This window comes from Apostichopus japonicus, chromosome 5, assembly GCF_037975245.1.
Source record: "Apostichopus japonicus isolate 1M-3 chromosome 5, ASM3797524v1, whole genome shotgun sequence".
NCBI lineage: Eukaryota > Metazoa > Echinodermata > Holothuroidea > Aspidochirotida > Stichopodidae > Apostichopus > Apostichopus japonicus.
The window spans coordinates 11,536,980-11,681,158 of record NC_092565.1 but is presented as its reverse complement, the minus strand read 5'-3'; positions in this window follow the sequence as shown (position 1 = coordinate 11,681,158).

Below are 144,179 nucleotides of genomic sequence, written 5' to 3'. Positions count from 1 at the left end.
GGTCCCGCCTTGGACACGGGACCGGTTCGAAGCGACGCGGGAGGGCGACGGCTCGTCCACTGTTATAGAGGAGAGCAATCGCACGCCTCGAGCGTGCATTCGTTGCTTGGATGAAAAAGCCCGTACAGAGCGCCGAGTGCAACACATGGTCGCAGCAACGGCAACAAGCCCGAACGGGTCCCGTGATGAAAGCTCGATATCTGACCGTTTCTCCATCGGGCGGCCTGCCGTCACCGTCGGCTAAATACTCGGCCCTCGCCCGGTCGCATGACACTCGTGCCATCGACCACACAATCTACCTTCTCACCTGGGAGCAACCCGTATTTTCAGAGGAGTGTCGGGGTTGCTCCCGGATATATCTTGCACGAGTCCAACCATGACATTTATACACATACGACAGATATTGAAGGCCTTCTCGACTACCGGATCGACTACCCCCCACGAGATCTCGAAACTTCGAACGAGACCGATGATCTCTGTGGGTGAATCGGGCCGGCCGGCCGTCGGCCTGCGACTCTGCCCTCCGCCCGGTCGCATGACACTCGTGCCAATCACCAAGCAACGCGAGAAGCCTTCTCTCTTCTCCATCATCTCTCCTTTCTCTCATGACACTTGTGCCAACCAACAAAAAACACGAGAAGCCTTCTCCCTTCTCACTTCTCCTTTCTCTCTCATCTCTCATCTCTCCCTTCTCCTTTCTCTCTGATCGACTGCCCCTCCCGACTGCCCCCCACGAGATCTCGAATTCTCGAACGAGATCCAGATCTCTGCGGGTGAATCGGGCCGGCCTGCCGTCGCCTTCGGCCTGCCGCTCTACCCTCCGCAAGGTCGCATGACACTCGTGCCATCCACCAAGCAACGCGAGAAGCCTTCTCTCTTCTCCATTTCATCTGTCCTCTCATCTCTTCCTCTCTCTTCTCTCTCTTCTCTCTCTCTTCTCCACCGGGGGTTCTGCGGATGAAAAAGCTCAATATCTGGGTTTGTAGATAATATGCACGAAATAATCTTCTGCTCACGGGTCGAGTGGGTGAAAACACATGGTCGCGATGAAGCGACGGCTGACCCTACCGAGAAGGCCAGCAAGAGTCTAGACGTGCAAAAATATTTACGCACCACAGGCAAGGAGCCTTTTCGAGTCTCGGGTGGACTCCCGTCCGCGAAAGCTTCATATCTGAACGTTGATATATACGTGTGCACGGAGGGACACCTCTGCTCACGGGGGGGGGGGGGGGGGAGTGGATGAACCCCGTGAGAGCGCCGAGTTGCAACACTTGGTCGCGAAGAAACGACGGCCGACCCTACGAGAGGGCCCGCAAGTGTCCAACCATGACATTTATACATACACGATAGATATTGAAAGCCTTCACGAGTCTCGGATCGACTCGAATGCCCCTCCCGACTGCCCCCACGAGATCTCGAATTCTCGAACGAGATCCAGATCTCTGCGGGTGAATCGGGCCGGCCTGCCGTCGCCTTCGGCCTGCCGCTCTGCCCTCCGCCCGGTCGCATGACACTCGTGCCAGCCACCAAGCAATGCGAGAAACCTTCTCTCTTCTCCTTCCTCTCTCATTCTTCATCTCTCCATTCTACTTTCTCTCTCATCTCTGCGGGTGGATCGGGCCGGCCTGCCGTCGCCTTCGGCCTACGACTCTGCCCTCCGCCCGGTCGCATGACACTCGTGCCATCCACCAAGCAACGCGAGAAGCCTTCTCTCTTCTCCCTTTTCCTTTCTCTCTCATTAGTATAAGCTCTAGAATTACCACAGTTATCCATGGTATAAGACTTTCTCCAATAAACCATAACTGATCTAATGAGCCATCTGCAGTTTCTCTTGTATGTTCAGGATTGTACTTAGCCGTGCATTGCTTAATCTTCGAGACAAGCATATGACTACTGGCAGGATCAACCAGGTAACGGTCGACGGAACCGGGCTAGGCCCGTTCGCCATCCTGGAGTTGCTCTCGCACTCCCCTTTCTCTCTCAATCCTCAACCTTCGATGCCGTGCTATTACGGTACAGTGATCGAAGAACCGCCCGAAGGGATTCTCGAGGTGTATATCTCTACCCGAGTCGACTGGGTCGTTTCGAGAGGAGTCGCAGTGGTCCCGCCTTGGACACGGGACCGGTTCGAAGCGACGCGGGAGGGCGACGGCTCGTCCACTGTTATAGAGGAGAGCAATCGCACGCCTCGAGCGTGCATTCGTTGCTTGGATGAAAAAGCCCGTACAGAGCGCCGAGTGCAACACATGGTCGCAGCAACGGCAACAAGCCCGAACGGGTCCCGTGATGAAAGCTCGATATCTGACCGTTTCTCCATCGGGCGGCCTGCCGTCACCGTCGGCTAAATACTCGGCCCTCGCCCGGTCGCATGACACTCGTGCCATCGACCACACAATCGACCTTCTCACCTGGGAGCAACCCGTATTTTCAGAGGAGTGTCGGGGTTGCTCCCGGATATATCTTGCACGAGTCCAACCATGACATTTATACACATACGACAGATATTGAAGGCCTTCTCGAGTATCGGATCGACTCGACTACCCCTCCCGACTACCCCCCACGAGATCTCGAAACTTCGAACGAGACCGATGATCTCTGTGGGCGAATCGGGCCGGCCTGCCGTCGCCTTCGGCCTTCGGCCTGCGACTCTGCCCTCCGCCCGGTCGCATGACACTCGTGCCAATCACCAAGCAACGCGAGAAGCCTTCTCTCTTCTCTATCATCTCTCCTTTCTCTCATGACACTTGTGCCAACCAACAAAAAACACGAGAAAGCCTTCTCTCTTCTCCCTTCTCCTTTCTCTCTCATCTCTCATCTCTCCCTTCTCCTTTCTCTCTGATCGACTGCCCCTCCCGACTGTCCCCCACGAGATCTCGAATTCTCGAACGAGATCCAGATCTCTGCGGGTGAATCGGGCCGGCCTGCCGTCGCCTTCGGCCTGCCGCTCTACCCTCCGCAAGGTCGCATGACACTCGTGCCATCCACCAAGCAACGCGAGAAGCCTTCTCTCTTCTCCCTTTCATCTCTCCTCTCTCTCTCTTCTCTCTCTTCTCTCTTCTCCACCGGGGGTTCTGCGGATGAAAAAGCTCAATATCTGGGTTTGTAGATAATATGCACGAAAGAATCTTCTGCTCACGGGGCGAGTGGGTGAAAACCCCCGTTCTGAGCGCCGAGTTGCAACACATGGTCGCGATGAAACGACGGCTGACCCTACCGAGAAGGCCAGCAAGAGTCTAGACGTGCAAAAATATTTACGCACCACAGGCAAGGAGCCTTTTCGAGTCTCGGGTGGACTCCCGTCCGCGAAAGCTTCATATCTGAACGTTGATATATACGTGTGCACGGAGGGACACCTCTGCTCACGGGGGGGGGGGGGGAGTGGATGAACCCCGTGAGAGCGCCGAGTTGCAACACATGGTCGCGAAGAAACGACGGCCGACCCTACGAGAGGGCCCGCAAGTGTCCAACCATGACATTTATACACACACGACAGATATTAAAAGCCTTCTCGAGTCTTGGATCGACTCTACAACCCCCCTCATATATAGAATCCGATTCACTCTGCCCACTCGTTCTGACCATTGGATCACACACTTAAGCCAATACCGGCTACACTAAAGAGATCTCAAAATCTCGAACGAGGGTCAGATCTTGCAGATGCATCGGGCCGGCCTGCCGTCGCCTTCGACCCGCCACTCTGCCAGGTCGCATGACACTCGTGCCATCCACCAAGCAACGCGAGAAGCCTACTCTCTTCTCCCTTCTCCTTTCTCTCTCATCTCTCATCTCTCCCTTCTCCTTTCTCTCATGACACTTGTACCATCCACCGAACAACGCGAGAAGCTTACTCTCTTCTCCCTTCTCCTTTCTCTCTCATCTCTCATCTCTCCCTTCTCCTTTCTCTCATGACACTTGTGCCATCCACCGAACAACGCGAGAAGCCTTCTCTCTTCTCCCTTCTCCCCTCTCCTTTCTCTCTCATCTCTCATCTCTCCCTTCTCCTTTCTCTCTGATCGACTGCCCCTCCCGACTGCCCCCCACGAGATCTCGAATTCTCGAACGAGATCCAGATCTCTGCGGGTGAATCGGGCCGGCCTGCCGTCGCCTTCGGCCTGCCGCTCTGCCCTCCGCCCGGTCGCATGACACTCGTGCCAGCCACCAAGCAACGCGAGAAGCCTTCTCTCTTCTCCTTCCTCTCTCATTCTTCATCTCTCCATTCTACTTTCTCTATCATCTCTGCGGGTGGATCGGGCCGGCCTGCCGTCGCCTTCGGCCTACGACTCTACCCTCCGCAAGGTCGCATGACACTCGTGCCATCCACCAAGCAACGCGAGAAGCCTTCTCTCTTCTCCCTTTCATCTCTCCTCTCTCTCTCTTCTCTCTCTTCTCTCTTCTCCACCGGGGGTTCTGCGGATGAAAAAGCTCAATATCTGGGTTTGTAGATAATATGCACGAAAGAATCTTCTGCTCACGGGGCGAGTGGGTGAAAACCCCCGTTCTGAGCGCCGAGTTGCAACACATGGTCGCGATGAAACGACGGCTGACCCTACCGAGAAGGCCAGCAAGAGTCTAGACGTGCAAAAATATTTACGCACCACAGGCAAGGAGCCTTTTCGAGTCTCGGGTGGACTCCCGTCCGCGAAAGCTTCATATCTGAACGTTGATATATACGTGTGCACGGAGGGACACCTCTGCTCACGGGGGGGAGTGGATGAACCCCGTGAGAGCGCCGAGTTGCAACACATGGTCGCGAAGAAACGACGGCCGACCCTACGAGAGGGCCCGCAAGTGTCCAACCATGACATTTATACACACACGACAGATATTGAAAGCCTTCACGAGTCTCGGATCGACTCGAATGCCCCTCCCGACTGCCCCCACGAGATCTCGAATTCTCGAACGAGATCCAGATCTCTGCGGGTGAATCGGGCCGGCCTGCCGTCGCCTTCGGCCTGCCGCTCTGCCCTCCGCCCGGTCGCATGACACTCGTGCCAGCCACCAAGCAATGCGAGAAGCCTTCTCTCTTCTCCTTCCTCTCTCATTCTTCATCTCTCCATTCTACTTTCTCTCTCATCTCTGCGGGTGGATCGGGCCGGCCTGCCGTCGCCTTCGGCCTACGACTCTGCCCTCCGCCCGGTCGCATGACACTCGTGCCATCCACCAAGCAACGCGAGAAGCCTTCTCTCTTCTCCCTTTTCCTTTCTCTCTCATTAGTATAAGCTCTAGAATTACCACAGTTATCCATGGTATAAGACTTTCTCCAATAAACCATAACTGATCTAATGAGCCATCTGCAGTTTCTCTTGTATGTTCAGGATTGTACTTAGCCGTGCATTGCTTAATCTTCGAGACAAGCATGACTACTGGCAGGATCAACCAGGTAACGGTCGACGGAACCGGGCTAGGCCTGTTCGCCATCCTGGAGTCGCTCTCGCACTCCCCTTTCTCTCTCAATCCTCAACCTTCGATGCCGTGCTATTACGGTACAGTGATCGAAGAACCGCCCGAAGGGATTCTCGAGGTGTATATCTCTACCGGAGTCGACTGGGTCGTTTCGAGAGGAGTCGCAGTGGTCCCGCCTTGGACACGGGACCGGTTCGAAGCGACGCGGGAGGGCGACGGCTCGTCCACTGTTATAGAGGAGAGCAATCGCACGCCTCGAGCGTGCATTCGTTGCTTGGTTGAAAAAGCCCGTACAGAGCGCCGAGTGCAACACATGGTCGCAGCAACGGCAACAAGCCCGACCGGGTCCCGTGATGAAAGCTCGATATCTGACCGTTTCTCCATCGGGCGGCCTGTGGTCACCGTCGGCTAAATACTCGGCCCTCGCCCGGTCGCATGACACTCGTGCCATCGACCACACAATCGACCTTCTCACCTGGGAGCAACCCGTATTTTCAGAGGAGTGTCGGGGTTGCTCCCGGATATATCTTGCACGAGTCCAACCATGACATTTATACACATACGACAGATATTGAAGGCCTTCTCGAGTATCGGATCGACTCGACTACCCCTCCCGACTACCCCCCACGAGATCTCGAAACTTCGAACGAGACCGATGATCTCTGTGGGTGAATCGGGCCGGCCTGCCGTCGCCTTCGGCCTGCGACTCTGCCCTCCGCCCGGTCGCATGACACTCGTGCCAATCACCAAGCAACGCGAGAAGCCTTCTCTCTTCTCTATCATCTCTCCTTTCTCTCATGACACTTGTGCCAACCAACAAAAAACACGAGCAGCCTTCTCCCTTCTCACTTCTCCTTTCTCTCTCATCTCTCATCTCTCCCTTCTCCTTTCTCTCTGATCGACTGCCCCTCCCGACTGTCCCCCACGAGATCTCGAATTCTCGAACGAGATCCAGATCTCTGCGGGTGAATCGGGCCGGCCTGCCGTCGCTTTCGGCCTGCCGCTCTACCCTCCGCAAGGTCGCATGACACTCGTGCCATCCACCAAGCAACGCGAGAAGCCTTCTCTCTTCTCCCTTCCATCTCTCCTCTCTTCTCTTCTCTCTCTCTCTTCTCTCTCTTCTCCACCGGGGGTTCTGCGGATGAAAAAGCTCAATATCTGGGTTTGTAGATAATATGCACGAAAGAACCTTCTGCTCACGGGGCGAGTGGGTGAAAACCCCCGCTCTGAGCGCCGAGTTGCAACACATGGTCGCGATGAAACGACGGCTGACCCTACCGAGAAGGCCAGCAAGAGTCTAGACGTGCAAAAATATTTACGCACCACAGGCAAGGAGCCTTTTCGAGTCTCGGGTGGACTCCCGTCCGCGAAAGCTTCATATCTGAACGTTGATATATACGTGTGCACGGAGGGACACCTCTGCTCACGGGGGGGAGTGGATGAACCCCGTGAGAGCGCCGAGTTGCAATACATGGTCGCGAAGAAACGACGGCCGACCCTACGAGAGGGCCCGCAAGTGTCCAACCATGACATTTATACACCCACGACAGATATTAAAAGCCTTCTCGAGTCTTGGATCGACTCTACAACCCCCCTCATATATAGAATCCGATTCACTCTGCCCACTCGTTCTGACCATTGGATCACACACTTAAGCCAATACCCGCTACACTAAAGAGATCTCAAAATCTCGAACGAGGGTCAGATCTTGCAGATGCATCGGGCCGGCCTGCCGTCGCCTTCGACCCGCCACTCTGCCAGGTCGCATGACACTCGTGCCATCCACCAAGCAACGCGAGAAGCCTACTCTCTTCTCCCTTCTCCTTTCTCTCTCATCTCTCATCTCTCCCTTCTCCTTTCTCCTTTCTCTCATGACACTTGTGCCATCCACCGAACAACGCGAGAAGCCTTCTCTCTTCTCCCTTTTCCTTTCTCTCTCATTAGTATAAGCTCTAGAATTACCACAGTTATCCATGGTATAAGACTTTCTCCAATAAACCATAACTGATCTAATGAGCCATCTGCAGTTTCTCTTGTATGTTCAGGATTGTACTTAGCCGTGCATTGCTTAATCTTCGAGACAAGCATATGACTACTGGCAGGATCAACCAGGTAACGGTCGACGGAACCGGGCTAGGCCCGTTCGCCATCCTGGAGTCGCTCTCGCACTCCCCTTTCTCTCTCAATCCTCAACCTTCGATGCCGTGCTATTACGGTACAGTGATCGAAGAACCGCCCGAAGGGATTCTCGAGGTGTATATCTCTACCCGAGTCGACTGGGTCGTTTCGAGAGGAGTCGCAGTGGTCCCGCCTTGGACACGGGACCGGTTCGAAGCGACGCGGGAGGGCGACGGCTCGTCCACTGTTATAGAGGAGAGCAATCGCACGCCTCGAGCGTGCATTCGTTGCTTGGATGAAAAAGCGCGTACAGAGCGCCGAGTGCAACACATGGTCGCAGCAACGGCAACAAGCCCGAACGGGTCCCGTGATGAAAGCTCGATATCTGACCGTTTCTCCATCGGGCGGCCTGCCGTCACCGTCGGCTAAATACTCGGCCCTCGCCCGGTCGCATGACACTCGTGCCATCGACCACACAATCGACCTTCTCACCTGGGAGCAACCCGTATTTTCAGAGGAGTGTCGGGGTTGCTCCCGGATATATCTTGCACGAGTCCAACCATGACATTTATACACATACGACAGATATTGAAGGCCTTCTCGAGTATCGGATCGACTACCCCCCACGAGATCTCGAAACTTCGAACGAGACCGATGATCTCTGTGGGTGAATCGGGCCGGCCTGCCGTCGCCTTCGGCCTTCGGCCTGCGACTCTGCCCTCCGCCCGGTCGCATGACACTCGTGCCAATCACCAAGCAACGCGAGAAGCCTTCTCTCTTCTCCCTTCTCTATCATCTCTCCTTTCTCTCATGACACTTGTGCCAAGCAACAAAAAACACGAGAAGCCTTCTCCCTCCTCACTTCTCCTTTCTCTCTCATCTCTAATCTCTCCCTTCTCCTTTCTCTCTGATCGACTGCCCCTCCCGACTGTCCCCCACGAGATCTCGAATTCTCGAACGAGATCCAGATCTCTGCGGGTGAATCGGGCCGGCCTGCCGTCGCCTTCGGCCTGCCGCTCTACCCTCCGCAAGGTCGCATGACACCCACGACAGATATTAAAAGCCTTCTCGAGTCTTGGATCGACTCTACAACCCCCCTCATATATAGAATCCGATTCACTCTGCCCACTCGTTCTGACCATTGGATCACACACTTAAGCCAATACCCGCTACACTAAAGAGATCTCAAAATCTCGAACGAGGGTCAGATCTTGCAGATGCATCGGGCCGGCCTGCCGTCGCCTTCGACCCGCCACTCTGCCAGGTCGCATGACACTCGTGCCATCCACCAAGCAACGGGAGAAGCCTACTCTCTTCTCCCTTCTCCTTTCTCTCTCATCTCCCTTCTCCTTTCTCTCATGACATTTGTGCCATCGACCGAACAACGCGAGAAGCCTTCTCTCTTCTCCCTTCTCCCCTCTCCTTTCTCTCTCATCTCTCATCTCTCCCTTCTCCTTTCTCTCTGATCGACTGCCCCTCCCGACTGCCCCCCACGAGATCTCGAATTCTCGAACGAGATCCAGATCTCTTCTCTCTCTTCTCTCTTCTCCACCGGGGGTTCTGCGGATGAAAAAGCTCAATATCTGGGTTTGTAGATAATATGCACGAAAGAATCTTCTGCTCACGGGGCGAGTGGGTGAAAACCCCCGTTCTGAGCGCCGAGTTGCAACACATGGTCGCGATGAAACGACGGCTGACCCTACCGAGAAGGCCAGCAAGAGTCTAGACGTGCAAAAATATTTACGCACCACAGGCAAGGAGCCTTTTCGAGTCTCGGGTGGACTCCCGTCCGCGAAAGCTTCATATCTGAACGTTGATATATACGTGTGCACGGAGGGACACCTCTGCTCACGGGGGGGAGTGGATGAACCCCGTGAGAGCGCCGAGTTGCAACACATGGTCGCGAAGAAACGACGGCCGACCCTACGAGAGGGCCCGCAAGTGTCCAACCATGACATTTATACACACACGACAGATATTGAAAGCCTTCACGAGTCTCGGATCGACTCGAATGCCCCTCCCGACTGCCCCCACGAGATCTCGAATTCTCGAACGAGATCCAGATCTCTGCGGGTGAATCGGGCCGGCCTGCCGTCGCCTTCGGCCTGCCGCTCTGCCCTACGCCCGGTCGCATGACACTCGTGCCAGCCACCAAGCAATGCGAGAAGCCTTCTCTCTTCTCCTTCCTCTCTCATTCTTCATCTCTCCATTCTACTTTCTCTCTCATCTCTGCGGGTGGATCGGGCCGGCCTGCCGTCGCCTTCGGCCTACGACTCTGCCCTCCGCCCGGTCGCATGACACTCGTGCCATCCACCAAGCAACGCGAGAAGCCTTCTCTCTTCTCCCTTTTCCTTTCTCTCTCATTAGTATAAGCTCTAGAATTACCACAGTTATCCATGGTATAAGACTTTCTCCAATAAACCATAACTGATCTAATGAGCCATCTGCAGTTTCTCTTGTATGTTCAGGATTGTACTTAGCCGTGCATTGCTTAATCTTCGAGACAAGCATGACTACTGGCAGGATCAACCAGGTAACGGTCGACGGAACCGGGCTAGGCCCGTTCGCCATCCTGGAGTCGCTCTCGCACTCCCCTTTCTCTCTCAATCCTCAACCTTCGATGCCGTGCTATTACGGTACAGTGATCGAAGAACCGCCCGAAGGGATTCTCGAGGTGTATATCTCTACCCGAGTCGACTGGGTCGTTTCGAGAGGAGTTGCAGTGGTCCCGCCTTGGACACGGGACAGGTTCGAAGCGACGCGGGAGGGCGACGGCTCGTCCACTATTATAGAGGAGAAATCGCACGCCTCGAGCGTGCATTCGTTGCTTGGATGAAAAAGCCCGTACAGAGCGCCGAGTGCAACACATGGTCGCAGCAACGGCAACAAGCCCGAACGGGTCCCGTGATGAAAGCTCGATATCTGACCGTTTCTCCATCGGGCGGCCTGCCGTCACCGTCGGCTAAATACTCGGCCCTCGCCCGGTCGCATGACACTCGTGCCATCGACCACACAATCGACCTTCTCACCTGGGAGCAACCCGTATTTTCAGAGGAGTGTCGGGGTTGCTCCCGGATATATCTTGCACGAGTCCAACCATGACATTTATACACATACGACAGATATTGAAGGCCTTCTCGAGTATCGGATCGACTCGACTACCCCTCCCGACTACCCCCACGAGATCTCGAAACTTCGAACGAGACCGATGATCTCTGTGGGTGAATCGGGCCGGCCTGCCGTCGCCTTCGGCCTGCGACTCTGCCCTCCGCCCGGTCGCATGACACTCGTGCCAATCACCAAGCAACGCGAGAAGCCTTCTCTCTTCTCTATCATCTCTCCTTTCTCTCATGACACTTGTGCCAACCAACAAAAAACACGAGAAGCCTTCTCCCTTCTCACTTCTCCTTTCTCTCTCATCTCTCATCTCTCCCTTCTCCTTTCTCTCTGATCGACTGCCCCTCCCGACTGTCCCACACGAGATCTCGAATTCTCGAACGAGATCCAGATCTCTGCGGGTGAATCGGGCCGGCCTGCCGTCGCCTTCGGCCTGCCGCTCTGCCCTCCGCCCCGTCGCATGACACTCGTGCCAGCCACCAAGCAACGCGAGAAGCCTTCTCTCTTCTCCTTCCTCTCTCATTCTTCATCTCTCCATTCTACTTTCTCTCTCATCTCTTCGGGTGGATCGGGCCGGCCTGCCGTCGCCTTCGGCCTACGACTCTGCCCTCCGCCCGGTCGCATGACACTCGTGCCATCCACCAAGCAACGCGAGAAGCCTTCTCTCTTCTCCCTTTTCCTTTCTCTCTCATTAGTATAAGCTCTAGAATTACCACAGTTATCCATGGTATAAGACTTTCTCCAATAAACCATAACTGATCTAATGAGCCATCTGCAGTTTCTCTTGTATGTTCAGGATTGTACTTAGCCGTGCATTGCTTAATCTTCGAGACAAGCATATGACTACTGGCAGGATCAACCAGGTAACGGTCGACGGAACCGGGCTAGGCCCGTTCGCCATCCTGGAGTCGCTCTCGCACTCCCCTTTCTCTCTCAATCCTCAACCTTCGATGCCGTGCTATTACGGTACAGTGATCGAAGAACCGCCCGAAGGGATTCTCGAGGTGTATATCTCTACCCGAGTCGACTGGGTCGTTTCGAGAGGAGTCGCAGTGGTCCCGCCTTGGATACGGGACCGGTTCGAAGCGACGCGGGAAGGCGACGCGGGAGGGCGACGGCTCGTCCACTGTTATAGAGGAGAGCAATTGCACGCCTCGAGCGTGCATTCGTTGCTTGGATGAAAAAACCCGTACAGAGCGCCGAGTGCAACACATGGTCGCAGCAACGGCAACAAGCCCGAACGGGTCCCGTGATGAAAGCTCGATATCTGACCGTTTCTCCATCGGGCGGCCTGCCGTCACCGTCGGCTAAATACTCGGCCCTCGCCCGGTCGCATGACACTCGTGCCATCGACCACACAATCGACCTTCTCACCTGGGAGCAACCCGTATTTTCAGAGGAGTGTCGGGGTTGCTCCCGGATATATCTTGCACGAGTCCAACCATGACATTTATACACATACGACAGATATTGAAGGACTTCTCGAGTATCGGATCGACTCGACTACCCCTCCCGACTACCCCCACGAGATCTCGAAACTTCGAACGAGACCGATGATCTCTGTGGGTGAATCGGGCCGGCCTGCCGTCGCCTTCGGCCTTCGGCCTGCGACTCTGCCCTCCGCCCGGTCGCATGACACTCGTGCCAATCACCAAGCAACGCGAGAAGCCTTCTCTCTTCTCCCTTCTCTATCATCTCTCCTTTCTCTCATGAAACTTGTGCCAACCAACAAAAAACACGAGAAGCCTTCTCCCTTCTCACTTCTCCTTTCTCTCTCATCTCTCATCTCTCCCTTCTCCTTTCTCTCTGATCGACTGCCCCTCCCGACTGTCCCCCACGAGATCTCGAATTCTCGAACGAGATCCAGATCTCTGCGGGTGAATCGGGCCGGCCTGCCGTCGCCTTCGGCCTGCCGCTCTACCCTCCGCCAGGTCGCATGACACTCGTGCCATCCACCAAGCAACGCGAGAAGCCTTCTCTCTTCTCCCTTTCATCTCTCCTCTCTCTCTTCTCTCTTCTCCACCGGGGGTTCTGCGGATGAAAAAGCTCAATATCTGGGTTTGTAGATAATATGCACGAAAGAATCTTCTGCTCACGGGGCGAGTGGGTGAAAACCCCCGTTCTGAGCGCCGAGTTGCAACACATGGTCGCGATGAAACGACGGCTGACCCTACCGAGAAGGCCAGCAAGAGTCTAGACGTGCAAAAATATTTACGTACCACAGGCAAGGAGCCTTTTCGAGTCTCGGGTGGACTCCCGTCCGCGAAAGCTTCATATCTGAACGTTGATATATACGTGTGCACGGAGGGACACCTCTGCTCACGGGGGTGAGTGGATGAACCCCGTGAGAGCGCCGAGTTGCAACACATGGTCGCGAAGAAACGACGGCCGACCCTACGAGAGGGCCCGCAAGTGTCCAACCATGACATTTATACACCCACGACAGATATTAAAAGCCTTCTCGAGTCTTGGATCGACTCTACAACCCCCCTCATATATAGAATCCGATTCACTCTGCCCACTCGTTCTGACCATTGGATCACACACTTAAGCCAATACCCGCTACACTAAAGAGATCTCAAAATCTCGAACGAGGGTCAGATCTTGCAGATGCATCGGGCCGGCCTGCCGTCGCCTTCGACCCGCCACTCTGCCAGGTCGCATGACACTCGTGCCATCCACCAAGCAACGCGAGAAGCCTACTCTCTTCTCCCTTCTCCTTTCTCTCTCATCTCTCATCTCTCCCTTCTCCTTTCTCCTTTCTCTCATGACACTTGTGCCATCCACCGAACAACGCGAGAAGCCTTCTCTCTTCTCCCTTCTCCCCTCTCCTTTCTCTCTCACCTCTCATCTCTCCCTTCTCCTTTCTCTCTGATCGACTCGAATGCCCCTCCCGACTGCCCCCACGAGATCTCGAATTCTCGAACGAGATCCATATCTCTGCGGGTGAATCGGGCCGGCCTGCCGTCGCCTTCGGCCTGCCGCTCTGCCCTCCGCCCGGTCGCATGACACTCGTGCCAGCCACCAAGCAACGCGAGAAGCCTTCTCTCTTCTCCTTCCTCTCTCATTCTTCATCTCTCCATTCTACTTTCTCTCTCATCTCTGCGGGTGGATCGGGCCGGCCTGCCGTCTTCTTCGGCCTACGACTCTGCCCTCCGCCCGGTCGCATGACACTCGTGCCATCCACCAAGCAACGCGAGAAGCCTTCTCTCTTCTCCCTTTTCCTTTCTCTCTCATTAGTATAAGCTCTAGAATTACCACAGTTATCCATGGTATAAGACTTTCTCCAATAAACCATAACTGATCTAATGAGCCATCTGCAGTTTCTCTTGTATGTTCAGGATTGTACTTAGCCGTGCATTGCTAAATCTTCGAGACAAGCATATGACTACTGGCAGGATCAACCAGGTAACGGTCGACGGAACCGGGCTAGGCCCGTTCGCCATCCTGGAGTCGCTCTCGCACTCCCCTTTCTCTCTCAATCCTCAACCTTCGATGCCGTGCTATTACGGTACAGTGATCGAAGAACCGCCCGAAGGGATTCTCGAGGTGTATATCTCTACCCGAGTCGACTGGGTCGTTTCGAGAGGAGTCGCAGTGGTCCCGCCTTGGACACGGGACCGGTTCGAAGCGACGCGGGAGGGCGACGCGGGAGGGCGACGGCTCGTCCACTGTTATAGAGGAGAGCAATCGCACGCCTCGAGCGTGCATTCGTTGCTTGGATGAAAAAGCCCGTACAGAGCGCCGAGTGCAACACATGGTCGCAGCAACGGCAACAAGCCCGAACGGGTCCCGTGATGAAAGCTCGATATCTGACCGTTTCTCCATCGGGCGGCCTGCCGTCACCGTCGGCTAAATACTCGGCCCTCGCCCGGTCGCATGACACTCGTGCCATCGACCACACAATCGACCTTCTCACCTGGGAGCAACCCGTATTTTCAGAGGAGTGTCGGGGTTGCTCCCGGATATATCTTGCACGAGTCCAACCATGACATTTATACACATACGACAGATATTGAAGGCCTTCTCGAGTATCGGATCGACTCGACTACCCCTCCCGACTACCCCCCACGAGATCTCGAAACTTCGAACGAGACCGATGATCTCTGTGGGTGAATCGGGCCGGCCTGCCGTCGCCTTCGGCCTGCGACTCTGCCCTCCGCCCGGTCGCATGACACTCGTGCCAATCACCAAGCAACGCGAGAAGCCTTCTCTCTTCTCCCTTCTCTATCATCTCTCCTTTCTCTCATGACACTTGTGCCAACCAACAAAAAACACGAGAAGCCTTCTCCCTTCTCACTTCTCCTTTCTCTCTCATCTCTCATCTCTCCCTTATCCTTTCTCTCTGATCGACTGCCCCTCCCGACTGTCCCCCACGAGATCTCGAATTTTCGAACGAGATCCAGATCTCTGCGGGTGAATCGGGCCGGCCTGCCGTCGCTTTCGGCCTGCCGCTCTACCCTCCGCAAGGTCGCATGACACTCGTGCCATCCACCAAGCAACGCGAGAAGCCTTCTCTCTTCTCCCTTCCATCTCTCCTCTCTTCTCTTCTCTCTCTCTCTTCTCTCTCTTCTCCACCGGGGGTTCTGCAGATGAAAAAGCTCAATATCTGGGTTTGTAGATAATATGCACGAAAGAACCTTCTGCTCACGGGGCGAGTGGGTGAAAACCCCCGCTCCGAGCGCCGAGTTGCAACACATGGTCGCGATGAAACGACGGCTGACCCTACCGAGAAGGCCAGCAAGAGTCTAGACGTGCAAAAATATTTACGCACCACAGGCAAGGAGCCTTTTCCAGTCTCGGGTGGACTCCCGTCCGCGAAAGCTTCATATCTGAACGTTGATATATACGTGTGCACGGAGGGACACCTCTGCTCACGGGGGGGGAGTGGATGAACCCCGTGAGAGCGCCGAGTTGCAACACATGGTCGCGAAGAAACGACGGCCGACCCTACGAGAGGGCCCGCAAGTGTCCAACCATGACATTTATACACCCACGACAGATATTAAAAGCCTTCTCGAGTCTTGGATCGACTCTACAACCCCCCTCATATATAGAATCCGATTCACTCTGCCCACTCGTTCTGACCATTGGATCACACACTTAAGCCAATACCCACTACACTAAAGAGATCTCAAAATCTCGAACGAGTGTCAGATCTTGCAGATGCATCGGGCCGGCCTGCCGTCGCCTTCGACCCGCCACTCTGCCAGGTCGCATGACACTCGTGCCATCCACCAAGCAACGCGAGAAGCCTACTCTCTTCTCCCTTCTCCCCTCTCCTTTCTCTCTCATCTCTCATCTCTCCCTTCTCCTTTCTCTCTGGTCGACTGCCCCTCCCGACTGCCCCCCACGAGATCTCGAATTCTCGAACGAGATCCAGATCTCTGCGGGTGAATCGGGCCGGCCTGCCGTCGCCTTCGGCCTGCCGCTCTACCCTCCGCCAGGTTGCATGACACTCGTGCCATCCACCAAGCAACGCGAGAAGCCTTCTCTCTTCTCCCTTTCATCTCTCCTCTCTCTCTCTTCTCTCTCTTCTCTCTTCTCCACCGGGGGTTCTGCGGATGAAAAAGCTCAATATCTGGGTTTGTAGATAATATGCACGAAAGAATCTTCTGCTCACGGGGCGAGTGGGTGAAAACCCCCGTTCTGAGCGCCGAGTTGCAACACATGGTCGCGATGAAACGACGGCTGGCCCTACCGAGAAGGCCAGCAAGAGTCTAGACGTGCAAAAATATTTACGCACCACAGGCAAGGAGCCTTTTCGAGTCTCGGGTGGACTCCCGTCCGCGAAAGCTTCATATCTGAACGTTGATATATACGTGTGCACGGAGGGACACCTCTGCTCACGGGGGTGAGTGGATGAACCCCGTGAGAGCGCCGAGTTGCAACACATGGTCGCGAAGAAACGACGGCCGACCCTACGAGAGGGCCCGCAAGTGTCCAACCATGACATTTATACACACACGACAGATATTGAAAGCCTTCACGAGTCTCGGATCGACTCGAATGCCCCCTCCCGACTGCCCCCACGAGATCTCGAATTCTCGAACGAGATCCAGATCTCTGCGGGTGAATCGGGCCGGCCTGCCGTCGCCTTCGGCCTGCCGCTCTGCCCTCCGCCCGGTCGCATGACACTCGTGCCAGCCACCAAGCAACGCGAGAAGCCTTCTCTCTTCTCCTTCCTCTCTCATTCTTCATCTCTCTATTCTACTTTCTCTCTCATCTCTGCGGGTAGATCGGGCCGGCCTGCCGTCGCCTTCGGCCTACGACTCTGCCCTCCGCCCGGTCGCATGACACTCGTGCCATCCACCAAGCAACGCGAGAAGCCTTCTCTCTTCTCCCTTTTCCTTTCTCTCTCATTAGTATAAGCTCTAGAATTACCACAGTTATCCATGGTATAAGACTTTCTCCAATAAACCATAACTGATCTATTGAGCCATCTGCAGTTTCTCTTGTATGTTCAGGATTGTACTTAGCCGTGCATTGCTTAATCTTCGAGACAAGCATATGACTACTGGCAGGATCAACCAGGTAACGGTCGACGCCATCCTGGAGTCGCTCTCTCACTCCCCTTTCTCTCTCAATCCTCAACCTTCGATGCCGTGCTATTACGGTACAGTGATCGAAGAACCGCCCGAAGGGATTCTCGAGGTGTATATCTCTACCCGAGTCGACTGGGTCGTTTCGAGAGGAGTCGCAGTGGTCCCGCCTTGGACACGGGACCGGTTCGAAGCGACGCGGGAGGGCGACGGCTCGTCCACTGTTATAGAGGAGAGCAATCGCACGCCTCGAGCGTGCATTCGTTGCTTGGATGAAAAAGCCCGTACAGAGCGCCGAGTGCAACACATGGTCGCAGCAACGGCAACAAGCCCGAACGGGTCCCGTGATGAAAGCTCGATATCTGACCGTTTCTTCACGGGGCGAGTGTCACCGTCACCGTCGGCTAAATACTCGGCCCTCGCCCGGTCGCATGACACTCGTGCCATCGACCACACAATCGACCTTCTCACCTGGGAGCAACCCGTATTTTCAGAGGAGTGTCGGGGTTGCTCCCGGATATATCTTGCACGAGTCCAACCATGACATTTATACACATACGACAGATATTGAAGGCCTTCTCGAGTATCGGATCGACTCGACTACCCCTCCCGACTACCCCCCACGGGATCTCGAAACTTCGAACGAGACCGATGATCTCTGTGGGTGAATCGGGCCGGCCTGCCGTCGCCTTCGGCCTTCGGCCTGCGACTCTGCCCTCCGCCCGGTCGCATGACACTCGTGCCAATCACCAAGCAACGCGAGAAGCCTTCTCTCTTCTCCCTTCTCTATCATCTCTCCTTTCTCTCATGACACTTGTGCCAACCAACAAAAAACACGAGAAGCCTTCTCCCTTCTCACTTCTCCTTCCTCTCTCATCTCTCATCTCTCCCTTCTCCTTTCTCTCTGATCGACTGCCCCTCCCGACTGTCCCCCACGAGATCTCGAATTCTCGAATGAGATCCAGATCTCTGCGGGTGAATCGGGCCGGCCTGCCGTCGCCTTCGGCCTGCCGCTCTACCCTCCGCAAGGTCGCATGACACTCGTGCCATCCACCAAGCAACGCGAGAAGCCTTCTCTCTTCTCCCTTTTTATCTCTCCTCTCTTCTCTTCTCTCTCTCTCTTCTCTCTCTTCTCCACCGGGGGTTCTGCGGATGAAAAAGCTCAATATCTGGGTTTGTAGATAATATGCACGAAAGAACCTTCTGCTCACGGGGCGAGTGGGTGAAAACCCCCGCTCTGAGCGCCGAGTTGCAACACATGGTCGCGATGAAACGACGGCTGACCCTACCGAGAAGGCCAGCAAGAGTCTAGACGTGCAAAAATATTTACGCACCACAGGCAAGGAGCCTTTTCGAGTCTCGGGTGGACTCCCGTCCGCGAAAGCCTCATATCTGAACGTTGATATATACGTGTGCACGGAGGGACACCTCTGCTCACGGGGGGGGGGGGGGGGAGTGGATGAACCCCGTGAGAGCGCCGAGTTGCAACACATGGTCGCGAAGAAACGACGGCCGACCCTACGAGAGGGCCCGCAAGTGTCCAACCATGACATTTATACACCCACGACAGATATTAAAAGCCTTCTCGAGTCTTGGATCGACTCTACAACCCCCCTCATATATAGAATCCGATTCATTCTGCCCACTCGTTCTGACCATTGGATCACACACTTAAGCCAATACCCGCTACACTAAAGAGATCTCAAAATCTCGAACGAGGGTCAGATCTTGCAGATGCATCGGGCCGGCCTGCCGTCGCCTTCGACCCGCCACTCTGCCAGGTCGCATGATACTCGTGCCATCCACCAGCAACGCGAGAAGCCTACTCTCTTCTCCCTTATCTCTCATCTCTCATCTCTCCCTTCTCCTTTCTCTCATGACACTTGTGCCATCCACCGAACAACGCGAGAAGCCTTCTCTCTTCTCCCTTCCATCTCTCCTCTCTTCTCTTCTCTCTCTCTCTCTCTTCTCTCTCTTCTCCACCGGGGGTTCTGCGAATGAAAAATCTCAACATCTGGGTTTGTAGATAATATGCACGAAAGAACCTTCTGCTCACGGGGCGAGTGGGTGAAAACCCCCGCTCTGAGCGCCGAGTTGCAACACATGGTCGCGATGAAACGACGGCTGACCCTACCGAGAAGGCCAGCAAGAGTCTAGACGTGCAAAAATATTTACGCACCACAGGCAAGGAGCCTTTTCCAGTCTCGGGTGGACTCCCGTCCGCGAAAGCTTCATATCTGAACGTTGATATATACGTGTGCACGGAGGGACACCTCTGCTCACGGGGGGGGGGGGGAGTGGATGAACCCCGTGAGAGCGCCGAGTTGCAACACATGGTCGCGAAGAAACGACGGCCGACCCTACGAGAGGGCCCGCAAGTGTCCAACCATGACATTTATACACACACGACAGATATTGAAAGCCTTCACGAGTCTCGGATCGACTCGAATACCCCTCCCGACTGCCCCCACGAGATCTCGAATTCTCGAACGAGATCCAGATCTCTGCGGGTGAATCGGGCCGGCCTGCCGTCGCCTTCGGCCTGCCGCTCTGCCCTCCGCCCCGTCGCATGACACTCGTGCCAGCCACCAAGCAACGCGAGAAGCCTTCTCTCTTCTCCTTCCTCTCTCATTCTTCATCTCTCCATTCTACTTTCTCTCTCATCTCTGCGGGTGGATCGGGCCGGCCTGCCGTCGCCTTCGGCCTACGACTCTGCCCTCCGCCCGGTCGCATGACACTCGTGCCATCCACCAAGCAACGCGAGAAGCCTTCTCTCTTCTCCCTTTTCTCTCATCTCTCATCTCTTCCCTTCTCCTTTCTCTCATGACACTTGTGCCATCCACCGAACAACGCGAGAAGCCTTCTCTCTTCTCCCTTCTCCCCTCTCCTTTCTCTCTCATCTCTCATCTCTCCCTTCTCCTTTCTCTCTGATCGACTGCCCCTCCCGACTGCCCCCACGAGATCTCGAATTCTCGAACGAGATCCAGATCTCTGCGGGTGAATCGGGCCGGCCTGCCGTCGCCTTCGGCCTGCCGCTCTACCCTCCGCCAGGTCGCATGACACTCGTGCCATCCACCAAGCCACGCGAGAAGCCTTCTCTCTTCTCCCTTTCATCTCTCCTCTCTCTCTCTTCTCTCTCTTCTCTCTTCTCCACCGGGGGTTCTGCGGATGAAAAAGCTCAATATCTGGGTTTGTAGATAATATGCACGAAATAATCTTCTGCTCACGGGGCGAGTGGGTGAAAACCCCCGTTCTGAGCGCCGAGTTGCAACACATGGTCGCGATGAAACGACGGCTGACCCTACCGAGAAGGCCAGCAAGAGTCCAACCATGACATTTATACACCCACGACAGATATTAAAAGCCTTCACGAGTCTCGGATCGACTCGAATGCCCCTCCCGACTGCCCCCACGAGATCTCGAATTCTCGAACGAGATCCAGATCTCTGCGGGTGAATCGGGCCGGACTGCCGTCGCCTTCGGCCTGCCGCTCTGCCCTCCGCCCCGTCGCATGACACTCGTGCCAGCCACCAAGCAACGCGAGAAGCCTTCTCTCTTCTCCTTCCTCTCTCATTCTTCATCTCTCCATTCTACTTTCTCTCTCATCTCTGCGGGTGGATCGGGCCGGCCTGCCGTCGCCTTCGGCCTACGACTCTGCCCTCCGCCCGGTCGCATGACACTCGTGCCATCCACCAAGCAACGCGAGATCCTTCTCTCTTCTCCCTTTTCCTTTCTCTCTCATTAGTATAAGCTCTAGAATTACCACAGTTATCCATGGTATAAGACTTTCTCCAATAAACCATAACTGATCTAATGAGCCATCTGCAGTTTCTCTTGTATGTTCAGGATTGTACTTAGCCGTGCATTGCTTAATCTTCGAGACAAGCATATGACTACTGGCAGGATCAACCAGGTAACGGTCGACGGAACCGGGCTAGGCCCTGTCGCCATCCTGGAGTCGCTATCGCACTCCCCTTTCTCTCTCAATCCTCAACCTTCGATGCCGTGCTATTACGGTACAGTGATCGAAGAACCGCCCGAAGGGATTCTCGAGGTGTATATCTCTACCCGAGTCGACTGGGTCGTTTCGAGAGGAGTCGCAGTGGTCCCGCCTTGGACACGGGACCGGTTCGAAGCGACGCGGGAGGGCGACGCGGGAGGGCGACGGCTCGTCCACTGTTATAGAGGAGAGCAATCGCACGCCTCGAGCGTGCATTCGTTGCTTGGATGAAAAAGCCCGTACAGAGCGCCGAGTGCAACACATGGTCGCAGCAACGGCAACAAGCCCGAACGGGTCCCGTGATGAAAGCTCGATATCTGACCGTTTCTCCATCGGGCGGCCTGCCGTCACCGTCGGCTAAATACTCGGCCCTCGCCCGGTCGCATGACACTCGTGCCATCGACCACACAATCGACCTTCTCACCTGGGAGCAACCCGTATTTTCAGAGGAGTGTCGGGGTTGCTCCCGGATATATCTTGCACGAGTCCAACCATGACATTTATACACATACGACAGATATTGAAGGCCTTCTCGAGTATCGGATCGACTCGACTACCCCTCCCGACTACCCCCCACGAGATCTCGAAACTTCGAACGAGACCGATGATCTCTGTGGGTGAATCGGGCCGGCCTGCCGTCGCCTTCGGCCTTCGGCCTGCGACTCTGCCCTCCGCCCGGTCGCATGACACTCGTGCCAATCACCAAGCAACGCGAGAAGCCTTCTCTCTTCTCTATCATCTCTCCTTTCTCTCATGACACTTGTGCCAACCAACAAAAAACACGAGAAGCCTTCTCCTTTCTCACTTCTCCTTTCTCTCTCATCTCTCATCTCTCCCTTCTCCTTTCTCTCTGATCGACTGACCCTCTTGACTGTCCCCCACGAGATCTCGAATTCTCGAACGAAATCGAGATCTCTGCGGGTGAATCGGGCCGGCCTGCCGTCGCCTTCGGCCTGCCGCTCTACCCTCCGCAAGGTCGCATGACACTCGTGCCATCCACCAAGCAACGCGAGAAGCCTTCTCTCTTCTCCCTTTCATTTCTCCTCTCTCTCTCTTCTCTCTCTTCTCTCTTCTCCACCGGGGGTTCTGCGGATGAAAAAGCTCAATATCTGGGTTTGTAGATAATATGCACGAAAGAATCTTCTGCTCACGGGGCGAGTGGGTGAAAACCCCCGCTCTGAGCGCCGAGTTGCAACACATGGTCGCGATGAAACGACGGCTGACCCTACCGAGAAGGCCAGCAAGAGTCTAGACGTGCAAAAATATTTACGCACCACAGGCAAGGAGCCTTTTCGAGTCTCGGGTGGACTCCCGTCCGCGAAAGCTTCATATCTGAACGTTGATATATACGTGTGCACGGAGGGACACCTCTGCTCACGGGGGGGAGTGGATGAACCCCGTGAGAGCGCCGAGTTGCAACACATGGTCGCGAAGAAACGACGGCCGACCCTACGAGAGGGCCCGCAAGTGTCCAACCATGACATTTATACACCCACGACAGATATTAAAAGCCTTCTCGAGTCTTGGATCGACTCTACAACCCCCCTCATATATAGAATCCGATTCACTCTGCCCACTAGTTCTGACCATTGGATCACACACTTAAGCCAATACCCGCTACACTAAAGAGATCTCAAAATCTCGAACGAGGGTCAGATCTTGCAGATGCATCGGGCCGGCCTGCCGTCGCCTTCGACCCGCCACTCTGCCAGGTCGCATGACACTCGTGCCATCCACCAAGCAACGCGAGAAGCCTACTCTCTTCTCCCTTCTCCTTTCTCTCTCATCTCTCATCTCTCCCTTCTCCTTTCTCTCATGACACTTGTGCCATCCACCGAACAACGCGAGAAGCCTTCTCTCTTCTCCTTTCTCCTTTCTCTCTCATCTCTCATCTCTCCCTTCTCCTTTCTCCTTTCTCTCTGATTGACTGCCCCTCCCGACTGCCCCCCACGAGATCTCGAATTCTCGAACGAGATCCAGATCTCTGCGGGTGAATCGGGCCGGCCTGCCGTCGCCTTCGGCCTGCCGCTCTACCCTCCGCAAGGTCGCATGACACTCGTGCCATCCACCAAGCAACGCGAGAAGCCTTCTCTCTTCTCCCTTTCATTTCTCCTCTCTCTCTCTTCTCTCTCTTCTCTCTTCTCCACCGGGGGTTCTGCGGATGAAAAAGCTCAATATCTGGGTTTGTAGATAATATGCACGAAAGAATCTTCTGCTCACGGGGCGAGTGGGTGAAAACCCCCGCTCTGAGCGCCGAGTTGCAACACATGGTCGCGATGAAACGACGGCTGACCCTACCGAGAAGGCCAGCAAGAGTCTAGACGTGCAAAAATATTTACGCACCACAGGCATGGAGCCTTTTCGAGTCTCGGGTGGACTCCCGTCCGCGAAAGCTTCATATCTGAACGTTGATATATACGTGTGCACGGAGGGACACCTCTGCTCACGGGGGGGAGTGGATGAACCCCGTGAGAGCGCAGTTGTTGCAACACATGGTCGCGAAGAAACGACCGTGAGTTGCAACACATGGTCGCGAAGAAACGACGGCCGACCCTACGAGAAGGCCCGCAAGTGTCCAACCATGACATTTATACACACACGACAGATATTGAAAGGCTTCACGAGTCTCGGATCGACTCGAATACCCCTCCCGACTGCCCCCACGAGATCTCGAATTCTCGAACGAGATCCAGATCTCTGCGGGTGAATCGGGCCGGCCTGCCGTCGCCTTCGGCCTGCCGCTCTGCCCTCCGCCCCGTCGCATGACACTCGTGCCAGCCACCAAGCAACGCGAGAAGCCTTCTCTCTTCTCCTTCCTCTCTCATTCTTCATCTCTCCATTCTACTTTCTCTCTCATCTCTTCGGGTGGATCGGGCCGGCCTGCCGTCGCCTTCGGCCTACGACTCTGCCCTCCGCCCGGTCGCATGACACTCGTGCCATCCACCAAGCAACGCGAGAAGCCTTCTCTCTTCTCCCTTTTCCTTTCTCTCTCATTAGTATAAGCTCTAGAATTACCACAGTTATCCATGGTATAAGACTTTCTCCAATAAACCATAACTGATCTAATGAGCCATCTGCAGTTTCTCTTGTATGTTCAGGATTGTACTTAGCCGTGCATTGCTTAATCTTCGAGACAAGCATATGACTACTGGCAGGATCAACCAGGTAACGGTCGACGGAACCGGGCTGGCCCGTTCGCCATCCTGGAGTCGCTCTCGCACTCCCCTTTCTCTCTCAATCCTCAACCTTCGATGCCGTGCTATTACGGTACAGTGATCGAAGAACCGCCCGAAGGGATTCTCGAGGTGTATATTTCTACCCGAGTCGACTGGGTCGTTTCGAGAGGAGTCGCAGTGGTCCCGCCTTGGACACGGGACCGGTTCGAAGCGACGCGGGAGAGCGACGGCTCGTCCACTGTTATAGAGGAGAGCAATCGCACGCCTCGAGCGTGCATTCGTTGCTTGGATGAAAAAGCCCGTACAGAGCGCCGAGTGCAACACATGGTCGCAGCAACGGCAACAAGCCCGAACGGGTCCCGTGATGAAAGCTCGATATCTGACCGTTTCTCCATCGGGCGGCCTGCCGTCACCGTCGGCTAAATACTCGGCCCTCGCCCGGTCGCATGACACTCGTGCCATCGACCACACAATCGACCTTCTCACCTGGGAGCAACCCGTATTTTCAGAGGAGTGTCGGGGTTGCTCCCGGATATATCTTGCACGAGTCCAACCATGACATTTATACACATACGACAGATATTGAAGGCCTTCTCGAGTATCGGATCGACTCGACTACCCCTCCCGACTGACCCCCACGAGATCTCGAAACTTCGAACGAGACCGATGATCTCTGTGGGTGAATCGGGCCGGCCTGCCGTCGCCTTCGGCCTTCGGCCTGCGACTATGCCCTCCGCCCGGTCGCATGACACTCGTGCCAATCACCAAGCAACGCGAGAAGCCTTCTCTCTTCTCCCTTCGCTATCATCTCTCCTTTCTCTCATGACACGTGTGCCAACCAACAAAAAACACGAGAAGCCTTCTCCCTTCTCACTTCTCCTTTCTCTCTCATCTCTCATCTCTCCCTTCTCCTTTCTCTCTGATCGACTGCCCCTCCCGACTGTCCCCCACGAGATCTCGAATTCTCGAACGAGATCCAGATCTCTGCGGGTGAATCGGGCCGGCCTGCCGTCGCTTTCGGCCTGCCGCTCTACCCTCCGCAAGGTCGCATGACACTCGTGCCATCCACCAAGCAACGCGAGAAGCCTTCTCTCTTCTCCCTTTCATCTCTCCTCTCTTCTCTTCTCTCTCTCTCTTCTCTCTTCTCTCTCTTCTCCACCGGGGGTTCTGCGGATGAAAAAGCTCAATATCTGGGTTTGTAGATAATATGCACGAAAGAACCTTCTGCTCACGGGGCGAGTGGGTGAAAACCCCCGCTCTGAGCGCCGAGTTGCAACACATGGTCGCGATGAAACGACGGCTGACCCTACCGAGAAGGCCAGCAAGAGTCTAGACGTGCAAAAATATTTACGCACCACAGGCAAGGAGCCTTTTCGAGTCTCGGGTGGACTCCCGTCCGCGAAAGCTTCATATCTGAACGTTGATATATACGTGTGCACGGAGGGACACCTCTGCTCACGGGGGGAGTGGATGAACCCCGTGAGAGCGCCGAGTTGCAACACATGGTCGCAAAGAAACGACGGCCGACCCTACGAGAGGGCCCGCAAGTGTCCAACCATGACATTTATACACCCACGACAGATATTAAAAGCCTTCTCGAGTCTTGGATCGACTCTACAACCCCCCTCATATATAGAATCCGATTCACTCTGCCCACTCGTTCTGACCATTGGATCACACACTTAAGCCAGTACCCGCTACACTAAAGAGATCTCAAAATCTCGAACGAGGGTCAGATCTTGCAGATGCATCGGGTCGCCTTCGACCCGCCACTCTGCCAGGTCGCATGACACTCGTGCCATCCACCAAGCAACGCGAGAAGCCTACTCTCTTCTCCTTTCTCCTTTCTCTCTCATCTCTCATCTCTCCCTTCTCCTTTCTCTCATGACACTTGTACCATCCACCGAACAACGCAAGAAGCCTTCTCTCTTCTCCCTTCTCCCCTCTCCTTTCTCTCTCATCTCTCATCTCTCCCTTCTCCTTTCTCTCTGATCGACTGCCCCTCCCGACTGCCCCCCACGAGATCTCGAATTCTCGAACGAGATCCAGATCTCTGCGGGTGAATCGGGCCGGCCTGCCGTCGCCTTCGGCCTGCCGCTCTACCCTCCGCAAGGTCGCATGACACTCGTGCCATCCACCAAGCAACGCGAGAAGCCTTCTCTCTTCTCCCTTTCATCTCTCCTCTCTCTTCTCTCTTCTCCACCGGGGGTTCTGCGGATGAAAAAGCTCAATATCTGGGTTTGTAGATAATATGCACGAAAGAATCTTCTGCTCACGGGGCGAGTGGGTGAAAACCCCCGTTCTGAGCGCCGAGTTGCAACACATGGTCGCGATGAAACGACGGCTGACCCTACCGAGAAGGCCAGCAAGAGTCTAGACGTGCAAAAATATTTACGCACCACAGGCAAGGAGCCTTTTCGAGTCTCGGGTGGACTCCCGTCCGCGAAAGCTTCATATCTGAACGTTGATATATACGTGTGCACGGAGGGACACCTCTGCTCACGGGGGTGAGTGGATGAACCCCGTGAGAGCGCCGAGTTGCAACACATGGTCGCGAAGAAACGACGGCCGACCCTACGAGAGGGCCCGCAAGTGTCCAACCATGACATTTATACACACACGACAGATATTGAAAGCCTTCACGAGTCTCGGATCGACTCGAATGCCCCTCCCGACTGCCCCCCACGAGATCTCGAATTCTCGAACGAGATCCAGATCTCTGCGGGTGAATCGGCCCGGCCTGCCGTCGCCTTCGGCCTGCCGCTCTGCCCTCCGCCCGGTCGCATGACACTCGTGCCAGCCACCAAGCAACGCGAGAAGCCTTCTCTCTTCTCCTTCCTCTCTCATTCTTCATCTCTCCATTCTACTTTCTCTCTCATCTCTGCGGGTGGATCGGGCCGGCCTGCCGTCGCCTTCGGCCTACGACTCTGCCCTCCGCCCGGTCGCATGACACTCGTGCCATCCACCAAGCAACGCGAGAAGCCTTCTCTCTTCTCCCTTTTCCTTCCTCTCTCATTAGTATAAGCTCTAGAATTACCACAGTTATCCATGGTATAAGACTTTCTCCAATAAACCATAACTGATCTAATGAGCCATCTGCAGTTTCTCTTGTATGTTCAGGATTGTACTTAGCCGTGCATTGCTAAATCTTCGAGACAAGCATATGACTACTGGCAGGATCAACCAGGTAACGGTCGACGGAACCGGGCTAGGCCCGTTCGCCATCCTGGAGTCGCTCTCGCACTCCCCTTTCTCTCTCAATCCTCAACCTTCGATGCCGTGCTATTACGGTACAGTGATCGAAGAACCGCCCGAAGGGATTCTCGAGGTGTATATCTCTACCCGAGTCGACTGGGTCGTTTCGAGAGGAGTCGCAGTGGTCCCGCCTTGGACACGGGACCGGTTCGAAGCGACGCGGGAGGGCGACGGCTCGTCCACTGTTATAGAGGAGAGCAATCGCACGCCTCGAGCGTGCATTCGTTGCTTGGATGAAAAAGCCCGTACAGAGCGCCGAGTGCAACACATGGTCGCAGCAACGGCAACAAGCCCGAACGGGTCCCGTGATGAAAGCTCGATATCTGACCGTTTCTCCATCGGGCGGCCTGCCGTCACCGTCGGCTAAATACTCGGCCCTCGCCCGGTCGCATGACACTCGTGCCATCGACCACACAATCGACCTGCTCACCTGGGAGCAACCCGTATTTTCAGAGGAGTGTCGGGGTTGCTCCCGGATATATCTTGCACGAGTCCAACCATGACATTTATACACATACGACAGATATTGAAGGCCTTCTCGAGTATCGGATCGACTCGACTACCCCTCCCGACTGACCCCCACGAGATCTCGAAACTTCGAACGAGACCGATGATCTCTGTGGGTGAATCGGGCCGGCCTGCCGTCGCCTTCGGCCTTCGGCCTGCGACTATGCCCTCCGCCCGGTCGCATGACACTCGTGCCAATCACCAAGCAACGCGAGAAGCCTTCTCTCTTCTCCCTTCGCTATCATCTCTCCTTTCTCTCATGACACGTGTGCCAACCAACAAAAAACACGAGAAGCCTTCTCCCTTCTCACTTCTCCTTTCTCTCTCATCTCTCATCTCTCCCTTCTCCTTTCTCTCTGATCGACTGCCCCTCCCGACTGTCCCCCACGAGATCTCGAATTCTCGAACGAGATCCAGATCTCTGCGGGTGAATCGGGCCGGCCTGCCGTCGCTTTCGGCCTGCCGCTCTACCCTCCGCAAGGTCGCATGACACTCGTGCCATCCACCAAGCAACGCGAGAAGCCTTCTCTCTTCTCCCTTTCATCTCTCCTCTCTTCTCTTCTCTCTCTCTCTTCTCTCTTCTCTCTCTTCTCCACCGGGGGTTCTGCGGATGAAAAAGCTCAATATCTGGGTTTGTAGATAATATGCACGAAAGAACCTTCTGCTCACGGGGCGAGTGGGTGAAAACCCCCGCTCTGAGCGCCGAGTTGCAACACATGGTCGCGATGAAACGACGGCTGACCCTACCGAGAAGGCCAGCAAGAGTCTAGACGTGCAAAAATATTTACGCACCACAGGCAAGGAGCCTTTTCGAGTCTCGGGTGGACTCCCGTCCGCGAAAGCTTCATATCTGAACGTTGATATATACGTGTGCACGGAGGGACACCTCTGCTCACGGGGGGAGTGGATGAACCCCGTGAGAGCGCCGAGTTGCAACACATGGTCGCAAAGAAACGACGGCCGACCCTACGAGAGGGCCCGCAAGTGTCCAACCATGACATTTATACACCCACGACAGATATTAAAAGCCTTCTCGAGTCTTGGATCGACTCTACAACCCCCCTCATATATAGAATCCGATTCACTCTGCCCACTCGTTCTGACCATTGGATCACACACTTAAGCCAGTACCCGCTACACTAAAGAGATCTCAAAATCTCGAACGAGGGTCAGATCTTGCAGATGCATCGGGTCGCCTTCGACCCGCCACTCTGCCAGGTCGCATGACACTCGTGCCATCCACCAAGCAACGCGAGAAGCCTACTCTCTTCTCCTTTCTCCTTTCTCTCTCATCTCTCATCTCTCCCTTCTCCTTTCTCTCATGACACTTGTACCATCCACCGAACAACGCAAGAAGCCTTCTCTCTTCTCCCTTCTCCCCTCTCCTTTCTCTCTCATCTCTCATCTCTCCCTTCTCCTTTCTCTCTGATCGACTGCCCCTCCCGACTGCCCCCCACGAGATCTCGAATTCTCGAACGAGATCCAGATCTCTGCGGGTGAATCGGGCCGGCCTGCCGTCGCCTTCGGCCTGCCGCTCTACCCTCCGCAAGGTCGCATGACACTCGTGCCATCCACCAAGCAACGCGAGAAGCCTTCTCTCTTCTCCCTTTCATCTCTCCTCTCTCTTCTCTCTTCTCCACCGGGGGTTCTGCGGATGAAAAAGCTCAATATCTGGGTTTGTAGATAATATGCACGAAAGAATCTTCTGCTCACGGGGCGAGTGGGTGAAAACCCCCGTTCTGAGCGCCGAGTTGCAACACATGGTCGCGATGAAACGACGGCTGACCCTACCGAGAAGGCCAGCAAGAGTCTAGACGTGCAAAAATATTTACGCACCACAGGCAAGGAGCCTTTTCGAGTCTCGGGTGGACTCCCGTCCGCGAAAGCTTCATATCTGAACGTTGATATATACGTGTGCACGGAGGGACACCTCTGCTCACGGGGGTGAGTGGATGAACCCCGTGAGAGCGCCGAGTTGCAACACATGGTCGCGAAGAAACGACGGCCGACCCTACGAGAGGGCCCGCAAGTGTCCAACCATGACATTTATACACACACGACAGATATTGAAAGCCTTCACGAGTCTCGGATCGACTCGAATGCCCCTCCCGACTGCCCCCCACGAGATCTCGAATTCTCGAACGAGATCCAGATCTCTGCGGGTGAATCGGCCCGGCCTGCCGTCGCCTTCGGCCTGCCGCTCTGCCCTCCGCCCGGTCGCATGACACTCGTGCCAGCCACCAAGCAACGCGAGAAGCCTTCTCTCTTCTCCTTCCTCTCTCATTCTTCATCTCTCCATTCTACTTTCTCTCTCATCTCTGCGGGTGGATCGGGCCGGCCTGCCGTCGCCTTCGGCCTACGACTCTGCCCTCCGCCCGGTCGCATGACACTCGTGCCATCCACCAAGCAACGCGAGAAGCCTTCTCTCTTCTCCCTTTTCCTTCCTCTCTCATTAGTATAAGCTCTAGAATTACCACAGTTATCCATGGTATAAGACTTTCTCCAATAAACCATAACTGATCTAATGAGCCATCTGCAGTTTCTCTTGTATGTTCAGGATTGTACTTAGCCGTGCATTGCTAAATCTTCGAGACAAGCATATGACTACTGGCAGGATCAACCAGGTAACGGTCGACGGAACCGGGCTAGGCCCGTTCGCCATCCTGGAGTCGCTCTCGCACTCCCCTTTCTCTCTCAATCCTCAACCTTCGATGCCGTGCTATTACGGTACAGTGATCGAAGAACCGCCCGAAGGGATTCTCGAGGTGTATATCTCTACCCGAGTCGACTGGGTCGTTTCGAGAGGAGTCGCAGTGGTCCCGCCTTGGACACGGGACCGGTTCGAAGCGACGCGGGAGGGCGACGGCTCGTCCACTATTATAGAGGAGAGCAATCGCACGCCTCGAGCGTGCATTCGTTGCTTGGATGAAAAAGCCCGTACAGAGCGCCGAGTGCAACACATGGTCGCAGCAACGGCAACAAGCCCGAACGGGTCCCGTGATGAAAGCTCGATATCTGACCGTTTCTCCATCGGGCGGCCTGCCGTCACCGTCGGCTAAATACTCGGCCCTCGCCCGGTCGCATGACACTCGTGCCATCGACCACACAATCGACCTTCTCACCTGGGAGCAACCCGTATTTTCAGAGGAGTGTCGGGGTTGCTCCCGGATATATCTTGCACGAGTCCAACCATGACATTTATACACATACGACAGATATTGAAGGCCTTCTCGAGTATCGGATCGACTCGACTACCCCTCCCGACTACCCCCCACGAGATTTCGAAACTTCGAACGAGACCGATGATCTCTGTGGGTGAATCGGGCCGGCCTGCCGTCGCCTTCGGCCTTCGGCCTGCGACTCTGCCCTCCGCACGGTCGCATGACACTCGTGCCAATCACCAAGCAACGCGAGAAGCCTTCTCACTTCTCCCTTCGCTATCATCTCTCCTTTCTCTCATGACACTTGTGCCAACCAACAAAAAACACGAGAAGCCTTCTCCCTTCTCACTTCTCCTTTCTCTCTCATCTCTCATCTCTCCCTTCTCCTTTCTCTCTGATCGACTGCCCCTCCCGACTGTCCCCCACGAGATCTCGAATTCTCGAACGAGATCCAGATCTCTGCGGGTGAATCGGGCCGGCCTGCCGTCGCCTTCGGCCTGCCGCTCTACCCTCCGCCAGGTCGCATGACACTCGTGCCATCCACCAAGCAACGCGAGAAGCCTTCTCTCTTCTCCCTTTTCCTTTCTCTCTCATTAGTATAAGCTCTAGAATTACCACAGTTATCCATGGTATAAGACTTTCTCCAATAAACCATAACTGATCTAATGAGCCATCTGCAGTTTCTCTTGTATGTTCAGGATTGTACTTAGCCGTGCATTGCTTAATCTTCGAGACAAGCATATGACTACTGGCAGGATCAACCAGGTAACGGTCGACGGAACCGGGCTAGGCCCGTTCGCCATCCTGGAGTTGCTCTCGCACTCCCCTTTCTCTCTCAATCCTCAACCTTCGATGCCGTGCTATTACGGTACAGTGATCGAAGAACCGCCCGAAGGGATTCTCGAGGTGTATATCTCTACCCGAGTCGACTGGGTCGTTTCGAGAGGAGTCGCAGTGGTCCCGCCTTGGACACGGGACCGGTTCGAAGCGACGCGGGAGGGCGACGGCTCGTCCACTGTTATAGAGGAGAGCAATCGCACGCCTCGAGCGTGCATTCGTTGCTTGGATGAAAAAGCCCGTACAGAGCGCCGAGTGCAACACATGGTCGCAGCAACAGCAACAAGCCCGAACGGGTCCCGTGATGAAAGCTCGATATCTGACCGTTTCTCCATCGGGCGGCCTGCCGTCACCGTCGGCTAAATACTCGGCCCTCGCCCGGTCGCATGACACTCGTGCCATCGACCACACAATCGACCTTCTCACCTGGGAGCAACCCGTATTTTCAGAGGAGTGTCGGGGTTGCTCCCGGATATATCTTGCACGAGTCCAACCATGACATTTATACACATACGACAGATATTGAAGGCCTTCTCGAGTATCGGATCGACTCGACTACCCCTCCCGACTACCCCCCACGAGATCTCGAAACTTCGAACGAGACCGATGATCTCTGTGGGTGAATCGGGCCGGCCTGCCGTCGCCTTCGGCCTTCGGCCTGCGACTCTGCCCTCCGCCCGGTCGCATGACACTCGTGCCAATCACCAAGCAACGCGAGAAGCCTTCTCTCTTCTCTATCATCGCTCCTTTCTCTCATGACACTTGTGCCAACCAACAAAAAACACGAGAAGCCTTCTCCCTTCTCACTTCTCCTTTCTCTCTCATCTCTCATCTCTCCCTTCTCCTTTCTCTCTGATCGACTGCCCCTCCCGACTGTCCCCCACGAGATCTCGAATTCTCGAACGAGATCCAGATCTCTGCGGGTGAATCGGGCCGGCCTGCCGTCGCCTTCGGCCTGCCGCTCTACCCTCCCGCAAGGTCGCATGACACTCGTGCCATCCAACAAGCAACGCGAGAAGCCTTCTCTCTTCTCCCTTCCATCTCTCCTCTCTTCTCTCTCTCTCTTCTCTCTCTTCTCCACCGGGGGTTCTGCGGATGAAAAAGCTCAATATCTGGGTTTGTAGATAATATGCACGAAAGAACCTTCTGCTCACGAGGCGAGTGGGTGAAAACCCCCGCTCTGAGCGCCGAGTTGCAACACATGGTCGCGATGAAACGACGGCTGACCCTACCGAGAAGGCCAGCAAGAGTCTAGACGTGCAAAAATATTTACGCACCACAGGCAAGGAGCCTTTTCGAGTCTCGGGTGGACTCCCGTCCGCGAAAGCTTCATATCTGAACGTTGATATATACGTGTGCACGGAGGGACACCTCTGCTCACGGGGGGGAGTGGATGAACCCCGTGAGAGCGCCGAGTTGCAACACATGGTCGCGAAGAAACGACGGCCGACCCTACGAGAGGGCCCGCAAGTGTCCAACCATGACATTTATACACCCACGACAGATATTAAAAGCCTTCTCGAGTCTTGGATCGACTCTACAACCCCCCTCATATATAGAATCCGATTCACTCTGCCCACTCGTTCTGACCATTGGATCACACACTTAAGCCAATACCCGCTACACTAAAGAGATCTCAAAATCTCGAACGAGGGTCAGATCTTGCAGATGCATCGGGCCGGCCTGCCGTCGCCTTCGACCCGCCACTCTGCCAGGTCGCATGACACTCGTGCCATCCACCAAGCAACGCGAGAAGCCTACTCTCTTCTCCCTTCTCCTTTCTCTCTCATCTCTCATCTCTCCCTTCTCCTTTCTCCTTTCTCTCATGACACTTGTGCCATCCACCGAACAACGCGAGAAGCCTTCTCTCTTCTCCCTTCTCCCCTCTCCTTTCTCTCTCATCTCTCATCTCTCCCTTCTCCTTTCTCTCTGATCGACTCGAATGCCCCTCCCGACTGCCCCCACGAGATCTCGAATTCTCGAACGAGATCCAGATCTCTGCGGGTGAATCGGGCCGGCCTGCCGTCGCCTTCGGCCTGCCGCTCTGCCCTCCGCCCGGTCGCATGACTCTCGTGCCAGCCACCAAGCAACGCGAGAAGCCTTCTCTCTTCTCCTTCCTCTCTCATTCTTCATCTCTCCATTCTACTTTCTCTCTCATCTCTGCGGGTGGATCGGGCCGGCCTGCCGTCGCCTTCGGCCTACGACTCTGCCCTCCGCCAGGTCGCATGACACTCGTGCCATCCACCAAGCAACGCGAGAAGCCTTCTCTCTTCTCCCTTTTCCTTTCTCTCTCATTAGTATAAGCTCTAGAATTACCACAGTTATCCATGGTATAAGACTTTCTCCAATAAACCATAACTGATCTAATGAGCCATCTGCAGTTTCTCTTGTATGTTCAGGATTGTACTTAGCCGTGCATTGCTAAATCTTCGAGACAAGCATATGACTACTGGCAGGATCAACCAGGTAACGGTCGACGGAACCGGGCTAGGCCCGTTCGCCATCCTGGAGTCGCTCTCGCACTCCCCTTTCTCTCTCAGTCCTCAACCTTCGATGCCGTGCTATTACGGTACAGTGATCGAAGAACCGCCCGAAGGGATTCTCGAGGTGTATATCTCTACCCGAGTCGACTGGGTCGTTTCGAGAGGAGTCGCAGTGGTCCCGCCTTGGACACGGGACCGGTTCGAAGCGACGCGGGAGGGCGACGGCTCGTCCACTGTTATAGAGGAGAGCAATCGCACGCCTCGAGCGTGCATTGGTTGCTTGGATGAAAAAGCCCGTACAGAGCGCCGAGTGCAACACATGGTCGCAGCAACGGCAACAAGCCCGAACGGGTCCCGTGATGAAAGCTCGATATCTGACCGTTTCTCCATCGGGCGGCCTGCCGTCACCGTCGGCTAAATACTCGGCCCTCGCCCGGTCGCATGACACTCGTGCCATCGACCACACAATCGACCTTCTCACCTGGGAGCAACCCGTATTTTCAGAGGAGTGTCGGGGTTGCTCCCGGATATATCTTGCACGAGTCCAACCATGACATTTATGCACATACGACAGATATTGAAGGCCTTCTCGAGTATCGGATCGACTCGACTACCCCTCCCGACTACCCCCCACGGGATCTCGAAACTTCGAACGAGACCGATGATCTCTGTGGGTGAATCGGGCCGGCCTGCCGTCGCCTTCGCCCTTCGGCCTGCGACTCTGCCCTCCGCCCGGTCGCATGACACTCGTGCCAATCACCAAGCAACGCGAGAAGCCTTCTCTCTTCTCCCATCTCTATCATCTCTCCTTTCTCTCATGACACTTGTGCCAACCAACAAAAAACACGAGAAGCCTTCTCCCTTCTCACTTCTCCTTCCTCTCTCATCTCTCATCTCTCCCTTCTCCTTTCTCTCTGATCGACTGCCCCTCCCGACTGTCCCCCACGAGATCTCGAATTCTCGAACGAGATCCAGATCTCTGCGGGTGAATCGGGCCGGCCTGCCGTCGCCTTCGGCCTGCCGCTCTACCCTCCGCAAGGTCGCATGACACTCGTGCCATCCACCAAGCAACGCGAGAAGCCTTCTCTCTTCTCCCTTTCATCTCTCCTCTCTTCTCTTCTCTCTCTCTCTTCTCTCTCTTCTCCACCGGGGGTTCTGCGGATGAAAAAGCTCAATATCTGGGTTTGTGGATAATATGCACGAAAGAACCTTCTGCTCACGGGGCGAGTGGGTGAAAACCCCCGCTCCGAGCGCCGAGTTGCAACACATGGTCGCGATGAAACGACGGCTGACCCTACCGAGAAGGCCAGCAAGAGTCTAGACGTGCAAAAATAATTACGCACCACAGGCAAGGAGCCTTTTCCAGTCTCGGGTGGACTCCCGTCCGCGAAAGCTTCATATCTGAACGTTGATATATACGTGTGCACGGAGGGACACCTCTGCTCACGGGGGGAGTGGATGAACCCCGTGAGAGCGCCGAGTTGCAACACATGGTCGCGAAGAAACGACGGCCGACCCTACGAGAGGGCCCGCAAGTGTCCAACCATGACATTTATACACCCACGACAGATATTAAAAGCCTTCTCGAGTCTTGGATCGACTCTACAACCCCCCTCATATATAGAATCCGATTCACTCTGCCCACTCGTTCTGACCATTGGATCACACACTTAAGCCAATACCCGCTACACTAAAGAGATCTCAAAATCTCGAACGAGGGTCAGATCTTGCAGATGCATCGGGCCGGCCTGCCGTCGCCTTCGACCCGCCATTCTGCCAGGTCGCATGACACTCGTGCCATCCACCAAGCAACGCGAGAAGCCTACTCTCTTCTCCCTTCTAATTTCTCTCTCATATCTCCCTTCTCCTTTCTCTCATGACACTTGTGCCATCCACCGAACAACGGGAGAAGCCTTCTCTCTTCTCCCTTCTCCCCTCTCCTTTCTCTCTCATCTCTCATCTCTCTCTTCTCCTTTCTCTCTGATCGACTGCCCCTCCCACTGCCCCCCACGACATCTCGAATTCTCGAACGAGATCCAGATCTCTGCGGGTGAATCGGGCCGGCCTGCCGTCGCCTTCGGCCTGCCGCTCTACCCTCCGCCAGGTCGCATGACACTCGTGCCATCCACCAAGCAACGCGAGAAGCCTTCTCTCTTCTCCCTTTCATCTCTCCTCTCTCTCTCTTCTCTCTCTTCTCTCTTCTCCACCGGGGGTTCTGCGTATGAAAAAGCTCAATATCTGGGTTTGTAGATAATATGCACGAAAGAATCTTCTGCTCACGGGGCGAGTGTCACCGTCACCGTCGGCTAAATACTCGGCCCTCGCCCGGTCGGATGACACTCGTGCCATCGACCACACAATCGACCTTCTCACCTGGGAGCAACCCGTATATTCAGAGGAGTGTCGGGGTTGCTCCCGGATATATCTTGCACGAGTCCAACCATGACATTTATACACATACGACAGATATTGAAGGCCTTCTCGAGTATCGGATCGACTCGACTACCCCTCCCGACTACCCCTCACGAGATCTCGAAACTTCGAACGAGACCGATGATCTCTGTGGGTGAATCGGGCCGGCCTGCCGTCGCCTTCGGCCTTCGGCCTGCGACTCTGCCCTCCGCCCGGTCGCATGACACTCGTGCCAATCACCAAGCAACGCGAGAAGCCTTCTCTCTTCTCCCTTCTCTATCATCTCTCCTTTCTCTCATGACACTTGTGCCAACCAACAAAAAACACGAGAAGCCTTCTCCTTTCTCACTTCTCCTTTCTCTCTCATCTCTCATCTCTCCCTTCTCCTTTCTCTCTGATCGACTGCCCCTCCCGACTGTCCCCCACGAGATCTCGAATTCTCGAACGAGATCCAGATCTCTGCGGGTGAATCGGGCCGGCCTGCCGTCGCCTTCGGCCTGCCGCTCTACCCTCCGCAAGGTCGCATGACACTCGTGCCATCCACCAAGCAACGCGAGAAGCCTTCTCTCTTCTCCCTTTCATCTCTCCTCTCTTCCCTTCTCTCTCTCTCTCTTCTCTCTCTTCTCCACCGGGGGTTCTGCGGATGAAAAAGCTCAATATCTGGGTTTGTAGATAATATGCACGAAAGAACCTTCTGCTCACGGGGCGAGTGGGTGAAAACCCCCGCTCTGAGCGCCGAGTTGCAACACATGGTCGCGATGAAACGACGGCTGACCCTACCGAGAAGGCCAGCAAGAGTCTAGACGTGCAAAAATATTTACGCACCACAGGCAAGGAGCCTTTTCGAGTCTCGGGTGGACTCCCGTCCGCGAAAGCTTCATATCTGAACGTTGATATATACGTGTGCACGGAGGGACACCTCTGCTCACGGGGTCGAGTGGATGAACCCCGTGAGAGCGCCGAGTTGCAACACATGGTCGCGAAGAAACGACGGCCGACCCTACGAGAGGGCCCGCAAGTGTCCAACCATGACATTTATACACACACGACAGATATTGAAAGCCTTCACGAGTCTCGGATCGACTCGAATGCCCCTCCCGACTGCCCCCCACGAGATCTCGAATTCTCGAACGAGATCCAGATCTCTGCGGGTGAATCGGCCCGGCCTGCCGTCGCCTTCGGCCTGCCGCTCTGCCCTCCGCCCGGTCGCATGACACTCGTGCCAGCCACCAAGCAACGCGAGAAGCCTTCTCTCTTCTCCTTCCTCTCTTATTCTTCATCTCTCCATTCTACTTTCTCTCTCATCTCTGCGGGTGGATCGGGCCGGCCTGCCGTCGCCTTCGGCCTACGACTCTGCCCTCCGCCCGGTCGCATGACACTCGTGCCATCCACCAAGCAACGCGAGAAGCCTTCTCTCTTCTCCCTTTTCCTTCCTCTCTCATTAGTATAAGCTCTAGAATTACCACAGTTATCCATGGTATAAGACTTTCTCCAATAAACCATAACTGATCTAATGAGCCATCTGCAGTTTCTCTTGTATGTTCAGGATTGTACTTAGCCGTGCATTGCTAAATCTTCGAGACAAGCATATGACTACTGGCAGGATCAACCAGGTAACGGTCGACGGAACCGGGCTAGGCCCGTTCGCCATCCTGGAGTCGCTCTCGCACTCCCCTTTCTCTCTCAATCCTCAACCTTCGATGCCGTGCTATTACGGTACAGTGATCGAAGAACCGCCCGAAGGGATTCTCGAGGTGTATATCTCTACCCGAGTCGACTGGGTCGTTTCGAGAGGAGTCGCAGTGGTCCCGCCTTGGACACGGGACCGGTTCGAAGCGACGCGGGAGGGCGACGGCTCGTCCACTATTATAGAGGAGAGCAATCGCACGCCTCGAGCGTGCATTCGTTGCTTGGATGAAAAAGCCCGTACAGAGCGCCGAGTGCAACACATGGTCGCAGCAACGGCAACAAGCCCGAACGGGTCCCGTGATGAAAGCTCGATATCTGACCGTTTCTCCATCGGGCGGCCTGCCGTCACCGTCGGCTAAATACTCGGCCCTCGCCCGGTCGCATGACACTCGTGCCATCGACCACACAATCGACCTTCTCACCTGGGAGCAACCCGTATTTTCAGAGGAGTGTCGGGGTTGCTCCCGGATATATCTTGCACGAGTCCAACCATGACATTTATACACATACGACAGATATTGAAGGCCTTCTCGAGTATCGGATCGACTCGACTACCCCTCCCGACTACCCCCCACGAGATCTCGAAACTTCGAACGAGACCGATGATCTCTGTGGGTGAATCGGGCCGGCCTGCCGTCGCCTTCGGCCTTCGGCCTGCGACTCTGCCCTCCGCACGGTCGCATGACACTCGTGCCAATCACCAAGCAACGCGAGAAGCCTTCTCTCTTCTCCCTTCGCTATCATCTCTCCTTTCTCTCATGACACTTGTGCCAACCAACAAAAAACACGAGAAGCCTTCTCCCTTCTCACTTCTCCTTTCTCTCTTATCTCTCATCTCTCCCTTCTCCTTTCTCTCTGATCGACTGCCCCTCCCGACTGTCCCCCACGAGATCTCGAATTCTCGAACGAGATCCAGATCTCTGCGGGTGAATCGGGCCGGCCTGCCGTCGCCTTCGGCCTGCCGCTCTACCCTCCGCCAGGTCGCATGACACTCGTGCCATCCACCAAGCAACGCGAGAAGCCTTCTCTCTTCTCCCTTTCATCTCTCCTCTCTCTCTCTTCTCTCTTCTCCACCGGGGGTTCTGCGGATGAAAAAGCTCAATATCTGGGTTTGTAGATAACATGCACGAAAGAATCTTCTGCTCACGGGGCGATTGGGTGAAAAACCCCGTTCTGAGCGCCGAGTTGCAACACATGGTCGCGATGAAACGACGGCTGACCCTACCGAGAAGGCCAGCAAGAGTCTAGACGTGCAAAAATATTTACGCACCACAGGCAAGGAGCCTTTTCGAGTCTCGGGTGGACTCCCGTCCGCGAAAGCTTCATATCTGAACGTTGATATATACGTGTGCACGGAGGGACACCTCTGCTCACGGGGGGGAGTGGATGAACCCCGTGAGAGCGCCGAGTTGCAACACATGGTCGCGAAGAAACGACGGCCGACCCTACGAGAGGGCCCGCAAGTGTCCAACCATGACATTTATACACACACGACAGATATTGAAAGCCTTCACGAGTCTCGGATCGACTCGAATGCCCCTCCCGACTGCCCCCACGAGATCTCGAATTCTCGAACGAGATCCAGATCTCTGCGGGTGAATCGGGCCGGCCTGCCGTCGCCTTCGGCCTGCCGCTCTGCCCTCCGCCCCGTCGCATGACACTACGAGAGGGCCCGCAAGTGTCCAACCATGACATTTATACACCCACGACAGATATTAAAAGCCTTCTCGAGTCTTGGATCGACTCTACAACCCCCCCTCATATATAGAATCCGATTCACTCTGCCCACTCGTTCTGACCATTGGATCACACACTTAAGCCAATACCCGCTACACTAAAGAGATCTCAAAATCTCGAACGAGGGTCAGATCTTGCAGATGCATCGGGCCGGCCTGCCGTCGCCTTCGACCCGCCACTCTGCCAGGTCGCATGACACTCGTGCCATCCACCAAGCAACGCGAGAAGCCTACTCTCTTCTCCCTTCTCCTTTCTCTCTCATCTCTCATCTCTCCCTTCTCCTTTCTCTCATGACACTTGTGCCATCCACCGAACAACGCGAGAAGCCTTCTCTCTTCTCCCTTCTCCCCTCTCCTTTCTCTCTGATCATCTCTCATCTCTCCCTTCTCCTTTCTCTCTGATCGACTGCCCCTCCCGACTGTCCCCCACGAGATCTCGAATTCTCGAACGAGATCCAGATCTCTGCGGGTGAATCGGGCCGGCCTGCCGTCGCCTTCGGCCTGCCGCTCTACCCTCCGCCCCGTCGCATGACACTACGAGAGGGCCCGCAAGTGTCCAACCATGACATTTATACACCCACGACAGATATTAAAAGCCTTCTCGAGTCTTGGATCGACTCTACAACCCCCCCTCATATATAGAATCCGATTCACTCTGCCCACTCGTTCTGACCATTGGATCACACACTTAAGCCAATACCCGCTACACTAAAGAGATCTCAAAATCTCGAACGAGGGTCAGATCTTGCAGATGCATCGGGCCGGCCTGCCGTCGCCTTCGACCCGCCACTCTGCCAGGTCGCATGACACTCGTGCCATCCACCAAGCAACGCGAGAAGCCTACTCTCTTCTCCCTTCTCCTTTCTCTCTCATCTCTCATCTCTCCCTTCTCCTTTCTCTCATGACACTTGTGCCATCCACCGAACAACGCGAGAAGCCTTCTCTCTTCTCCCTTCTCCCCTCTCCTTTCTCTCTGATCATCTCTCATCTCTCCCTTCTCCTTTCTCTCTGATCGACTGCCCCTCCCGACTGTCCCCCACGAGATCTCGAATTCTCGAACGAGATCCAGATCTCTGCGGGTGAATCGGGCCGGCCTGCCGTCGCCTTCGGCCTGCCGCTCTACCCTCCGCCAGGTCGCATGACACTCGTGCCATCCACCAAGCAACGCGAGAAGCCTTCTCTCTTCTCCCTTTCATCTCTCCTCTCTCTCTCTTCTCTCTTCTCCACCGGGGGTTCTGCGGATGAAAAAGCTCAATATCTGGGTTTGTAGATAATATGCACGAAAAAATCTTCTGCTCACGGGGCGAGTGGGTGAAAACCCCCGTTCTGAGCGCCGAGTTGCAACACATGGTCGCGATGAAACGACGGCTGACCCTACCGAGAAGGCCAGCAAGAGTCTAGACGTGCAAAAATATTTACGCACCACAGGCAAGGAGCCTTTTCGAGTCTCGGGTGGACTCCCGTCCGCGAAAGCTTCATATCTGAACGTTGATATATACGTGTGCACGGAGGGACACCTCTGCTCACGGGGGGGGGGGGGGGGAGTGGATGAACCCCGTGAGAGCGCCGAGTTGCAACACATGGTCGCGAAGAAACGACGGCCGACCCTACGAGAGGGCCCGCAAGTGTCCAACCATGACATTTATACACCCACGACAGATATTAAAAGCCTTCTCGAGTCTTGGATCGACTCTACAACCCCCCTCATATATAGAATCCGATTCACTCTGCCCACTCGTTCTGACCATTGGATCACACACTTAAGCCAATACCCGCTACACTAAAGAGATCTCAAAATCTCGAACGAGGGTCAGATCTTGCAGATGCATCGGGCCGGCCTGCCGTCGCCTTCGACCCGCCACTCTGCCAGGTCGCATGACACTCGTGCCATCCACCAAGCAACGCGAGAAGCCTACTCTCTTCTCCCTTCTCCTTTCTCTCTCATCTCTCATCTCTCATCTCTCCCTTCTCCTTTCTCTCATGAAACTTGTGCCATCCACCGAATAACGCGAGAAGCCTTCTCTCTTCTCCCTTCTCCCCTCTCCTTTCTCTCTCATCTCTCATCTCTCATCTCTCCCTTCTCCAGTGCCCCTCCCGACTCCCCCCACGAGATCTCGAATTCTCGAACGAGATCCAGATCTCTGCGGGTGAATCGGGCCGGCCTGCCGTCGCCTTCGGCCTGCCGCTCTACCCTCCGCCAGGTCGCATGACACTCGTGCCATCCACCAAGCAACGCGAGAAGCCTTCTCTCTTCTCCCTTTCATCTCTCCTCTCTCTCTCTTCTCTCTCTTCTCCACCGGGGGTTCTGCGGATGAAAAAGCTCAATATCTGGGTTTGTAGATAATATGCACGAAAGAATCTTCTGCTCACGGGGCGAGTGGGTGAAAACCCCCGTTCTGAGCGCCGAGTTGCAACACATGGTCGCGATGAAACGACGGCTGACCCTACCGAGAAGGCCAGCAAGAGTCTAGACGTGCAAAAATATTTACGCACCACAGGCAAGGAGCCTTTTCGAGTCTCGGGTGGACTCCCGTCCGCGAAAGCTTCATATCTGAACGTTGATATATACGTGTGCACGGAGGGACACCTCTGCTCACGGGGGTGAGTGGATGAACCCCGTGAGAGCGCCGAGTTGCAACACATGGTCGCGAAGAAACGACGGCCGACCCTACGAGAGGGCCCGCAAGTGTCCAACCATGACATTTATACACACACGACAGATATTGAAAGCCTTCACGAGTCTCGGATCGACTCGAATGCCCCTCCCGACTGCCCCCACGAGATCTCGAATTCTCGAACGAGATCCAGATCTCTGCGGGTGAATCGGGCCGGCCTGCCGTCGCCTTCGGCCTGCCGCTCTGCCCTCCGCCCGGTCGCATGACACTCGTGCCAGCCACCAAGCAACGCGAGTAGCCTTCTCTCTTCTCCTTCCTCTCTCATTCTTCATCTCTCCATTCTACTTTCTCTCTCATCTCTGCGGGTAGATCGGGCCGGCCTGCCGTCGCCTTCGGCCTACGACTCTGCCCTCCGCCCGGTCGCATGACACTCGTGCCATCCACCAAGCAACGCGAGAAGCCTTCTCTCTTCTCCCTTTTCCTTTCTCTCTCATTAGTATAAGCTCTAGAATTACCACAGTTATCCATGGTATAAGACTTTCTCCAATAAACCATAACTGATCTAATGAGCCATCTGCAGTTTCTCTTGTATGTTCAGGATTGTACTTAGCCGTGCATTGCTTAATCTTCGAGACAAGCATATGACTACTGGCAGGATCAACCAGGTAACGGTCGACGGAACCGGGCTAGGCCCGTTCGCCATCCTGTAGTCGCTCTCGCACTCCCCTTTCTCTCTTAATCCTCAACCTTCGATGCCGTGCTATTACGGTACAGTGATCGAAGAACCGCCCGAAGGGATTCTCGAGGTGTATATCTCTACCCGAGTCGACTGGGTCGTTTCGAGAGGAGTCGCAGTGGTCCCGCCTTGGACACGGGACCGGTTCGAAGCGACGCGGGAGGGCGACGCGGGAGGGCGACGGCTCGTCCACTGTTATAGAGGAGAGCAATCGCACGCCTCGAGCGTGCATTCGTTGCTTGGATGAAAAAGCCCGTACAGAGCGCCGAGTGCAACACATGGTCGCAGCAACGGCAACAAGCCCGAACGGGTCCCGTGATGAAAGCTCGATATCTGACCGTTTCTCCATCGGGCGGCCTGCCGTCACCGTCGGCTAAATACTCGGCCCTCGCCCGGTCGCATGACACTCGTGCCATCGACCACACAATCGACCTTCTCACCTGGGAGCAACCCGTATTTTCAGAGGAGTGTCGGGGTTGCTCCCGGATATATCTTGCACGAGTCCAACCATGACATTTATACACATACGACAGATATTGAAGGCCTTCTCGAGTATCGGATCGACTCGACTACCCCTCCCGACTACCCCCTCACGCACCACAGGCAAGGAGCCTTTTCGAGTCTCGGGTGGACTCCCGTCCGCGAAAGCTTCATATCTGAACGTTGATATATACGTGTGCACGGAGGGACACCTCTGCTCACGGGGGGGGGGGGGGGGAGTGGATGAACCCCGTGAGAGCGCCGAGTTGCAACACATGGTCGCGAAGAAACGACGGCCGACCCTACGAGAGGGCCCGCAAGTGTCCAACCATGACATTTATACACACACGACAGATATTGAAAGCCTTCACGAGTCTCGGATTGACTCGACTGCCCCTCCCGACTGCCCCCACGAGATCACGAATTCTCGAACGAGATCCAGATCTCTGCGGGTGATTCGGGCCGGCCTGCCGTCGCCTTCGACCTGCCGTTCTGCCCTCCGCCCGGTCGCATGACACTCGTGCCAGCCACCAAGCAACGCGAGAAGCCTTCTCTCTTCTCCTTCCTCTCTCATTCTTCATCTCTCCATTCTACTTTCTCTCTCATCTCTGCGGGTGGATCGGGCCGGCCTGCCGTCGCCTTCGGCTTACGACTCTGCCCTCCGCCCGGTCGCATGACACTCGTGCCATCCACCAAGCAACGCGAGAAGCCTTCTCTCTTCTAACTTTTCCTTTCTCTCTCATTAGTATAAGCTCTAGAATTACCACAGTTATCCATGGTATAAGACTTTCTCCAATAAACCATAACTGATCTAATGAGCCATCTGCAGTTTCTCTTATATGTTCAGGATTGTACTTAGCCGTGCATTGCTTAATCTTCGAGACAAGCATATGACTACTGGCAGGATCAACCAGGTAACGGTCGACGGAACCGGGCTAGGCCCGTTCGCCATCCTGGAGTCGCTCTCGCACTCCCCTTTCTGCCAGTAACCAAGCAACGCGAGAAGCCTTCTCTCCTCTCCTTTCAATAGCATCTCTCCTTTCTCTCATGACACTTGTGCCAACCAACAAAAAACACGAGAAGCCTTCTCCCTTCTCACTTCTCCCTTCTCTCTCATCTCTCATCTCTCCCTTCTCCTTTCTCTCTGATCGACTGCCCCTCCCGACTGCCCCCACGAGATCTCGAATTCTCGAACGAGATCCAGATCTCTGCGGGTGAATCGGGCCGGCCTGCCGTCGCCTTCGGCCTGCCGCTCTACCCTCCGCCAGGTCGCATGACACTCGTGCCATCCACCAAGCAACGCGAGAAGCCTTCTCTCTTCTCACTTTCATCTCTCCTCTCTCTCTCTTCTCTCTCTTCTCTCTTCTCCACCGGGGGTTCTGCGGATGAAAAAGCTCAATATCTGGGTTTGTAGATAATATGCACGAAAGAATCTTCTGCTCACGGGGCGAGTGGGTGAAACCCCCGCTCTGAGCGCCGAGTTGCAACACATGGTCGCGATGAAACGACGGCTGACCCTACCGAGAAGGCCAGCAAGAGTCTAGACGTGCAAAAATATTTACGCACCACAGGCAAGGAGCCTTTTCGAGTCTCGGGTGGACTCCCGTCCGCGAAAGCTTCATATCTGAACGTTGATATATACGTGTGCACGGAGGGACACCTCTGCTCACGGGGGGGGGGGGGAGTGGATGAACCCCGTGAGAGCGCCGAGTTGCAACACATGGTCGCGAAGAAACGACGGCCGACCCTACGAGAGGGCCCGCAAGTGTCCAACCATGACATTTATACACACACGACAGATATTGAAAGCCTTCACGAGTCTCGGATCGACTCGAATGCCCCTCTCGACTGCCTTCACGAGATCTCGAATTCTCGAACGAGATCCAGATCTCTGCGGGTGAATCGGGCCGGCCTGCCGTCGCCTTCGGCCTGCCGCTCTGCCCTCCGCCCGGTCGCATGACACTCGTGCCAGTAACCAAGCAACGCGAGAAGCCTTCTCTCTTCTCCTTCCTCTCTCATTCTTCATCTCTCCATTCTACTTTCTTTCTCATCTCTGCGGGTGGATCGGGCCGGCCTGCCGTCGCCTTCGGCCTACGACTCTGCCCTCCGCCCGGTCGCATGACACTCGTGCCATCCACCAAGCAACGCGAGAAGCCTTCTCTCTTCTCCCTTTTCCTTTCTCTCTCATTAGTATAAGCTCTAGAATTACCACAGTTATCCAATAAACCATAACTGATCTAATGAGCCATCTGCAGTTTCTCTTGTATGTTCAGGATTGTACTTAGCCGTGCATTGCTTAATCTTCGAGACAAGCATATGACTACTGGCAGGATCAACCAGGTAACGGTCGACGGAACCGGGCTAGGCCCGTTCGCCATCCTGGAGTCGCTCTCGCACTCCCCTTTCTCTCTCAATCCTCAACCTTCGATGCCGTGCTATTACGGTACAGTGATCGAAGAACCGCCCGAAGGGATTCTCGAGGTGTATATCTCTACCCGAGTCGACTGGGTCGTTTCGAGAGGAGTCGCAGTGGTCCCGCCTTGGACACGGGACCGGTTCGAAGCGACGCGGGAGGGCGACGGCTCGTCCACTGTTATAGAGGAGAGCAATCGCACGCCTCGAGCGTGCATTCGTTGCTTGGATGAAAAAGCCCGTACAGAGCGCCGAGTGCAACACATGGTCGCAGCAACGGCAACAAGCCCGAACGGGTCCCGTGATGAAAGCTCGATATCTGACCGTTTCTCCATCGGGCGGCCTGCCGTCACCGTCGGCTAAATACTCGGCCCTCGCCCGGTCGCATGACACTCGTGCCATCGACCACACAATCGACCTTCTCACCTGGGAGCAACCCGTATTTTCAGAGGAGTGTCTGGGTTGCTCCCGGATATATCTTGCACGAGTCCAATCATGACATTTATACACGTACGACAGATATTGAAGGCCTTCTCGAGTATCGGATCGACTCGACTACCCCTCCCGACTACCCCCCACGAGATCTCGAAACTTCGAACGAGACCGATGATCTCTGTGGGTGAATCGGGCCGGCCTGCCGTCGCCTTCGGCCTTCGGCCTGCGACTCTGCCCTCCGCCCGGTCGCATGACACTCGTGCCAATCACCAAGCAACGCGAAAAGCCTTCTCTCTTCTCCCTTCTCTATCATCTCTCCTTTCTCTCATGACACTTGTGCCAACCAACAAAAAACACGAGAAGCCTTCTCCCTTCTCCTTTCTCTCTCATCTCTCATCTCTCCCTTCTCCTTTCTCTCTGATCGACTGCCCCTCCCGACTGTCCCCCACGAGATCTCGAATTCTCGAACGAGATCCAGATCTCTGCGGGTGAATCGGGCCGGCCTGCCGTCGCCTTCGGCCTGCCGCTCTACCCTCCGCAAGGTCGCATGACACTCGTGCCATCCACCAAGCAACGCGAGAAGCATTCTCTCTTCTCCCTTTCATCTCTCCTCTCTTCTCTTCTCTTTCTCTCTTCTCTCTCTTCTCCACCGGGGGTTCTGCAAATGAAAAAGCTCAATATCTGGGTTTGTAGATGATATGCACGAAAGAATTTTCTGCTCACGGGGCGAGTGGGTGAAAACCCCCGTTCTGAGCGCCGAGTTGCAACACATGGTCGCGATGAAACGACGGCTGACCCTACCGAGAAGGCCAGCAAGACTCTAGACGTGCAAAAATATTTACGCACCACAGGCAAGGAGCCTTTTCGAGTCTCGGGTGGACTCCCGTCCGCGAAAGCTTCATATCTGAACGTTGATATATACGTGTGCACGGAGGGACACCTCTGCTCACGGGGGGGAGTGGATGAACCCCGTGAGAGCGCCGAGTTGCAACACATGGTCGCGAAGAAACGACGGCCGACCCTACGAGAGGGCCCGCAAGTGTCCAACCATGACATTTATACACCCACGACAGATATTAAAAGCCTTCTCGAGTCTTGGATCGACTCTACAACCCCCCTCATATATAGAATCCGATTCACTCTGCCCACTCGTTCTGACCATTGGATCACACACTTAAGCCAATACCCGCTACACTAAAGAGATCTCAAAATCTCGAACGAGGGTCAGATCTTGCAGATGCATCGGGCCGGCCTGCCGTCGCCTTCGACCCGCCACTCTGCCAGGTCGCATGACACTCGTGCCATCCACCAAACAACGCGAGAAGCCTACTCTCTTCTCCCTTCTCCTTTCTCTCTCATCTCTCATCTCTCCCTTCTCCTTTCTCTCATGACACTTGTGCCATCCACCGAACAACGCGAGAAGCCTTCTCTCTTCTCCCTTCTCCCCTCTCGTTCCATCCACCAAGCAACGCGAGAAGCCTACTCTCTTCTCCCTTCTCCTTTCTCTCTCATCTCTCATCTCTCCCTTCTCCTTTCTCTCATGACACTTGTGCCATCCACCGAACAACGCGAGAAGCCTTCTCTCTTCTCCCTTCTCCCCTCTCCTTTCTTTCTCATCTCTCATCTCTCCCTTCTCCTTTCTCTCTGATCGACTGCCCCTCCCGACTGCCCCCCACGAGATCTCGAATTCTCGAACGAGATCCAGATCTCTGCGGGTGAATCGGGCCGGCCTGCCGTCGCCTTCGGCCTGCCGCTCTACCCTCCGCCAGGTCGCATGACACTCGTGCCATCCACCAAGCAACGCGAGAAGCCTTCTCTCTTCTCTAGCATCTCTCCTTTCTCTCATGACACTTGTGCCAACCAACAAAAAACACGAGAAGCCTTCTCCCTTCTCCTTTCTCTCTCATCTCTCATCTCTCCCTTCTCCTTTCTCTCTGATCGACTGCCCCTCCCGACTGTCCCCCACGAGATCTCGAATTCTCGAACGAGATCCAGATCTCTGCGGGTGAATCGGGCCGGCCTGCCGTCGCCTTCGGCCTGCCGCTCTACCCTCCGCCAGGTCGCATGACACTCGTGCCATCCACCAAGCGACGCGAGAAGCCTTCTCTCTTCTCCCTTTCATCTCTCCTCTCTTCTCTTCTCTCTCTCTCTCTTCTCTCTCTTCTCCACCGGAGGTTCTGCGGATGAAAAAGCTCAATATCTGGGTTTGTAGATAATATGCACGAAAGAACCTTCTGCTCACGGGGCGAGTGGGTGAAAACCCCCGCTCTGAGCGCCGAGTTGCAACACATGGTCGCGATGAAACGACGGCTGACCCTACCGAGAAGGCCAGCAAGAGTCTAGACGTGCAAACATATTTACGCACCACAGGCAAGGAGCCTTTTCGAGTCTCGGGTGGACTCCCGTCCGCGAAAGCTTCATATCTGAACGTTGATATATACGTGTGCACGGAGGGACACCTCTGCTCACGGGGGGGGGGGGGAGTGGATGAAGCCCGTGAGAGCGCCGAGTTGCAACACATGGTCGCGAAGAAACGACGTCCGACCCTACGAGAGGGCCCGCAAGTGTCCAACCATGACATTTATACACCCACGACAGATATTAAAAGCCTTCTCGAGTCTTGGATCGACTCTACAAACCCCCTCATATATAGAATCCGATTCACTCTGCCCACTCGTTCTGACCACTGGATCACACACTTAAGCCAATACCCGCTACACTAAAGAGATCTCAAAATCTCGAACGAGGGTCAGATCTTGCAGATGCATCGGGCCGGCCTGCCGTCGCCTTCGACCCGCCACTCTGCCAGGTCGCTTGACACTCGTGCCATCCACCAAGCAACGCGAGAGGCCTACTCTCTTCTCCCTTCTCCTTTCTCTCTCATCTCTCATCTCTCCCTTCTCCTTTCTCTCATGACACTTGTGCCATCCACCGAACAACGCGAGAAGCCTTCTCTCTTCTCCCTTCTCCCCTCTCCTTTGTCTCTCATCTCTCATCTCTCCCTTCTCCTTTCTCTCTGATCGACTGCCCCTCCCGACTGCCCCCCACGAGATCTCGAATTCTCGAACGAGATCCAGATCTCTGCGGTTGAATCGGGCCGGCCTGCCGTCGCCTTCGGCCTGCCGCTCTACCCTCCGCCAGGTCGCATGACACTCGTGCCATCCACCAAGCGACGCGAGAAGCCTTCTCTCTTCTCCCTTTCATCTCTCCTCTCTCTCTCTTCTCTCTTCTCCACCGGGGGTTCTGCGGATGAAAAAGCTCAATATCTGGGTTTGTAGATAATATGCACGAAAGAATCTTCTGCTCACGGGGCGAGTGGGTGAAACCCCCGTTCTGAGCGCCGAGTTGCAACACATGGTCGCGATGAAACGACGGCTGACCCTACCGAGAAGGCCAGCAAGAGTCTAGACGTGCAAAAATATTTACGCACCACAGGCAAGGAGCCTTTTCGAGTCTCGGGTGGACTCCCGTCCGCGAAAGCTTCATATCTGAACGTTGATATATACGTGTGCACGGAGGGACACCTCTGCTCACGGGGGGGGGGGGGGGGGGAGTGGATGAACCCCGTGAGTGCGCCGAGTTACAACACATGGTCGCGAAGAAACGACGGCCGACCCTACGAGAGGGCCCGCAAGTGTCCAACCATGACATTTATACACACACGACAGATATTGAAAGCCTTCACGAGTCTCGGATCGACTCGAATGCCCCTCCCGACTGCCCCCCACGAGATCTCGAATTCTCGAACGAGATCCAGATCTCTGCGGGTGAATCGGGCCGGCCTGCCGTCGCCTTCGGCCTGCCGCTCTGCCCTCCGCCCGGTCGCATGACACTCGTGCCAGCCACCAAGCAACGCGAGAAGCCTTCTCTCTTCTCCTTCCTCTCTCATTCTTCATCTCTCCATTCTACTTTCTCTCTCATCTCTGCGGGTGGATCGGGCCGGCCTGCCGTCACCTTCGGCCTACGACTCTGCCCTCCGCCCGGTCGCATGACACTCGTGCCATCCACCAAGCAACGCGATAAGCCTTCTCTCTTCTCCCTTTTCCTTTCTCTCTTATTAGTATAAGCTCTAGAATTACCACAGTTATCCATGGTATAAGACTTTCTCCAATAAACCATAACTGATCTAATGAGCCATCTGCAGTTTCTCTTGTATGTTCAGGATTGTACTTAGCCGTGCATTGCTAAATCTTCGAGACAAGCATATGACTACTGGCAGGATCAACCAGGTAACGGTCGACGGAACCGGGCTAGGCCCGTTCGCCATCCTGGAGTCGCTCTCGCACTCCCCTTTCTCTCTCAATCCTCAACCTTCGATGCCGTGCTATTACGGTACAGTGATCGAAGAACCGCCCGAAGGGATTCTCGAGGTGTATATCTCTACCCGAGTCGACTGGGTCGTTTCGAGAGGAGTCGCAGTGGTCCCGCCTTGGACACGGGACCGGTTCGAAGCGACGCGGGAGGGCGACGGCTCGTCCACTGTTATAGAGGAGAGCAATCGCACGCCTCGAGCGTGCATTCGTTGCTTGGATGAAAAAGCCCGTACAGAGCGCCGAGTGCAACACATGGTCGCAGCAACGGCAACAAGCCCGAACGGGTCCCGTGATGAAAGCTCGATATCTGACCGTTTCTCCATCGGGCGGCCTGCCGTCACCGTCGGCTAAATACTCGGCCCTCGCCCGGTCGCATGACACTCGTGCCATCGACCACACAATCGACCTTCTCACCTGGGAGCAACCCGTATGTTCAGAGGAGTGTCGGGGTTGCTCCCGGATATATCTTGCACGAGTCCAACCATGACATTTATACACATACGACAGATATTGAAGGCCTTCTCGAGTATCGGATCGACTCGACTACCCCTCCCGACTACCCCCCACGAGATCTCGAAACTTCGAACGAGACCGATGATCTCTGTGGGTGAATCGGGCCGGCCTGCCGTCGCCTTCGGCCTTCGGCCTGCGACTCTGCCCTCCGCCCGGTCGCATGACACTCGTGCCAATCACCAAGCAACGCGAGAAGCCTTCTCTCTTCTCTATCATCTCTCCTTTCTCTCATGACACTTGTGCCAACCAACAAAAAACACGAGAAAGCCTTCTCTCTTCTCCTTTCTCTCTCATCTCTCATCTCTCCCTTCTCCTTTCTCTCTGATCGACTGCCCCTCCCGACTGTCCCCCACGAGATCTCGAATTCTCGAACGAGATCCAGATCTCTGCGGGTGAATCGGGCCGGCCTGCCGTCGCCTTCGGCCTGCCGCTCTACCCTCCGCAAGGTCGCATGACACTCGTGCCATCCACCAAGCAACGCGAGAAGCCTTCTCTCTTCTCCCTTTCATCTCTCCTCTCTCTCTCTTCTCTCTCTTCTCTCTTCTCCACCGGGGGTTCTGCGGATGAAAAAGCTCAATATCTGGGTTTGTAGATAATATGCACGAAAGAATCTTCTGCTCACGGGGCGAGTGGGTGAAAACCCCCGTTCTGAGCGCCGAGTTGCAACACATGGTCGCGATGAAACGACGGCTGACCCTACCGAGAAAGCCAGCAAGAGTCTAGACGTGCAAAAATATTTACGCACCACAGGCAAGGAGCCTTTTCGAGTCTCGGGTGGACTCCCGTCCGCGAAAGCTTCATATCTGAACGTTGATATATACGTGTGCACGGAGGGACACCTCTGCTCACGGGGGGGAGTGGATGAACCCCGTGAGAGCGCCGAGTTGCAACACATGGTCGCGAAGAAACGACGGCCGACCCTACGAGAGGGCCCGCAAGTGTCCAACCATGACATTTATACACACACGACAGATATTAAAAGCCTTCTCGAGTCTTGGATCGACTCTACAACCCCCCTCATATATAGAATCCGATTCACTCTGCCCACTCGTTCTGACCATTGGATCACACACTTAAGCCAATACCGGCTACACTAAAGAGATCTCAAAATCTCGAACGAGGGTCAGATCTTGCAGATGCATCGGGCCGGCCTGCCGTCGCCTTCGACCCGCCACTCTGCCAGGTCGCATGACACTCGTGCCATCCACCAAGCAACGCGAGAAGCCTACTCTCTTCTCCCTTCTCTTTTCTCTCTCATCTCTCATCTCTCCCTTCTCCTTTCTCTCATGACACTTGTGCCATCCACCGAACAACGCGAGAAGCCTTCTCTCTTCTCCCTTCTCGCCTCTCCTTTCTCTCTCATCTCTCATCTCTCCCTTCTCCTTTCTCTCTGATCGACTGCCCCTCCCGACTGCCCCCCACGAGATCTCGAATTCTCGAACGAGATCCAGATCTCTGCGGGTGAATCGGGCCGGCCTGCCGTCGCCTTCGGCCTGCCGCTCTACCCTCCGCCAGGTCGCATGACACTCGTGCCATCCACCAAGCAACGCGAGAAGCCTTCTCTCTTCTCCCTTTCATCTCTCCTCTCTCTTCTCCCTCTTCTCTCTTCTCCACCGGGGGTTCTGCGGGTGAAAAAGCTCAATATCTGGGTTTGTAGATAATATGCACGAAAGAATCTTCTGCTCACGGGGCGAGTGGGTGAAAACCCCCGTTCTGAGCGCCGAGTTGCAACACATGGTCGCGATGAAACGACGGCTGACCCAACCGAGAAGGCCAGCAAGAGTCTAGACGTGCAAAAATATTTACGCACCACAGGCAAGGAGCCTTTTCGAGTCTCGGGTGGACTCCCGTCCGCGAAAGCTTCATATCTGAACGTTGATATATACGTCAGCACGGAGGGACACCTCTGCTCACGGGGGGAGTGGATGAACCCCGTGAGAGCGCCGAGTTGCAACACATGGTCGCGAAGAAACGACGGCCGACCCTACGAGAGGGCCCGCAAGTGTCCAACCATGACATTTATACACACACGACAGATATTAAAAGCCTTCTCGAGTCTTGGATCGACTCTACAACCCCCCTCATATATAGAATCCGATTCACTCTGCCCACTCGTTCTGACCATTGGATCACACACTTAAGCCAATACCCGCTACACTAAAGAGATCTCAAAATCTCGAACGAGGGTCAGATCTTGCAGATGCATCGGGCCGGCCTGCCGTCGCCTTCGACCCGCCACTCTGCCAGGTCGCATGACACTCGTGCCATCCACCAAGCAACGCGAGAAGCCTACTCTATTCTCCCTTCTCCTTTCTCTCTCATCTCTCATCTCTCCCTTCTCCTTTCTCTCATGACACTTGTGCCATCCACCGAACAACGCGAGATGCCTTCTCTCTTCTCCCTTCTCCCCTCTCCTTTCTCTCTCATCTCTCATCTCTCCCTTCTCCTTTCTCTCTGATCGACTGCCCCTCCCGACTGCCCCCACGAGATCTCGAATTCTCGAACGAGATCCAGATCTCTGCGGGTGAATCGGGCCGGCCTGCCGTCGCCTTCGGCCTGCCGCTCTACCCTCCGCCAGGTCGCATGACACTCGTGCCATCCACCAAGCAACGCGAGAAGCCTTCTCTCTTCTCCCTTTCATCTCTCCTCTCTCTCTCTCTTCTCTCTTCTCCACAGGGGGTTCTGCGGATGAAAAAGCTCAATATCTGGGTTTGTAGATAATATGCACGAAAGAATCTTCTGCTCACGGGGCGAGTGGGTGAAAACCCCCGTTCTGAGCGCCGAGTTGCAACACATGGTCGCGATGAAACGACGGCTGACCCTACCGAGAAGGCCAGCAAGAGTCTAGACGTGCAAAAATATTTACGCACCACAGGCAAGGAGCCTTTTCGAGTCTCGGGTGGACTCCCGTCCGCGAAAGCTTCATATCTGAACGTTGATATATACGTGTGCACGGAGGGACACCTCTGCTCACGGGGGGGGAGTGGATGAACCCCGTGAGAGCGCCGAGTTGCAACACATGGTCGCGAAGAAACGACGGCCGACCCTACGAGAGGGCCCGCAAGTGTCCAACCATGACATTTATACACACACGACAGATATTGAAAGCCTTCACGAGTCTCGGATCGACTCGAATGCCCCTCCCGACTGCCCCCACGAGATCTCGAATTCTCGAACGAGATCCAGATCTCTGCGGGTGAATCGGCCCGGCCTGCCGTCGCCTTCGGCCTGCCGCTCTGCCCTCCGCCCGGTCGCATGACACTCGTGCCAGCCACCAAGCAATGCGAGAAGCCTTCTCTCTTCTCCTTCCTCTCTCATTCTTCATCTCTCCATTCTACTTTCTCTCTCATCTCTGCGGGTGGATCGGGCCGGCCTGCCGTCGCCTTCGGCCTACGACTCTGCCCTCCGCCCGGTCGCATGACACTCGTGCCATCCACCAAGCAACGCGAGAAGCCTTCTCTCTTCTCCCTTTTCCTTTCTCTCTCATTAGTATAAGCTCTAGAATTACCACAGTTATCCATGGTATAAGACTTTCTCCAATAAACCATAACTGATCTAATGAGCCATCTGCAGTTTCTCTTGTATGTTCAGGATTGTACTTAGCCGTGCATTGCTTAATCTTCGAGACAAGCATGACTACTGGCAGGATCAACCAGGTAACGGTCGACGGAACCGGGCTAGGCCCGTTCGCCATCCTGGAGTCGCTCTCGCACTCCCCTTTCTCTCTCAATCCTCAACCTTCGATGCCGTGCTATTACGGTACAGTGATCGAAGAACCGCCCGAAGGGATTCTCGAGGTGTATATCTCTACCCGAGTCGACTGGGTCGTTTCGAGAGGAGTTGCAGTGGTCCCGCCTTGGACACGGGACAGGTTCGAAGCGACGCGGGAGGGCGACGGCTCGTCCACTATTATAGAGGAGAAATCGCACGCCTCGAGCGTGCATTCGTTGCTTGGATGAAAAAGCCCGTACAGAGCGCCGAGTGCAACACATGGTCGCAGCAACGGCAACAAGCCCGAACGGGTCCCGTGATGAAAGCTCGATATCTGACCGTTTCTCCATCGGGCGGCCTGCCGTCACCGTCGGCTAAATACTCGGCCCTCGCCCGGTCGCATGACACTCGTGCCATCGACCACACAATCGACCTTCTCACCTGGGAGCAACCCGTATTTTCAGAGGAGTGTCGGGGTTGCTCCCGGATATATCTTGCACGAGTCCAACCATGACATTTATACACATACGACAGATATTGAAGGCCTTCTCGAGTATCGGATCGACTCGACTACCCCTCCCGACTACCCCCCACGAGATCTCGAAACTTCGAACGAGACCGATGATCTCTGTGGGTGAATCGGGCCGGCCTGCCGTCGCCTTCGGCCTGCGACTCTGCCCTCCGCCCGGTCGCATGACACTCGTGCCAATCACCAAGCAACGCGAGAAGCCTTCTCTCTTCTCTATCATCTCTCCTTTCTCTCATGACACTTGTGCCAACCAACAAAAAACACGAGAAGCCTTCTCCCTTCTCACTTCTCCTTTCTCTCTCATCTCTCCCTTCTCCTTTCTCTCTGATCGACTGCCCCTCCCGACTGTCCCCCACGAGATCTCGAATTCTCGAACGAGATCCAGATCTCTGCGGGTGAATCGGGCCGGCCTGCCGTCGCTTTCGGCCTGCCGCTCTACCTTCCGCAAGGTCGCATGACACTCGTGCCATCCACCAAGCAACGCGAGAAGCCTTCTCTCTTCTCCCTTCCATCTCTCCTCTCTTCTCTTCTCTCTCTCTCTTCTCTCTCTTCTCCACCGGGGGTTCTGCGGATGAAAAAGCTCAATATCTGGGTTTGTAGATAATATGCACGAAAGAACCTTCTGCTCACGGGGCGAGTGGGTGAAAACCCCCGCTCTGAGCGCCGAGTTGCAACACATGGTCGCGATGAAACGACGGCTGACCCTACCGAGAAGGCCAGCAAGAGTCTAGACGTGCAAAAATATTTACGCACCACAGGCAAGGAGCCTTTTCGAGTCTCGGGTGGACTCCCGTCCGCGAAAGCTTCATATCTGAACGTTGATATATACGTGTGCACGGAGGGACACCTCTGCTCACGGGGGGGAGTGGATGAACCCCGTGAGAGCGCCGAGTTGCAACACATGGTCGCGAAGAAACGACGGCCGACCCTACGAGAGGGCCCTCAAGTGTCCAACCATGACATTTATACACCCACGACAGATATTAAAAGCCTTCTCGAGTCTTGGATCGACTCTACAACCCCCCTCATATATAGAATCCGATTCACTCTGCCCACTCGTTCTGACCATTGGATCACACACTTAAGCCAATACCCGCTACACTAAAGAGATCTCAAAATCTCGAACGAGGGTCAGATCTTGCAGATGCATCGGGCCGGCCTGCCGTCGCCTTCGACCCGCCACTCTGCCAGGTCGCATGACACTCGTGCCATCCACCAAGCAACGCGAGAAGCCTACTCTCTTCTCCCTTCTCCTTTCTCTCTCATCTCTCATCTCTCCCTTCTCCTTTCTCCTTTCTCTCATGACACTTGTGCCATCCACCGAACAACGCGAGAAGCCTTCTCTCTTCTCCCTTTTCCTTTCTCTCTCATTAGTATAAGCTCTAGAATTACCACAGTTATCCATGGTATAAGACTTTCTCCAATAAACCATAACTGATCTAATGAGCCATCTGCAGTTTCTCTTGTATGTTCAGGATTGTACTTAGCCGTGCATTGCTTAATCTTCGAGACAAGCATATGACTACTGGCAGGATCAACCAGGTAACGGTCGACGGAACCGGGCTAGGCCCGTTCGCCATCCTGGAGTCGCTCTCGCACTCCCCTTTCTCTCTCAATCCTCAACCTTCGATGCCGTGCTATTACGGTACAGTGATCGAAGAACCGCCCGAAGGGATTCTCGAGGTGTATATCTCTACCCGAGTCGACTGGGTCGTTTCGAGAGGAGTCGCAGTGGTCCCGCCTTGGACACGGGACCGGTTCGAAGCGACGCGGGAGGGCGACGGCTCGTCCACTGTTATAGAGGAGAGCAATCGCACGCCTCGAGCGTGCATTCGTTGCTTGGATGAAAAAGCCCGTACAGAGCGCCGAGTGCAACACATGGTCGCAGCAACGGCAACAAGCCCGAACGGGTCCCGTGATGAAAGCTCGATATCTGACCGTTTCTCCATCGGGCGGCCTGCCGTCACCGTCGGCTAAATACTCGGCCCTCGCCCGGTCGCATGACACTCGTGCCATCGACCACACAATCGACCTTCTCACCTGGGAGCAACCCGTATGTTCAGAGGAGTGTCGGGGTTGCTCCCGGATATATCTTGCACGAGTCCAACCATGACATTTATACACATACGACAGATATTGAAGGCCTTCTCGAGTATCGGATCGACTCGACTACCCCTCCCGACTACCCCCCACGAGATCTCGAAACTTCGAACGAGACCGATGATCTCTGTGGGTGAATCGGGCCGGCCTGCCGTCGCCTTCGGCCTTCGGCCTGCGACTCTGCCCTCCGCCCGGTCGCATGACACTCGTGCCAATCACCAAGCAACGCGAGAAGCCTTCTCTCTTCTCTATCATCTCTCCTTTCTCTCATGACACTTGTGCCAACCAACAAAAAACACGAGAAGCCTTCTCCCTTCTCACTTCTCCTTTCTCTCTCATCTCTCATCTCTCCCTTCTCCTTTCTCTCTGATCGACTGCCCCTCCCGACTGTCCCCCACGAGATCTCGAATTCTCGAACGAGATCCAGATCTCTGCGGGTGAATCGGGCCGGCCTGCCGTCGCTTTCGGCCTGCCGCTCTACCCTCCGCAAGGTCGCATGACACTCGTGCCATCCACCAAGCAACGCGAGAAGCCTTCTCTCTTCTCCCTTCCATCTCTCCTCTCTTCTCTTCTCTCTCTCTCTTCTCTCTCTTCTCCACCGGGGGTTCTGCGGATGAAAAAGCTCAATATCTGGGTTTGTAGATAATATGCACGAAAGAACCTTCTGCTCACGGGGCGAGTGGGTGAAAACCCCCGCTCTGAGCGCCGAGTTGCAACACATGGTCGCGATGAAACGACGGCTGACCCTACCGAGAAGGCCAGCAAGAGTCTAGACGTGCAAAAATATTTACGCACCACAGGCAAGGAGCCTTTTCGAGTCTCGGGTGGACTCCCGTCCGCGAAAGCTTCATATCTGAACGTTGATATATACGTGTGCACGGAGGGACACCTCTGCTCACGGGGGGGAGTGGATGAACCCCGTGAGAGCGCCGAGTTGCAACACATGGTCGCGAAGAAACGACGGCCGACCCTACGAGAGGGCCCGCAAGTGTCCAACCATGACATTTATACACCCACGACAGATATTAAAAGCCTTCTCGAGTCTTGGATCGACTCTACAACCCCCCTCATATATAGAATCCGATTCACTCTGCCCACTCGTTCTGACCATTGGATCACACACTTAAGCCAATACCCGCTACACTAAAGAGATCTCAAAATCTCGAACGAGGGTCAGATCTTGCAGATGCATCGGGCCGGCCTGCCGTCGCCTTCGACCCGCCACTCTGCCAGGTCGCATGACACTCGTGCCATCCACAAGGCAACGCGAGAAGCCTACTCTCTTCTCCCTTCTCCTTTCTCTCTCCTCTCCCTTCTCCTTTCTCTCATGACACTTGTGCCATCCACCGAACAACACGAGAAGCCTTCTCCCTTCTCCCCTCTCCTTTCTCTCTCATCTCTCCCTTCTCCTTTCTCTCTGATCGACTGCCCCTCCCGACTGTCCCCCACGAGATCTCGAATTCTCGAACGAGATCCAGATATCTGCGGGTGAATCGGGCCGGCCTGCCGTCGCCTTCGGCCTGCCGCTCTACCCTCCGCCAGGTCGCATGACACTCGTGCCATCCACCAAGCAACGCGAGAAGCCTTCTCTCTTCTCCCTTTCATCTCTCCTCTCCTCTCTCTCTCTTCTCTCTCTTCTCTCTTCTCCACCGGGGGTTCTGCGGATGAAAAAGCTCAATATCTGGGTTTGCAGATAATATGCACGAAAGAATCTTCTGCTCACGGGGCGAGTGGGTGAAAACCCCCGTTCTGAGCGCCGAGTTGCAACACATGGTCGCGATGAAACGACGGCTGACCCTACCGAGAAGGCCAGCAAGAGTCTAGACGTGCAAAAATATTTACGCACCACAGGCAAGGAGCCTTTTCGAGTCTCGGGTGGACTCCCGTCCGCGAAAGCTTCATATCTGAACGTTGATATATACGTGTGCACGGAGGGACACCTCTGCTCACGGGGGGGAGTGGATGAACCCCGTGAGAGCGCCGAGTTGCAACACATGGTCGCGAAGAAACGACGGCCGACCCTACGAGAGGGCCCGCAAGTGTCCAACCATGACATTTATACACACACGACAGATATTGAAAGCCTTCACGAGTCTCGGATCGACTCGAATGCCCCTCCCGACTGCCCCCACGAGATCTCGAATTCTCGAACGAGATCCAGATCTCTGCGGGTGAATCGGGCCGGCCTGCCGTCGCCTTCGGCCTGCCGCTCTGCCCTCCGCCCAGTCGCATGACACTCGTGCCAATCACCAAGCAACGCGAGAAGCCTTCTCTCTTCTCCCTTCTCTATCATCTCTCCTTTCTCTCATGACACTTGTGCCAACCAACAAAAAACACGAGAAAGCCTTCTCCCTTCTCACTTCTCCTTTCTCTCTCATCTCTCATCTCTCCCTTCTCCTTTCTCTCTGATCGACTGCCCCTCCCGACTGTCCCCCACGAGATCTCGAATTCTCGAACGAGATCCAGATCTCTGCGGGTGAATCGGGCCGGCCTGCCGTCGCTTTCGGCCTGCCGCTCTACCCTCCGCAAGGTCGCATGACACTCGTGCCATCCACCAAGCCATGCACGAAAGAATCTTCTGCTCACGGGGCGAGTGGGTGAAAACCCCCGTTCTGAGCGCCGAGTTGCAACACATGGTCGCGATGAAACGACGGCTGACCCTACCGAGAAGGCCAGCAAGAGTCTAGACGTGCAAAAATATTTACGCACCACAGGCAAGGAGCCTTTTCCAGTCTCGGGTGGACTCCCGTCCGCGAAAGCTTCATATCTGAACGTTGATATATACGTGTGCACGGAGGGACACCTCTGCTCACGGGGGGGAGTGGATGAACCCCGTGAGAGCGCCGAGTTGCAACACATGGTCGCGAAGAAACGACGGCCGACCCTACGAGAGGGCCCGCAAGTGTCCAACCATGACATTTATACACACACGACAGATATTGAAAGCCTTCACGAGTCTCGGATCGACTCGAATGCCCCTCCCGACTGCCCCCACGAGATCTCGAATTCTCGAACGAGATCCAGATCTCTGCGGGTGAATCGGGCCGGCCTGCCGTCGCCTTCCGCCTGCCGCTCTGCCCTCCGCCCCGTCGCATGACACTCGTGCCAGCCACCAAGCAACGCGAGAAGCCTTCTCTCTTCTCCTTCCTCTCTCATTCTTCATCTCTCCATTCTACTTTCTCTCTCATCTCTTCGGGTGGATCGGGCGGCCTGCCGTCGCCTTCGGCCTACGACTCTGCCCTCCGCCCGGTCGCATGACACTCGTGCCATCCACCAAGCAACGCGAGAAGCCTTCTCTCTTCTCCCTTTTCCTTTCTCTCTCATTAGTATAAGCTCTAGAATTACCACAGTTATCCATGGTATAAGACTTTCTCCAATAAACCATAACTGATCTAATGAGCCATCTGCAGTTTCTCTTGTATGTTCAGGATTGTACTTAGCCGTGCATTGCTTAATCTTCGAGACAAGCATATGACTACTGGCAGGATCAACCAGGTAACGGTCGACGGAACCGGGCTAGGCCCGTTCGCCATCCTGGAGTCGCTCTCGCACTCCCCTTTCTCTCTCAATCCTCAACCTTCGATGCCGTGCTATTACGGTACAGTGATCGAAGAACCGCCCGAAGGGATTCTCGAGGTGTATATCTCTACCCGAGTCGACTGGGTCGTTTCGAGAGGAGTCGCAGTGGTCCCGCCTTGGACACGGGACCGGTTCGAAGCGACGCGGGAGGGCGACGGCTCGTCCACTGTTATAGAGGAGAGCAATCGCACGCCTCGAGCGTGCATTGGTTGCTTGGATGAAAAAGCCCGTACAGAGCGCCGAGTGCAACACATGGTCGCAGCAACGGCAACAAGCCCGAACGGGTCCCGTGATGAAAGCTCGATATCTGACCGTTTCTCCATCGGGCGGCCTGCCGTCACCGTCGGCTAAATACTCGGCCCTCGCCCGGTCGCATGACACTCGTGCCATCGACCACACAATCGACCTTCTCACCTGGGAGCAACCCGTATTTTCAGAGGAGTATCGGGGTTGCTCCCGGATATATCTTGCACGAGTCCAACCATGACATTTATACACATACGACAGATATTGAAGGCCTTCTCGAGTATCGGATCGACTCGACTACCCCTCCCGACTACCCCCCACGAGATCTCGAAACTTCGAACGAGACCGATGATCTCTGTGGGTGAATCGGGCCGGCCTGCCGTCGCCTTCGGCCTTCGGCCTGCGACTCTGCCCTCCGCCCGGTCGCATGACACTCGTGCCAATCACCAAGCAACGCGAGAAGCCTTCTCTCTTCTCCCTTTTCCTTTCTCTCTCATTAGTATAAGCTCTAGAATTACCACAGTTATCCATGGTATAAAACTTTCTCCAATAAACCATAACTGATCTAATGAGCCATCTGCAGTTTCTCTTGTATGTTCAGGATTGTACTTAGCCGTGCATTGCTTAATCTTCGAGACAAGCATATGACTACTGGCAGGATCAACCAGGTAACGGTCGACGGAACCGGGCTAGGCCCGTTCGCCATCCTGGAGTCGCTCTCGCACTCCCCTTTCTCTCTCAATCCTCAACCTTCGATGCCGTGCTATTACGGTACAGTGATCGAAGAACCGCCCGAAGGGATTCTCGAGGTGTATATCTCTACCCGAGTCGACTGGGTCGTTTCGAGAGGAGTCGCAGTGGTCCCGCCTTGGACACGGGACCGGTTCGAAGCGACGCGGGAGGGCGACGGCTCGTCCACTGTTATAGAGGAGAGCAATCGCACGCCTCGAGCGTGCATTCGTTGCTTGGATGAAAAAGCCCGTACAGAGCGCCGAGTGCAACACATGGTCGCAGCAACGGCAACAAGCCCGAACGGGTCCCGTGATGAAAGCTCGATATCTGACCGTTTCTCCATCGGGCGGCCTGTGGTCACCGTCGGCTAAATACTCGGCCCTCGCCCGGTCGCATGACACTCGTGCCATCGACCACACAATCGACCTTCTCACCTGGGAGCAACCCGTATTTTCAGAGGAGTGTCGGGGTTGCTCCCGGATATATCTTGCACGAGTCCAACCATGACATTTATACACATACGACAGATATTGAAGGCCTTCTCGAGTATCGGATCGACTCGACTACCCCTCCCGACTACCCCCCACGAGATCTCGAAACTTCGAACGAGACCGATGATCTCTGTGGGTGAATCGGGCCGGCCTGCCGTCGCCTTCGGCCTTCGGCCTGCGACTCTGCCCTCCGCCCGGTCGCATGACACTCGTGCCAATCACCAAGCAACGCGAGAAGCCTTCTCTCTGCTCTATCATCTCTCCTTTCTCTCATGACACTTGTGCCAACCAACAAAAAACACGAGAAGCCTTCTCCCTTCTCACTTCTCCTTTCTCTCTCATCTCTCATCTCTCCCTTCTCCTTTCTCTCTGATCGACTGCCCCTCCCGACTGTCCCCCACGAGATCTCGAATTCTCGAACGAGATCCAGATCTCTGCGGGTGAATCGGGCCGGCCTGCCGTCGCTTTCGGCCTGCCGCTCTACCCTCCGCAAGGTCGCATGACACTCGTGCCATCCACCAAGCAACGCGAGAAGCCTTCTCTCTTCTCCCTTCCATCTCTCCTCTCTTCTCTTCTCTCTCTCTCTTCTCCACCGGGGGTTCTGCGGATGAAAAAGCTCAATATCTGGGTTTGTAGATAATATGCACGAAAGAACCTTCTGCTCACGGGGCGAGTGGGTGAAAACCCCCGCTCTGAGCGCCGAGTTGCAACACATGGTCGCGATGAAACGACGGCTGACCCTACCGAGAAGGCCAGCAAGAGTCTAGACGTGCAAAAATATTTACGCACCACAGGCAAGGAGCCTTTTCGAGTCTCGGGTGGACTCCCGTCCGCGAAAGCTTCATATCTGAACGTTGATATATACGTGTGCACGGAGGGACACCTCTGCTCACGGGGGGAGTGGATGAACCCCGTGAGAGCGCCGAGTTGCAACACATGGTCGCGAAGAAACGACGGCCGACCCTACGAGAGGGCCCGCAAGTGTCCAACCATGACATTTATACACCCACGACAGATATTAAAAGCCTTCTCGAGTCTTGGATCGACTCTACAACCCCCCTCATATATAGAATCCGATTCACTCTGCCCACTCGTTCTGACCATTGGATCACACACTTAAGCCAATACCCGCTACACTAAAGAGATCTCAAAATCTCGAACGAGGGTCAGATCTTGCAGATGCATCGGGCCGGCCTGCCGTCGCCTTCGACCCGCCACTCTGCCAGGTCGCATGACACTCGTGCCATCCACCAGCAACGCGAGAAGCCTACTCTCTTCTCCCTTCTCCTTTCTCTCTCATCTCTCATCTCTCCCTTCTCCTTTCTCTCATGACACTTGTGCCATCCACCGAACAACGCGAGAAGCCTTCTCTCTTCTGCCTTCTCCCCTCTCCTTTCTCTCTCATCTCTCATCTCTCCCTTCTCCTTTCTCTCTGATCGACTGCCCCTCCCGACTGCCCCCCACGAGATCTCGAATTCTCGAACGAGATCCAGATCTCTGCGGGTGAATCGGGCCGGCCTGCCGTCGCCTTCGGCCTGCCGCTCTACCCTCCGCCAGGTCGCATGACACTCGTGCCATCCACCAAGCAACGCGAGAAGCCTTCTCTCTTCTCCCTTTCATCTCTCCTCTCTCTCTCTCTTCTCTCTTCTCCACCGGGGGTTCTGCGGATGAAAAAGCTCAATATCTGGGTTTGTAGATAATATGCACGAAAGAATCTTCTGCTCACGGGGCGAGTGGGTGAAAACCCCCGTTCTGAGCGCCGAGTTGCAACACATGGTCGCGATGAAACGACGGCTGACCCTACCGAGAAGGCCAGCAAGAGTCTAAGACGTGCAAAAATATTTACGCACCACAGGCAAGGAGCCTTTTCGAGTCTCGGGTGGACTCCCGTCCGCGAAAGCTTCATATCTGAACGTTGATATATACGTGTGCACGGAGGGACACCTCTGCTCACGGGGGGGGGGGGGGAGTGGATGAACCCCGTGAGAGCGCCGAGTTGCAACACATGGTCGCGAAGAAACGACGGCCGACCCTACGAGAGGGCCCGCAAGTGTCCAACCATGACATTTATACACACACGACAGATATTGAAAGCCTTCACGAGTCTCGGATCGACTCGAATACCCCTCCCGACTGCCCCCACGAGATCTCGAATTCTCGAACGAGATCCAGATCTCTGCGGGTGAATCGGGCCGGCCTGCCGTCGCCTTCGGCCTGCCGCTCTGCCCTCCGCCCCGTCGCATGACACTCGTGCCAGCCACCAAGCAACGCGAGAAGCCTTCTCTCTTCTCCTTCCTCTCTCATTCTTCATCTCTCCATTCTACTTTCTCTCTCATCTCTTCGGGTGGATCGGGCCGGCCTGCCGTCGCCTTCGGCCTACGACTCTGCCCTCCGCCCGGTCGCATGACACTCGTGCCATCCACCAAGCAACGCGAGAAGCCTTCTCTCTTCTCCCTTTTCCTTTCTCTCTCATTAGTATAAGCTCTAGAATTACCACAGTTATCCATGGTATAAGACTTTCTCCAATAAACAATAACTGATCTAATGAGCCATCTGCAGTTTCTCTTGTATGTTCAGGATTGTACTTAGCCGTGCATTGCTTAATCTTCGAGACAAGCATATGACTACTGGCAGGATCAACCAGGTAACGGTCGACGGAACCGGGCTAGGCCCGTTCGCCATCCTGGAGTCGCTCTCGCACTCCCCTTTCTCTCTCAATCCTCAACCTTCGATGCCGTGCTATTACGGTACAGTGATCGAAGAACCGCCCGAAGGGATTCTCGAGGTGTATATTTCTACCCGAGTCGACTGGGTCGTTTCGAGAGGAGTCGCAGTGGTCCCGCCTTGGACACGGGACCGGTTCGAAGCGACGCGGGAGGGCGACGCGGGAGGGCGACGGCTCGTCCACTGTTATAGAGGAGAGCAATTGCACGCCTCGAGCGTGCATTCGTTGCTTGGATGAAAAAGCCCGTACAGAGCGCCGAGTGCAACACATGGTCGCAGCAACGGCAACAAGCCCGAACGGGTCCCGTGATGAAAGCTCGATATCTGACCGTTTCTCCATCGGGCGGCCTGCCGTCACCGTCGGCTAAATACTCGGCCCTCGCCCGGTCGCATGACACTCGTGCCATCGACCACACAATCGACCTTCTCACCTGGGAGCAACCCGTATTTTCAGAGGAGTGTCGGGGTTGCTCCCGGATATATCTTGCACGAGTCCAACCATGACATTTATACACATACGACAGATATTGAAGGCCTTCTCGAGTATCGGATCGACTCGACTACCCCTCCCGACTACCCCCACGAGATCTCGAAACTTCGAACGAGACCGATGATCTCTGTGGGTGAATCGGGCCGGCCTGCCGTCGCCTTCGGCCTTCGGCCTGCGACTCTGCCCTCCGCCCGGTCGCATGACACTCGTGCCAATCACCAAGCAACGCGAGAAGCCTTCTCTCTTCTCCCTTCTCTATCATCTCTCCTTTCTCTCATGAAACTTGTGCCAACCAACAAAAAACACGAGAAGCCTTCTCCCTTCTCACTTCTCCTTTCTCTCTCATCTCTCATCTCTCCCTTCTCCTTTCTCTCTGATCGACTGCCCCTCCCGACTGTCCCCCACGAGATCTCGAATTCTCGAACGAGATCCAGATCTCTGCGGGTGAATCGGGCCGGCCTGCCGTCGCCTTCGGCCTGCCGCTCTACCCTCCGCCAGGTCGCATGACACTCGTGCCATCCACCAAGCAACGCGAGAAGCCTTCTCTCTTCTCCCTTTCATCTCTCCTCTCTCTCTTTTCTCTCTTCTCTCTTCTCCACCGGGGGTTCTGCGGATAAAAAAGCTCAATATCTGGGTTTGTAGATAATATGCACGAAAGAATCTTCTGCTCACGGGGCGAGTGGGTGAAAACCCCCGTTCTGAGCGCCGAGTTGCAACACATGGTCGCGATGAAACGACGGCTGACCCTACCGAGAAGGCCAGCAAGAGTCTAGACGTGCAAAAATATTTACGTACCACAGGCAAGGAGCCTTTTCGAGTCTCGGGTGGACTCCCGTCCGCGAAAGCTTCATATCTGAACGTTGATATATACGTGTGCACGGAGGGACACCTCTGCTCACGGGGGTGAGTGGATGAACCCCGTGAGAGCGCCGAGTTGCAACACATGGTCGCGAAGAAACGACGGCCGACCCTACGAGAGGGCCCGCAAGTGTCCAACCATGACATTTATACACCCACGACAGATATTAAAAGCCTTCTCGAGTCTTGGATCGACTCTACAACCCCCCTCATATATAGAATCCGATTCACTCTGCCCACTCGTTCTGACCATTGGATCACACACTTAAGCCAATACCCGCTACACTAAAGAGATCTCAAAATCTCGAACGAGGGTCAGATCTTGCAGATGCATCGGGCCGGCCTGCCGTCGCCTTCGACCCGCCACTCTGCCAGGTCGCATGACACTCGTGCCATCCACCAAGCAACGCGAGAAGCCTACTCTCTTCTCCCTTCTCCTTTCTCTCTCATCTCTCATCTCTCCCTTCTCCTTTCTCCTTTCTCTCATGACACTTGTGCCATCCACCGAACAACGCGAGAAGCCTTCTCTCTTCTCCCTTCTCCCCTCTCCTTTCTCTCTCATCTCTCATCTCTCCCTTCTCCTTTCTCTCTGATCGACTCGAATGCCCCTCCCGACTGCCCCCACGAGATCTCGAATTCTCGAACGAGATCCATATCTCTGCGGGTGAATCGGGCCGGCCTGCCGTCGCCTTCGGCCTGCCGCTCTGCCCTCCGCCCGGTCGCATGACACTCGTGCCAGCCACCAAGCAACGCGAGAAGCCTTCTCTCTTCTCCTTCCTCTCTCATTCTTCATCTCTCCATTCTACTTTCTCTCTCATCTCTGCGGGTGGATCGGGCCGGCCTGCCGTCTTCTTCGGCCTACGACTCTGCCCTCCGCCCGGTCGCATGACACTCGTGCCATCCACCAAGCAACGCGAGAAGCCTTCTCTCTTCTCCCTTTTCCTTCCTCTCTCATTAGTATAAGCTCTAGAATTACCACAGTTATCCATGGTATAAGACTTTCTCCAATAAACCATAACTGATCTAATGAGCCATCTGCAGTTTCTCTTGTATGTTCAGGATTGTACTTAGCCGTGCATTGCTAAATCTTCGAGACAAGCATATGACTACTGGCAGGATCAACCAGGTAACGGTCGACGGAACCGGGCTAGGCCCGTTCGCCATCCTGGAGTCGCTCTCGCACTCCCCTTTCTCTCTCAATCCTCAACCTTCGATGCCGTGCTATTACGGTACAGTGATCGAAGAACCGCCCGAAGGGATTCTCGAGGTGTATATCTCTACCCGAGTCGACTGGGTCGTTTCGAGAGGAGTCGCAGTGGTCCCGCCTTGGACACGGGACCGGTTCGAAGCGACGCGGGAGGGCGACGGCTCGTCCACTGTTATAGAGGAGAGCAATCGCACGCCTCGAGCGTGCATTCGTTGCTTGGATGAAAAAGCCCGTACAGAGCGCCGAGTGCAACACATGGTCGCAGCAACGGCAACAAGCCCGAACGGGTCCCGTGATGAAAGCTCGATATCTGACCGTTTCTCCATCGGGCGGCCTGCCGTCACCGTCGGCTAAATACTCGGCCCTCGCCCGGTCGCATGACACTCGTGCCATCGACCACACAATCGACCTTCTCACCTGGGAGCAACCCGTATTTTCAGAGGAGTGTCGGGGTTGCTCCCGGATATATCTTGCACGAGTCCAACCATGACATTTATACACATACGACAGATATTGAAGGCCTTCTCGAGTATCGGATCGACTCGACTACCCCTCCCGACTACCCCCCACGAGATCTCGAAACTTCGAACGAGACCGATGATCTCTGTGGGTGAATCGGGCCGGCCTGCCGTCGCCTTCGGCCTGCGACTCTGCCCTCCGCCCGGTCGCATGACACTCGTGCCAATCACCAAGCAACGCGAGAAGCCTTCTCTCTTCTCCCTTCTCTATCATCTCTCCTTTCTCTCATGACACTTGTGCCAACCAACAAAAAACACGAGAAGCCTTCTCCCTTCTCACTTCTCCTTCCTCTCTCATCTCTCATCTCTCCCTTCTCCTTTCTCTCTGATCGACTGCCCCTCCCGACTGTCCCCCACGAGATCTCGAATTCTCGAACGAGATCCAGATCTCTGCGGGTGAATCGGGCCGGCCTGCCGTCGCCTTCGGCCTGCCGCTCTACCCTCCGCAAGGTCGCATGACACTCGTGCCATCCACCAAGCAACGCGAGAAGCCTTCTCTCTTCTCCCTTTCATCTCTCCTCTCTTCTCTTCTCTCTCTCTCTTCTCTCTCTTCTCCACCGGGGGTTCTGCGGATGAAAAAGCTCAATATCTGGGTTTGTAGATAATATGCACGAAAGAACCTTCTGCTCACGGGGCGAGTGGGTGAAAACCCCCGCTCTGAGCGCCGAGTTGCAACACATGGTCGCGATGAAACGACGGCTGACCCTACCGAGAAGGCCAGCAAGAGTCTAGACGTGCAAAAATATTTACGCACCACAGGCAAGGAGCCTTTTCCAGTCTCGGGTGGACTCCCGTCCGCGAAAGCTTCATATCTGAACGTTGATATATACGTGTGCACGGAGGGACACCTCTGCTCACGGGGGGGGGGGGGGGAGTGGATGAACCCCGTGAGAGCGCCGAGTTGCAACACATGGTCGCGAAGAAACGACGGCCGACCCTACGAGAGGGCCCGCAAGTGTCCAACCATGACATTTATACACCCACGACAGATATTAAAAGCCTTCTCGAGTCTTGGATCGACTCTACAACCCCCCTCATATATAGAATCCGATTCACTCTGCCCACTCGTTCTGACCATTGGATCACACACTTAAGCCAATACCCGCTACACTAAAGAGATCTCAAAATCTCGAACGAGGGTCAGATCTTGCAGATGCATCGGGCCGGCCTGCCGTCGCCTTCGACCCGCCACTCTGCCAGGTCGCATGACACTCGTGCCATCCACCAAGCAACGCGAGAAGCCTACTCTCTTCTCCCTTCTCCTTTCTCTCTCATCTCTCATCTCTCCCTTCTCCTTTCTCTCATGACAATTGTGCCATCCACCGAACAACGCGAGAAGCCTTCTCTCTTCTCCCTTCTCCCCTCTCCTTTCTCTCTCATCTCTCATCTCTCATCTCTCCCTTCTCCAGTGCCCCTCCCGACTCCCCCCACGAGATCTCGAATTCTCGAACGAGATTCAGATCTCTGCGGGTGAATCGGGCCGGCCTGCCGTCGCCTTCGGCCTGCCGCTCTACCCTCCGCGAGGTCGCATGACACTCGTGCCATCCACCAAGCAACGCGAGAAGCCTTCTCTCTTCTCCCTTTCATCTCTCCTCTCTCTCTCTTCTCTCTCTTCTCTCTTCTCCACCGGGGGTTCTGCGGATGAAAAAGCTCAATATCTGGGTTTGTAGATAATATGCACGAAAGAATCTTCTGCTCACGGGGCGAGTGGGTGAAAACCCCCGCTCTGAGCGCCGAGTTGCAACACATGGTCGCGATGAAACGACGGCTGACCCTACCGAGAAGGCCAGCAAGAGTCTAGACGTGCAAAAATATTTACGCACCACAGGCAAGGAGCCTTTTCGAGTCTCGGGTGGACTCCCGTCCGCGAAAGTTTCATATCTGAACGTTGATATATACGTGTGCACGGAGGGACACCTCTGCTCACGGGGGGGAATGGATGAACCCCGTGAGAGCGCCGAGTTGCAACACATGGTCGCGAAGAAACGACGGCCGACCCTACGAGAGGGCCCGCAAGTGTCCAACCATGACATTTATACACACACGACAGATATTGAAAGCCTTCACGAGTCTCGGATCGACTCGAATGCCCCCTCCCGACTGCCCCCACGAGATCTCGAATTCTCGAACGAGATCCAGATCTCTGCGGGTGAATCGGGCCGGCCTGCCGTCGCCTTCGGCCTGCCGCTCTGCCCTCCGCCCGGTCGCATGACACTCGTGCCAGCCACCAAGCAACGCGAGAAGCCTTCTCTCTTCTCCTTCCTCTCTCATTCTTCATCTCTCCATTCTACTTTCTCTCTCATCTCTGCGGGTAGATCGGGCCGGCCTGCCGTCGCCTTCGGCCTACGACTCTGCCCTCCGCCCGGTCGCATGACACTCGTGCCATCCACCAAGCAACGCGAGAAGCCTTCTCTCTTCTCCCTTTTCCTTTCTCTCTCATTAGTATAAGCTCTAGAATTACCACAGTTATCCATGGTATAAGACTTTCTCCAATAAACCATAACTGATCTATTGAGCCATCTGCAGTTTCTCTTGTATGTTCAGGATTGTACTTAGCCGTGCATTGCTTAATCTTCGAGACAAGCATATGACTACTGGCAGGATCAACCAGGTAACGGTCGACGCCATCCTGGAGTCGCTCTCGCACTCCCCTTTCTCTCTCAATCCTCAACCTTCGATGCCGTGCTATTACGGTACAGTGATCGAAGAACCGCCCGAAGGGATTCTCGAGGTGTATATCTCTACCCGAGTCGACTGGGTCGTTTCGAGAGGAGTCGCAGTGGTCCCGCCTTGGACACGGGACCGGTTCGAAGCGACGCGGGAGGGCGACGGCTCGTCCACTGTTATAGAGGAGAGCAATCGCACGCCTCGAGCGTGCATTCGTTGCTTGGATGAAAAAGCCCGTACAGAGCGCCGAGTGCAACACATGGTCGCAGCAACGGCAACAAGCCCGAACGGGTCCCGTGATGAAAGCTCGATATCTGACCGTTTCTTCACGCGGCGAGTGTCACCGTCACCGTCGGCTAAATACTCGGCCCACGCCCGGTCGCATGACACTCGTGCCATCGACCACACAATCGACCTTCTCACCTGGGAGCAACCCGTATTTTCAGAGGAGTGTCGGGGTTGCTCCCGGATATATCTTGCACGAGTCCAACCATGACATTTATACACATACGACAGATATTGAAGGCCTTCTCGAGTATCGGATCGACTCGACTACCCCTCCCGACTACCCCCCACGGGATCTCGAAACTTCGAACGAGACCGATGATCTCTGTGGGTGAATCGGGCCGGCCTGCCGTCGCCTTCGGCCTTCGGCCTGCGACTCTGCCCTCCGCCCGGTCGCATGACACTCGTGCCAATCACCAAGCAACGCGAGAAGCCTTCTCTCTTCTCCCTTCTCTATCATCTCTCCTTTCTCTCATGACACTTGTGCCAACCAACAAAAAACACGAGAAGCCTTCTCCCTTCTCACTTCTCCTTCCTCTCTCATCTCTCATCTCTCCCTTCTCCTTTCTCTCTGATCGACTGCCTCTCCCGACTGTCCCCCACGAGATCTCGAATTCTCGAACGAAATCCAGATCTCTGCGGGTGAATCGGGCCGGCCTGCCGTCGCCTTCGGCCTGCCGCTCTACCGTCCGCAAGGTCGCATGACACTCGTGCCATCCACCAAGCAACGCGAGAAGCCTTCTCTCTTCTCCCTTCCATAAGCCAATACCCGCTACACTAAAGAGATCTCAAAATCTCGAACGAGGGTCAGATCTTGCAGATGCATCGGGCCGGCCTGCCGTCGCCTTCGACCCGCCACTCTGCCAGGTCGCATGATACTCGTGCCATCCACCAGCAACGCGAGAAGCCTACTCTCTTCTCCCTTATCTCTCATCTCTCATCTCTCCCTTCTCCTTTCTCTCATGACACTTGTGCCATCCACCGAACAACGCGAGAAGCCTTCTCTCTTCTCCCTTCCATCTCTCCTCTCTTCTCTTCTCTCTCTCTCTCTTCTCTCTCTTCTCCACCGGGGGTTCTGCGGATGAAAAAGCTCAACATCTGGGTTTGTAGATAATATGCACGAAAGAACCTTCTGCTCACGGGGCGAGTGGGTGAAAACCCCCGCTCTGAGCGCCGAGTTGCAACACATGGTCGCGATGAAACGACGGCTGACCCTACCGAGAAGGCCAGCAAGAGTCTAGACGTGCAAAAATATTTACGCACCACAGGCAAGGAGCCTTTTCCAGTCTCGGGTGGACTCCCGTCCGCGAAAGCTTCATATGTGAACGTTGATATATACGTGTGCACGGAGGGACACCTCTGCTCACGGGGGGGGGGGGGGGGAGTGGATGAACCCCGTGAGAGCGCCGAGTTGCAACACATGGTCGCGAAGAAACGACGGCCGACCCTACGAGAGGGCCCGCAAGTGTCCAACCATGACATTTATACACACACGACAGATATTGAAAGCCTTCACGAGTCTCGAAACTTCGAACGAGACCGATGATCTCTGTGGGTGAATCGGGCCGGCCTGCCGTCGCCTTCGGCCTTCGGCCTGCGACTCTGCCCTCCGCCCGGTCGCATGACACTCGTGCCAATCACCAAGCAACGCGAGAAGCCTTCTCTCTTCTCTATCATCTCTCCTTTCTCTCATGACACTTGTGCCAACCAACAAAAAACACGAGAAGCCTTCTCCCTTCTCACTTCTCCTTTCTCTCTCATCTCTCATCTCTCCCTTCTCCTTTCTCTCTGATCGACTGCCCCTCCCGACTGTCCCCCACGAGATCTCGAATTCTCGAACGAGATCCAGATCTCTGCGGGTGAATCGGGCCGGCCTGCCGTCGCTTTCGGCCTGCCGCTCTACCCTCCGCAAGGTCGCATGACACTCGTGCCATCCACCAAGCAACGCGAGAAGCCTTAACTCTTCTCCCTTCCATCTCTCCTCTTCTCTCTCTCTCTTCTCTCTCTTCTCCACCGGGGGTTCTGCGGATGAAAAAGCTCAATATCTGGGTTTGTAGATAATATGCACGAAAGAACCTTCTGCTCACGGGGCGAGTGGGTGAAAACCCCCGCTCTGAGCGCCGAGTTGCAACACATGGTCGCGATGAAACGACGGCTGACCCTACCGAGAAGGCCAGCAAGAGTCTAGACGTGCAAAAATATTTACGCACCACAGGCAAGGAGCCTTTTCGAGTCTCGGGTGGACTCCCGTCCGCGAAAGCTTCATATCTGAACGTTGATATATACGTGTGCACGGAGGGACACCTCTGCTCACGGGGGGGGAGTGGATGAACCCCGTGAGAGCGCCGAGTTGCAACACATGGTCGCGAAGAAACGACGGCCGACCCTACGAGAGGGCCCGCAAGTGTCCAACCATGACATTTATACACCCACGACAGATATTAAAAGCCTTCTCGAGTCTTGGATCGACTCTACAACCCCCCTCATATATAGAATCCGATTCACTCTGCCCACTCGTTCTGACCATTGGATCACACACTTAAGCCAATACCCGCTACACTAAAGAGATCTCAAAATCTCGAACGAGGGTCAGATCTTGCAGATGCATCGGGCCGGCCTGCCGTCGCCTTCGACCCGCCACTCTGCCAGGTCGCATGACACTCGTGCCATCCACCAGCAACGCGAGAAGCCTACTCTCTTCTCCCTTCTCTCTCATCTCTCATCTCTCCCTTCTCCTTTCTCTCATGACACTTGTGCCATCCACCGAACAACGCGAGAAGCCTTCTCTCTTCTCCCTTCTCCCCTCTCCTTTCTCTCTCATCTCTCATCTCTCCCTTCTCCTTTCTCTCTGATCGACTGCCCCTCCCGACTGCCCCCCACGAGATCTCGAATTCTCGAACGAGATCCAGATCTCTGCGGGTGAATCGGGCCGGCCTGCCGTCGCCTTCGGCCTGCCGCTCTACCCTCCGCCAGGTCGCATGACACTCGTGCCATCCACCAAGCAACGCGAGAAGCCTTCTCTCTTCTCCCTTTCATTTCTCCTCTCTCTCTCTTCTCTCTCTTCTCTCTTCTCCACCGGGGGTTCTGCGGATGAAAAAGCTCAATATCTGGGTTTGTAGATAATATGCACGAAAGAATCTTCTGCTCACGGGGCGAGTGGGTGAAAACCCCCGCTCTGAGCGCCGAGTTGCAACACATGGTCGCGATGAAACGACGGCTGACCCTACCGAGAAGGCCAGCAAGAGTCTAGACGTGCAAAAATATTTACGCACCACAGGCAAGGAGCCTTTTCGAGTCTCGGGTGGACTCCCGTCCGCGAAAGCTTCATATCTGAACGTTGATATATACGTGTGCACGGAGGGACACCTCTGCTCACGGGGGTGAGTGGATGAACCCCGTGAGAGCGCCGAGTTGCAACACATGGTCGCGAAGAAACGACGGCCGACCCTACGAGAGGGCCCGCAAGTGTCCAACCATGACATTTATACACCCACGACAGATATTAAAAGCCTTCTCGAGTCTTGGATCGACTCTACAACCCCCCTCATATATAGAATCCGATTCACTCTGCCCACTCGTTCTGACCATTGGATCACACACTTAAGCCAATACCCGCTACACTAAAGAGATCTCAAAATCTCGAACGAGGGTCAGATCTTGCAGATGCATCGGGCCGGCCTGCCGTCGCCTTCGACCCGCCACTCTGCCAGGTCGCATGACACTCGTGCCATCCACCAAGCAACGTGAGAAGCCTACTCTCTTCTCCCTTCTCCTTTCTCTCTCATCTCTCATCTCTCCCTTCTCCTTTCTCTCATGACACTTGTGCCATCCACCGAACAACGCGAGAAGCCTTCTCTCTTCTGCTTTCTCCTTTCTCTCTCATCTTTCATCTCTCCATTCTCCTTTCTCCTTTCTCTCTGATTGACTGCCCCTCCCGACTGCCCCCCACGAGATCTCGAATTCTCGAACGAGATCCAGATCTCTGCGGGTGAATCGGGCCGGCCTGCCGTCGCCTTCGGCCTGCCGCTCTACCCTCCGCCAGGTCGCATGACACTCGTGCCATCCACCAAGCAACGCGAGAAGCCTTCTCTCTTCTCCCTTTCATTTCTCCTCTCTCTCTCTTTTCTCTCTTTTCTCTTCTCCACCGGGGGTTCTGCGGATAAAAAAGCTCAATATCTGGGTTTGTAGATAATATGCACGAAAGAATCTTCTGCTCACGGGGCGAGTGGGTGAAAACCCCCGCTCTGAGCGCCGAGTTGCAACACATGGTCGCGATGAAACGACGGCTGACCCTACCGAGAAGGCCAGCAAGAGTCTAGACGTGCAAAAATATTTACGCACCACAGGCAAGGAGCCTTTTCGAGTCTCGGGTGGACTCCCGTCCGCGAAAGCTTCATATCTGAACGTTGATATATACGTGTGCACGGAGGGACACCTCTGCTCACGGGGGGGAGTGGATGAACGCCGCGAGAGCGCCGAGTTGCAACACATGGTCGCAAAGAAACGACGGCCGACCCTACGAGAGGGCCCGCAAGTGTCCAACCATGACATTTATACACCCACGACAGATATTAAAAGCCTTCTCGAGTCTTGGATCGACTCTACAACCCCCCTCATATATAGAATCCGATTCACTCTGCCCACTCGTTCTGACCATTGGATCACACACTTAAGCCAATACCCGCTACACTAAAGAGATCTCAAAATCTCGAACGAGGGTCAGATCTTGCAGATGCATCGGGCCGGCCTGCCGTCGCCTTCGACCCGCCACTCTGCCAGGTCGCATGACACTCGTGCCATCCACCAAGCAACGCGAGAAGCCTACTCTCTTCTCCCTTCTCCTTTCTCTCTCATCTCTCATCTCTCCCTTCTCCTTTCTCTCATGACACTTGTGCCATCCACCGAACAACGCGAGAAGCCTTCTCTCTTCTCCTTTCTCCTTTCTCTCTCATCTCTCATCTCTCTCTTCTCCTTTCTCCTTTCTCTCTGATTGACTGCCCCTCCCGACTGCCCCCCACGAGATCTCGAATTCTCGAACGAGATCCAGATCTCTGCGGGTGAATCGGGCCGGCCTGCCGTCGCCTTCGGCCTGCCGCTCTACCCTCCGCCAGGTCGCATGACACTCGTGCCATCCACCAAGCAACGCGAGAAGCCTTCTCTCTTCTCCCTTTCATCTCTCCTCTCTCTCTCTTCTCTCTTCTCCACCGGGGGTTCTGCGGATGAAAAAGCTCAATATCTGGGTTTGTAGATAATATGCACGAAAGAATCTTCTGCTCACGGGGCGAGTGGGTGAAAACCCCCGCTCTGAGCGCCGAGTTGCAACACATGGTCGCGATGAAACGACGGCTGACCCTACCGAGAAGGCCAGCAAGAGTCTAGACGTGCAAAAATATTTACGCACCACAGGCAAGGAGCCTTTTCGAGTCTCGGGTGGACTCCCGTCCGCGAAAGCTTCATATCTGAACGTTGATATATACGTGTGCACGGAGGGACACCTCTGCTCACGGGGGGGAGTGGATGAACCCCGTGAGAGCGCCGAGATGCAACACATGGTCGCAAAGAAACGACGGCCGACCCTACGAGAGGGCCCGCAAGTGTCCAACCATGACATTTATACACCCACGACAGATATTAAAAGCCTTCTCGAGTCTTGGATCGACTCTACAACCCCCCTCATATATAGAATCCGATTCACTCTGCCCACTCGTTCTGACCATTGGATCACACACTTAAGCCAGTACCCGCTACACTAAAGAGATCTCAAAATCTCGAACGAGGGTCAGATCTTGCAGATGCATCGGGCCGGCCTGCCGTCGCCTTCGACCCGCCACTCTGCCAGGTCGCATGACACTCGTGCCATCCACCAAGCAACGCGAGAAGCCTACTCTCTTCTCCCTTCTCCTTTCTCTCTCATCTCTCATCTCTCCCTTCTCCTTTCTCTCATGACACTTGTACCATCCACCGAACAACGCGAGAAGCCTTCTCTCTTCTCCCTTCTCCCCTCTCCTTTCTCTCTCATCTCTCATCTCTCCCTTCTCCTTTCTCTCTCCCGACTGCCCCCCACGAGATCTCGAATTCTCGAACGAGATCCAGATCTCTGCGGGTGAATCGGGCCGGCCTGCCGTCGCCTTCGGCCTGCCGCTCTACCCTCCGCCAGGTCGCATGACACTCGTGCCATCCACCAAGCAACGCGAGAAGCCTTCTCTCTTCTCCCTTTCATCTCTCCTCTCTCTCTCTTCTCTATTCTCCACCGGGGGTTCTGCGGATGAAAAAGCTCAATATCTGGGTTTGTAGATAATATGCACGAAAGAATCTTCTGCTCACGGGGCGAGTGGGTGAAAACCCCCGTTCTGAGCGCCGAGTTGCAACACATGGTCGCGATGAAACGACGGCTGACCCTACCGAGAAGGCCAGCAAGAGTCTAGACGTGCAAAAATATTTACGCACCACAGGCAAGGAGCCTTTTCGAGTCTCGGGTGGACTCCCGTCCGCGAAAGCTTCATATCTGAACGTTGATATATACGTGTGCACGGAGGGACACCTCTGCTCACGGGGGGGGGGGGGAGTGGATGAACCCCGTGAGAGCGCCGAGTTGCAACACATGGTCGCGAAGAAACGACGGCCGACCCTACGAGAGGGCCCGCAAGTGTCCAACCATGACATTTATACACACACGACAGATATTGAAAGCCTTCACGAGTCTCGGATCGACTCGAATGCCCCTCCCGACTGCCCCCCCACGAGATCTCGAATTCTCGAACGAGATCCAGATCTCTGCGGGTGAATCGGGCCGGCCTGCCGTCGCCTTCGGCCTGCGACTCTGCCCTCCGCCCGGTCGCATGACACTCGTGCCAGCCACCAAGCAACGCGAGAAGCCTTCTCTCTTCTCCTTCCTCTCTCATTCTTCATCTCTCCATTCTACTTTCTCTCTCATCTCTGCGGGTGGATCGGGCCGGCCTGCCGTCACCTTCGGCCTACGACTCTGCCCTCCGCCCGGTCGCATGACACTCGTGCCATCCACCAAGCAACGCGAGAAGCCTTCTCTCTTCTCCCTTTTCCTTTCTCTCTCATTAGTATAAGCTCTAGAATTACCACAGTTATCCATGGTATAAGACTTTCTCCAATAAACCATAACTGATCTAATGAGCCATCTGCAGTTTCTCTTGTATGTTCAGGATTGTACTTAGCCGTGCATTGCTTAATCTTCGAGACAAGCATATGACTACTGGCAGGATCAACCAGGTAACGGTCGACGGAACCGGGCTAGGCCCGTTCGCCATCCTGGAGTTGCTCTCGCACTCCCCTTTCTCTCTCAATCCTCAACCTTCGATGCCGTGCTATTACGGTACAGTGATCGAAGAACCGCCCGAAGGGATTCTCGAGGTGTATATCTCTACCCGAGTCGACTGGGTCGTTTCGAGAGGAGTCGCAGTGGTCCCGCCTTGGACACGGGACCGGTTCGAAGCGACGCGGGAGGGCGACGGCTCGTCCACTGTTATAGAGGAGAGCAATCGCACGCCTCGAGCGTGCATTCGTTGCTTGGATGAAAAAGCCCGTACAGAGCGCCGAGTGCAACACATGGTCGCAGCAACAGCAACAAGCTCGAACGGGTCCCGTGATGAAAGCTCGATATCTGACCGTTTCTCCATCGGGCGGCCTGCCGTCACCGTCGGCTAAATACTCGGCCCTCGCCCGGTCGCATGACACTCGTGCCATCGACCACACAATCGACCTTCTCACCTGGGAGCAACCCGTATTTTCAGAGGAGTGTCGGGGTTGCTCCCGGATATATCTTGCACGAGTCCAACCATGACATTTATACACATACGACAGATATTGAAGGCCTTCTCGAGTATCGGATCGACTCGACTACCCCTCCCGACTACCCCCCACGAGATCTCGAAACTTCGAACAAGACCGATGATCTCTGTGGGTGAATCGGGCCGGCCTGCCGTCGCCTTCGGCCTTCGGCCTGCGACTCTGCCCTCCGCCCGGTCGCATGACACTCGTGCCAATCACCAAGCAACGCGAGAAGCCTTCTCTCTTCTCCCTTCTCTATCATCTCTCCTTTCTCTCATGACACTTGTGCCAAGCAACAAAAAACACGAGAAGCCTTCTCCCTTCTCCTTTCTCTCTCATCTCTCATCTCTCCCTTCTCCTTTCTCCTTTCTCCTTTCTCTCTGATCGACTGCCCCTCCCGACTGTCCCCCACGAGATCTCGAATTCTCGAACGAGATCCAGATCTCTGCGGGTGAATCGGGCCGGCCTGCCGTCGCCTTCGGCCTGCCGCTCTACCCTCCGCAAGGTCGCATGACACTCGTGCCATCCACCAAGCAACGCGAGAAGCCTTCTCTCTTCTCCCTTTCATCTCTCCTCTCTTCTCTTCTCTCTCTCTCTCTTTTCTCTCTCTTCTCCACCGGGGGTTCTGCGGATGAAAAAGCTCAATATCTGGGTTTGTAGATAATATGCACGAAAGAACCTTCTGCTCACGGGGCGAGTGGGTGAAAACCCCCGTTCTGAGCGCCGAGTTGCAACACATGGTCGCGATGAAACGACGGCTGACCCTACCGAGAAGGCCAGCAAGAGTCTAGACGTGCAAAAATATTTACGCACCACAGGCAAGGAGCCTTTTCGAGTCTCGGGTGGACTCCCGTCCGCGAAAGCTTCATATCTGAACGTTGATATATACGTGTGCACGGAGGGACACCTCTGCTCACGGGGGGGGGGGGGAGTGGATGAACCCCGTGAGAGCGCCGAGTTGCAACACATGGTCGCGAAGAAACGACGGCCGACCCTAAGAGAGGGCCCGCAAGTGTCCAACCATGACATTTATACACCCACGACAGATATTAAAAGCCTTCTCGAGTCTTGGATCGACTCTACAACCCCCCTCATATATAGAATCCGAATCACTCTGCCCACTCGTTCTGACCATTGGATCACACACTTAAGCCAATACCCGCTATACTAAAGAGATCTCAAAATCTCGAACGAGAGTCAGATCTTGCGGATGCAGCGGGCCGGCCTGCCTGCCGTCGCCTTCGACCCGCCACTCTGCCAGGTCGCATGACACTCGTGCCATCCACCAATCAACGCGAGAAGCCTACTCTCTTCTCCCTTCTCCTTTCTCTCTCATCTCTCATCTCTCCCTTCTCCTTTCTCTCATGACACTTGTGCCATCCACCGAACAACGCGAGAAGCCTTCTCTCTTCTTCCTTCTCCCCTCTCCTTTCTCTCTCATCTCTCCCTTCTCCTTTCTCTCTGATCGACTGCCCCTCCCGACTGCCCCCCACGAGATCTCGAATTCTCGAACGAGATCCAGATCTCTGCGGGTGAATCGGGCCGGCCTGCCGTCGCCTTCGGCCTGCCGCTCTGCCCTCCGCCCGGTCGCATGACACTCGTGCCAGCCACCAAGCAACGCGAGAAGCTTTCTCTCTTCTCCTTCCTCTCTCATTCTTCATCTCTCCATTCTACTTTCTCTCTCATCTCTGCGGGTGGATCGGGCCGGCCTGCCGTCGCCTTCGGCCTACGACTCTGCCCTCCGCCCGGTCGCATGACACTCGTGCCATCCACCAAGCAACGCGAGAAGCCTTCTCTCTTCTCCCTTTTCCTTTCTCTCTCATTAGTATAAGCTCTAGAATTACCACAGTTATCCATGGTATAAGACTTTCTCCAATAAACCATAACTGATCTATTGAGCCATCTGCAGTTTCTCTTGTATGTTCAGGATTGTACTTAGCCGTGCATTGCTTAATCTTCGAGACAAGCATATGACTACTGGCAGGATCAACCAGGTAACGGTCGACGGAACCGGGCTAGGCCCGTTCGCCATCCTGGAGTCGCTCTCGCACTCCCCTTTCTCTCTCAATCCTCAACCTTCGATGCCGTGCTATTACGGTACAGTGATCGAAGAACCGCCCGAAGGGATTCTCGAGGTGTATATCTCTACCCGAGTCGACTGGGTCGTTTCGAGAGGAGTCGCAGTGGTCCCGCCTTGGACACGGGACCGGTTCGGGGCGACGCGGGAGGGCGACGGCTCGTCCACTGTTATAGAGGAGAGCAATCGCACGCCTCGAGCGTGCATTGGTTGCTTGGATGAGAAAGCCCGTACAGAGCGCCGAGTGCAACACATGGTCGCAGCAACGGCAACAAGCCCGAACGGGTCCCGTGATGAAAGCTCGATATCTGACCGTTTCTCCATCGGGCGGCCTGCCGTCACCGTCGGCTAAATACTCGGCCCTCGCCCGGTCGCATGACACTCGTGCCATCGACCACACAATCGACCTTCTCACCTGGGAGCAACCCGTATTTTCAGAGGAGTGTCGGGGTTGCTCCCGGATATATCTTGCACGAGTCCAACCATGACATTTATACACATACGACAGATATTGAAGGCCTTCTCGAGTATCGGATCGACTCGACTACCCCTCCCGACTACCCCCCACGAGATCTCGAAACTTCGAACGAGACCGATGATCTCTGTGGGTGAATCGGGCCGGCCTGCCGTCGCCTTCGGCCTTCGGCCTGCGACTCTGCCCTCCGCCCGGTCGCATGACACTCGTGCCAATCACCAAGCAACGCGAGAAGCCTTCTCACTTCTCCCTTCTCTATCATCTCTCCTTTCTCTCATGACACTTGTGCCAACCAACAAAAAACACGAGAAGCCTTCTCCCTTCTCCCTTCTCCTTTCTCTCTCATCTCTCCCTTCTCCTTTCTCTCTGATCGACTGCCCCTCCCGACTGTCCCCCACGAGATCTCGAATTCTCGAACGAGATCCAGATCTCTGCGGGTGAATCGGGCCGGCCTGCCGTCGCCTTCGGCCTGCCGCTCTACCCTCCGCAAGGTCGCATGACACTCGTGCCATCCACCAAGCAACGCGAGAAGCCTTCTCTCTTCTCCCTTCCATCTCTCCTCTCTCTCTCTTCTCTCTCTTCTCTCTTCTCCACCGGGGGTTCTGCGGATGAAAAAGCTCAATATCTGGGTTTGTAGATAATATGCACGAAAGAATCTTCTGCTCACGGGGCGAGTGGGTGAAAACCCCCGTTCTGAGCGCCGAGTTGCAACACATGGTCGCGATGAAACGACGGCTGACCCTACCGAGAAGGCCAGCAAGAGTCTAGACGTGCAAAAATATTTACGCACCACAGGCAAGGAGCCTTTTCGAGTCTCGGGTGGACTCCCGTCCGCGAAAGCTTCATATCTGAACGTTGATATATACGTGTGCACGGAGGGACACCTCTGCTCACGGGGGGGGAGTGGATGAACCCCGTGAGAGCGCCGAGTTGCAACACATGGTCGCGAAGAAACGACGGCCGACCCTACGAGAGGGCCCGCAAGTGTCCAACCATGACATTTATACACACACGACAGATATTAAAAGCCTTCTCGAGTCTTGGATCGACTCTACAACCCCCCTCATATATAGAATCCGATTCACTCTGCCCACTCGTTCTGACCATTGGATCACACACTTAAGCCAATACCGGCTACACTAAAGAGATCTCAAAATCTCGAACGAGGGTCAGATCTTGCAGATGCATCGGGCCGGCCTGCCGTCGCCTTCGACCCGCCACTCTGCCAGGTCGCATGACACTCGTGCCATCCACCAAGCAACGGGAGAAGCCTACTCTCTTCTCCCTTCTCCTTTCTCTCTCCTCTCCCTTCTCCTTTCTCTCATGACACTTGTGCCATCCACCGAACAACGCGAGAAGCCTTCTCTCTTCTACCTTCTCCCCTCTCCTTTCTCTCTCATCTCTCATCTCTCCCTTCTCCTTTCTCTCTGATCGACTGCCCCTCCCGACTGCCCCCCACGAGATCTCGAATTCTCGAACGAGATCCAGATCTCTGCGGGTGAATCGGGCCGGCCTGCCGTCGCCTTCGGCCTGCCGCTCTACCCTCCGCCAGGTCGCATGACACTCGTGCCATCCACCAAGCAACGCGAGAAGCCTTCTCTCTTCTCCCTTTCATCTCTCCTCTCTCTCTCTTCTCTCTCTTCTCTCTTCTCCACCGGGGGTTCTGCGGATGAAAAGCTCAATATCTGGGTTTGTAGATAATATGCACGAAAGAACCTTCTGCTCACGGGGCGAGTGGGTGAAAACCCCCGTTCTGAGCGCCGAGTTGCAACACATGGTCGCGATGAAACGACGGCTGACCCTACCGAGAAGGCCAGCAAGAGTCTAGACGTGGAAAAATATTTACGCACCACAGGCAAGGAGCCTTTTCGAGTCTCGGGTGGACTCCCGTCCGCGAAAGCTTCATATCTGAACGTTGATATATACGTGTGCACGGAGGGACACCTCTGCTCACGGGGGGGGGGGGGGGAGTGGATGAACCCCGTGAGAGCGCCGAGTTGCAACACATGGTCGCGAAGAAACGACGGCCGACCCTACGAGAGGGCCCGCAAGTGTCCAACCATGACATTTATACACACACGACAGATATTGAAAGCCTTCACGAGTCTCGGATCGACTCGAATGCCCCTCCCGACTGCCCCCCCCCCCACGAGATCTCGAATTCTCGAACGAGATCCAGATCTCTGCGGGTGAATCGGGCCGGCCTGCCGTCGCCTTCGGCCTGCCGCTCTGCCCTCCGCCCGGTCGCATGACACTCGTGCCAGCCACCAAGCAACGCGAGAAGCTTTCTCTCTTCTCCTTCCTCTCTCATTCTTCATCTCTCCATTCTACTTTCTCTCTCATCTCTGCGGGTGGATCGGGCCGGCCTGCCGTCGCCTTCGGCCTACGACTCTGCCCTCCGCCCGGTCGCATGACACTCGTGCCATCCACCAAGCAACGCGAGAAGCCTTCTCTCTTCTCCCTTTTCCTTTCTCTCTCATTAGTATAAGCTCTAGAATTACCACAGTTATCCATGGTATAAGACTTTCTCCAATAAACCATAACTGATCTAATGAGCCATCTGCAGTTTCTCTTGTATGTTCAGGATTGTACTTAGCCGTGCATTGCTTAATCTTCGAGACAAGCATATGACTACTGGCAGGATCAACCAGGTAACGGTCGACGGAACCGGGCTAGGCCCGTTCGCCATCCTGGAGTCGCTCTCGCACTCCCCTTTCTCTCTCAATCCTCAACCTTCGATGCCGTGCTATTACGGTACAGTGATCGAAGAACCGCCCGAAGGGATTCTCGAGGTGTATATCTCTACCCGAGTCGACTGGGTCGTTTCGAGAGGAGTCGCAGTGGTCCCGCCTTGGACACGGGACCGGTTCGAAGCGACGCGGGAGGGCGACGGCTCGTCCACTGTTATAGAGGAGAGCAATCGCACGCCTCGAGCGTGCATTCGTTGCTTGGATGAAAAAGCCCGTACAGAGCGCCGAGTGCAACACATGGTCGCAGCAACGGCAACAAGCCCGAACGGGTCCCGTGATGAAAGCTCGATATCTGACCGTTTCTCCATCGGGCGGCCTGCCGTCACCGTCGGCTAAATACTCGGCCCTCGCCCGGTCGCATGACACTCGTGCCATCGACCACACAATCGACCTTCTCACCTGGGAGCAACCCGTATTTTCAGAGGAGTGTCGGGGTTGCTCCCGGATATATCTTGCACGAGTCCAACCATGACATTTATACACATACGACAGATATTGAAGGCCTTCTCGAGTATCGGATCGACTCGACTACCCCTCCCGACTACCCCCCACGAGATCTCGAAACTTCGAACGAGACCGATGATCTCTGTGGGTGAATCGGGCCGGCCTGCCGTCGCCTTCGGCCTTCGGCCTGCGACTCTGCCCTCCGCCCGGTCGCATGACACTCGTGCCAATCACCAAGCAACGCGAGAAGCCTTCTCTCTTCTCCCATCTCTATCATCTCTCCTTTCTCTCATGACACTTGTGCCAACCAACAAAAAACACGAGAAGCCTTCTCCCTTCTCACTTCTCCTTTCTCTCTCATCTCTCATCTCTCCCTTCTCCTTTCTCTCTGATCGACTGCCCCTCCCGACTGTCCCCCACGAGATCTCGAATTCTCGAACGAGATCCAGATCTCTGCGGGTGAATCGGGCCGGCCTGCCGTCGCTTTCGGCCTGCCGCTCTACCCTCCGCAAGGTCGCATGACACTCGTGCCATCCACCAAGCAACGCGAGAAGCCTTCTCTCTTCTCCCTTTCATCTCTCCTCTCTTCTCTTCTCTCTCTCTCTCTTCTCTCTCTTCTCCACCGGGGGTTCTGCGGATGAAAAAGCTCAATATCTGGGTTTGTAGATAATATGCACGAAAGAACCTTCTGCTCACGGGGCGAGTGGGTGAAAACCCCCGCTCTGAGCGCCGAGTTGCAACACATGGTCGCGATGAAACGACGGCTGACCCTACCGAGAAGGCCAGCAAGAGTCTAGACGTGCAAAAATATTTACGCACCACAGGCAAGGAGCCTTTTCGAGTCTCGGGTGGACTCCCGTCCGCGAAAGCTTCATATCTGAACGTTGATATATACGTGTGCACGGAGGGACACTTCTGCTCACGGGGGGGAGTGGATGAACCCCGTGAGAGCGCCGAGTTGCAACACATGGTCGCAAAGAAACGACGGCCGACCCTACGAGAGGGCCCGCAAGTGTTCAACCATGACATTTATACACCCACGACAGATATTAAAAGCCTTCTCGAGTCTTGGATCGACTCTACAACCCCCCTCATATATAGAATCCGATTCACTCTGCCCACTCGTTCTGACCATTGGATCACACACTTAAGCCAATACCCGCTACACTAAAGAGATCTCAAAATCTCGAACGAGGGTCAGATCTTGCAGATGCATCGGGCCGGCCTGCCGTCGCCTTCGACCCGCCACTCTGCCAGGTCGCATGACACTCGTGCCATCCACCAAGCAACGCGAGAAGCCTACTCTCTTCTCCCTTCTCCTTTCTCTCTCATCTCTCATCTCTCCCTTCTCCTTTCTCTCATGACACTTGTGCCATCCACCGAACAACGCGAGAAGCCTTCTCTCTTCTCCCTTCTCCCCTCTCCTTTCTCTCTCATCTCTCATCTCTCCCTTCTCCTTTCTCTCTGATCGACTGCCCCTCCCGACTGCCCCCCACGAGATCTCGAATTCTCGAACGAGATCCAGATCTCTGCGGGTGAATCGGGCCGGCCTGCCGTCGCCTTCGGCCTGCCGCTCTACCCTCCGCCAGGTCGCATGACACTCGTGCCATCCACCAAGCAACGCAAGAAGCCTTCTCTCTTCTCCCTTTTCCTTTCTCTCTCATTAGTATAAGCTCTAGAATTACCACAGTTATCCATGGTATAAGACTTTCTCCAATAAACCATAACTGATCTAATGAGCCATCTGCAGTTTCTCTTGTATGTTCAGGATTGTACTTAGCCGTGCATTGCTAAATCTTCGAGACAAGCATATGACTACTGGCAGGATCAACCAGGTAACGGTCGACGGAACCGGGCTAGGCCCGTTCGCCATCCTGGAGTCGCTCTCGCACTCCCCTTTCTCTCTCAGTCCTCAACCTTCGATGCCGTGCTATTACGGTACAGTGATCGAAGAACCGCCCGAAGGGATTCTCGAGGTGTATATCTCTACCCGAGTCGACTGGGTCGTTTCGAGAGGAGTCGCAGTGGTCCCGCCTTGGACACGGGACCGGTTCGAAGCGACGCGGGAGGGCGACGGCTCGTCCACTGTTATAGAGGAGAGCAATCGCACGCCTCGAGCGTGCATTCGTTGCTTGGATGAAAAAGCCCGTACAGAGCGCCGAGTGCAACACATGGTCGCAGCAACGGCAACAAGCCCGAACGGGTCCCGTGATGAAAGCTCGATATCTGACCGTTTCTCCATCGGGCGGCCTGCCGTCACCGTCGGCTAAATACTCGGCCCTCACCCGGTCGCATGACACTCGTGCCATCGACCACACAATCGACCTTCTCACCTGGGAGCAACCCGTATTTTCAGAGGAGTGTCGGGGTTGCTCCCGGATATATCTTGCACGAGTCCAACCATGACATTTATGCACATACGACAGATATTGAAGGCCTTCTCGAGTATCGGATCGACTCGACTACCCCTCCCGACTACCCCCCACGGGATCTCGAAACTTCGAACGAGACCGATGATCTCTGTGGGTGAATCGGGCCGGCCTGCCGTCGCCTTCGCCCTTCGGCCTGCGACTCTGCCCTCCGCCCGGTCGCATGACACTCGTGCCAATCACCAAGCAACGCGAGAAGCCTTCTCTCTTCTCCCATCTCTATCATCTCTCCTTTCTCTCATGACACTTGTGCCAACCAACAAAAAACACGAGAAGCCTTCTCCCTTCTCACTTCTCCTTCCTCTCTCATCTCTCATCTCTCCCTTCTCCTTTCTCTCTGATCGACTGCCCCTCCCGACTGTCCCCCACGAGATCTCGAATTCTCGAACGAGATCCAGATCTCTGCGGGTGAATCGGGCCGGCCTGCCGTCGCCTTCGGCCTGCCGCTCTACCCTCCGCCAGGTCGCATGACACTCGTGCCATCCACCAAGCAACGCGAGAAGCCTTCTCTCTTCTCCCTTTCATCTCTCCTCTCTTCTCTTCTCTCTCTCTTCTCTCTCTTCTCCACCGGGGGTTCTGCGGATGAAAAAGCTCAATATCTGGGTTTGTGGATAATATGCACGAAAGAACCTTCTGCTCACGGGGCGAGTGGGTGAAAACCCCCGCTCCGAGCGCCGAGTTGCAACACATGGTCGCGATGAAACGACGGCTGACCCTACCGAGAAGGCCAGCAAGAGTCTAGACGTGCAAAAATATTTACGCACCACAGGCAAGGAGCCTTTTCCAGTCTCGGGTGGACTCCCGTCCGCGAAAGCTTCATATCTGAACGTTGATATATACGTGTGCACGGAGGGACACCTCTGCTCACGGGGGGAGTGGATGAACCCCGTGAGAGCGCCGAGTTGCAACACATGGTCGCGAAGAAACGACGGCCGACCCTACGAGAGGGCCCGCAAGTGTCCAACCATGACATTTATACACCCACGACAGATATTAAAAGCCTTCTCGAGTCTTGGATCGACTCTACAACCCCCCTCATATATAGAATCCGATTCACTCTGCCCACTCGTTCTGACCATTGGATCACACACTTAAGCCAATACCCGCTACACTAAAGAGATCTCAAAATCTCGAACGAGGGTCAGATCTTGCAGATGCATCGGGCCGGCCTGCCGTCGCCTTCGACCCGCCATTCTGCCAGGTCGCATGACACTCGTGCCATCCACCAAGCAACGCGAGAAGCCTACTCTCTTCTCCCTTCTAATTTCTCTCTCATATCTCCCTTCTCCTTTCTCTCATGACACTTGTGCCATCCACCGAACAACGGGAGAAGCCTTCTCTCTTCTCCCTTCTCCCCTCTCCTTTCTCTCTCATCTCTCATCTCTCTCTTCTCCTTTCTCTCTGATCGACTGCCCCTCCCGACTGCCCCCCACGAGATCTCGAATTCTCGAACGAGATCCAGATCTCTGCGGGTGAATCGGGCCGGCCTGCCGTCGCCTTCGGCCTGCCGCTCTACCCTCCGCCAGGTCGCATGACACTCGTGCCATCCACCAAGCAACGCGAGAAGCCTTCTCTCTTCTCCCTTTCATCTCTCCTCTCTCTCTCTTCTCTCTCTTCTCTCTTCTCCACCGGGGGTTCTGCGTATGAAAAAGCTCAATATCTGGGTTTGTAGATAATATGCACGAAAGAATCTTCTGCTCACGGGGCGAGTGTCACCGTCACCGTCGGCTAAATACTCGGCCCTCGCCCGGTCGGATGACACTCGTGCCATCGACCACACAATCGACCTTCTCACCTGTTAGCAACCCGTATATTCAGAGGAGTGTCGGGGTTGCTCCCGGATATATCTTGCACGAGTCCAACCATGACATTTATACACATACGACAGATATTGAAGGCCTTCTCGAGTATCGGATCGACTCGACTACCCCTCCCGACTACCCCTCACGAGATCTCGAAACTTCGAACGAGACCGATGATCTCTGTGGGTGAATCGGGCCGGCCTGCCGTCGCCTTCGGCCTTCGGCCTGCGACTCTGCCCTCCGCCCGGTCGCATGACACTCGTGCCAATCACCAAGCAACGCGAGAAGCCTTCTCTCTTCTCCCTTCTCTATCATCTCTCCTTTCTCTCATGACACTTGTGCCAACCAACAAAAAACACGAGAAGCCTTCTCCTTTCTTACTTCTCCTTTCTCTCTCATCTCTCATCTCTCCCTTCTCCTTTCTCTCTGATCGACTGCCCCTCCCGACTGTCCCCCACGAGATCTCGAATTCTCGAACGAGATCCAGATCTCTGCGGGTGAATCGGGCCGGCCTGCCGTCGCCTTCGGCCTGCCGCTCTACCCTCCGCAAGGTCGCATGACACTCGTGCCATCCACCAAGCAACGCGAGAAGCCTTCTCTCTTCTCCCTTTCATCTCTCCTCTCTTCCCTTCTCTCTCTCTCTCTTCTCTCTCTTCTCCACCGGGGGTTCTGCGGATGAAAAAGCTCAATATCTGGGTTTGTAGATAATATGCACGAAAGAACCTTCTGCTCACGGGGCGAGTGGGTGAAAACCCCCGCTCTGAGCGCCGAGTTGCAACACATGGTCGCGATGAAACGACGGCTGACCCTACCGAGAAGGCTAGCAAGAGTCCAACCATGACATTTATACACCCACGACAGATATTAAAAGCCTTCTCGAGTCTTGGATCGACTCTACAACCCCCCTCATATATAGAATCCGATTCACTCTGCCCACTCGTTCTGACCATTGGATCACACACTTAAGCCAATACCCGCTACACTAAAGAGATCTCAAAATCTCGAACGAGGGTCAGATCTTGCAGATGCATCGGGCCGGCCTGCCGTCGCCTTCGACCCGCCACTCTGCCAGGTCGCATGACACTCGTGCCATCCACCAAGCAACGCGAGAAGCCTACTCTCTTCTCCCTTCTCCTTTCTCTCTCATCTCTCATCTCTCCCTTCTCCTTTCTCTCATGACACTTGTGCCATCCACCGAACAACGCGAGAAGCCTTCTCTCTTCTCCCTTCTCCCCTCTCCTTTCTCTCTCATCTCTCCCTTCTCCTTTCTCTCTGATCGACTGCCCCTCCCGACTGCCCCCCACGAGATCTCGAATTCTCGAACGAGATCCAGATCTCTGCGGGTGAATCGGGCCGGCCTGCCGTCGCCTTCGGCCTGCCGCTCTACCCTCCGCCAGGTCGCATGACACTCGTGCCATCCACCAAGCAACGCGAGAAGCCTTCTCTCTTCTCCCTTTCATCTCTCCTCTCTCTCTCTTCTCTCTTCTCCACCGGGGGTTCTGCGGATGAAAAAGCTCAATATCTGGGTTTGTAGATAATATGCACGAAAGAATCTTCTGCTCACGGGGCGAGTGGGTGAAAACCCCCGTTCTGAGCGCCGATCGCCCTTTCAACGCATTCTCGACGTGCAAAAATATTTACGCACCACAGGCAAGGAGCCTTTTCCAGTCTCGGGTGGACACCCGTCCGCGAAAGCTTCATATCTGAACGTTGATATATACGTGTGCACGGAGGGACACCTCTGCTCACGGGGGGGAGTGGATGAACCCCGTGAGAGCGCCGAGTTGCAACACATGGTCGCGAAGAAACGACGGCCGACCCTACGAGAGGGCCCGCAAGTGTCCAACCATGACATTTATACACACACGACAGATATTGAAAGCCTTCACGAGTCTCGGATCGACTCGAATGCCCCTCCCGACTGCCCCCACGAGATCTCGAATTCTCGAACGAGATCCAGATCTCTGCGGGTGAATCGGGCCGGCCTGCCGTCGCCTTCGGCCTGCCGCTCTGCCCTCCGCCCCGTCGCATGACACTCGTGCCAGCCACCAAGCAACGCGAGAAGCCTTCTCTCTTCTCCTTCCTCTCTCATTCTTCATCTCTCCATTCTACTTTCTCTCTCATCTCTTCGGGTGGATCGGGCCGGCCTGCCGTCGCCTTCGGCCTACGACTCTGCCCTCCGCCCGGTCGCATGACACTCGTGCCATCCACCAAGCAACGCGAGAAGCCTTCTCTCTTCTCCCTTTTCCTTTCTCTCTCATTAGTATAAGCTCTAGAATTACCACAGTTATCCATGGTATAAGACTTTCTCCAATAAACCATAACTGATCTAATGAGCCATCTGCAGTTTCTCTTGTATGTTCAGGATTGTACTTAGCCGTGCATTGCTTAATCTTCGAGACAAGCATATGACTACTGGCAGGATCAACCAGGTAACGGTCGACGGAACCGGGCTAGGCCCGTTCGCCATCCTGGAGTCGCTCTCGCACTCCCCTTTCTCTCTCAATCCTCAACCTTCGATGCCGTGCTATTACGGTACAGTGATCGAAGAACCGCCCGAAGGGATTCTCGAGGTGTATATCTCTACACGAGTCGACTGGGTCGTTTCGAGAGGAGTCGCAGTGGTCCCGCCTTGGACACGGGACCGGTTCGAAGCGACGCGGGAGGGCGACGCGGGAGGGCGACGGCTCGTCCACTGTTATAGAGGAGAGCAATCGCACGCCTCGAGCGTGCATTCGTTGCTTGGATGAAAAAGCCCGTACAGAGCGCCGAGTGCAACACGTGGTCGCAGCAACGGCAACAAGCCCGAACGGGTCCCGTGATGAAAGCTCGATATCTGACCGTTTCTCAATCGGGCGGCCTGCCGTCACCGTCGGCTAAATACTCGGCCCTCGCCCGGTCGCATGACACTCGTGCCATCGACCACACAATCGACCTTCTCACCTGGGAGCAACCCGTATTTTCAGAGGAGTGTCGGGGTTGCTCCCGGATATATCTTGCACGAGTCCAACCATGACATTTATACACATACGACAGATATTGAAGGCCTTCTCGAGTATCGGATCGACTCGACTACCCCTCCCGACTACCCCCCACGGGATCTCGAAACTTCGAACGAGACCGATGATCTCTGTGGGTGAATCGGGCCGGCCTGCCGTCGCCTTCGGCCTTCGGCCTGCGACTCTGCCCTCCGCCCGGTCGCATGACACTCGTGCCAATCACCAAGCAACGCGAGAAGCCTTCTCTCTTCTCCCATCTCTATCATCTCTCCTTTCTCTCATGACACTTGTGCCAACCAACAAAAAACACGAGAAGCCTTCTCCCTTCTCACTTCTCCTTCCTCTCTCATCTCTCATCTCTCCCTTCTCCTTTCTCTCTGATCGACTGCCCCTCCCGACTGTCCCCCACGAGATCTCGAATTCTCGAACGAGATCCAGATCTCTGCGGGTGAATCGGGCCGGCCTGCCGTCGCCTTCGGCCTGCCGCTCTACCCTCCGCAAGGTCGCATGACACTCGTGCCATCCACCAAGCAACGCGAGAAGCCTTCTCTCTTCTCCCTTTCATCTCTCCTCTCTTCTCTTCCTCTCTCTTCTCTCTCTTCTCTCTCTCTTCTCCACCGGGGGTTCTGCGGATGAAAAAGCTCAATATCTGGGTTTGTAGATAATATGCACGAAATAATCTTCTGCTCACGGGTCGAGTGGGTGAAAACCCCCGTTCTGAGCGCCGAGTTGCAACACATGGTCGCGATGAAACGACGGCTGACCCTACCGAGAAGGCCAGCAAGAGTCTAGACGTGCAAAAATATTTACGCACCACAGGCAAGGAGCCTTTTCGAGTCTCGGGTGGACTCCCGTCCGCGAAAGCTTCATATCTGAACGTTGATATATACGTGTGCACGGAGGGACACCTCTGCTCACGGGGGGGAGTGGATGAACCCCGTGAGAGCGCCGAGTTGCAACACATGGTCGCGAAGAAACGACGGCCGACCCTACGAGAGGGCCCGCAAGTGTCCAACCATGACATTTATACACACACGACAGATATTGAAAGCCTTCACGAGTCTCGGATCGACTCGAATGCCCCTCCCGACTGCCCCCACGAGATCTCGAATTCTCGAACGAGATCCAGATCTCTGCGGGTGAATCGGGCCGGCCTGCCGTCGCCTTCGGCCTGCCGCTCTACCCTCCGCAAGGTCGCATGACACTCGTGCCATCCACCAAGCAACGCGAGAAGCCTTCTCTCTTCTCCCTTTCATCTCTCCTCTCTTCCCTTCTCTCTCTCTCTCTTCTCTCTCTTCTCCACCGGGGGTTCTGCGGATGAAAAAGCTCAATATCTGGGTTTGTAGATAATATGCACGAAAGAACCTTCTGCTCACGGGGCGAGTGGGTGAAAACCCCCGCTCTGAGCGCCGAGTTGCAACACATGGTCGCGATGAAACGACGGCTGACCCTACCGAGAAGGCCAGCAAGAGTCCAACCATGACATTTATACACCCACGACAGATATTAAAAGCCTTCTCGAGTCTTGGATCGACTCTACAACCCCCCTCATATATAGAATCCGATTCACTCTGCCCACTCGTTCTGACCATTGGATCACACACTTAAGCCAATACCCGCTACACTAAAGAGATCTCAAAATCTCGAACGAGGGTCAGATCTTGCAGATGCATCGGGCCGGCCTGCCGTCGCCTTCGACCCGCCACTCTGCCAGGTCGCATGACACTCGTGCCATCCACCAAGCAACGCGAGAAGCCTACTCTCTTCTCCCTTCTCCTTTCTCTCTCATCTCTCATCTCTCCCTTCTCCTTTCTCTCATGACACTTGTGCCATCCACCGAACAACGCGAGAAGCCTTCTCTCTTCTCCCTTCTCCCCTCTCCTTTCTCTCTCATCTCTCCCTTCTCCTTTCTCTCTGATCGACTGCCCCTCCCGACTGCCCCCCACGAGATCTCGAATTCTCGAACGAGATCCAGATCTCTGCGGGTGAATCGGGCCGGCCTGCCGTCGCCTTCGGCCTGCCGCTCTACCCTCCGCCAGGTCGCATGACACTCGTGCCATCCACCAAGCAACGCGAGAAGCCTTCTCTCTTCTCCCTTTCATCTCTCCTCTCTCTCTCTTCTCTCTTCTCCACCGGGGGTTCTGCGGATGAAAAAGCTCAATATCTGGGTTTGTAGATAATATGCACGAAAGAATCTTCTGCTCACGGGGCGAGTGGGTGAAAACCCCCGTTCTGAGCGCCGATCGCCCTTTCAACGCATTCTCGACGTGCAAAAATATTTACGCACCACAGGCAAGGAGCCTTTTCCAGTCTCGGGTGGACACTCGTCCGCGAAAGCTTCATATCTGAACGTTGATATATACGTGTGCACGGAGGGACACCTCTGCTCACGGGGGGGGAGTGGATGAACCCCGTGAGAGCGCCGAGTTGCAACACATGGTCGCGAAGAAACGACGGCCGACCCTACGAGAGGGCCCGCAAGTGTCCAACCATGACATTTATACACACACGACAGATATTGAAAGCCTTCACGAGTCTCGGATCGACTCGAATGCCCCTCCCGACTGCCCCCACGAGATCTCGAATTCTCGAACGAGATCCAGATCTCTGCGGGTGAATCGGGCCGGCCTGCCGTCGCCTTCGGCCTGCCGCTCTGCCCTCCGCCCCGTCGCATGACACTCGTGCCAGCCACCAAGCAACGCGAGAAGCCTTCTCTCTTCTCCTTCCTCTCTCATTCTTCATCTCTCCATTCTACTTTCTCTCTCATCTCTTCGGGTGGATCGGGCCGGCCTGCCGTCGCCTTCGGCCTACGACTCTGCCCTCCGCCCGGTCGCATGACACTCGTGCCATCCACCAAGCAACGCGAGAAGCCTTCTCTCTTCTCCCTTTTCCTTTCTCTCTCATTAGTATAAGCTCTAGAATTACCACAGTTATCCATGGTATAAGACTTTCTCCAATAAACCATAACTGATCTAATGAGCCATCTGCAGTTTCTCTTGTATGTTCAGGATTGTACTTAGCCGTGCATTGCTTAATCTTCGAGACAAGCATATGACTACTGGCAGGATCAACCAGGTAACGGTCGACGGAACCGGGCTAGGCCCGTTCGCCATCCTGGAGTCGCTCTCGCACTCCCCTTTCTCTCTCAATCCTCAACCTTCGATGCCGTGCTATTACGGTACAGTGATCGAAGAACCGCCCGAAGGGATTCTCGAGGTGTATATCTCTACACGAGTCGACTGGGTCGTTTCGAGAGGAGTCGCAGTGGTCCCGCCTTGGACACGGGACCGGTTCGAAGCGACGCGGGAGGGCGACGCGGGAGGGCGACGGCTCGTCCACTGTTATAGAGTAGAGCAATCGCACGCCTCGAGCGTGCATTCGTTGCTTGGATGAAAAAGCCCGTACAGAGCGCCGAGTGCAACACGTGGTCGCAGCAACGGCAACAAGCCCGAACGGGTCCCGTGATGAAAGCTCGATATCTGACCGTTTCTCAATCGGGCGGCCTGCCGTCACCGTCGGCTAAATACTCGGCCCTCGCCCGGTCGCATGACACTCGTGCCATCGACCACACAATCGACCTTCTCACCTGGGAGCAACCCGTATTTTCAGAGGAGTGTCGGGGTTGCTCCCGGATATATCTTGCACGAGTCCAACCATGACATTTATACACATACGACAGATATTGAAGGCCTTCTCGAGTATCGGATCGACTCGACTACCCCTCCCGACTACCCCCCACGGGATCTCGAAACTTCGAACGAGACCGATGATCTCTGTGGGTGAATCGGGCCGGCCTGCCGTCGCCTTCGGCCTTCGGCCTGCGACTCTGCCCTCCGCCCGGTCGCATGACACTCGTGCCAATCACCAAGCAACGCGAGAAGCCTTCTCTCTTCTCCCATCTCTATCATCTCTCCTTTCTCTCATGACACTTGTGCCAACCAACAAAAAACACGAGAAGCCTTCTCCCTTCTCACTTCTCCTTCCTCTCTCATCTCTCATCTCTCCCTTCTCCTTTCTCTCTGATCGACTGCCCCTCCCGACTGTCCCCCACGAGATCTCGAATTCTCGAACGAGATCCAGATCTCTGCGGGTGAATCGGGCCGGCCTGCCGTCGCCTTCGGCCTGCCGCTCTACCCTCCGCAAGGTCGCATGACACTCGTGCCATCCACCAAGCAACGCGAGAAGCCTTCTCTCTTCTCCCTTTCATCTCTCCTCTCTTCTCTTCCTCTCTCTTCTCTCTCTTCTCTCTCTCTTCTCCACCGGGGGTTCTGCGGATGAAAAAGCTCAATATCTGGGTTTGTAGATAATATGCACGAAATAATCTTCTGCTCACGGGTCGAGTGGGTGAAAACCCCCGTTCTGAGCGCCGAGTTGCAACACATGGTCGCGATGAAACGACGGCTGACCCTACCGAGAAGGCCAGCAAGAGTCTAGACGTGCAAAAATATTTACGCACCACAGGCAAGGAGCCTTTTCGAGTCTCGGGTGGACTCCCGTCCGCGAAAGCTTCATATCTGAACGTTGATATATACGTGTGCACGGAGGGACACCTCTGCTCACGGGGGGAGTGGATGAACCCCGTGAGAGCGCCGAGTTGCAACACATGGTCGCGAAGAAACGACGGCCGACCCTACGAGAGGGCCCGCAAGTGTCCAACCATGACATTTATACACACACGACAGATATTAAAAGCCTTCTCGAGTCTTGGATCGACTCTACAACCCCCCTCATATATAGAATCCGATTCACTCTGCCCACTCGTTCTGACCATTGGATCACACACTTAAGCCAATACCCGCTACAATAAAGAGATCTCAAAATCTCGAACGAGGGTCAGATCTTGCAGATGCATCGGGCCGGCCTGCCGTCGCCTTCGACCCGCCACTCTGCCAGGTCGCATGACACTCGTGCCATCCACCAAGCAACGCGAGAAGCCTACTCTATTCTCCCTTCTCCTTTCTCTCTCATCTCTCATCTCTCCCTTCTCCTTTCTCTCATGACACTTGTGCCATCCACCGAACAACGCGAGATGCCTTCTCTCTTCTCCCTTCTCCCCTCTCCTTTCTCTCTCATCTCTCATCTCTCCCTTCTCCTTTCTCTCTGATCGACTGCCCCTCCCGACTGCCCCCCACGAGATCTCGAATTCTCGAACGAGATCCAGATCTCTGCGGGTGAATCGGGCCGGCCTGCCGTCGCCTTCGGCCTGCCGCTCTACCCTCCGCCAGGTCGCATGACACTCGTGCCATCCACCAAGCAACGCGAGAAGCCTTCTCTCTTCTCCCTTTCATCTCTCCTCTCTCTCTCTTCTCTATTCTCCACCGGGGGTTCTGCGGATGAAAAAGCTCAATATCTGGGTTTGTAGATAATATGCACGAAAGAATCTTCTGCTCACGGGGCGAGTGGGTAAAAACCCCCGTTCTGAGCGCCGAGTTGCAACACATGGTCGCGATGAAACGACGGCTGACCCTACCGAGAAGGCCAGCAAGAGTCTAGACGTGCAAAAATATTTACGCACCACAGGCAAGGAGCCTTTTCGAGTCTCGGGTGGACTCCCGTCCGCGAAAGCTTCATATCTGAACGTTGATATATACGTGTGCACGGAGGGACACCTCTGCTCACGGGGGTGAGTGGATGAACCCCGTGAGAGCGCCGAGTTGCAACACATGGTCGCGAAGAAACGACGGCCGACCCTACGAGAGGGCCCGCAAGTGTCCAACCATGACATTTATACACACACGACAGATATTGAAAGCCTTCACGAGTCTCGGATCGACTCGAATGCCCCTCCCGACTGCCCCCCACGAGATCTCGAATTCTCGAACGAGATCCAGATCTCTGCGGGTGAATCGGCCCGGCCTGCCGTCGCCTTCGGCCTGCCGCTCTGCCCTCCGCCCGGTCGCATGACACTCGTGCCAGCCACCAAGCAACGCGAGAAGCCTTCTCTCTTCTCCTTCCTCTCTCATTCTTCATCTCTCCATTCTACTTTCTCTCTCATCTCTGCGGGTGGATCGGGCCGGCCTGCCGTCGCCTTCGGCCTACGACTCTGCCCTCCGCCCGGTCGCATGACACTCGTGCCATCCACCAAGCAACGCGAGAAGCCTTCTCTCTTCTCCCTTTTCCTTCCTCTCTCATTAGTATAAGCTCTAGAATTACCACAGTTATCCATGGTATAAGACTTTCTCCAATAAACCATAACTGATCTAATGAGCCATCTGCAGTTTCTCTTGTATGTTCAGGATTGTACTTAGCCGTGCATTGCTAAATCTTCGAGACAAGCATATGACTACTGGCAGGATCAACCAGGTAACGGTCGACGGAACCGGGCTAGGCCCGTTCGCCATCCTGGAGTCGCTCTCGCACTCCCCTTTCTCTCTCAATCCTCAACCTTCGATGCCGTGCTATTACGGTACAGTGATCGAAGAACCGCCCGAAGGGATTCTCGAGGTGTATATCTCTACCCGAGTCGACTGGGTCGTTTCGAGAGGAGTCGCAGTGGTCCCGCCTTGGACACGGGACCGGTTCGAAGCGACGCGGGAGGGCGACGGCTCGTCCACTATTATAGAGGAGAGCAATCGCACGCCTCGAGCGTGCATTCGTTGCTTGGATGAAAAAGCCCGTACAGAGCGCCGAGTGCAACACATGGTCGCAGCAACGGCAACAAGCCCGAACGGGTCCCGTGATGAAAGCTCGATATCTGACCGTTTCTCCATCGGGCGGCCTGCCGTCACCGTCGGCTAAATACTCGGCCCTCGCCCGGTCGCATGACACTCGTGCCATCGACCACACAATCGACCTTCTCACCTGGGAGCAACCCGTATTTTCAGAGGAGTGTCGGGGTTGCTCCCGGATATATCTTGCACGAGTCCAACCATGACATTTATACACATACGACAGATATTGAAGGCCTTCTCGAGTATCGGATCGACTCGACTACCCCTCCCGACTACCCCCCACGAGATCTCGAAACTTCGAACGAGACCGATGATCTCTGTGGGTGAATCGGGCCGGCCTGCCGTCGCCTTCGGCCTTCGGCCTGCGACTCTGCCCTCCGCACGGTCGCATGACACTCGTGCCAATCACCAAGCAACGCGAGAAGCCTTCTCTCTTCTCCCTTCGCTATCATCTCTCCTTTCTCTCATGACACTTGTGCCAACCAACAAAAAACACGAGAAGCCTTCTCCCTTCTCACTTCTCCTTTCTCTCTCATCTCTCATCTCTCCCTTCTCCTTTCTCTCTGATCGACTGCCCCTCCCGACTGTCCCCCACGAGATCTCGAATTCTCGAACGAGATCCAGATCTCTGCGGGTGAATCGGGCCGGCCTGCCGTCGCCTTCGGCCTGCCGCTCTACCCTCCGCCAGGTCGCATGACACTCGTGCCATCCACCAAGCAACGCGAGAAGCCTTCTCTCTTCTCCCTTTCATCTCTCCTCTCTCTCTCTTCTCTCTCTTCTCTCTTCTCCACCGGGGGTTCTGCGGGTGAAAAAGCTCAATATCTGGGTTTGTAGATAATATGCACGAAAGAATCTTCTGCTCACGGGGCGAGTGGGTGAAAACCCCCGTTCTGAGCGCCGAGTTGCAACACATGGTCGCGATGAAACGACGGCTGACCCTACCGAGAAGGCCAGCAAGAGTCTAGACGTGCAAAAATATTTACGCACCACAGGCAAGGAGCCTTTTCGAGTCTCGGGTGGACTCCCGTCCGCGAAAGCTTCATATCTGAACGTTGATATATACGTCAGCACGGAGGGACACCTCTGCTCACGGGGGGAGTGGATGAACCCCGTGAGAGCGCCGAGTTGCAACACATGGTCGCGAAGAAACGACGGCCGACCCTACGAGAGGGCCCGCAAGTGTCCAACCATGACATTTATACACACACGACAGATATTAAAAGCCTTCTCGAGTCTTGGATCGACTCTACAACCCCCCTCATATATAGAATCCGATTCACTCTGCCCACTCGTTCTGACCATTGGATCACACACTTCAGCAAATACCCGCTACACTAAAGAGATCTCAAAATCTCGAACGAGGGTCAGATCTTGCAGATGCATCGGGCCGGCCTGCCGTCGCCTTCGACCCGCCACTCTGCCAGGTCGCATGACACTCGTGCCATCCACCAAGCAACGCGAGAAGCCTACTCTATTCTCCCTTCTCCTTTCTCTCTCATCTCTCATCTCTCCCTTCTCCTTTCTCTCATGACACTTGTGCCATCCACCGAACAACGCGAGATGCCTTCTCTCTTCTCCCTTCTCCCCTCTCCTTTCTCTCTCATCTCTCATCTCTCCCTTCTCCTTTCTCTCTGATCGACTGCCCCTCCCGACTGCCCCCCACGAGATCTCGAATTCTCGAACGAGATCCAGATCTCTGCGGGTGAATCGGGCCGGCCTGCCGTCGCCTTGCCGCTCTACCCTTCGCCAGGTCGCATGACACTCGTGCCATCCACCAAGCAACGCGAGAAGCCTTCTCTCTTCTCCCTTTCATCTCTCCTCTCTCTCTCTTCTCTCTCTTCTCTCTTCTCCACCGGGGGTTCTGCGGATGAAAAAGCTCAATATCTGGGTTTGTAGATAATATGCACGAAAGAATCTTCTGCTCACCAGGCGAGTGGGTGAAAACCCCCGTTCTGAGCGCCGAGTTGCAACACATGGTCGCGATGAAACGACGGCTGACCCTACCGAGAAGGCCAGCAAGAGTCTAGACGTGCAAAAATATTTACGCACCACAGGCAAGGAGCCTTTTCGAGTCTCGGGTGGACTCCCGTCCGCGAAAGCTTCATATCTGAACGTTGATATATACGTGTGCACGGAGGGACACCTCTGCTCACGGGGGTGAGTGGATGAACCCCGTGAGAGCGCCGAGTTGCAACACATGGTCGCGAAGAAACGACGGCCGACCCTACGAGAGGGCCCGCAAGTGTCCAACCATGACATTTATACACACACGACAGATATTGAAAGCCTTCACGAGTCTCGGATCGACTCGAATGCCCCTCCCGACTGCCCCCACGAGATCTCGAATTCTCGAACGAGATCCAGATCTCTGCGGGTGAATCGGGCCGGCCTGCCGTCGCCTTCGGCCTGCCGCTCTGCCCTCCGCCCGGTCGCATGACACTCGTGCCAGCCACCAAGCAACGCGAGAAGCCTTCTCTCTTCTCCTTCCTCTCTCATTCTTCATCTCTCCATTCTACTTTCTCTCTCATCTCTGCGGGTGGATCGGGCCGGCCTGCCGTCGCCTTCGGCCTACGACTCTGCCCTCCGCCCGGTCGCATGACACTCGTGCCATCCACCAAGCAACGCGAGAAGCCTTCTCTCTTCTCCCTTTTCCTTTCTCTCTTATTAGTATAAGCTCTAGAATTACCACAGTTATCCATGGTATAAGACTTTCTCCAATAAACCATAACTGATCTAATGAGCCATCTGCAGTTTCTCTTGTATGTTCAGGATTGTACTTAGCCGTGCATTGCTTAATCTTCGAGACAAGCATATGACTACTGGCAGGATCAACCAGGTAACGGTCGACGGAACCGGGCTAGGCCCGTTCGCCATCCTGGAGTCGCTCTCGCACTCCCCTTTCTCTCTCAATCCTCAACCTTCGATGCCGTGCTATTACGGTACAGTGATCGAAGAACCGCCCGAAGGGATTCTCGAGGTGTATATCTCTACCCGAGTCGACTGGGTCGTTTCGAGAGGAGTCGCAGTGGTCCCGCCTTGGACACGGGACCGGTTCGAAGCGACGCGGGAGGGCGACGCGGGAGGGCGACGGCTCGTCCACTGTTATAGAGGAGAGCAATCGCACGCCTCGAGCGTGCATTCGTTGCTTGGATGAAAAAGCCCGTACAGAGCGCCGAGTGCAACACATGGTCGCAGCAACGGCAACAAGCCCGAACGGGTCCCGTGATGAAAGCTCGATATCTGACCGTTTCTCCATCGGGCGGCGTGCCGTCACCGTCGGCTAAATACTCTGCCCTCGCCCGGTCGCATGACACTCGTGCCATCGACCACACAATCGACCTTCTCACCTGGGAGCAACCCGTATTTTCAGAGGAGTGTCGGGGTTGCTCCCGGATATATCTTGCACGAGTCCAACCATGACATTTATACACATACGACAGATATTGAAGGCCTTCTCGAGTATCGGATCGACTCGACTACCCCTCCCGACTACCCCCCACGAGATCTCGAAACTTCGAACGAGACCGATGATGTCTGTGGGTGAATCGGGCCGGCCTGCCGTCGCCTTCGGCCTTCGGCCTGCGACTCTGCCCTCCGCCCGGTCGCATGACACTCGTGCCAATCACCAAGCAACGCGAGAAGCCTTCTCTCTTCTCTATCATCTCTCCTTTCTCTCATGACACTTGTGCCAACCAACAAAAACACGAGAAGCCTTCTCCCTTCTCACTTCTCCTTTCTCTCTCATCTCTCATCTCTCCCTTCTCCTTTCTCTCTGATCGACTGCCCCTCCCGACTGTCCCCCATTAGATCTCGAATTCTCGAACGAGATCCAGATCTCTGCGGGTGAATCGGGCCGGCCTGCCGTCGCTTTCGGCCTGCCGCTCTACCCTCCGCAAGGTCGCATGACACTCGTGCCATCCACCAAGCAACGCGAGAAGCCTTCTCTCTTCTCCCTTCCATCTCTCCTCTCTTCTCTTCTCTCTCTCTCTTCTCTCTCTTCTCCACCGGGGGTTCTGCAGATGAAAAAGCTCAATATCTGGGTTTGTAGATAATATGCACGAAAGAACCTTCTGCTCACGGGGCGAGTGGGTGAAAACCCCCGCTCCGAGCGCCGAGTTGCAACACATGGTCGCGATGAAACGACGGCTGACCCTACCGAGAAGGCCAGCAAGAGTCTAGACGTGCAAAAATATTTACGCACCACAGGCAAGGAGCCTTTTCGAGTCTCGGGTGGACTCCCGTCCGCGAAAGCTTCATATCTGAACGTTGATATATACGTGTGCACGGAGGGACACCTCTGCTCACGGGGGGGAGTGGATGAACCCCGTGAGAGCGCCGAGTTGCAACACATGGTCGCGAAGAAACGACGGCCGACCCTACGAGAGGGCCCGCAAGTGTCCAACCATGACATTTATACACCCACGACAGATATTAAAAGCCTTCTCGAGTCTTGGATCGACTCTACAACCCCCCTCATATATAGAATCCGATTCACTCTGCCCACTCGTTCTGACCATTGGATCACACACTTAAGCCAATACCCGCTACACTAAAGAGATCTCAAAATCTCGAACGAGGGTCAGATCTTGCAGATGCATCGGGCCGGCCTGCCGTCGCCTTCGACCCGCCACTCTGCCAGGTCGCATGACACTCGTGCCATCCACCAAGCAACGCGAGAAGCCTACTCTCTTCTCCCTTCTCCTTTCTCTCTCATCTCTCATCTCTCCCTTCTCCTTTCTCTCATGACACTTGTGCCATCCACCGAACAACGCGAGAAGCCTTCTCTCTTCTCCCTTCTCCCCTCTCCTTTCTCTCTCATCTCTCATCTCTCCCTTCTCCTTTCTCTCTGGTCGACTGCCCCTCCCGACTGCGCCCCACGAGATCTCGAATTCTCGAACGAGATCCAGATCTCTGCGGGTGAATCGGGCCGGCCTGCCGTCGCCTTCGGCCTGCCGCTCTACCCTCCGCCAGGTCGCATGACACTCGTGCCATCCACCAAGCAACGCGAGAAGCCTTCTCTCTTCTCCCTTTCATCTCTCCTCTCTCTCTCTTCTCTCTCTTCTCTCTTCTCCACCGGGGGTTCTGCGGATGAAAAAGCTCAATATCTGGGTTTGTAGATAATATGCACGAAAGAATCTTCTGCTCACGGGGCGAGTGGGTGAAAACCCCCGTTCTGAGCGCCGAGTTGCAACACATGGTCGCGATGAAACGACGGCTGACCCTACCGAGAAGGCCAGCAAGAGTCTAGACGTGCAAAAATATTTACGCACCACAGGCAAGGAGCCTTTTCGAGTCTCGGGTGGACTCCCGTCCGCGAAAGCTTCATATCTGAACGTTGATATATACGTGTGCACGGAGGGACACCTCTGCTCACGGGGGGGAGTGGATGAACCCCGTGAGAGCGCCGAGTTGCAACACATGGTCGCGAAGAAACGACGGCCGACCCTACGAGAGGGCCCGCAAGTGTCCAACCATGAAATTTATACACACACGACAGATATTGAAAGCCTTCACGAGTCTCGGATCGACTCGAATGCCCCATCCCGACTGCCCCCACGAGATCTCGAATTCTCGAACGAGATCCAGATCTCTGCGGGTGAATCGGGCCGGCCTGCCGTCGCCTTCGGCCTGCCGCTCTGCCCTCCGCCCGGTCGCATGACACTCGTGCCAGCCACCAAGCAACGCGAGAAGCCTTCTCTCTTCTCCTTCCTCTCTCATTCTTCATCTCTCCATTCTACTTTCTCTCTCATCTCTGCGGGTGGATCGGGCCGGCCTGCCGTCGCCTTCGGCCTACGACTCTGCCCTCCGCCCGGTCGCATGACACTCGTGCCATCCACCAAGCAACGCGAGAAGCCTTCTCTCTTCTCCCTTTTCCTTTCTCTCTCATTAGTATAAGCTCTAGAATTACCACAGTTATCCATGGTATAAGACTTTCTCCAATAAACCATAACTGATCTATTGAGCCATCTGCAGTTTCTCTTGTATGTTCAGGATTGTACTTAGCCGTGCATTGCTTAATCTTCGAGACAAGCATATGACTACTGGCAGGATCAACCAGGTAACGGTCGACGGAACCGGGCTAGGCCCGTTCGCCATCCTGGAGTCGCTCTCGCACTCCCCTTTCTCTCTCAATCCTCAACCTTCGATGCCGTGCTATTACGGTACAGTGATCGAAGAACCGCCCGAAGGGATTCTCGAGGTGTATATCTCTACCCGAGTCGACTGGGTCGTTTCGAGAGGAGTCGCAGTGGTCCCGCCTTGGACACGGGACCGGTTCGAAGCGACGCGGGAGGGCGACGGCTCGTCCACTGTTATAGAGGAGAGCAATCGCACGCCTCGAGCGTGCATTCGTTGCTTGGATGAAAAAGCCCGTACAGAGCGCCGAGTGCAACACATGGTCGCAGCAACGGCAACAAGCCCGAACGGGTCCCGTGATGAAAGCTCGATATCTGACCGTTTCTTCACGGGGCGAGTGTCACCGTCACCGTCGGCTAAATACTCGGCCCACGCCCGGTCGCATGACACTCGTGCCATCGACCACACAATCGACCTTCTCACCTGGGAGCAACCCGTATTTTCAGAGGAGTGTCGGGGTTGCTCCCGGATATATCTTGCACGAGTCCAACCATGACATTTATACACATACGACAGATATTGAAGGCCTTCTCGAGTATCGGATCGACTCGACTACCCCTCCCGACTACCCCCCACGGGATCTCGAAACTTCGAACGAGACCGATGATCTCTGTGGGTGAATCGGGCCGGCCTGCCGTCGCCTTCGGCCTTCGGCCTGCGACTCTGCCCTCCGCCCGGTCGCATGACACTCGTGCCAATCACCAAGCAACGCGAGAAGCCTTCTCTCTTCTCCCTTCTCTATCATCTCTCCTTTCTCTCATGACACTTGTGCCAACCAACAAAAAACACGAGAAGCCTTCTCCCTTCTCACTTCTCCTTCCTCTCTCATCTCTCATCTCTCCCTTCTCCTTTCTCTCTGATCGACTGCCTCTCCCGACTGTCCCCCACGAGATCTCGAATTCTCGAACGAGATCCAGATCTCTGCGGGTGAATCGGGCCGGCCTGCCGTCGCCTTCGGCCTGCCGCTCTACCCTCCGCAAGGTCGCATGACACTCGTGCCATCCACCAAGCAACGCGAGAAGCCTTCTCTCTTCTCCCTTTTTATCTCTCCTCTCTTCTCTTCTCTCTCTCTCTTCTCTCTCTTCTCCACCGGAGGTTCTGCGGATGAAAAAGCTCAATATCTGGGTTTGTAGATAATATGCACGAAAGAACCTTCTGCTCACGGGGCGAGTGAGAAACCCCCGCTCTGAGCGCCGAGTTGCAACACATGGTCGCGATGAAACGACGGCTGACCCTACCGAGAAGGCCAGCAAGAGTCTAGACGTGCAAAAATATTTACGCACCACAGGCAAGGAGCCTTTTCGAGTCTCGGGTGGACTCCCGTCCGCGAAAGCCTCATATCTGAACGTTGATATATACGTGTGCACGGAGGGACACCTCTGCTCACGGGGGGGGGGGGGGAGTGGATGAACCCCGTGAGAGCGCCGAGTTGCAACACATGGTCGCGAAGAAACGACGGCCGACCCTACGAGAGGGCCCGCAAGTGTCCAACCATGACATTTATACACCCACGACAGATATTAAAAGCCTTCTCGAGTCTTGGATCGACTCTACAACCCCCCTCATATATAGAATCCGATTCACTCTGCCCACTCGTTCTGACCATTGGATCACACACTTAAGCCAATACCCGCTACACTAAAGAGATCTCAAAATCTCGAACGAGGGTCAGATCTTGCAGATGCATCGGGCCGGCCTGCCGTCGCCTTCGACCCGCCACTCTGCCAGGTCGCATGACACTCGTGCCATCCACCAAGCAACGCGAGAAGCCTACTCTCTTCTCCCTTCTCCTTTCTCTCTCATCTCTCATCTCTCCCTTCTCCTTTCTCTCATGACAATTGTGCCATCCACCGAACAACGCGAGAAGCCTTCTCTCTTCTCCCTTCTCCCCTCTCCTTTCTCTCTCATCTCTCATCTCTCCCTTCTCCTTTCTCTCTGATCCACTGCCCCTCCCAACTGCCCCCCACGAGATCTCGCTTCTCGAACGAGATCCAGATCTCTGCGGGTGAATCGGGCCGGCCTGCCGTCGCCTTCGGCCTGCCGCTCTACCCTCCGCAAGGTCGCATGACACTCGTGCCATCCACCAAGCAACGCGAGAAGCCTTCTCTCTTCTCCCTTTCATCTCTCCTCTCTCTCTCTTCTCTCTTCTCCACCGGGGGTTCTGCGGATGAAAAAGCTCAATATCTGGGTTTGTAGATAACATGCACGAAAGAATCTTCTGCTCACGGGGCGATTGGGTGAAAAACCCCGTTCTGAGCGCCGAGTTGCAACACATGGTCGCGATGAAACGACGGCTGACCCTACCGAGAAGGCCAGCAAGAGTCTAGACGTGCAAAAATATTTACGCACCACAGGCAAGGAGCCTTTTCGAGTCTCGGGTGGACTCCCGTCCGCGAAAGCGTCATATCTGAACGTTGATATATACGTGTGCACGGAGGGACACCTCTGCTCACGGGGGGGAGTGGATGAACCCCGTGAGAGCGCCGAGTTGCAACACATGGTCGCGAAGAAACGACGGCCGACCCTACGAGAGGGCCCGCAAGTGTCCAACCATGACATTTATACACACACGACAGATATTGAAAGCCTTCACGAGTCTCGGATCGACTCGAATGCCCCTCCCGACTGCCCCCACGAGATCTCGAATTCTCGAACGAGATCCAGATCTCTGCGGGTGAATCGGGCCGGCCTGCCGTCGCCTTCGGCCTGCCGCTCTGCCCTCCGCCCCGTCGCATGACACTCGTGCCAGCCACCAAGCAACGCGAGAAGCCTTCTCTCTTCTCCTTCCTCTCTCATTCTTCATCTCTCCATTCTACTTTCTCTCTCATCTCTGCGGGTGGATCGGGCCGGCCTGCCGTCGCCTTCGGCCTACGACTCTGCCCTCCGCCCGGTCGCATGACACTCGTGCCATCCACCAAGCAACGCGAGAAGCCTTCTCTCTTCTCCCTTTTCCTTTCTCTCTCATTAGTATAAGCTCTAGAATTACCACAGTTATCCATGGTATAAGACTTTCTCCAATAAACCATAACTGATCTAATGAGCCATCTGCAGTTTCTCTTGCATGTTCAGGATTGTACTTAGCCGTGCATTGCTTAATCTTCGAGACAAGCATATGACTACTGGCAGGATCAACCAGGTAACGGTCGACGGAACCGGGCTAGGCCCTGTCGCCATCCTGAAGTCGCTATCGCACTCCCCTTTCTCTCTCAATCCTCAACCTTCGATGCCGTGCTATTACGGTACAGTGATCGAAGAACCGCCCGAAGGGATTCTCGAGGTGTATATCTCTACCCGAGTCGACTGGGTCGTTTCGAGAGGAATCGCAGTGGTCCCGCCTTGGACACGGGACCGGTTCGAAGCGACGCGGGAGGGCGACGGCTCGTCCACTGTTATAGAGGAGAGCAATCGCACGCCTCGAGCGTGCATTCGTTGCTTGGATGAAAAAGCCCGTACAGAGCGCCGAGTGCAACACATGGTCGCAGCAACGGCAACAAGCCCGAACGGGTCCCGTGATGAAAGCTCGATATCTGACCGTTTCTTCACGGGGCGAGTGTCAACGTCACCGTCGGCTAAATACTCGGCCCACGCCCGGTCGCATGACACTCGTGCCATCGACCACACAATCGACCTTCTCACCTGGGAGCAACCCGTATTTTCAGAGGAGTGTCGGGGTTGCTCCCGGATATATCTTGCACGAGTCCAACCATGACATTTATACACATACGACAGATATTGAAGGCCTTCTCGAGTATCGGATCGACTCGACTACCCCTCCCGACTACCCCCCACGGGATCTCGAAACTTCGAACGAGACCGATGATCTCTGTGGGTGAATCGGGCCGGCCTGCCGTCGCCTTCGGCCTTCGGCCTGCGACTCTGCCCTCCGCCCGGTCGCATGACACTCGTGCCAATCACCAAGCAACGCGAGAAGCCTTCTCTCTTCTCTATCATCTCTCCTTTCTCTCATGACACTTGTGCCAACCAACAAAAAACACGAGAAGCCTTCTCCCTTCTCACTTCTCCTTTCTCTCTCATCTCTCATCTCTCCCTTCTCCTTTCTCTCTGATCGACTGCCCCTCCCGACTGTCCCCCACGAGATCTCGAATTCTCGAACGAGATCCAGATCTCTGCGGGTGAATCGGGCCGGCCTGCCGTCGCTTTCGGCCTGCCGCTCTACCCTCCGCAAGGTCGCATGACACTCGTGCCATCCACCAAGCAACGCGAGAAGCCTTCTCTCTTCTCCCTTCCATCTCTCCTCTTCTCTCTCTCTCTTCTCTCTCTTCTCCACCGGGGGTTCTGCGGATGAAAAAGCTCAATATCTGGGTTTGTAGATAATATGCACGAAAGAACCTTCTGCTCACGGGGCGAGTGGGTGAAAACCCCCGCTCTGAGCGCCGAGTTGCAACACATGGTCGCGATGAAACGACGGCTGACCCTACCGAGAAGGCCAGCAAGAGTCTAGACGTGCAAAAATATTTACGCACCACAGGCAAGGAGCCTTTTCCAGTCTCGGGTGGACTCCCGTCCGCGAAAGCTTCATATCTGAACGTTGATATATACGTGTGCACGGAGGGACACCTCTGCTCACGGGGGTCAGTGGATGAACCCCGTGAGAGCGCCGAGTTGCAACACATGGTCGCGAAGAAACGACGGCCGACCCTACGAGAGGGCCCGCAAGTGTCCAACCATGACATTTATACACCCACGACAGATATTAAAAGCCTTCTCGAGTCTTGGATCGACTCTACAACCCCCCTCATATATAGAATCCGATTCACTCTGCCCACTCGTTCTGACCATTGGATCACACACTTAAGCCAATACCCGCTACACTAAAGAGATCTCAAAATCTCGAACGAGGGTCAGATCTTGCAGATGCATCGGGCCGGCCTGCCGTCGCCTTCGACCCGCCACTCTGCCAGGTCGCATGACACTCGTGCCATCCACCAGCAACGCGAGAAGCCTACTCTCTTCTCCCTTCTCCTTTCTCTCTCATCTCTCATCTCTCCCTTCTCCTTTCTCTCATGACACTTGTGCCATCCACCGAACAACGCGAGAAGCCTTCTCTCTTCTCCTTTCTCCCCTCTCCTTTCTCTCTCATCTCTCATCTCTCCCTTCTCCTTTCTCTCTGATCGACTGCCCCTCCCGACTGCCGCCCACGAGATCTCGAATTCTCGAACGAGATCCAGATCTCTGCGGGTGAATCGGGCCGGCCTGCCGTCGCCTTCGGCCTGCCGCTCTACCCTCCGCCAGGTCGCATGACACTCGTGCCATCCACCAAGCAACGCGAGAAGCCTTCTCTCTTCTCCCTTTCATCTCTCCTCTCTCTCTCTTCTCTCTCTTCTCTCTTCTCCACCGGGGGTTCTGCGGATGAAAAAGCTCAATATCTGGGTTTGTAGATAATATGCACGAAATAATCTTCTGCTCACGGGGCGAGTGGGTGAAAACCCCCGTTCTGAGCGCCGAGTTGCAACACATGGTCGCGATGAAACGACGGCTGACCCTACCGAGAAGGCCAGCAAGAGTCCAACCATGACATTTATACACCCACGACAGATATTAAAAGCCTTCACGAGTCTCGGATCGACTCGAATGCCCCTCCCGACTGCCCCCACGAGATCTCGAATTCTCGAACGAGATCCAGATCTCTGCGGGTGAATCGGGCCGGCCTGCCGTCGCCTTCGGCCTGCCGCTCTGCCCTCCGCCCCGTCGCATGACACTCGTGCCAGCCACCAAGCAACGCGAGAAGCCTTCTCTCTTCTCCCTTTTCCTTTCTCTCTCATTAGTATAAGCTCTAGAATTACCACAGTTATCCATGGTAGAAGACTTTCTCCAATAAACCATAACTGATCTAATGAGCCATCTGCAGTTTCTCTTGTATGTTCAGGATTGTACTTAGCCGTGCATTGCTTAATCTTCGAGACAAGCATATGACTACTGGCAGGATCAACCAGGTAACGGTCGACGGAACCGGGCTAGGCCCTGTCGCCATCCTGGAGTCGCTGTCGCACTCCCCTTTCTCTCTCAATCCTCAACCTTCGATGCCGTGCTATTACGGTACAGTGATCGAAGAACCGCCCGAAGGGATTCTCGAGGTGTATATCTCTACCCGAGTCGACTGGGTCGTTTCGAGAGGAGTCGCAGTGGTCCCGCCTTGGACACGGGACCGGTTCGAAGCGACGCGGGAGGGCGACGCGGGAGGGCGACTGCTCGTCCACTGTTATAGAGGAGAGCAATCGCACGCCTCGAGCGTGCATTCGTTGCTTGGATGAAAAAGCCCGTACAGAGCGCCGAGTGCAACACATGGTCGCAGCAACGGCAACAAGCCCGAACGGGTCCCGTGATGAAAGCTCGATATCTGACCGTTTCTCCATCGGGCGGCCTGCCGTCACCGTCGGCTAAATACTCGGCCCTCGCCCGGTCGCATGACACTCGTGCCATCGACCACACAATCGACCTTCTCACCTGGGAGCAACCCGTATTTTCAGAGGAGTGTCGGGGTTGCTCCCGGATATATCTTGCACGAGTCCAACCATGACATTTATACACATACGACAGATATTGAAGGCCTTCTCGAGTATCGGATCGACTCGACTACCCCTCCCGACTACCCCCCACGGGATCTCGAAACTTCGAACGAGACCGATGATCTCTGTGGGTGAATCGGGCCGGCCTGCCGTCGCCTTCGGCCTTCGGCCTGCGACTCTGCCCTCCGCCCGGTCGCATGACACTCGTGCCAATCACCAAGCAACGCGAGAAGCCTTCTCTCTTCTCTATCATCTCTCCTTTCTCTCATGACACTTGTGCCAACCAACAAAAAACACGAGAAGCCTTCTCCTTTCTCACTTCTCCTTTCTCTCTCATCTCTCATCTCTCCCTTCTCCTTTCTCTCTGATCGACTGCCCCTCCCGACTGTCCCCCACGAGATCTCGAATTCTCGAACGAGATCCAGATCTCTGCGGGTGAATCGGGCCGGCCTGCCGTCGCCTTCGGCCTGCCGCTCTACCCTCCGCAAGGTCGCATGACACTCGTGCCATCCACCAAGCAACGCGAGAAGCCTTCTCTCTTCTCCCTTCCATCTCTCCTCTCTTCTCTCTCTCTCTTCTCTCTCTTCTCCACCGGGGGTTCTGCGGATGAAAAAGCTCAATATCTGGGTTTGTAGATAATATGCACGAAAGAACCTTCTGCTCACGAGGCGAGTGGGTGAAAACCCCCGCTCTGAGCGCCGAGTTGCAACACATGGTCGCGATGAAACGACGGCTGACCCTACCGAGAAGGCCAGCAAGAGTCTAGACGTGCAAAAATATTTACGCACCACAGGCAAGGAGCCTTTTCGAGTCTCGGGTGGACTCCCGTCCGCGAAAGCTTCATATCTGAACGTTGATATATACGTGTGCACGGAGGGACACCTCTGCTCACGGGGGGGGGGGGGGGAGTGGATGAACCCCGTGAGAGCGCCGAGTTGCAACACATGGTCGCGAAGAAACGACGGCCGACCCTACGAGAGGGCCCGCAAGTGTCCAACCATGACATTTATACACCCACGACAGATATTAAAAGCCTTCTCGAGTCTTGGATCGACCCTACAACCCCCCTCATATATAGAATCCGATTCACTCTGCCCACTCGTTCTGACCATTGGATCACACAATTAAGCCAATACCCGCTACACTAAAGAGATCTCAAAATCTCGAACGAGGGTCAGATCTTGCAGATGCATCGGGCCGGCCTGCCGTCGCCTTCGACCCGCCACTCTGCCAGGTCGCATGACACTCGTGCCATCCACCAAGCAACGCGAGAAGCCTACTCTCTTCTCCCTTCTCCTTTCTCTCTCATCTCTCATCTCTCCCTTCTCCTTTCTCTCATGACACTTGTGCCATCCACCGAACAACGCGAGAAGCCTTCTCTCTTCTCCTTTCTCCTTTCTCTCTCATCTCTCATCTCTCCCTTCTCCTTTCTCCTTTCTCTCTGATCGACTGCCCCTCCCGACTGCCCCCCACGAGATCTCGAATTCTCGAACGAGATCCAGATCTCTGCGGGTGAATCGGGCCGGCCTGCCGTCGCCTTCGGCCTGCCGCTCTACCCTCCGCCAGGTCGCATGACACTCGTGCCATCCACCAAGCAACGCGAGAAGCCTTCTCTCTTCTCCCTTTCATTTCTCCTCTCTCTCTCTTCTCTCTCTTCTCTCTTCTCCACCGGGGGTTCTGCGGATGAAAAAGCTCAATATCTGGGTTTGTAGATAATATGCACGAAAGAATCTTCTGCTCACGGGGCGAGTGGGTGAAAACCCCCGCTCTGAGCGCCGAGTTGCAACACATGGTCGCGATGAAACGACGGCTGACCCTACCGAGAAGGCCAGCAAGAGTCTAGACGTGCAAAAATATTTACGCACCACAGGCAAGGAGCCTTTTCGAGTCTCGGGTGGACTCCCGTCCGCGAAAGCTTCATATCTGAACGTTGATATATACGTGTGCACGGAGGGACACCTCTGCTCACGGGGGGGGAGTGGATGAACCCCGTGAGAGCGCAGTTGTTGCAACACATGGTCGCGAAGAAACGACCGTGAGTTGCAACACATGGTCGCGAAGAAACGACGGCCGACCCTACGAGAAGGCCCGCAAGTGTCCAACCATGACATTTATACACACACGACAGATATTGAAAGGCTTCACGAGTCTCGGATCGACTCGAATACCCCTCCCGACTGCCCCCACGAGATCTCGAATTCTCGAACGAGATCCAGATCTCTGTGGGTGAATCGGGCCGGCCTGCCGTCGCCTTCGGCCTGCCGCTCTGCCCTCCGCCCCGTCGCATGACACTCGTGCCAGCCACCAAGCAACGCGAGAAGCCTTCTCTCTTCTCCTTCCTCTCTCATTCTTCATCTCTCCATTCTACTTTCTCTCTCATCTCTTCGGGTGGATCCGGCCGGCCTGCCGTCGCCTTCGGCCTACGACTCTGCCCTCCGCCCGTTCGCATGACACTCGTGCCATCCACCAAGCAACGCGAGAAGCCTTCTCTCTTCTCCCTTTTCCTTTCTCTCTCATTAGTATAAGCTCTAGAATTACCACAGTTATCCATGGTATAAGACTTTCTCCAATAAACCATAACTGATCTAATGAGCCATCTGCAGTTTCTCTTGTATGTTCAGGATTGTACTTAGCCGTGCATTGCTTAATCTTCGAGACAAGCATATGACTACTGGCAGGATCAACCAGGTAACGGTCGACGGAACCGGGCTAGGCCCGTTCGCCATCCTGGAGTCGCTCTCGCACTCCCCTTTCTCTCTCAATCCTCAACCTTCGATGCCGTGCTATTACGGTACAGTGATCGAAGAACCGCCCGAAGGGATTCTCGAGGTGTATATCTCTACCCGAGTCGACTGGGTCGTTTCGAGAGGAGTCGCAGTGGTCCCGCCTTGGACACGGGACCGGTTCGAAGCGACGCGGGAGGGCGACGGCTCGTCCACTGTTATAGAGGAGAGCAATCGCACGCCTCGAGCGTGCATTCGTTGCTTGGATGAAAAAGCCCGTACAGAGCGCCGAGTGCAACACATGGTCGCAGCAACGGCAACAAGCCCGAACGGGTCCCGTGATGAAAGCTCGATATCTGACCGTTTCTCCATCGGGCGGCCTGTCGTCACCGTCGGCTAAATACTCGGCCCTCGCCCGGTCGCATGACACTCGTGCCATCGACCACACAATCGACCTTCTCACCTGGGAGCAAGCCGTATTTTCAGAGGAGTGTCGGGGTTGCTCCCGGATATATCTTGCACGAGTCCAACCATGACATTTATACACATACGACAGATATTGAAGGCCTTCTCGAGTATCGGATCGACTCGACTACCCCTCCCGACTGACCCCCACGAGATCTCGAAACTTCGAACGAGACCGATGATCTCTGTGGGTGAATCGGGCCGGCCTGCCGTCGCCTTCGGCCTTCGGCCTGCGACTATGCCCTCCGCCCGGTCGCATGACACTCGTGCCAATCACCAAGCAACGCGAGAAGCCTTCTCTCTTCTCTATCATCTCTCCTTTCTCTCATGACACTTGTGCCAACCAACAAAAAACACGAGAAGCCTTCTCCCTTCTCACTTCTCCTTTCTCTCTCATCTCTCATCTCTCCCTTCTCCTTTCTCTCTGATCGACTGCCCCTCCCGACTGTCCCCCACGAGATCTCGAATTCTCGAACGAGATCCAGATCTCTGCGGGTGAATCGGGCCGGCCTGCCGTCGCCTTCGGCCTGCCGCTCTACCCTCCGCAAGGTCGCATGACACTCGTGCCATCCACCAAGCAACGCGAGAAGCCTTCTCTCTTCTCCCTTCCATCTCTCCTCTCTTCTCTCTCTCTCTTCTCTCTCTTCTCCACCGGGGGTTCTGCGGATGAAAAAGCTCAATATCTGGGTTTGTAGATAATATGCACGAAAGAACCTTCTGCTCACGAGGCGAGTGGGTGAAAACCCCCGCTCTGAGCGCCGAGTTGCAACACATGGTCGCGATGAAACGACGGCTGACCCTACCGAGAAGGCCAGCAAGAGTCTAGACGTGCAAAAATATTTACGCACCACAGGCAAGGAGCCTTTTCGAGTCTCGGGTGGACTCCCGTCCGCGAAAGCTTCATATCTGAACGTTGATATATACGTGTGCACGGAGGGACACCTCTGCTCACGGGGGGGAGTGGATGGACCCCGTGAGAGCGCCGAGTTGCAACACATGGTCGCGAAGAAACGACGGCCGACCCTACGAGAGGGCCCGCAAGTGTCCAACCATGACATTTATACACCCACGACAGATATTAAAAGCCTTCTCGAGTCTTGGATCGACTCTACAACCCCCCTCATATATAGAATCCGATTCACTCTGCCCACTCGTTCTGACCATTGGATCACACACTTAAGCCAATACCCGCTACACTAAAGAGATCTCAAAATCTCGAACGAGGGTCAGATCTTGCAGATGCATCGGGCCGGCCTGCCGTCGCCTTCGACCCGCCACTCTGCCAGGTCGCATGACACTCGTGCCATCCACCAAGCAACGCGAGAAGCCTACTCTCTTCTCCCTTCTCCTTTCTCTCTCATCTCTCATCTCTCCCTTCTCCTTTCTCTCATGACACTTGTGCCATCCACCGAACAACGCGAGAAGCCTTCTCTCTTCTCCCCTCTCCTTTCTCTCTAATCTCTCATCTCTCCCTTCTCCTTTCTCTCTGATCGACTGCCCCTCCCGACTGCCCCCCACGAGATCTCGAATTCTCGAACGAGATCCAGATCTCTGCGGGTGAATCGGGCCGGCCTGCCGTCGCCTTCGGCCTGCCGCTCTACCCTCCGCCAGGTCGCATGACACTCGTGCCATCCACCAAGCAACGCGAGAAGCCTTCTCTCTTCCCCCTTTCATCTCTCCTCTCTTCTCTTCTCTCTCTCTCTCTTCTCTCTCTTCTCCACCGGGGGTTCTGCGGATGAAAAAGCTCAATATCTGGGTTTGTAGATAATATGCACGAAAGAATCTTCTGCTCACGGGGCGAGTGGGTGAAAACCCCCGCTCTGAGCGCCGAGTTGCAACACATGGTCGCGATGAAACGACGGCTGACCCTACCGAGAAGGCCAGCAAGAGTCTAGACGTGCAAAAATATTTACGCACCACAGGCAAGGAGCCTTTTCGAGTCTCGGGTGGACTCCCGTCCGCGAAAGCTTCATATCTGAACGTTGATATATACGTGTGCACGGAGGGACACCTCTGCTCACGGGGGGGAGTGGATGAACCCCGTGAGAGCGCCGAGTTGCAACACATGGTCGCGAAGAAACGACCGTGAGTTGCAACACATGGTCGCGAAGAAACGACGGCCGACCCTACGAGAAGGCCCGCAAGTGTCCAACCATGACATTTATACACACACGACAGTTATTGAAAGGCTTCACGAGTCTCGGATCGACTCGAATACCCCTCCCGACTGCCCCCACGAGATCTCGAATTCTCGAACGAGATCCAGATCTCTGCGGGTGAATCGGGCCGGCCTGCCGTCGCCTTCGGCCTGCCGCTCTGCCCTCCGCCCGGTCGCATGACACTCGTGCCAGCCACCAAGCAACGCGAGAAGCCTTCTCTCTTCTCCTTCCTCTCTCATTCTTCATCTCTCCATTCTACTTTCTCTCTCATCTCTGCGGGTGGATCGGGCCGGCCTGCCGTCGCCTTCGGCCTACGACTCTGCCCTCCGCCCGGTCGCATGACACTCGTGCCATCCACCAAGCAACGCGAGAAGCCTTCTCTCTTCTCCCTTTTCCTTCCTCTCTCATTAGTATAAGCTCTAGAATTACCACAGTTATCCATGGTATAAGACTTTCTCCAATAAACCATAACTGATCTAATGAGCCATCTGCAGTTTCTCTTGTATGTTCAGGATTGTACTTAGCCGTGCATTGCTAAATCTTCGAGACAAGCATATGACTACTGGCAGGATCAACCAGGTAACGGTCGACGGAACCGGGCTAGGCCCGTTCGCCATCCTGGAGTCGCTCTCTCAATCCTCAACCTTCGATGCCGTGCTATTACGGTACAGTGATCGAAGAACCGCCCGAAGGGATTCTCGAGGTGTATATCTCTACCCGAGTCGACTGGGTCGTTTCGAGAGGAGTCGCAGTGGTCCCGCCTTGGACACGGGACCGGTTCGAAGCGACGCGGGAGGGCGACTGCTCGTCCACTGTTATAGAGGAGAGCAATCGCACGCCTCGAGCGTGCATTCGTTGCTTGGATGAAAAAGCCCGTACAGAGCGCCGAGTGCAACACATGGTCGCAGCAACGGCAACAAGCCCGAACGGGTCCCGTGATGAAAGCTCGATATCTGACCGTTTCTCCATCGGGCGGCCTGCCGTCACCGTCGGCTAAATACTCGGCCCTCGCCCGGTCGCATGACACTCGTGCCATCGACCACACAATCGACCTTCTCACCTGGGAGCAACCCGTATTTTCAGAGGAGTGTCGGGGTTGCTCCCGGATATATCTTGCACGAGTCCAACCATGACATTTATACACATACGACAGATATTGAAGGCCTTCTCGAGTATCGGATCGACTCGACTACCCCTCCCGACTACCCCCCACGAGATCTCGAAACTTCGAACGAGACCGATGATCTCTGTGGGTGAATCGGGCCGGCCTGCCGTCGCCTTCGGCCTTCGGCCTGCGACTCTGCCCTTCGCCCGGTCGCATGACACTCGTGCCAATCACCAAGCAACGCGAGAAGCCTTCTCTCTTCTCCCATCTTTATCATCTCTCCTTTCTCTCATGACACTTGTGCCAACCAACAAAAAACACGAGAAGCCTTCTCTCTTCTCCCTTTCATCTCTCCTCTCTTCTCTTCTCCACCGGGGGTTCTGCGGATGAAAAAGCTCAATATCTGGGTTTGTAGATAATATGCACGAAAGAACCTTCTGCTCACGGGGCGAGTGGGTGAAAACCCCCGCTCTGAGCGCCGAGTTGCAACACATGGTCGCGATGAAACGACGGCTGACTTTACCGAGAAGGCCAGCAAGAGTCTAGACGTGCAAAAATATTTACGCACCACAGGCAAGGAGCCTTTTCCAGTCTCGGGTGGACTCCCGTCCGCGAAAGCTTCATATCTGAACGTTGATATATACGTGTGGACGGAGGGACACCTCTGCTCACGGGGGGAGTGGATGAACCCCGTGAGAGCGCCGAGTTGCAACACATGGTTGCGAAGAAACGACGGCCGACCCTACGAGAGGGCCCGCAAGTGTCCAACCATAACATTTATACACCCACGACAGATATTAAAAGCCTTCTCGAGTCTTGGATCGACTCTACAACCCCCCTCATATATAGAATCCGATTCACTCTGCCCACTCGTTCTGACCATTGGATCACACACTTAAGCCAATACCCGCTACACTAAAGAGATCTCAAAATCTCGAACGAGGGTCAGATCTTGCAGATGCATCGGGCCGGCCTGCCGTCGCCTTCGACCCGCCACTCTGCCAGGTCGCATGACACTCGTGCCATCCACCAAGCAACGCGAGAAGCCTACTCTCTTCTCCCTTCTCCTTTCTCTCTCATCTCTCATCTCTCCCTTCTCCTTTCTCTCATGACAATTGTGCCATCCACCGAACAACGCGAGAAGCCTTCTCTCTTCTCCCTTCTCCCCTCTCCTTTCTCTCTCATCTCTCATCTCTCCCTTCTCCTTTCTCTCTGATCCACTGCCCCTCCCAACTGCCCCCCACGAGATCTCGCTTCTCGAACGAGATCCAGATCTCTGCGGGTGAATCGGGCCGGCCTGCCGTCGCCTTCGGCCTGCCGCTCTACCCTCCGCCAGGTCGCATGACACTCGTGCCATCCACCAAGCAACGCGAGAAGCCTTCTCTCTTCTCCCTTTCATCTCTCCTCTCTCTCTCTTCTCTCTCTTCTCTCTTCTCCACCGGGGGTTCTGCGGATGAAAAAGCTCAATATCTGGGTTTGTAGATAACATGCACGAAAGAATCTTCTGCTCACGGGGCGATTGGGTGAAAAACCCCGTTCTGAGCGCCGAGTTGCAACACATGGTCGCGATGAAACGACGGCTGACCCTACCGAGAAGGCCAGCAAGAGTCTAGACGTGCAAAAATATTTACGCACCACAGGCAAGGAGCCTTTTCGAGTCTCGGGTGGACTCCCGTCCGCGAAAGCGTCATATCTGAACGTTGATATATACGTGTGCACGGAGGGACACCTCTGCTCACGGGGGGGAGTGGATGAACCCCGTGAGAGCGCCGAGTTGCAACACATGGTCGCGAAGAAACGACGGCCGACCCTACGAGAGGGCCCGCAAGTGTCCAACCATGACATTTATACACACACGACAGATATTGAAAGCCTTCACGAGTCTCGGATCGACTCGAATGCCCCTCCCGACTGCCCCCACGAGATCTCGAATTCTCGAACGAGATCCAGATCTCTGCGGGTGAATCGGGCCGGCCTGCCGTCGCCTTCGGCCTGCCGCTCTGCCCTCCGCCCCGTCGCATGACACTCGTGCCAGCCACCAAGCAACGCGAGAAGCCTTCTCTCTTCTCCTTCCTCTCTCATTCTTCATCTCTCCATTCTACTTTCTCTCTCATCTCTGCGGGTGGATCGGGCCGGCCTGCCGTCGCCTTCGGCCTACGACTCTGCCCTCCGCCCGGTCGCATGACACTCGTGCCATCCACCAAGCAACGCGAGAAGCCTTCTCTCTTCTCCCTTTTCCTTTCTCTCTCATTAGTATAAGCTCTAGAATTACCACAGTTATCCATGGTATAAGACTTTCTCCAATAAACCATAACTGATCTAATGAGCCATCTGCAGTTTCTCTTGCATGTTCAGGATTGTACTTAGCCGTGCATTGCTTAATCTTCGAGACAAGCATATGACTACTGGCAGGATCAACCAGGTAACGGTCGACGGAACCGGGCTAGGCCCTGTCGCCATCCTGAAGTCGCTATCGCACTCCCCTTTCTCTCTCAATCCTCAACCTTCGATGCCGTGCTATTACGGTAGAGTGATCGAAGAACCGCCCGAAGGGATTCTCGAGGTGTATATCTCTACCCGAGTCGACTGGGTCGTTTCGAGAGGAATCGCAGTGGTCCCGCCTTGGACACGGGACCATTTCGAAGCGACGCGGGAGGGCGACGCGAGAGGGCGACGCGGGAGGGCGACGGCTCGTCCACTGTTATAGAGGAGAGCAATCGCACGCCTCGAGCGTGCATTCGTTGCTTGGATGAAAAAGCCCGTACAGAGCGCCGAGTGCAACACATGGTCGCAGCAACGGCAACAAGCCCGAACGGGTCCCGTGATGAAAGCTCGATATCTGACCGTTTCTCCATCGGGCGGCCTGCCGTCACCGTCGGCTAAATACTCGGCCCTCGCCCGGTCGCATGACACTCGTGCCATCGACCACACAATCGACCTTCTCACCTGGGAGCAACCCGTATTTTCAGAGGAGTGTCGGGGTTGCTCCCGGATATATCTTGCACGAGTCCAACCATGACATTTATACACATACGACAGATATTGAAGGCCTTCTCGAGTATCGGATCGACTCGACTACCCCTCCCGACTACCCCCCACGAGATCTCGAAACTTCGAACGAGACCGATGATCTCTGTGGGTGAATCGGGCCGGCCTGCCGTCGCCTTCGGCCTTCGGCCTGCGACTCTGCCCTCCGCCCGGTCGCATGACACTCGTGCCATCCACCAAGCAACGCGAGAAGCCTTCTCTCTTCTCCCTTCCATCTCTCCTCTCTTCTCTTCTCTCTCTCTCTTCTCTCTCTTCTCCACCGGGGGTTCTGCGGATGAAAAAGCTCAATATCTGGGTTTGTAGATAATATGCACGAAAGAACCTTCTGCTCACGGGGCGAGTGGGTGAAAACCCCCGCTCTGAGCGCCGAGTTGCAACACATGGTCGCGATGAAACGACGGCTGACCCTACCGAGAAGGCCAGCAAGAGTCTAGACGTGCAAAAATATTTACGCACCACAGGCAAGGAGCCTTTTCGAGTCTCGGGTGGACTCCCGTCCGCGAAAGCTTCATATCTGAACGTTGATATATACGTGTGCACGGAGGGACACCTCTGCTCACGGGGGGGAGTGGATGAACCCCGTGAGAGCGCCGAGTTGCAACACATGGTCGCGAAGAAACGACGGCCGACCCTACGAGAGGGCCCGCAAGTGTCCAACCATGACATTTATACACACACGACAGATATTGAAAGCCTTCACGAGTCTCGGATCGACTCGAATGCCCCTCCCGACTGCCCCCACGAGATCTCGAATTCTCGAACGAGATCCAGATCTCTGCGGGTGAATCGGGCCGGCCTGCCGTCGCCTTCGGCCTGCCGCTCTGCCCTCCGCCCGGTCGCATGACACTCGTGCCAGCCACCAAGCAACGCGAGAAGCCTTCTCTCTTCTCCTTCCTCTCTCATTCTTCATCTCTCCATTCTACTTTCTCTCTCATCTCTGCGGGTGGATCGGGCCGGCCTGCCGTCGCCTTCGGCCTACGACTCTGCCCTCCGCCCGGTCGCATGACACTCGTGCCATCCACCAAGCAACGCGAGAAGCCTTCTCTCTTCTCCCTTTTCCTTTCTCTCTTATTAGTATAAGCTCTAGAATTACCACAGTTATCCATGGTATAAGACTTTCTCCAATAAACCATAACTGATCTAATGAGCCATCTGCAGTTTCTCTTGTATGTTCAGGATTGTACTTAGCCGTGCATTGCTTAATCTTCGAGACAAGCATATGACTACTGGCAGGATCAACCAGGTAACGGTCGACGGAACCGGGCTAGGCCCTGTCGCCATCCTGGAGTCGCTCTCGCACTCCCCTTTCTCTCTCAATCCTCAACCTTCGATGCCGTGCTATTACGGTAGAGTGATCGAAGAACCGCCCGAAGGGATTCTCGAGGTGTATATCTCTACCCGAGTCGACTGGGTCGTTTCGAGAGGAGTCGCAGTGGTCCCGCCTTGGACACGGGACCGGTTCGAAGCGACGCGGGAGGGCGACGGCTCGTCCACTGTTATAGAGGAGAGCAATCGCACGCCTCGAGCGTGCATTCGTTGCTTGGATGAAAAAGCCCGTACAGAGCGCCGAGTGCAACACATGGTCGCAGCAACGGCAACAAGCCCGAACGGGTCCCGTGATGAAAGCTCGATATCTGACCGTTTCTCCATCGGGCGGCCTGCCGTCACCGTCGGCTAAATACTCTGCCCTCGCCCGGTCGCATGACACTCGTGCCATCGACCACACAATCGACCTTCTCACCTGGGAGCAACCCGTATTTTCAGAGGAGTGTCGGGGTTGCTCCCGGATATATCTTGCACGAGTCCAACCATGACATTTATACACATACGACAGATATTGAAGGCCTTCTCGAGTATCGGATCGACTCGACTACCCCTCCCGACTACCCCCCACGAGATCTCGAAACTTCGAACGAGACCGATGATCTCTGTGGGTGAATCGGGCCGGCCTGCCGTCGCCTTCGGCCTTCGGCCTGCGACTCTGCCCTTCGCCCGGTCGCATGACACTCGTGCCAATCACCAAGCAACGCGAGAAGCCTTCTCTCTTCTCCCATCTTTATCATCTCTCCTTTCTCTCATGACACTTGTGCCAACCAACAAAAAACACGAGAAGCCTTCTCTCTTCTCCCTTTCATCTCTCCTCTCTTCTCTTCTCCACCGGGGGTTCTGCGGATGAAAAAGCTCAATATCTGGGTTTGTAGATAATATGCACGAAAGAACCTTCTGCTCACGGGGCGAGTGGGTGAAAACCCCCGCTCTGAGCGCCGAGTTGCAACACATGGTCGCGATGAAACGACGGCTGACTTTACCGAGAAGGCCAGCAAGAGTCTAGACGTGCAAAAATATTTACGCACCACAGGCAAGGAGCCTTTTCGAGTCTCGGGTGGACTCCCGTCCGCGAAAGCTTCATATCTGAACGTTGATATATACGTGTGGACGGAGGGACACCTCTGCTCACGGGGGGAGTGGATGAACCCCGTGAGAGCGCCGAGTTGCAACACATGGTTGCGAAGAAACGACGGCCGACCCTACGAGAGGGCCCGCAAGTGTCCAACCATAACATTTATACACCCACGACAGATATTAAAAGCCTTCTCGAGTCTTGGATCGACTCTACAACCCCCCTCATATATAGAATCCGATTCACTCTGCCCACTCGTTCTGACCATTGGATCACACACTTAAGCCAATACCCGCTACACTAAAGAGATCTCAAAATCTCGAACGAGGGTCAGATCTTGCAGATGCATCGGGCCGGCCTGCCGTCGCCTTCGACCCGCCACTCTGCCAGGTCGCATGACACTCGTGCCATCCACCAAGCAACGCGAGAAGCCTACTCTCTTCTCCCTTCTCCTTTCTCTCTCATCTCTCATCTCTCCCTTCTCCTTTCTCTCATGACAATTGTGCCATCCACCGAACAACGCGAGAAGCCTTCTCTCTTCTCCCCTCTCCTTTCTCTCTCATCTCTCATCTCTCCCTTCTCCTTTCTCTCTGATCCACTGCCCCTCCCAACTGCCCCCCACGAGATCTCGCTTCTCGAACGAGATCCAGATCTCTGCGGGTGAATCGGGCCGGCCTGCCGTCGCCTTCGGCCTGCCGCTCTACCCTCCGCCAGGTCGCATGACACTCGTGCCATCCACCAAGCAACGCGAGAAGCCTTCTCTCTTCTCCCTTTCATCTCTCCTCTCTCTCTCTTCTCTCTCTTCTCTCTTCTCCACCGGGGGTTCTGCGGATGAAAAAGCTCAATATCTGGGTTTGTAGATAACATGCACGAAAGAATCTTCTGCTCACGGGGCGATTGGGTGAAAAACCCCGTTCTGAGCGCCGAGTTGCAACACATGGTCGCGATGAAACGACGGCTGACCCTACCGAGAAGGCCAGCAAGAGTCTAGACGTGCAAAAATATTTACGCACCACAGGCAAGGAGCCTTTTCGAGTCTCGGGTGGACTCCCGTCCGCGAAAGCGTCATATCTGAACGTTGATATATACGTGTGCACGGAGGGACACCTCTGCTCACGGGGGGGAGTGGATGAACCCCGTGAGAGCGCCGAGTTGCAACACATGGTCGCGAAGAAACGACGGCCGACCCTACGAGAGGGCCCGCAAGTGTCCAACCATGACATTTATACACACACGACAGATATTGAAAGCCTTCACGAGTCTCGGATCGACTCGAATGCCCCTCCCGACTGCCCCCACGAGATCTCGAATTCTCGAACGAGATCCAGATCTCTGCGGGTGAATCGGGCCGGCCTGCCGTCGCCTTCGGCCTGCCGCTCTGCCCTCCGCCCCGTCGCATGACACTCGTGCCAGCCACCAAGCAACGCGAGAAGCCTTCTCTCTTCTCCTTCCTCTCTCATTCTTCATCTCTCCATTCTACTTTCTCTCTCATCTCTGCGGGTGGATCGGGCCGGCCTGCCGTCGCCTTCGGCCTACGACTCTGCCCTCCGCCCGGTCGCATGACACTCGTGCCATCCACCAAGCAACGCGAGAAGCCTTCTCTCTTCTCCCTTTTCCTTTCTCTCTCATTAGTATAAGCTCTAGAATTACCACAGTTATCCATGGTATAAGACTTTCTCCAATAAACCATAACTGATCTAATGAGCCATCTGCAGTTTCTCTTGCATGTTCAGGATTGTACTTAGCCGTGCATTGCTTAATCTTTGAGACAAGCATATGACTACTGGCAGGATCAACCAGGTAACGGTCGACGGAACCGGGCTAGGCCCTGTCGCCATCCTGAAGTCGCTATCGCACTCCCCTTTCTCTCTCAATCCTCAACCTTCGATGCCGTGCTATTACGGTAGAGTGATCGAAGAACCGCCCGAAGGGATTCTCGAGGTGTATATCTCTACCCGAGTCGACTGGGTCGTTTCGAGAGGAATCGCAGTGGTCCCGCCTTGGACACGGGACCATTTCGAAGCGACGCGGGAGGGCGACGCGGGAGGGCGACGGCTCGTCCACTGTTATAGAGGAGAGCAATCGCACGCCTCGAGCGTGCATTCGTTGCTTGGATGAAAAAGCCCGTACAGAGCGCCGAGTGCAACACATGGTCGCAGCAACGGCAACAAGCCCGAACGGGTCCCGTGATGAAAGCTCGATATCTGACCGTTTCTCCATCGGGCGGCCTGCCGTCACCGTCGGCTAAATACTCGGCCCTCGCCCGGTCGCATGACACTCGTGCCATCGACCACACAATCGACCTTCTCACCTGGGAGCAACCCGTATTTTCAGAGGAGTGTCGGGGTTGCTCCCGGATATATCTTGCACGAGTCCAACCATGACATTTATACACATACGACAGATATTGAAGGCCTTCTCGAGTATCGGATCGACTCGACTACCCCTCCCGACTACCCCCCACGAGATCTCGAAACTTCGAACGAGACCGATGATCTCTGTGGGTGAATCGGGCCGGCCTGCCGTCGCCTTCGGCCTTCGGCCTGCGACTCTGCCCTCCGCCCGGTCGCATGACACTCGTGCCATCCACCAAGCAACGCGAGAAGCCTTCTCTCTTCTCCCTTCCATCTCTCCTCTCTTCTCTTCTCTCTCTCTCTTCTCTCTCTTCTCCACCGGGGGTTCTGCGGATGAAAAAGCTCAATATCTGGGTTTGTAGATAATATGCACGAAAGAACCTTCTGCTCACGGGGCGAGTGGGTGAAAACCCCCGCTCTGAGCGCCGAGTTGCAACACATGGTCGCGATGAAACGACGGCTGACCCTACCGAGAAGGCCAGCAAGAGTCTAGACGTGCACAAATATTTACGCACCACAGGCAAGGAGCCTTTTCGAGTCTCGGGTGGACTCCCGTCCGCGAAAGCTTCATATCTGAACGTTGATATATACGTGTGCACGGAGGGACACCTCTGCTCACGGGGGGAGTGGATGAACCCCGTGAGAGCGCCGAGTTGCAACACATGGTCGCAAAGAAACGACGGCCGACCCTACGAGAGGGCCCGCAAGTGTCCAACCATGACATTTATACACCCACGACAGATATTAAAAGCCTTCTCGAGTCTTGGATCGACTCTACAACCCCCCTCATATATAGAATCCGATTCACTCTGCCCACTCGTTCTGACCATTGGATCACACACTTAAGCCAATACCCGCTACACTAAAGAGATCTCAAAATCTCGAACGAGGGTCAGATCTTGCAGATGCATCGGGCCGGCCTGCCGTCGCCTTCGACCCGCCACTCTGCCAGGTCGCATGACACTCGTGCCATCCACCAAGCAACGCGAGAAGCCTACTCTCTTCTCCCTTCTCCCCTATCCTTTCTCTCTCATCTCTCATCTCTCCCTTCTCCAGTGCCCCTCCCGACTCCCCCCACGAGATCTCGAATTCTCGAACGAGATCCAGATCTCTGCGGGTGAATCGGGCCGGCCTGCCGTCGCTTTCGGCCTGCCGCTCTACCCTCCGCCAGGTCGCATGACACTCGTGCCATCCACCAAGCAACGCGAGAAGCCTTCTCTCTTCTCCCTTTCATCTCTCCTCTCTCTCTCTTCTCTCTCTTCTCTCTTCTCCACCGGGGGTTCTGCGGATGAAAAAGCTCAATATCTGGGTTTGTAGATAATATGCACGAAAGAATCTTCTGCTCACGGGGCGAGTGGGTGAAAACCCCCGTTCTGAGCGCCGAGTTGCAACACATGGTCGCGATGAAACGACGGCTGACCCTACCGAGAAGGCCAGCAAGAGTCTAGACGTGCAAAAATATTTACGCACCACAGGCAAGGAGCCTTTTCGAGTCTCGGGTGGACTCCCGTCCGCGAAAGCTTCATATCTGAACGTTGATATATACGTGTGCACGGAGGGACACCTCTGCTCACGGGGGTGAGTGGATGAACCCCGTGAGAGCGCCGAGTTGCAACACATGGTCGCGAAGAAACGACGGCCGACCCTACGAGAGGGCCCGCAAGTGTCCAACCATGACATTTATACACACACGACAGATATTGAAAGCCTTCACGAGTCTCGGATCGACTCGAATGCCCCTCCCGACTGCCCCCACGAGATCTCGAATTCTCGAACGAGATCCAGATCTCTGCGGGTGAATCGGGCCGGCCTGCCGTCGCCTTCGGCCTGCCGCTCTGCCCTCCGCCCGGTCGCATGACACTCGTGCCAGCCACCAAGCAACGCGAGAAGCCTTCTCTCTTCTCCTTCCTCTCTCATTCTTCATCTCTCCATTCTACTTTCTCTCTCATCTCTGCGGGTGGATCGGGCCGGCCTGCCGTCGCCTTCGGCCTACGACTCTGCCCTCCGCCCGGTCGCATGACACTCGTGCCATCCACCAAGCAACGCGAGAAGCCTTCTCTCTTCTCCCTTTTCCTTTCTCTCTCATTAGTATAAGCTCTAGAATTACCACAGTTATCCATGGTATAAGACTTTCTCCAATAAACCATAACTGATCTATTGAGCCATCTGCAGTTTCTCTTGTATGTTCAGGATTGTACTTAGCCGTGCATTGCTTAATCTTCGAGACAAGCATATGACTACTGGCAGGATCAACCAGGTAACGGTCGACGGAACCGGGCTAGGCCCGTTCGCCATCCTGGAGTCGCTCTCGCACTCCCCTTTCTCTCTCAATCCTCAACCTTCGATGCCGTGCTATTACGGTACAGTGATCGAAGAACCGCCCGAAGGGATTCTCGAGGTGTATATCTCTACCCGAGTCGACTGGGTCGTTTCGAGAGGAGTCGCAGTGGTCCCGCCTTGGACACGGGACCGGTTCGAAGCGACGCGGGAGGGCGACGCGGGAGGGCGACGGCTCGTCCACTGTTATAGAGGAGAGCAATCGCACGCCTCGAGCGTGCATTCGTTGCTTGGATGAAAAAGCCCGTACAGAGCGCCGAGTGCAACACATGGTCGCAGCAACGGCAACAAGCCCGAACGGGTCCCGTGATGAAAGCTCGATATCTGACCGTTTCTCCATCGGGCGGCGTGCCGTCACCGTCGGCTAAATACTCTGCCCTCGCCCGGTCGCATGACACTCGTGCCATCGACCACACAATCGACCTTCTCACCTGGGAGCAACCCGTATTTTCAGAGGAGTGTCGGGGTTGCTCCCGGATATATCTTGCACGAGTCCAACCATGACATTTATACACATACGACAGATATTGAAGGCCTTCTCGAGTATCGGATCGACTCGACTACCCCTCCCGACTACCCCCCACGAGATCTCGAAACTTCGAACGAGACCGATGATGTCTGTGGGTGAATCGGGCCGGCCTGCCGTCGCCTTCGGCCTTCGGCCTGCGACTCTGCCCTCCGCCCGGTCGCATGACACTCGTGCCAATCACCAAGCAACGCGAGAAGCCTTTTCTCTGCTCTATCATCTCTCCTTTCTCTCATGACACTTGTGCCAACCAACAAAAACACGAGAAGCCTTCTCCCTTCTCACTTCTCCTTTCTCTCTCATCTCTCATCTCTCCCTTCTCCTTTCTCTCTGATCGACTGCCCCTCCCGACTGTCCCCCACGAGATCTCGAATTCTCGAACGAGATCCAGATCTCTGCGGGTGAATCGGGCCGGCCTGCCGTCGCTTTCGGCCTGCCGCTCTACCCTCCGCAAGGTCGCATGACACTCGTGCCATCCACCAAGCAACGCGAGAAGCCTTCTCTCTTCTCCCTTCCATCTCTCCTCTCTTCTCTTCTCTCTCTCTCTTCTCTCTCTTCTCCACCGGGGGTTCTGCAGATGAAAAAGCTCAATATCTGGGTTTGTAGATAATATGCACGAAAGAACCTTCTGCTCACGGGGCGAGTGGGTGAAAACCCCCGCTCTGAGCGCCGAGTTGCAACACATGGTCGCGATGAAACGACGGCTGACCCTACCGAGAAGGCCAGCAAGAGTCTAGACGTGCAAAAATATTTACGCACCACAGGCAAGGAGCCTTTTCGAGTCTCGGGTGGACTCCCGTCCGCGAAAGCTTCATATCTGAACGTTGATATATACGTGTGCACGGAGGGACACCTCTGCTCACGGGGGGGAGTGGATGAACCCCGTGAGAGCGCCGAGTTGCAACACATGGTCGCGAAGAAACGACGGCCGACCCTACGAGAGGGCCCGCAAGTGTCCAACCATGACATTTATACACACACGACAGATATTGAAAGCCTTCACGAGTCTCGGATCGACTCGAATGCCCCTCCCGACTGCCCCCACGAGATCTCGAATTCTCGAACGAGATCCAGATCTCTGCGGGTGAATCGGGCCGGCCTGCCGTCGCCTTCGGCCTGCCGCTCTGCCCTCCGCCCGGTCGCATGACACTCGTGCCAGCCACCAAGCAACGCGAGAAGCCTTCTCTCTTCTCCTTCCTCTCTCATTCTTCATCTCTCCATTCTACTTTCTCTCTCATCTCTGCGGGTGGATCGGGCCGGCCTGCCGTCGCCTTCGGCCTACGACTCTGCCCTCCGCCCGGTCGCATGACACTCGTGCCATCCACCAAGCAACGCGAGAAGCCTTCTCTCTTCTCCCTTTTCCTTTCTCTCTCATTAGTATAAGCTCTAGAATTACCACAGTTATCCATGGTATAAGACTTTCTCCAATAAACCATAACTGATCTATTGAGCCATCTGCAGTTTCTCTTGTATGTTCAGGATTGTACTTAGCCGTGCATTGCTTAATCTTCGAGACAAGCATATGACTACTGGCAGGATCAACCAGGTAACGGTCGACGGAACCGGGCTAGGCCCGTTCGCCATCCTGGAGTCGCTCTCGCACTCCCCTTTCTCTCTCAATCCTCAACCTTCGATGCCGTGCTATTACGGTACAGTGATCGAAGAACCGCCCGAAGGGATTCTCGAGGTGTATATCTCTACCCGAGTCGACTGGGTCGTTTCGAGAGGAGTCGCAGTGGTCCCGCCTTGGACACGGGACCGGTTCGAAGCGACGCGGGAGGGCGACGGCTCGTCCACTGTTATAGAGGAGAGCAATCGCACGCCTCGAGCGTGCATTCGTTGCTTGGATGAAAAAGCCCGTACAGAGCGCCGAGTGCAACACATGGTCGCAGCAACGGCAACAAGCCCGAACGGGTCCCGTGATGAAAGCTCGATATCTGACCGTTTCTTCACGGGGCGAGTGTCACCGTCACCGTCGGCTAAATACTCGGCCCACGCCCGGTCGCATGACACTCGTGCCATCGACCACACAATCGACCTTCTCACCTGGGAGCAACCCGTATTTTCAGAGGAGTGTCGGGGTTGCTCCCGGATATATCTTGCACGAGTCCAACCATGACATTTATACACATACGACAGATATTGAAGGCCTTCTCGAGTATCGGATCGACTCGACTACCCCTCCCGACTACCCCCCACGGGATCTCGAAACTTCGAACGAGACCGATGATCTCTGTGGGTGAATCAGGCCGGCCTGCCGTCGCCTTCGGCCTTCGGCCTGCGACTCTGCCCTCCGCCCGGTCGCATGACACTCGTGCCAATCACCAAGCAACGCGAGAAGCCTTCTCTCTTCTCCCTCCTCTATCATCTCTCCTTTCTCTCATGACACTTGTGCCAACCAACAAAAAACACGAGAAGCCTTCTCCCTTCTCACTTCTCCTTCCTCTCTCATCTCTCATCTCTCCCTTCTCCTTTCTCTCTGATCGACTGCCTCTCCCGACTGTCCCCCACGAGATCTCGAATTCTCGAACGAGATCCAGATCTCTGCGGGTGAATCGGGCCGGCCTGCCGTCGCCTTCGGCCTGCCGCTCTACCCTCCGCAAGGTCGCATGACACTCGTGCCATCCACCAAGCAACGCGAGAAGCCTTCTCTCTTCTCCCTTTTTATCTCTCCTCTCTTCTCTTCTCTCTCTCTCTTCTCTCTCTTCTCCACCGGGGGTTCTGCGGATGAAAAAGCTCAATATCTGGGTTTGTAGATAATATGCACGAAAGAACCTTCTGCTCACGGGGCGAGTGGGTGAAAACCCCCGCTCTGAGCGCCGAGTTGCAACACATGGTCGCGATGAAACGACGGCTGACCCTACCGAGAAGGCCAGCAAGAGTCTAGACGTGCAAAAATATTTACGCACCACAGGCAAGGAGCCTTTTCGAGTCTCGGGTGGACTCCCGTCCGCGAAAGCTTCATATCTGAACGTTGATATATACGTGTGCACGGAGGGACACCTCTGCTCACGGGGGGGGGGGGGGAGTGGATGAACCCCGTGAGAGCGCCGAGTTGCAACACATGGTCGCGAAGAAACGACGGCCGACCCTACGAGAGGGCCCGCAAGTGTCCAACCATGACATTTATACACCCACGACAGATATTGAAAGCCTTCTCGAGTCTTGGATCGACTCTACAACCCCCCTCATATATAGAATCCGATTCACTCTGCCCACTCGTTCTGACCATTGGATCACACACTTAAGCCAATACCCGCTACACTAAAGAGATCTCAAAATCTCGAACGAGGGTCAGATCTTGCAGATGCATCGGGCCGGCCTGCCGTCGCCTTCGACCCGCCACTCTGCCAGGTCGCATGACACTCGTGCCATCCACCAAGCAACGCGAGAAGCCTACTCTCTTCTCCCTTCTCCTTTCTCTCTCATCTCTCATCTCTCCCTTCTCCTTTCTCTCATGACAATTGTGCCATCCACCGAACAACGCGAGAAGCCTTCTCTCTTCTCCCTTCTCCCCTCTCCTTTCTCTCTCATCTCTCATCTCTCCCTTCTCCTTTCTCTCTGATCCACTGCCCCTCCCAACTGCCCCCCACGAGATCTCGCTTCTCGAACGAGATCCAGATCTCTGCGGGTGAATCGGGCCGGCCTGCCGTCGCCTTCGGCCTGCCGCTCTACCCTCCGCCAGGTCGCATGACACTCGTGCCATCCACCAAGCAACGCGAGAAGCCTTCTCTCTTCTCCCTTTCATCTCTCCTCTCTCTCTCTTCTCTCTCTTCTCTCTTCTCTCCCTTCTCCTTTCTCTCTGATCCACTGCCCCTCCCAACTGCCCCCCACGAGATCTCGCTTCTCGAACGAGATCCAGATCTCTGCGGGTGCATCGGGCCGGCCTGCCGTCGCCTTCGACCCGCCACTCTGCCAGGTCGCATGACACTCGTGCCATCCACCAAGCAACGCGAGAAGCCTACTCTCTTCTCCCTTCTCCTTTCTCTCTCATCTCTCATCTCTCCCTTCTCCTTTCTCTCATGACAATTGTGCCATCCACCGAACAACGCGAGAAGCCTTCTCTCTTCTCCCTTCTCCCCTATCCTTTCTCTCTCATCTCTCATCTCTCCCTTCTCCAGTGCCCCTCCCGACTCCCCCCACGAGATCTCGAATTCTCGAACGAGATCCAGATCTCTGCGGGTGAATCGGGCCGGCCTGCCGTCGCCTTCGGCCTGCCGCTCTACCCTCCGCCAGGTCGCATGACACTCGTGCCATCCACCAAGCAACGCGAGAAGCCTTCTCTCTTCTCCCTTTCATCTCTCCTCTCTCTCTCTTCTCTCTCTTCTCTCTTCTCCACCGGGGGTTCTGCGGATGAAAAAGCTCAATATCTGGGTTTGTAGATAATATGCACGAAAGAATCTTCTGCTCACCAGGCGAGTGGGTGAAAACCCCCGTTCTGAGCGCCGAGTTGCAACACATGGTCGCGATGAAACGACGGCTGACCCTACCGAGAAGGCCAGCAAGAGTCTAGACGTGCAAAAATATTTACGCACCACAGGCAAGGAGCCTTTTCGAGTCTCGGGTGGACTCCCGTCCGCGAAAGCTTCATATCTGAACGTTGATATATACGTGTGCACGGAGGGACACCTCTGCTCACGGGGGTGAGTGGATGAACCCCGTGAGAGCGCCGAGTTGCAACACATGGTCGCGAAGAAACGACGGCCGACCCTACGAGAGGGCCCGCAAGTGTCCAACCATGACATTTATACACACACGACAGATATTGAAAGCCTTCACGAGTCTCGGATCGACTCGAATGCCCCTCCCGACTGCCCCCACGAGATCTCGAATTCTCGAACGAGATCCAGATCTCTGCGGGTGAATCGGGCCGGCCTGCCGTCGCCTTCGGCCTGCCGCTCTGCCCTCCGCCCGGTCGCATGACACTCGTGCCAGCCACCAAGCAACGCGAGAAGCCTTCTCTCTTCTCCTTCCTCTCTCATTCTTCATCTCTCCATTCTACTTTCTCTCTCATCTCTGCGGGTGGATCGGGCCGGCCTGCCGTCGCCTTCGGCCTACGACTCTGCCCTCCGCCCGGTCGCATGACACTCGTGCCATCCACCAAGCAACGCGAGAAGCCTTCTCTCTTCTCCCTTTTCCTTTCTCTCTTATTAGTATAAGCTCTAGAATTACCACAGTTATCCATGGTATAAGACTTTCTCCAATAAACCATAACTGATCTAATGAGCCATCTGCAGTTTCTCTTGTATGTTCAGGATTGTACTTAGCCGTGCATTGCTTAATCTTCGAGACAAGCATATGACTACTGGCAGGATCAACCAGGTAACGGTCGACGGAACCGGGCTAGGCCCGTTCGCCATCCTGGAGTCGCTCTCGCACTCCCCTTTCTCTCTCAATCCTCAACCTTCGATGCCGTGCTATTACGGTACAGTGATCGAAGAACCGCCCGAAGGGATTCTCGAGGTGTATATCTCTACCCGAGTCGACTGGGTCGTTTCGAGAGGAGTCGCAGTGGTCCCGCCTTGGACACGGGACCGGTTCGAAGCGACGCGGGAGGGCGACGCGGGAGGGCGACGGCTCGTCCACTGTTATAGAGGAGAGCAATCGCACGCCTCGAGCGTGCATTCGTTGCTTGGATGAAAAAGCCCGTACAGAGCGCCGAGTGCAACACATGGTCGCAGCAACGGCAACAAGCCCGAACGGGTCCCGTGATGAAAGCTCGATATCTGACCGTTTCTCCATCGGGCGGCGTGCCGTCACCGTCGGCTAAATACTCGGCCCTCGCCCGGTCGCATGACACTCGTGCCATCGACCACACAATCGACCTTCTCACCTGGGAGCAACCCGTATTTTCAGAGGAGTGTCGGGGTTGCTCCCGGATATATCTTGCACGAGTCCAACCATGACATTTATACACATACGACAGATATTGAAGGCCTTCTCGAGTATCGGATCGACTCGACTACCCCTCCCGACTACCCCCCACGAGATCTCGAAACTTCGAACGAGACCGATGATGTCTGTGGGTGAATCGGGCCGGCCTGCCGTCGCCTTCGGCCTTCGGCCTGCGACTCTGCCCTCCGCCCGGTCGCATGACACTCGTGCCAATCACCAAGCAACGCGAGAAGCCTTCTCTCTGCTCTATCATCTCTCCTTTCTCTCATGACACTTGTGCCAACCAACAAAAACACGAGAAGCCTTCTCCCTTCTCACTTCTCCTTTCTCTCTCATCTCTCATCTCTCCCTTCTCCTTTCTCTCTGATCGACTGCCCCTCCCGACTGTCCCCCACGAGATCTCGAATTCTCGAACGAGATCCAGATCTCTGCGGGTGAATCGGGCCGGCCTGCCGTCGCTTTCGGCCTGCCGCTCTACCCTCCGCCCGGTCGCATGACACTCGTGCCAATCACCAAGCAACGCGAGAAGCCTTCTCTCTGCTCTATCATCTCTCCTTTCTCTCATGACACTTGTGCCAACCAACAAAAACACGAGAAGCCTTCTCCCTTCTCACTTCTCCTTTCTCTCTCATCTCTCATCTCTCCCTTCTCCTTTCTCTCTGATCGACTGCCCCTCCCGACTGTCCCCCACGAGATCTCGAATTCTCGAACGAGATCCAGATCTCTGCGGGTGAATCGGGCCGGCCTGCCGTCGCTTTCGGCCTGCCGCTCTACCCTCCGCAAGGTCGCATGACACTCGTGCCATCCACCAAGCAACGCGAGAAGCCTTCTCTCTTCTCCCTTCCATCTCTCCTCTCTTCTCTTCTCTCTCTCTCTTCTCTCTCTTCTCCACCGGGGGTTCTGCAGATGAAAAAGCTCAATATCTGGGTTTGTAGATAATATGCACGAAAGAACCTTCTGCTCACGGGGCGAGTGGGTGAAAACCCCCGCTCCGAGCGCCGAGTTGCAACACATGGTCGCGATGAAACGACGGCTGACCCTACCGAGAAGGCCAGCAAGAGTCTAGACGTGCACAAATATTTACGCACCACAGGCAAGGAGCCTTTTCGAGTCTCGGGTGGACTCCCGTCCGCGAAAGCTTCATATCTGAACGTTGATATATACGTGTGGACGGAGGGACACCTCTGCTCACGGGGGGGAGTGGATGAACCCCGTGAGAGCGCCGAGTTGCAACACATGGTCGCGAAGAAACGACGGCCGACCCTACGAGAGGGCCCGCAAGTGTCCAACCATGACATTTATACACCCACGACAGATATTAAAAGCCTTCTCGAGTCTTGGATCGACTCTACAACCCCCCTCATATATAGAATCCGATTCACTCTGCCCACTCGTTCTGACCATTGGATCACACACTTAAGCCAATACCCACTACACTAAAGAGATCTCAAAATCTCGAACGAGGGTCAGATCTTGCAGATGCATCGGGCCGGCCTGCCGTCGCCTTCGACCCGCCACTCTGCCAGGTCGCATGACACTCGTGCCATCCACCAAGCAACGCGAGAAGCCTACTCTCTTCTCCCTTCTCCTTTCTCTCTCATCTCTCATCTCTCCCTTCTCCTTTCTCTCTGGTCGACTGCCCCTCCCGACTGCCCCCCACGAGATCTCGAATTCTCGAACGAGATCCAGATCTCTGCGGGTGAATCGGGCCGGCCTGCCGTCGCCTTCGGCCTGCCGCTCTACCCTCCGCCAGGTCGCATGACACTCGTGCCATCCACCAAGCAACGCGAGAAGCCTTCTCTCTTCTCCCTTTCATCTCTCCTCTCTCTCTCTTCTCTCTCTTCTCTCTTCTCCACCGGGGGTTCTGCGGATGAAAAAGCTCAATATCTGGGTTTGTAGATAATATGCACGAAAGAATCTTCTGCTCACGGGGCGAGTGGGTGAAAACCCCCGTTCTGAGCGCCGAGTTGCAACACATGGTCGCGATGAAACGACGGCTGACCCTACCGAGAAGGCCAGCAAGAGTCTAGACGTGCAAAAATATTTACGCACCACAGGCAAGGAGCCTTTTCGAGTCTCGGGTGGACTCCCGTCCGCGAAAGCTTCATATCTGAACGTTGATATATACGTGTGCACGGAGGGACACCTCTGCTCACGGGGGGGGAGTGGATGAACCCCGTGAGAGCGCCGAGTTGCAACACATGGTCGCGAAGAAACGACGGCCGACCCTACGAGAGGGCCCGCAAGTGTCCAACCATGACATTTATACACACACGACAGATATTGAAAGCCTTCACGAGTCTCGGATCGACTCGAATGCCCCATCCCGACTGCCCCCACGAGATCTCGAATTCTCGAACGAGATCCAGATCTCTGCGGGTGAATCGGGCCGGCCTGCCGTCGCCTTCGGCCTGCCGCTCTGCCCTCCGCCCGGTCGCATGACACTCGTGCCAGCCACCAAGCAACGCGAGAAGCCTTCTCTCTTCTCCTTCCTCTCTCATTCTTCATCTCTCCATTCTACTTTCTCTCTCATCTCTGCGGGTGGATCGGGCCGGCCTGCCGTCGCCTTCGGCCAACGACCCTGCCCTCCGCCCGGTCGCATGACACTCGTGCCATCCACCAAGCAACGCGAGAAGCCTTCTCTCTTCTCCCTTTTCCTTTCTCTCTCATTAGTATAAGCTCTAGAATTACCACAGTTATCCATGGTATAAGACTTTCTCCAATAAACCATAACTGATCTATTGAGCCATCTGCAGTTTCTCTTGTATGTTCAGGATTGTACTTAGCCGTGCATTGCTTAATCTTCGAGACAAGCATATGACTACTGGCAGGATCAACCAGGTAACGGTCGACGGAACCGGGCTAGGCCCGTTCGCCATCCTGGAGTCGCTCTCGCACTCCCCTTTCTCTCTCAATCCTCAACCTTCGATGCCGTGCTATTACGGTACAGTGATCGAAGAACCGCCCGAAGGGATTCTCGAGGTGTATATCTCTACCCGAGTCGACTGGGTCGTTTCGAGAGGAGTCGCAGTGGTCCCGCCTTGGACACGGGACCGGTTCGAAGCGACGCGGGAGGGCGACGGCTCGTCCACTGTTATAGAGGAGAGCAATCGCACGCCTCGAGCGTGCATTCGTTGCTTGGATGAAAAAGCCCGTACAGAGCGCCGAGTGCAACACATGGTCGCAGCAACGGCAACAAGCCCGAACGGGTCCCGTGATGAAAGCTCGATATCTGACCGTTTCTCCATCGGGCGGCCTGCCGTCACCGTCGGCTAAATACTCGGCCCTCGCCCGGTCGCATGACACTCGTGCCATCGACCACACAATCGACCTTCTCACCTGGGAGCAACCCGTATTTTCAGAGGAGTGTCGGGGTTGCTCCCGGATATATCTTGCACGAGTCCAACCATGACATTTATACACATACGACAGATATTGAAGGCCTTCTCGAGTATCGGATCGACTCGACTACCCCTCCCGACTACCCCCCACGAGATCTCGAAACTTCGAACGAGACCGATGATCTCTGTGGGTGAATCGGGCCGGCCTGCCGTCGCCTTCGGCCTTCGGCCTGCGACTCTGCCCTCCGCCCGGTCGCATGACACTCGTGCCAATCACCAAGCAACGCGAGAAGCCTTCTCTCTTCTCTATCATCTCTCCTTTCTCTCATGACACTTGTGCCAACCAACAAAAAACACGAGAAGCCTTCTCCCTTCTCACTTCTCCTTTCTCTCTCATCTCTCATCTCTCCCTTCTCCTTTCTCTCTGATCGACTGCCCCTCCCGACTGTCCCCCACGAGATCTCGAATTCTCGAACGAGATCCAGATCTCTGCGGGTGAATCGGGCCGGCCTGCCGTCGCTTTCGGCCTGCCGCTCTACCCTCCGCAAGGTCGCATGACACTCGTGCCATCCACCAAGCAACGCGAGAAGCCTTCTCTCTTCTCCCTTCCATCTCTCCTCTTCTCTCTCTCTCTTCTCTCTCTTCTCCACCGGGGGTTCTGCGGATGAAAAAGCTCAATATCTGGGTTTGTAGATAATATGCACGAAAGAACCTTCTGCTCACGGGGCGAGTGGGTGAAAACCCCCGCTCTGAGCGCCGAGTTGCAACACATGGTCGCGATGAAACGACGGCTGACCCTACCGAGAAGGCCAGCAAGAGTCTAGACGTGCAAAAATATTTACGCACCACAGGCAAGGAGCCTTTTCCAGTCTCGGGTGGACTCCCGTCCGCGAAAGCTTCATATCTGAACGTTGATATATACGTGTGCACGGAGGGACACCTCTGCTCACGGGGGGGAGTGGATGAACCCCGTGAGAGCGCCGAGTTGCAACACATGGTCGCGAAGAAACGACGGCCGACCCTACGAGAGGGCCCGCAAGTGTCCAACCATGACATTTATACACCCACGACAGATATTAAAAGCCTTCTCGAGTCTTGGATCGACTCTACAACCCCCCTCATATATAGAATCCGATTCACTCTGCCCACTCGTTCTGACCATTGGATCACACACTTAAGCCAATACCCGCTACACTAAAGAGATCTCAAAATCTCGAACGAGGGTCAGATCTTGCAGATGCATCGGGCCGGCCTGCCGTCGCCTTCGACCCGCCACTCTGCCAGGTCGCATGACACTCGTGCCATCCACCAGCAACGCGAGAAGCCTACTCTCTTCTCCCTTCTCCTTTCTCTCTCATCTCTCATCTCTCCCTTCTCCTTTCTCTCATGACACTTGTGCCATCCACCGAACAACGCGAGAAGCCTTCTCTCTTCTCCTTTCTCCCCTCTCCTTTCTCTCTCATCTCTCATCTCTCCCTTCTCCTTTCTCTCTGATCGACTGCCCCTCCCGACTGCCGCCCACGAGATCTCGAATTCTCGAACGAGATCCAGATCTCTGCGGGTGAATCGGGCCGGCCTGCCGTCGCCTTCGGCCTGCCGCTCTACCCTCCGCCAGGTCGCATGACACTCGTGCCATCCACCAAGCAACGCGAGAAGCCTTCTCTCTTCTCCCTTTCATCTCTCCTCTCTCTCTCTTCTCTCTCTTCTCTCTTCTCCACCGGGGGTTCTGCGGATGAAAAAGCTCAATATCTGGGTTTGTAGATAATATGCACGAAATAATCTTCTGCTCACGGGGCGAGTGGGTGAAAACCCCCGTTCTGAGCGCCGAGTTGCAACACATGGTCGCGATGAAACGACGGCTGACCCTACCGAGAAGGCCAGCAAGAGTCTAGACGTGCAAAAATATTTACGCACCACAGGCAAGGAGCCTTTTCCAGTCTCGGGTGGACTCCCGTCCGCGAAAGCTTCATATCTGAACGTTGATATATACGTGTGCACGGAGGGACACCTCTGCTCACGGGGGGAGTGGATGAACCCCGTGAGAGCGCCGAGTTGCAACACATGGTCGCGAAGAAACGACGGCCGACCCTACGAGAGGGCCCGCAAGTGTCCAACCATGACATTTATACACCCACGACAGATATTAAAAGCCTTCTCGAGTCTTGGATCGACTCTACAACCCCCCTCATATATAGAATCCGATTCACTCTGCCCACTCGTTCTGACCATTGGATCACACACTTAAGCCAATACCCGCTACACTAAAGAGATCTGAAAATCTCGAACGAGGGTCAGATCTTGCAGATGCATCGGGCCGGCCTGCCGTCGCCTTCGACCCGCCATTCTGCCAGGTCGCATGACACTCGTGCCATCCACCAAGCAACGCGAGAAGCCTACTCTCTTCTCCCTTCTAATTTCTCTCTCATATCTCCCTTCTCCTTTCTCTCATGACACTTGTGCCATCCACCGAACAACGGGAGAAGCCTTCTCTCTTCTCCCTTCTCCCCTCTCCTTTCTCTCTCATCTCTCATCTCTCTCTTCTCCTTTCTCTCTGATCGACTGCCCCTCCCGACTGCCCCCCACGAGATCTCGAATTCTCGAACGAGATCCAGATCTCTGCGGGTGAATCGGGCCGGCCTGCCGTCGCCTTCGGCCTGCCGCTCTACCCTCCGCCAGGTCGCATGACACTCGTGCCATCCACCAAGCAACGCGAGAAGCCTTCTCTCTTCTCCCTTTCATCTCTCCTCTCTCTCTCTTCTCTCTCTTCTCTCTTCTCCACCGGGGGTTCTGCGTATGAAAAAGCTCAATATCTGGGTTTGTAGATAATATGCACGAAAGAATCTTCTGCTCACGGGGCGAGTGTCACCGTCACCGTCGGCTAAATACTCGGCCCTCGCCCGGTCGGATGACACTCGTGCCATCGACCACACAATCGACCTTCTCACCTGTTAGCAACCCGTATATTCAGAGGAGTGTCGGGGTTGCTCCCGGATATATCTTGCACGAGTCCAACCATGACATTTATACACATACGACAGATATTGAAGGCCTTCTCGAGTATCGGATCGACTCGACTACCCCTCCCGACTACCCCTCACGAGATCTCGAAACTTCGAACGAGACCGATGATCTCTGTGGGTGAATCGGGCCGGCCTGCCGTCGCCTTCGGCCTTCGGCCTGCGACTCTGCCCTCCGCCCGGTCGCATGACACTCGTGCCAATCACCAAGCAACGCGAGAAGCCTTCTCTCTTCTCCCTTCTCTATCATCTCTCCTTTCTCTCATGACACTTGTGCCAACCAACAAAAAACACGAGAAGCCTTCTCCTTTCTTACTTCTCCTTTCTCTCTCATCTCTCATCTCTCCCTTCTCCTTTCTCTCTGATCGACTGCCCCTCCCGACTGTCCCCCACGAGATCTCGAATTCTCGAACGAGATCCAGATCTCTGCGGGTGAATCGGGCCGGCCTGCCGTCGCCTTCGGCCTGCCGCTCTACCCTCCGCAAGGTCGCATGACACTCGTGCCATCCACCAAGCAACGCGAGAAGCCTTCTCTCTTCTCCCTTTCATCTCTCCTCTCTTCCCTTCTCTCTCTCTCTCTCTTCTCTCTCTTCTCCACCGGGGGTTCTGCGGATGAAAAAGCTCAATATCTGGGTTTGTAGATAATATGCACGAAAGAACCTTCTGCTCACGGGGCGAGTGGGTGAAAACCCCCGCTCTGAGCGCCGAGTTGCAACACATGGTCGCGATGAAACGACGGCTGACCCTACCGAGAAGGCCAGCAAGAGTCCAACCATGACATTTATACACCCACGACAGATATTAAAAGCCTTCTCGAGTCTTGGATCGACTCTACAACCCCCCTCATATATAGAATCCGATTCACTCTGCCCACTCGTTCTGACCATTGGATCACACACTTAAGCCAATACCCGCTACACTAAAGAGATCTCAAAATCTCGAACGAGGGTCAGATCTTGCAGATGCATCGGGCCGGCCTGCCGTCGCCTTCGACCCGCCACTCTGCCAGGTCGCATGACACTCGTGCCATCCACCAAGCAACGCGAGAAGCCTACTCTCTTCTCCCTTCTCCTTTCTCTCTCATCTCTCATCTCTCCCTTCTCCTTTCTCTCATGACACTTGTGCCATCCACCGAACAACGCGAGAAGCCTTCTCTCTTCTCCCTTCTCCCCTCTCCTTTCTCTCTCATCTCTCCCTTCTCCTTTCTCTCTGATCGACTGCCCCTCCCGACTGCCCCCCACGAGATCTCGAATTCTCGAACGAGATCCAGATCTCTGCGGGTGAATCGGGCCGGCCTGCCGTCGCCTTCGGCCTGCCGCTCTACCCTCCGTCAGGTCGCATGACACTCGTGCCATCCACCAAGCAACGCGAGAAGCCTTCTCTCTTCTCCCTTTCATCTCTCCTCTCTCTCTCTTCTCTCTTCTCCACCGGGGGTTCTGCGGATGAAAAAGCTCAATATCTGGGTTTGTAGATAATATGCACGAAAGAATCTTCTGCTCACGGGGCGAGTGGGTGAAAACCCCCGTTCTGAGCGCCGATCTCCCTTTCAACGCATTCTCGACGTGCAAAAATATTTACGCACCACAGGCAAGGAGCCTTTTCCAGTCTCGGGTGGACACCCGTCCGCGAAAGCTTCATATCTAAACGTTGATATATACGTGTGCACGGAGGGACACCTCTGCTCACGGGGGGGAGTGGATGAACCCCGTGAGAGCGCCGAGTTGCAACACATGGTCGCGAAGAAACGACGGCCGACCCTACGAGAGGGCCCGCAAGTGTCCAACCATGACATTTATACACACACGACAGATATTGAAAGCCTTCACGAGTCTCGGATCGACTCGAATGCCCCTCCCGACTGCCCCCACGAGATCTCGAATTCTCGAACGAGATCCAGATCTCTGCGGGTGAATCGGGCCGGCCTGCCGTCGCCTTCGGCCTGCCGCTCTGCCCTCCGCCCCGTCGCATGACACTCGTGCCAGCCACCAAGCAACGCGAGAAGCCTTCTCTCTTCTCCTTCCTCTCTCATTCTTCATCTCTCCATTCTCTCTCATCTCTTCGGGTGGATCGGGCCGGCCTGCCGTCGCCTTCGGCCTACGACTCTGCCCTCCGCCCGGTCGCATGACACTCGTGCCATCCACCAAGCAACGCGAGAAGCCTTCTCTCTTCTCCCTTTTCCTTTCTCTCTCATTAGTATAAGCTCTAGAATTACCACAGTTATCCATGGTATAAGACTTTCTCCAATAAACCATAACTGATCTAATGAGCCATCTGCAGTTTCTCTTGTATGTTCAGGATTGTACTTAGCCGTGCATTGCTTAATCTTCGAGACAAGCATATGACTACTGGCAGGATCAACCAGGTAACGGTCGACGGAACCGGGCTAGGCCCGTTCGCCATCCTGGAGTCGCTCTCGCACTCCCCTTTCTCTCTCAATCCTCAACCTTCGATGCCGTGCTATTACGGTACAGTGATCGAAGAACCGCCCGAAGGGATTCTCGAGGTGTATATCTCTACACGAGTCGACTGGGTCGTTTCGAGAGGAGTCGCAGTGGTCCCGCCTTGGACACGGGACCGGTTCGAAGCGACGCGGGAGGGCGACGCGGGAGGGCGACGGCTCGT